The sequence below is a fragment of the Mixophyes fleayi genome, chromosome 1 (genome assembly GCF_038048845.1).
Source record: "Mixophyes fleayi isolate aMixFle1 chromosome 1, aMixFle1.hap1, whole genome shotgun sequence".
Classification (NCBI taxonomy): Eukaryota; Metazoa; Chordata; class Amphibia; order Anura; family Limnodynastidae; genus Mixophyes; species Mixophyes fleayi.
In genome coordinates this window covers 139,830,128-139,974,306 of record NC_134402.1, presented here as the reverse complement: position 1 = coordinate 139,974,306, position 144,179 = coordinate 139,830,128, and the positions used below count along the sequence as shown (strand labels likewise).

General features: G+C 38.7%; 1 protein-coding gene across 2 annotated transcripts; it reads right to left on the bottom strand.

Annotated features, from left to right (window-relative positions):
• Positions 1 to 32,321: 32,321 nt before the first annotated feature.
• CXXC4 (CXXC finger protein 4) lies at positions 32,322 to 115,861 on the bottom strand. Of its 2 annotated transcripts, none has more exons than XM_075200930.1 (3): positions 115,110 to 115,758; positions 111,798 to 112,863; positions 32,322 to 35,816 (listed from the first exon to the last, which is right to left on the bottom strand). In XM_075200930.1, exons 2-3 carry the CDS (start codon positions 112,623 to 112,625, stop codon positions 35,772 to 35,774), a joined length of 873 nt encoding a protein of 290 aa, XP_075057031.1. In that variant the 5' UTR covers positions 112,626 to 112,863; positions 115,110 to 115,758; the 3' UTR covers positions 32,322 to 35,771. The 2 variants fall into 2 exon arrangements, with proteins under 2 accessions (XP_075057031.1, XP_075057026.1); XM_075200925.1 differs by lacking the exon at positions 32,322 to 35,816 and adding an exon at positions 115,774 to 115,861 and having other exon boundaries at positions 111,242 to 112,863; positions 115,110 to 115,243.
• Between the last annotated feature and the right edge of the window lie 28,318 nt (positions 115,862 to 144,179).

The following is a 144,179-nucleotide window of genomic DNA, read 5'->3' as shown; positions in this document are numbered from 1 at the left end:
AATTCAGTCGCAACTAAAACAACAACTTGCTACTAAGTAGATCTACTTATTAAGTGGCCACTCAGAGTATCCCTCTGCATCTTCTAGATGTCAGCAGGCATAAATAGAATTAATGCTATTATTAATATAACCATGTAAAGTTCATTTTTAAAATGGGTCTAAACATGCATCAATTTCAGGTAAATAAAATATAAACAAATAGCTACTACTGTAATGATCACATTTTAATAATTAAAATTCCAACATATTCGGTATATTTTGTGAAAATTACTACAAAAGACAGAGAACAAGAGAAGAAAATATAGTTTAATTTTTATTTTTGACCTTCCAATGACATGCATTTCCTCTCCTTCTCTCGTCTAGTTATGTCTGTCTCATGTAGGTTAATAGGGTCACTATGACTGTAGATGATAAAAGTCTGCACTGACTTCAGAAATCTGTGATTGTAAAGTCCTTCACAACCATTCTGTCTTCAATGTATCCAAATCAAACATTTGTATCAAAGTAAAAGGATGAACATGTACATATCTTATCATTCTTGCAATTAGGATATGCAGATACAGAAAAATGCTTTTATTTCTTGTGCAATAGAAATTCATTATAAAATGTTAGCAGGTCTACTTATCCCTATTGGGCATTTTCCTATGTCTGCATGTCTTATAATAAAGGAAATAGTGACAGAAAATGTATATCTCGCAGGATAATTAAAGGGGATGAAGTATTTAAACAGATCATCTTATAATTGCCTTCCATGACCAATATAGGTGTGTTTTCATAGCCTTGATTGTACCAGAGTAAAAATATGTACATGGCCATACAAGGCAGCTCCTACCAAGAAAACAATCCATATCTGTATTGTTATGATCAGCGTCGGGCACTGGTACACTCGGGGTCATTGCATAGTAATGATGGTTGGCTACTTTCAGTCAGGCATCATCGTTTTTCCAGTTTGCAATGTTGAATGCATTGCTGAAGTGGATGTTTGTGTTCAAACTGCAATTTTTTTTAGCAATTTAAAATCGCCTCAAATCGCGAGACATAACCAGCGATTTTATGTGCAAAATCGCCATAAGTATTAACCTGCAAGTTTGACTTTCCGAAATCCAATCTCTGGCGATTTGTGTCAATTTTAAAACACCTATCATGTTCTAGTCAAACTTGCCGGAGATTAAACACAAACTCGCCTGAGATTGAACAGAAATGAAAGCACGTTGTTTGAGCACTCTAGTCAATATTAATATAACAGGAGGCACAATGGAAGTTTAAATAAAGCATGTTTTCTGTTGTAAAGAGGTAAAAATTATTATGAATTTACTAAAAAGGGACAAAATATTTTATGAATAATTTGGTGGGCCAAATTTAATGAATGATTGATTATATGTAAGGTTTTCTTTTTATTTTATTATATTAGAGTGGGTTAATATTCCATCACCAGTGGGGCAATATTTATATTTTATGTTGTGGCAATACTTAATATTTCCGGATGGGGACACCATTAGAAGTACATATTTGTGGCACTACAAGTGTCAGCATGCACATGAGCACTTTAGGGCTAGATTTACTAAACTGCGGGTTTGAAAAAGTGAAGATGTTGCCTATAGCAACCAATCAGATTCTAGCTGTCATTTTGTAGAATGCACTAAATAAATGACAGCTAGAATCTGATTGGTTGCTATAGGCAACATCTCCACTTTTCCAAACCCGCAGTTTAAAAAATATACCCCTTAGGGTCACAAGTATGTAGTTCCCACCCGGAAATATTAACATCATGAGACCTTGAGAAAGACTTGTTTAGTTGAAACGCGTTGGTGATACACGGACATGGGAGTGTGGACTGCCTGCTATACCTGTTTGGTGAATATACCATCGAGAATCCAACCGTTGAAATCTTTGGTGCACACTAAATTTCTTTAAGTTTGTGACTCATTCACCTTCTGGTACGGGCAATTACATCCCGGTCCTGTGGTTTTAATATGTTTTAATAAATTGTGTATTTTTTGACGTACTACACAGACATGTCTTTTTTTCCATATATGTGACTCATTATCTTGTAGAGACGGGAGAGTTTCCAAATACTATCAGCTGCTGCTTGATTTGGAGACGAGAATCTGCTTGATCTGTGGTGATCGATACTGAATTTCCTGGAAGAAATCACAGTCTATTATCACGTGCAAGTAACCGCTACGTGAACAATATATACGACTTAACTGTAAGTCCATTTTCAATAGATCGTTATTTGGAATCTTTGATTCATTGTTTAAAGAAATACGTTTAAAGTCAGTAACGGTGTGGAATATTCAGTAAAGCATTCATCGTTTTATTGAATCATCACTTCATTGATCATTTAGAACTTTGAGAGTTAATATTACTCCACTAAACTTACGGATTGTCTGTCTATGTAAAATTCTATCATTGGACAAAGACTTTTTCTTTCTTTTATGTCACCGTGATCTTTTAATATTTGGAAACCTGATAGCGCTGCAACAACTTCTTTTTTATACAATTATTATATAATCTACTTGCAGCTAAGGTGCAGCTGTATTAGGAGTTGTTATCTGCTGCAATCAGTATTCCAGCGCTGATTGTGGACCTATATCTGTCTTACAGAAAAAAAATATTGCCCCACTGGTAATTAGATAGTAAGCAAATATAATAAAATAATAATAAAAAAAAATACATTTATTACAGAAATTTGCACTCATCTTGTGTAGGCGTTGAATTTGCTCTTGGTAAGGGACACATTTCAAAGATAAGTGTATCCGATGCCCCTTACTATATTATAATGTATTTGCACCTGAATGCTCTCTTATCTGCCTCTTGAAGTGCAAGAGGCTGCAGGTGTTACATACACACATCTTAAAATAATGGTGCAATTTGGCCATATGGGCAGTGCAACACATTTAAAAAAATGTACAAAATTACACCATTCTAAAACATTTACATCCAACTCCAAAATTAAACAAATGCAAATAGGTAGATGCAAAGAGATGTTGCACAAAAATGCCAGCCACCAATGCCTGTTTTTGTCAGAGGATGATAATACAGTATGGCTAAGAATAGCCAGAAACACTTTACTCACCAGCAGCTACAATAGTTATTATACTATCTTAAGTATCATCATCATCATTTATTTATATAGCGCCAGAAAATTCCGTAGCGTTTTACAATTGGGAACAAACATTAATAAGACAATACTGGGTAATACATACAGACAGAGAGGTAAGAGAACCCTGCTCGCAAGCTTACAATCTATAGGACAATTGGAGTTTGAAACACAAGGGCATGTGCTACATCAAATTGCACAATGGACCAGCTAGAATGCAAATGTAAAAGTATTGAGTGGGCTGTGTGTGTGGCAATGTTGGTCAGAGGGTTGTTGTCTTGCATTAGCTGTGTAGAGGATGGTAATAGGGTAATCTAGGGAAATTAAGATGGTGGTTGAGGAATATCATAACCTTGTCTGAAGAGGTGGGGTTTCAGTGAACGCTTGAAGGTTTGAAGACTAGAGGAAAGTTTTACTGTGCGAGGGAGGGAATTCCACAAAGTGGGTGCAGCCCGGAAAAAATTCTGTAACCGAGAATGGGAGGATGTGATAAGAGTGGAAGAGAGACGCAGATCTTGTGCAGAACAGAGATGTCGAGTTGGGAGATATTTTGAGACAAGTGAGGAAATGGATGTCGGTGCAATTTTGTTGACAGCCTTGTATGTTAGAAGAATTTTATATTGGATTCGTTGAAATACAGGCAGCCAATGTAGAGACTGAGTGGCTCAGCAGAGGAATAACGGTTTGCAAGGAAAATTAATCTAGCCACTGCGTACAAAATAGATTGTAGGGGTTCAAGTCTGACTTTGGGAAGACCAGTAAGGAGGGAATTGCAATAGTCGATGCGGGAGATGATGAGTGCATGAATTAATGTTTTTGCTGTGTCTTGTGTCAGATATGTGCATATTTTGGAAATGTTCTTTAGGTGTATGTAACATGATTTAGATATAGAGTTGATGTGGGGAATAAACGACAGTTGTGAATCAAGGATTACACCTAGGCAACGAGCTTGCGGGGTGGGATTTATGGTCATGTTATCAACAGAAATAGAAATGTCAGACAGGAAGCTTCTGTTTTTGGGTGGGAATATTATTAATTCAGTTTTTGAAAGATTGAGTTTGAGTTGGCGAGAAGACATCCAAGATGAAATGGCAGAAAGACAGTCAGTAACGCGAGACAACACAGATGGTGAAAGATTAGGAGGGGATAGATAGATTTGTGTATCTTCCGCATAGAGATGATACTGAAATCCAAAGGAGCGTATTAGTTTTCCAAGAGAAGTGGTGTAGATAGAGAATAGCAAAGGACCTAGGACTGAGCCTTGTGGAACTCCAACTGATAAAGGAAGCGAAGCAGAGGTGGATCCAGAAAATTTAATACTGAAACAGCGATTAGATAGGTAGGATGAGAACCAGGATAGGACAATGCCTTCAAGACCTAGGGATTGTAGCGTTTGTATGAGGAGAGAGTGGTCAAATGCAGCAGAGAGATCCAGGAGAATTAGAAGAGAGTAATGGTTATTATTTTTTGCTGTGATCAAATCATTGACATCCTTGGCAGCGCAGTCTCTGTGAAGTGTTGAGAGCGAAAGCCTGACTGAAGAGAATCCAATAAGTTGTTTGCTGTAAGAAAGTGTGTGAGGCGTGTGTAGGCAATTCTCTCAAGAAGCTTGGAGGGGTATTGGAGCTGGGGCGGTAATTTACGAGAGAGTTAGGGTCAGAATTCTGTTTTTTTTAAATGGGAGTAACCACTGCATGCGTGAATAGTGATGGAAAAATACCAGTAGAAAGAGATAGATTACAGATTTTAGTTAGAGGGGGAATGAGCACAGGAGACAGGGACATACCAATTTGTGAGGGAGTGGGATCGAGAGTAGAAACTTCCTCTTCATTTGTGGGATCAAATGAAGTGAGAGTGTCAGAGGGTGCTACAAAGGAATTGAGCAGATTGCTTGTCAAGGGAGATTATATCATTTCAAGTCTGATCTTATCAATTTTGTACTTGAAATAGGAAGCAAGATCCTGTGCACTGATGGTAGTTGGAGGATTTGGGACAGGAGCATTCAGAAGAGATTTAAATGTGTTAAAGAGGCGTTTGGGGTTAGTATCCTGAGCATAGATGAGAGATTGGAAGTAGGTTTGTTTAGCAGTGTCCAGAGCATTTCTATAGGAGTGGTAGATATCAGTATATGTGATGAAATCATTAGAGGTGCAAGATTTACGCCAGTGACTTTCTGCTTTACGAGAAGGTTTTTGTAGAGTTCGTGTGACTGTAGTGTGCCACGGTTGGCAACGAATTCTACCCGAAGTATGTAGTGTCGCTGGAGCCACTTGATCCAGGGCAGTTGCTAGGGTTTGATGAAAATGGGGAACTGCCCGATCAGGGGAGGAGAATGTAGAAATTGGGGAGAGAAGTTGTTGAAGAGAATTGAAAAACTGTTGAGAGAGGTAAGTATCAACTGCTTCCCACACCTCTTTTTTATTGCAAAAATTTGACCAGGCCCATCTTTACCTTTTCTTCTATTTCATTGCAATTATTTGTTCTGTGTCATAACCCCTCAATGTACATTAATATGTAAGATGTTGGTGCTTTGTAGCTAAAAGATAATAATTATAATGTAGCATATACTGTAGACTGATTAAAAAATATTACAGAAATTTGCATAACTAATTTATTCATAAAATACTTTGTCCCCCATAAGCTAATTTATAAAAAAAAAAAAATGACCCTCTGAAAAATGAATCATGATTTACTTAAATTCCCATTGTGCCCCCTGTTATACTAACATTGCCCAGTTTGCTAATCTTGCCTATAGAAAGCAGCGTGTTGATTCTGGCAATTTTCAATTCAAACTCGGGCAAGTTTACACAATTGCAGCTTCATACATTTGGCGATTTCTATTACTAGAGTGGCAAAAGTCGGGACTGCGATTTGTAGCAATTTTGAGAATGGTGATTTTGAAAGAAACACTTTTCTAGTGATTTTACATCAAATCGTTGTTTAATAAATACATCAGTGAGTTTAAACTCGCTCGAGAAAATCGCTGGAATTGCTAAATCGCAGCTTGATACATTTATCTTCTGGGGTAAATGTATCATACTCCGGTTTGTACAAGTCGCCGGAAATCGGCGAGTTGACAGCTAAAATTTAAAGCGGCGCTGCCTTGTAAAGGCAAGTTTCCCTTTACAAGGCAGCGCCGCTTTAAATTTTAGCTGTCAACTCGCCGATTTCCGGCGAATTGTACAAACCGGAGTATGATACATTTACCCCCTGGTCTCTTAACAGGCCAGAGTCTATTCTTTGGTGCTGCTAATCTTAGGTTAAGAGGCATATTCCTTAGGTGAAACCTCATTGGCTCTCCAGACTTTATTAGACTCCTTCTCTTCTACACTTGTAATAGTTTGTTCTGAACTAGTGTGCTGAACAGTGAGCTGTGGCTATTGTTTGTCTTACTGTTGTGATCCAAACTGTGAATTGGACTTTGCCTCTCTATTCTGCACCTGACCTTGGATTGTTCACTGGACATGCCTGACTTCTGTATGCTGCTTGCCATTGACTTTGTATAGTTTATTGGACTTTTATTCAGAAAGTACAGAGAACTCACCATTAATAAATATAATCCACTGAACTCATGATAATCCTGAATTGCAGGATTTGAGTTCAGCAATCCCAGTAACTTATGTAGTACAAATTGAATTGTTGAATTATCAATTTATCGATTCATTCAGATTGGGATTTACTTGTATATGTTAACTGTAAATAATATTTTACTTTTCCTTGTTTGCACACAGTGCTTTGTTGATTAGGTCCATAGCTATTAATTTAGATACAATATATTGTGCCACTCACCATGCTGGAGGGAAGGGAGTGCGCATATACTTCTTTTTTTCACACATGGTAGAGTCAGGTTGAGCCTTCCAGCAGTAACCTGTGGACTGATAATTTAATTTTATTTTAGTTAAGCCTACATCAGAAACTGGAGGGAATTTTATATTTTAGCAACAACCACCACTGCAGATTTAAAATCTCATTCATATGGCTCATCAACGCTCAGTACATAGCTGTATTAAACTAAATGCGTCTTATTAGTTGACTACTACAGTTTTGCAAATTACCCCTGCAACTAGAAGTGCTTAGTAGCCAGGTGCAATAGGGGATTTTATCTCTCTGGTAAGAGGAAACCTTAATGTTTCACTAGAAATACTTTCACATTGCTGATGTCTAAACTCTATATTAAAATCTTAAAAGTTAACCTTTCTCTTCTAGTGGCAAAATGCTCTTCAACCTCTGACCCTTAAAGGGTTGAAAGTTTGGCAAGAATGGTAATGATTGTTTCTGCTATTCTTCTTTATTAAACAAAGTGAAGGGAATACAAAACAGAAACAACAGAATAGCGCGTCCCTCATTGTGTAGTGGCAACTGCCTTAACCCTAGGACAGTTGTAAGTATACTAAAGGCACACTCAAAAGTATAGTTTTGGGATTAATAGCAGTATTCGGACTGCTGCACAATATATACCATAAGAGCAGTGGCGGATCCAGGGGGGGGCGATCGCCCCCCCTAGCAGACACTTGCTGCCGACGGCTGCACAGTATGTGCAGGTCCGTCCAGCAGTGACAGGCAGGGACAGTGTTCTGCCCGGCTGCTCCAATCAGAGCAGCCGGGCAGAACACTGTCCCTGCCTGTCACGGCTGGACGGACCTGCACATACTGTGCAGCCGTCGGCAGCCTAAACTGTTAGAAAGGGGCGGGGCCTACATCGCGCCCCCTAAATCGCCCCGGGTACAGTAGTTTTCTAGATCCGCCTCTGCATAAGAGTAATAACCATACCCCTGGCACCACCTTCTACATCCAAATTAATCAATTATATGATATAAGTAATATATGACTGTGATTATTCACAAAAATAAAGTTTGTCCTATTAGATTGTTTTCATAAAAAATAAACATAAATATAAAAACAATGGCATAAATATGTAATTCCTAATCAGTTCTCAGTCCTTTTCGTACATTTGTCAGTGATACAATCAGTGATCCATTGTATAGATTGTGCACATATCATATTAACGTATCTTCAGTTGCGTGAGTACTCACATATAACCTGTTTTGGTAGACTTTCCTCTGTGATATAGAGATGATTCTTTCTGTAGTGCAGTGTTCCTCCCTGCACTAAAAGTCCTAGGCTGGCCGTCTATTTGGTAGCTGGACTCGGGAGACCATTTCCTACACTCATTTCACATCTGCAGGCTTCCTTAGTGATTGGGATTCTGAAGCACTGAGGAAGCCTGCAGATTGCTGCAGAGCCCATGGAGATAGATTGGGATTGCTGCAGAGTCCATTTACCTGTTGAATATAAATTCTATCTGGAAATAAGTGTTGTGTACAGATAAATGGTAAGTGAATTATTTAGCTCCTGGAGCAGAGACTCAGAAAATATCATAGATGTCATAGTCTGCAAAAAAATTCTTTAATGAGGGGCAAGACCCTCATTATCAGGGGGAAGGTTTGCATGAGAGGAATAGCTCTTGTCCACATGGGAACCTAAGACTAAATTAAAGTCTACCATCAATATTAGGCTCCCCATTCTCAAGTTTTTGAACCTCCCACAGGATGGTTATAAGAAATGGGATTTCATCGGAGTAAAGCATAACAAGTGTCACTGTTTTATCTTCCAGCTGACCCGTCAGGATCAGGTATCTCTCTTTTCTATCCTCACATTTATGTTGGAGTTTAAAAGCTGAATAACAAAGAGGATACCGTTTATGTTTAAAAAGGGGAGGAACTTGTGAGGAGAAATGGGTTTCCAAAATCGCCACTTTATTTGCCCTATGTTTAAAAATGAAATAAGATCAAATAGTTTTTATTTGGGGAATTTAAGCACAATTATTCATAGAGAGAAACAACCATAGGAGTAGTGGACACTGAACATGTGGAGTTTGTGCAACTCTAGATAGAAGTGAAACCGGCTGAAGGGGGCGGGGGGAGTGGGGCACCTGGGTTAATTGGGATGGGGGAAAGAAAACAACTCTGAAATAACCCATACACCAGGTTAGATTATTTGCCATGTAGGGGAAAAATCAGCAAAGTGGGTTACATTTTGGGGTGTGCAGCTTATGTATAAAGCAGCAACAACCCATGTTTATAAAAATGCAATCAATTCAACCAATAATTACCCAAATAAACTGTGCACACATAATTATAGCAACACCAGAACATTAACAACATAACTGTCCATCTGAAAGACGGTATTGTTGGAATCAGCCTCATATTTGATGGAGATAGAAAGAGGTAAGTAGAAAGGGGTGGGGGAAGAACTGATCTTCCCCTGCTCTTCTGGGATTGCCTTGTGATATTACCTACTACATATATAACTGTCTGATAAAAGTTAGATGACTGGAACAGTGTAGTTCTACCCTCTGCACTTTGAATGAGCTCATGCTTGATGAGTGGTCATGTGTAAGTACTAATTATTTAAATCCCAGTTAAATACTTATAATTATGGTTCATAAATAGTAAATACTTCCGACATTATGTGTAAGTTGCCTACCTATGTTAAAGTTAATACCCTAAAGCTTTTATCTGGTCATAGAATTATTTAGCGACTTTAGTGCAGAAACCAGAGGGTTGATCCAAGTGTATATGCACTGCGCTAATATACAGAAAAATTGGCACGTTACTCATGAGCATATCTTGCACTAGAATTGTATATTGCACATATCTAAAGCTTACGTCTACTCGCACTTAAAGAGGCCGATCAGAAGCAGTCATATAGAAGTGTAGTACAGATATTGTGTACATATTCAATTTGAGCATATCCCTTTAAGATATTTCTTTTTTTTGTTACACATATATTTGAAACATGTTGCTTACCACGCACCTATAACTGCATACACAAACAGGAAATGTTTATAATCACCCCTACAGTAGTTAAATCCTGCTAAGTAAATTATAGGAAACATTATCTACTATGTATTGAACAATATAGACTAATAAATAATTTGTATGAGTCAGAGGAGAGTTTAAAACTAAAGACTTGTGTAACTATTGTTATTGTTGTTAAATATGAAAATAATCAACTAAAAAAGAAATAAAATATTAAAATCTATTATTAAAAGTGGTACAAGAGCATAGTGTATCTATTGCTTACCCTAATTACCTCCAAAGAGATCGGTGTTAATACCCTGTCCTGAATGTGCCATCATGTTATATGACAATATAATGTAATGCATTTGCAAGTTCAATATCATCATTTGAGCACAAAAACAGGAACAGGTGCAAATTAATTTTCTTTATCCTTGAAAAATATCCAAAATGGTGTTCTAATTTGTTTATCTTGCAGAGTGTTGTTTAAAATCTTATGTTACTCATACTAGATATTACGGAAATATTTCCGTCATTGAATTTGCTGAATATTGCTTACTGTTTGCCTGTTACAGGATGTGAGTTCATTTCAAACTGTACTAATTGGCATCCGGCAAATCTGTTATCCTGATTCATATTTTAGTGGATGGGTGAAGTAATGTGCCCATGTACATATATATATATATATATATATATATATATATATATATACATACATATATATATATATATATATATATATATGTATATATATATATATATATATATATATATATATATATATATATATATATATATATGTACATGGGCACATTACTTCACCCATCCACTAAAATATGAATATGTGTGTGTGTGTGTGTGTGTGTGTGTGTCAGAAAATTCATTGCCAATAATCCAATGCATTGTAATTAATAAAGTGTATATATACGTTTATTGCCAATACGTTTTCTACATTGGTAATATTAGATACAATATAAAAAGATAAAAAAATATTTTTCTTTTCATTTATCCTGGAATTTGTAGAGCAGTGTGTCCAGTAATGTTTGTAGCAAACTGTGTGCGAGACAATGGTACAAAGTGCCTTTACCATTATAACCATCTTTTCTTTTCTTTCTTAAATCCTCCAAGAGTTTAATGGCATAGATTAGAAATGAACTGGTAGACTCATAAGTAATTTGTCTTTTTCAGGTTTTGGACAGGTCAAGAAATAGCAAATTCTCAAGAATCTCTAAAAAAAAGTCCTTCTTAAAGGAGTCAATGGACATGCAAGAAAAACATCACACGGTTCCTAAAGTCCAACTTCACCCAACACTGTTTGCCATTTCAGATGAAGTGCTCATAGTAACTACTGGGCTATTGAGAGACAGTAAACTGTCACTGGAATTTTCAACATGACTACGCTCATTCTGCAAATATACAAGGGAGGGTGGCGGTAGTGAAAGTGTGGTTGGGACAGATTAGAAAGATCCAGCAGGAAACAATTATAGGAATATATTTAATCATGGTCTGCTGTTGTTTTTGTTGCTATTATCATGATCATTATATATATCATTAATAATTGTTTACATGAGTCTCTGAGTACCACTGTGCTCACCTGACAGCACCTTAAAGTGTGGGTACACCCAGCACAAGATGGTCCTGTGAGCCACACTGTGCCATATGAAATGGTCCCATGAACTGAAGAGAAGCTGAAATCTATTCTAGCTCTGTCTTACCCAGCCACCAATAAATTATATTTACAAGAGAACAGGGATGTGAGAGAGAAGCAGAGAGTAGGCAGAATGAAAGAAGACATCTGATGTGGTCCTCAATAAAGGTTAGAGACAATGAAAACAAATGATGTTGTCACCATGCTTTCAGTTTCTTCATTATCGCTTTTATAATTCCTCTGGGCAAAAGCAACAGACTTTTCAAATAAAAAGAAAAACAAAATTGCAGAGGGGTTTGAGTATGGTGTTGATTTTATTTTGTAATATAGTTTTGTTTTCACAAGTTGCACAGTAGAAAACCAGTCATTGTTGTCCAAAACCATCCTTGGTGCAAACTGCAGAATTCATTCAGCTTAAAGCAAAAATAATTGTGGGCCTGATTCATCTTCGAAGACAACGTGAATGCAACTTGCGTTTAAAACAAACACATGCAACTTGTACGCATACAGGCCCGTATTATACAAGCGGATCTCAGGATATGTTTCCATTTGAATCTGTGTACACTCTTGTTATACGTTACTTGTTGCATGTAGACAGAATGAACACAGTGCAGGATACGCACATGCATACATAAGTAACATCAGAACGCATGAAAAAAATATCTCTTAAACCTATAATCATTCATAAAAATATTTTTTGATGCATTTTTTACATGTAATACATAAATGGGTAGCACAATGGTGGCTTAGTGGCTAACACTTCTGCCTCACAGCACTGGGGTCATGACTTAGATTCCCGACCATGGCCTTATCTGTGTGGAGTTTGTATGTTCTCCCCGTGTTTGCGTGGGTTTCCTCTGGGTGCTCAGGTTTCCTCCCACTTTCCAAAAACATACTGGTATGTTAATTAACTACTATTAAATTTACCCTAGTCTCTCTCTGTCTGTCTGTGTGTGTGTTAGGGAATTTAGATTGTAAGCTCCTATGGACTGATGTGAGTGAGTTCTCTGTATAACGATGCAAAATTAGTAGCGCTATATAAATAGCTGATGATGAGGACGATGATAAATCAGAATGCTATAAATGTGCACTGTACATAAAATACATTTTTATAATTAATCTTACTTGAAAACACATATTCTGACACATATACATGTAACATCACTCTCAGTCGGCACTTACACTTGCCGTGTAGATGGTGCAAGTGATACAAATATGAAACACGCACCTACAAAATGCCTTGAATTTGAACCGGGCACATCTGCATACGCACGCCATTACTATATATTTTCCTACGTTATAACACCCCTGAGCCACCCTCTTCAAATCATAGGCAGATGTAAGTGTAATTTCCGTTCAGACAAAAATTCCATGCAATTGCATTCACTGTCATAAGTCCTATTTTGGCGCATGCACAGAGCGTTTTCATACAAGTTACAGCACGCAAATGGACTTGCTCCAAGGTTGAATCAGGCCCTATATGTCTACCTTAGCTCATCTGAAAGCATATTCAATTTGGCAAGCCTCTCTTAGTACCTTTAAACAATATTTTAGGATTTCAAGACCCAATGGGGAAAAAACAAAAATTTGGGCTCATGCATGAAGACATTTGAAAGCCTTCAATTTGTCCATGTGTTTCAAGTGATTTCTTCCTTGTAGCATTCAGTGTGATCAAACATATCCTTCTAAAGTACTATCTTAGTATCTAACAGGTGCTCAATGAGACTTTTCTTAGAACCTCACTATATTTTGAATGCACATTTATTGCTTCTGAATGGTGAAGGCAGCATCAAAATTGAGGCAAAGCAAAGCAACTGCTTTTCAGAAAGTGTGTGTACTTGGCTTACATTTTAAGACTATCATCATAGAACATTTAATAGGCTTTGAGAAGGTGCGTTTGCTTTAAAATAAAGCCTGTACATACAAGGCCTTAGACAGCCATCAATTTATTTATTGGTGTGATAAAACTAACGTCTATAAAGTGTCAGCAAGGAGAAATAGCTTGGCTATTTACAAAGTCTCCTCAGATTCTTTATCTCACCTAAAGCAATATATCTATTCCTCAAAATCAATATCAAACAAGATCAAGCTCCTCAATAGAGCATCCCTTCTCCCAAAACCCTGCCACACTCAGTTAATATTAATACCCATGACAGCAAAGGCCACAGATACCAATTAAACAGTTTCCACATCAATTACCAGAGTTATTAATGCCTCCACCTATTCCACTTGTTTTAGCAAACAAATCATTTTGAACTAAAAGGTTGGATCCCAAGCAGTTAATACCAAAATGTAACAATTAAAAAAAGGACATAATACGAGAATTAGTTTGGAGTGAATTAGTTACCTATCAGGTAAAGAAGTATCAAGAATGTGGAAGAAAGGGATGGGCCTCCTAATTGGAATGCATTGAGATAATATAAGAGAAAAGATTTAAAATAGATTGTTTTTGGAGGGTCAGTGCATAAGCAAGAGGTAGAACTGTATGTAATTTCACTGGCCCCCCTTGTACTCCAAAGCAATGTGTACTATCCACCACCTATTTACTAGACCATTTGTGCAATGGAACCAATAATGGATGCTCTGCCTAGGGTGGTGATATCTGTGAAGGATATGAAGCTGATTAGCTTGCAGAACTATTTTTTTCAAATTAATTTATCACCCTCCACTACATAACTTTTGTGGGTTTAAGGATCAAGAAATTCAATAGCAATAATGTGACAATTGTGAGGATATTGTGTAGATCATAGCAATAACCAAGATGGTAAATATAGTGAGGAGGATGTGATTGTAGAACAGATTGGTGCACCAAGGCCCCAATCATCCTTTATGGTTAGTGATGTTAATGTGGACCAGTCCATTTAAAGTCTGTTGGGCAGCAAGTTTGGGTTCTCATCTTCCTCTTTCTCATGGGTTTTCATTGATTTAAAATAGGACAGAATATTAACTGTTTAAGCCAAAGCTTTTCACCATCCGGTACAATATCGGGCTCTACATGTACTTCAACATTGTGGCAATTTTTATTCTGTTGGCATAAAACTTTTCTTGAACTTGATCTTGATCGTTGTGAGCTGTGATAACAAATATACCAATGTGGGCAAACAATTATTTCAAACACACCTACAAAAACACCACACTGTCCATTTCACCTCCACGCTGCAGTCCCCCCCTTCTGCCATAACTAGAAATGTTAGTGTACAGAGCAAGAACCAAATGTGACGCCTCCAAACCCTCAATTGTAACCATATTAATGTAAAATAGTAATTCCCCTTCATATTTGTGCCCTGGCCAGCTGCCCTCTCATACGACCCTAGTTACACCATTGTTCTTCTGACACCAAACCTAGAAATGTGCAACTTGATCTCTTTAATGGCAAAAATGAGGAAATCACAATATCTTTCTCCTCAGAATCTTTTGCACTCAAAGCCACTGCTTCATATAAGCCTAGACCTTTAGAGTTAGAAGCAAATCCAGCAAAAGGGAGCAAAATTTGCACATGGAGAAATCATGTTGTTGAAAATAATCAAAAGTAAACTCCTAAAAATGTGTATTTTTGCCTGTTTCTCTAATTGAATCTATATAATTCTAAAAAAAGACTATTGTGAAGGGCTGTGCTGAAGTCAGGACTCCAGAGAAAGGCATCAAGCTTTATTAGACCCAAGTGTAGTAGCACAAAACACAGGAACAGGTGAACACGTGAATGAAGGATGGATAGAAAGAACCAGAACTATCCCATCCTTCTGGAAAGGTTAACCTCTTCCTCACACATGACTCTCACCATGCCACATGCCTTCCCTGTTAGAGGGTAATCTCGTACCAGCGGAGGTATAAATGCGACACTCCAGTGCTGCCTGGGACAAAAAAATCTACATTTTGGTGCAGGCATCCAGAGTGATGAATAACCTCAAAAAAGAAGAAGAACTCATATGCCAGGCATCACCTTATCAAGTGAGGATCAGCATTACACATTTGGGGGCATATTCAATTGTGCCGTTTCTGCGGCGCGCTAAAACTACTACCGTTATTACGGTAGTAGTTAGCTGGATTTCAGCTCGCAACTCCCTGAGCCGCGAGCTGAAATCCAGCGAGAAAATTACCATAGTAACGTTTTTTCCGCACACTATTACCATAATAACGGTAATAGGGCGCGGATCGCAGAATTTTCTGAGTTTCCGCCGACAATTGAATACGCCCCTTAGAGTAACTATCCACTTCATAGTGAGTCATACCTGCTCTAAGACTGCCATGCCTTCCACGAATTGAGTTTCTGGCTTAAAAACCTTGATGCTATACTTCTTCAATGTTCATACATAACACAGAAATCTGTTAGAAGGATGAAATGGGGGAAACATGAGATATACCAATTGTGACTAGGGGTCTGATTCATTAAGGATCTTAACTTGAGAAACTTCTTATTTCAGTCTCCTGGACAAAACCATGTTACAATGCAAGGGGTGCAAATTAGCATTCTGTTTTGCACATAAATTAAATACTGACTGTTTTTTCATGTAGCACACAAATACTTGATAGCTTATTTGTACACTGAAATTTAAAGTTGATATTTGTGTGCTACATGAAAAAACAGTCAGTATTTAACTTATGTGCAAAACAGAATGCTAATTTGCACTCCTTGCATTGTAACATGGTTTTGTCCAGGAGACTGAAATAAGAAGTTTCTCAAGTTAAGATCCTTAATGAATCAGGCCCTAGATCACTATTAAATAACTTTTGTAAAAAATGTATTTAAAGCAAATAGCGCAGGGCACTTATTTATGTAATTGCACGTGCACTTATTTTTGATATTGTGTATATTGTGATATAGGAAATCGTTATCTCTGAGACCAGGGTAGAAAAGTTGGTTTTTCTGTTTAACCTTGCTATAGGATATGCCTATTTTTGATGTATATATCTGATACAATGAGCCTGTGTTTACCAAGTCTTTGGTGTATTGTGATGGGGGGAAGTGGCTTGTTTTGGGTTTTTTGTTGTTCTGTGGAAATGTGTATTCGGCGACTGTCTGAAGTATTCATGCCAGTCAGACCTTTTGACTTGCTAGTGAGTCTCCTGACTCTGAAATAAGATCCAGGAAATCACAGCAAGGTTTTTAAGAATTTCATAGCTATTAGTATAAATATTAGTGGCTTTGCAATGCATGTAAATCCATGTTTGTGTAAATAGAGTACATCCTGATTCTAAAAATAGACTATTTCGGAACTGTATAAAAGATGAGCTGTGTGAGCATGTAATGTATCATTCTGATGTTCCATCTGACCTGACCACTGATACCTTAAATCAGTGGAACTGTCCTTGTCAGGACATTTGAGCAATAAACATCACTCTGCTTCAAAGACCTGCTTGACAACATCTTCAATATTGCTGTAATCCTGTGACCTGCCGATTAGACCATAAATCTATTCCGTTGTCCGGCTGTCTGAGGTTTGGACCCAAGCTTTTCCAGTACCACCGCTCTGCCTGCTACCTGCAGCTCTGGTCAGTGTGATAGGCCAGGGAGGATCCATCCACAGCAACCCGGATCCATAGTAAGAGGTCCGCAGTTACCAGCCCAAGTGTACCAGCACAGGAGTACACTAGCAGTGACAGTTACCCAGAAGGAACGTGGTTCTGAGCGCCATAAAGGAGCTCAGTGGTGGCAGCATTATAAGCCCTTCCTACTGCGGCAAGAGGGCGCATTTGGGATAACGAAAGGGAACAGTGGTAAAGTAACCACAGCCGGTTCCCAGCAACAACAGACAGGATGGCATAGGCGGTCCATCCTGTCACACCAATCATATAGCAAAACTGTGTACATGACTTTGTGATAAGCACAATGTACCTATATTATTCACTTGTGTTCTCAATAACTGCCAACCTTAGGATCATCATCATCATTTATTTAAATAGCGACACTAATTACGCAGCAATGTATAGAGAATATTTTCACTCACATCAGCCCCTGCCCCATTGGAGTCAATTTGATAGACCCAATTAACCTATTAGTATGTTTTTGGAGTGTGGGAGGAAACCGGAGCACCCGGAGAAAACCAATGCAAACACGGGGAGAACATACAAACTGCACACAGATAGGGCCATGGTCAGGAATCAAGCTCATGACCCCAGTGCTGAGAGGCAGAAGTGCTGACCACTATGCCACCGTGCTACCCCATAATCTTGAACTTCTTTGTTTCCTACCACCTTTATCTCTTCTGGACGTCTATAGAGTCTTAATTAATAGACATGAGGAGTTTCTCATAGATGAATTTTGGATTCACACATTTTTTCAATTCAACTGCAATATTTGATACAATGGCAGGGTTATGGTCCAGAAGATAATACATGAGGACCAGAAGAAAATGTCCAAACATTTTGAGAAAATCACCATAGAGATATCCTCAGAAACCATACAGAAGATGCATTGAGAAGGGAAATTACTGTTAGGAACATGATCTGACATTTCCACCTACAGCCACTAAAAGCTGACATTTATCCTTGAACTTGTCCTAAACCAAGGCCAGCATTACCAAAGAATACCCCATCTTTGGTTCCTGTTTGCATGAATATTTAGTTTTATTTGCTCCTTAAACTGCTTCTGTTGGTTTCCTATTGTGCATGACCTGGTTTACTCCAGACTATCCATCCACTATTCTTGCTGACAAGAATTATTCCTGATTACCTGCTTTGTGTGCTGACCCAGCTTACACCTGCTACCTGTTTGTGTGCCAACCAATCTTATGCCTGATGACTTGGGGAACCCCACTTGCCAGTATGTTCTGGCACACAGGGCCTGCTGTGATCTGTAGTGCACCAACACAAAATGTATATAAACCACACACCCCAATTTACCAATACATTTATTTTAAAAAAATAGGAACTTCTGTAATACTCACCAACCACCTGTTTTTTTTATCGGTAAAGATTCCAATCTTGTAAGCTTTAAAAATGGTCCTTTGTTGTCCATAAAAATCACCTAATAAAATTAATTCCAGGTTGGCATAAAAAAATAAAAATCTTCTTTTCTTCTTTCTTTTAAACCCAAATAACCCACTGGAACATGCTTAGCAACATAAAAAACCATCGCAAACAACACACACTAGCTCCTGACTGCAGGAACCCCTGTCACAAAATGAAAGAATGACAGCCACTAGGTCTATTTATAATCTGGGGCTTTTAGCTTTGACAGGGTGAGAAAGTCTGCATTGTTTGCTTGTTTAATGTTGGCATTGTGACTATCGACATTACTATCAACAATCACAATGTGTACATTTTAAGTATGTTGACAGATTAAATCTGTCGACATTTTCAATGTCATCATTTTGTTGTCAACAGGAGAAGTGTCGATTTATTCATTGTCGGAAAATTGTAGCCAACCCATCAGAGGAATAGTGTGGGCAAAGGTTAACACCTATTTTCTCAAGGGGATAGGGGTAACCAACTGCTGAAGGACCTCCTCCATTGTTTATGCTTGCCTTTCCTATAAAAAAATAAAATTTTGAAACAGAACAAAATTACATGGACTTTTGTACATCTGGTAATAATTTACCATTAACCACAACCAACTTTTCAAATGCTGTAACCAAATTAGTTTCTTTCAACTAGATCTGAGAGAGGTGTCAGAATACGGTTTAGCACATATTTATTAATGTAAGATAATTACATATTATCATTTTTAGCTTGTGGTTCAACACCCTCTCCTAATAAAGCATCTTGTGAAACTCAGTCCATGTTATCATTCCTACTTTGTTTTAGGTTATCTAAAGTATGGGGGAAACTTCTGGTGCTTTCCCCAGACAGAGGGTAGAAAAGTATAGATAGTTTTGGACTATCAATACATGAACCTGTAAGTATGGGTATACACACAGCCTCAGGGTAGTATTTTTATTCCTGTTTAGTAATGGGAACTTGGGCAGTAGCATAAATTGCGATGTATACCACCAATATAGGAGAAACATTTAGGGGAAATGTTCTTGGAGGGCAACAAACCTTTCTAAACCAGGATATTCACTGCACTATAGTCTATGATCCCTCTGAAAAATATTCCCCTAAATTAGGACCAGTGCTTGAAATAGACATGAAACCCATACAATAGGGGAATAGTTCATATTGTGGTAAGTAGCTTCAGAATATCCCTTACTTTCACAATATAAACAGTTGTGGTTTCCATAACTGAGCTGGATAATGGAAATGTCACTGTAGTGGAGGAGACACCATTGTTTTTGGCTTTTGTAGATATGCCTGGGCCATAATAACAAATGACTGACTGCTCCGTGGCTTATGCAGCTTTCTCTCCTATAGGACCATAACAAGTCCAGCTGGAAAACCTTCAGTAGGAGATGGCGTCCTGGATCATCCTGTCACCTCTTTTGCAGCCAGAGTGTTCCTGAACAAAATCAAAGTAGACATAACTGTTAACGCCTGATATAGGAGGTATTATTGAGTCAGTAGTAAATTGTTTAATCACCATGGCTTCCATTATTTGGCTTGCAATTTGGGCTCCTTACTGTAGACACTTGGTATCATAATTGCACAGGCATTAGTCAAGGGAATAAGGCCTGACAGACATAAAAAAAATTTGCTCTGAAGCATCACCAATACGTTTCTGAGGATAAAGAAACACGTTCAGAAACAGCTGTGTTGACCATTTTATATTCCCCAATATTTTCAACTATTACAGCCGCATAGGTCTCTTGTGCTTCACCCTATTAGCAGGGGTGCCAAATTGATTTCTTAGGAACTTTCTGGCCAAGGTCATCCTCTCAAACGTGGACATGAGGCTCTCAGAGTTTTTATACGCCTTCATTTTAGACATCATCATAATCACTTATGTAAATTTTTCATTTAATTTGAATTAATTTAAGTATACTTGAATGCACAGGTTACTACTAAAACACTAAATGTGACTCACAGCATCACACTATTAAGACACTTTTGGTGATATTTCTGAAAACAGGTGCATATGTAACTGTTATGTCCATAACTATCATTACCAATAAAGGTTGTCCAATGCGATCAATGTGATTCCAACGCACAAAGAGATTTAATAGAAAAATATAACAAAGTATAACCAATATATACGCTGCGCACTGGATCCAGTAACAGCTCATTAATCCTGAAGTCTGTGTGGTGAAATAGACAGGCTGCTATTGTCCAGTGGCTTTTTATCCAGTTTAAGTTGAAAAAAACAGTGATGATGTCCCAATGTACACAAAGATAACTCTAAGATCATTCTTCATTGATTCAGGTTTTGAGTTAGTCCAGTACAATGCAGGTCATAGATCAGTTCAAACAATGCTTCTCCAAAGGTGGGGGCAATTCGCTCCAACAGCTGTGTATGTGTCTTGCCTCAGGGAACCGCCAAATATGTGGTTTAAACAAACCTATTAACAGAGTATTTTGGAGTATTAATCTTATACTAACCATAACTTGTGATCGCGATGATACCGGATTCCTGCTGGTGAAATGTGTATTAATGTAAGACCAAACACAATACATTTCTTATGACCTGAACCATAACTATAAATAATGTAGGTGTACCATTGTGTAGGAAACCTCTAAATTCTTTTATATAAATAATAAAAAATTGTGAATTGGAAATTTTATTAAAAATTAACTATTGACAAATGTGAGTGCGAATGTAAGTGTATTTACTATGTTCTCCTATGTGATTACATATTTAACCTTTGTACGCCGATGCGTACTAATCACAATCCCACAGGAAACTTTAACAACCGATATTTATTAATTTAAAACAACTTATTTAACTTCAACATAACCATGCAAAATTTCCCATATTATGTCAAAAATGTATCCTTTTTAACATTTATTTTACTAGTTCAGACTTAAGGTTAATGATTTAATGCCTCTTTTTTGTGTACAACTAAGAGTCATTTCTAGGGCCAGGCGGTAGCCCCCACCACATCACTGCCTCATTCCCTGTCCTATGACAGAATGATGCAGTTGCATTTTGTTCACTTCCAGAAGCACTATGTAATGACATATCCGCAAAGTGCTCCTGAAAATGGACAGAATGTGAATGGACCATACCTTTATGAAAAGTAGTCTTCTGGCTGCAGAAGTGCACACATATTTGTACAAAAGAGCAGGATAGACATAGCATGGGGCACAGAAATAGATAAGGGTACATGAATTATAAAAAAAACTAACTGAAAAAAGAGAGAGCAGGAAGTCAAAGACTTGGTAAGGGAAATCCACTTCTTGAAAAAACAAGTTTAAAATAAACAGTAAAGAGGCATTGCCATGGTAGAAGGGAGACTAAGGAGGATTCAGAGGGTAAACAAGAAAGGAAAGATTAGTAAGGAGGCTGTGGATTAACAGAAATGTAACTGGTGTCTAGGGATAAAAAGTCAAACAAACCACAATCCCCTTCCCAACACCCCAGGTACTCAGCCGATGCAGAGGGACCACTATGAGATACACCGTGCTCTTCTCAACAGAATTTGGAACCACACCTCGAGTCTGATCGCCCTAGTGTGTCCGCAGTTGATGTAGTCTGGCCCTCGGTTCCTACAGGGGAAGATATCAAAAAGAGAGACCATTTACAAACAAAATAACAAACAGTTCAGTGTGTTATCGGTCATTGTCCACCTCACTAATGTTCACCATGATCCGCCAACATTGAGCTACACCCCAACAACTACCATGGGCCTTCTGCCCAGACTAACTATGGGCCTTGCGCCCAGCTACCTATGGGCCTAATGCCCAATTAAACTCAAGGGCTTAGTGCCCACCTATTAACCTCAATGGCCTAGTGTCCAGCTGCGCCAATGGGCCTAATGCCAAACTAAACTTACCTGCTTCCTAATGTGGCCTTGTGCCCACTACTTGTCAACGAGCCTAATGTCCGACTTGTGCCTTCGGGCCTTGTGTCCAGCCTACAGGACTAATTATACTTACCTGCTCCACGCAGGATACTTAACTTGCCCTGGTGTCTTCGGGTCTTCCAGACCCTCCAGCGGGAGGCGCCTCTTCAGCGCGCTGTTCTCCACTCTCTTCTTGGCAGGAGGCCTCTTAGCCCTTAAAAGCAGGTTAGCAAGGTGATGAAGGAACAGGAGGATAACGCATTATGATGTGGCACAGGTCCTATGAGACGGGGGATTAAGCAGGCTAGGAAAAGTGATTTATGGACAGGCTGTGACCAAATGGGCTTACTTTGCCACCCAGTCTGTTGGGGGAAGAGGTTGAAAGAATGTTCTTCTTACAGTTTATCTGGGTTTTTCTCACCGTCAGTAACCAACTGTTACTGACCACTCCTACTGGTGTTACCTTGCCAACAGCGAATGGCAACTACGCATTAGTTGTATAGTGGTAGGAGAATCTCGCTGTCACCATTAGGCTCCTTCTTGCATCTAGAACCGCTTACTTCTGAGGTAGCTGGTATAGCTGCTACAGCACCTCTTTGCTGTGGGTTGGTTCGCACCTCCTGACCGCTTATTATGGATCAAGGCTGCTGGGTAGCAGGCAGAGCATTGACACAGAGACACTGGGTTCAACACAGGACAAACGGGGAATGGATTAGAATGTAAGCTCTTATCTGTTGGTCACAGGATACCACAGGCATTAGGCATCAGGCAGAATCTTCATGTAGTGATGATTATTGCTCAAGGATCCTGACAAAGACCTTTACACACTAGTTAGAGGTACTAGTGATCTCTAGAAGTTCAGATTTAAATACAAAATACAGCTTTATATACTGTTTCTGACACACAAAGCTGGCACCACAAAGTCTGAGATATTACAGCCAATGTTTTAGCATCAGGATGTAATATAATCTCTAAACTTGGATTTAACATAGTTTAAACTTAACAGACTTCACTACAATGTGTGATTTCCTAAATCACTTGTTGCTGCATTATTCAAGTAGTTCACCTATCTTTTTAACAGGATGGGGTACACAAGATAAAAAAAAGGTAACGACCCACTGCTGTGTATTCAGGCCTAAAAGGTGTGTTGGTCACTCACATGAAAATAATTAGCATGAGATTTCCTTTCTTCCACAAACATGTATGTCTACTGCATCAGAAATCAATATATTTGTAGTACAAAAATCAACACATTTGCAATGATATACATTGGTGCACTGTGCCAATAATTGAAATAAATGTATACAATAAGTTATTTATAAGTGATCCAGCCACACAGGCTGATGCTGTGTGATGGAGCAAAAGATTATCTAATATGCTGGTCATTTGGGAAGGATTCTAATAACATATTGGGCAATTATATGCTGACAATTATTAGGTATATTTCCAAGGTTTAGTGCCACTCTTTGCATATTGTTGATTACAACATGTCTGGCTCCTAACTCTTAAATTTTGACTCATATAACTACATGTTTTTGCATGTCCCTTAACATAAAACAGTAACAGTTGCCAGTAAGATTTCTTGCATGTTGTTGTAATGAAGACTTTGGAGAACTGATAAAACAAAGATAGAAAAACTAATAGCATGTGGTCTTACAAACCTGTACCTTTTTCCATTCCATATTAGTGTAAATAACAAACATACAAACACGCTGGCAACCAAAAAATGCTTTTTACACAGGGCATGGAATTTGCTGCCAAGGGAAGTAATGTTGACAAATTCATTAAAGGAGTCTAATGTGAAATTGAATAATCTCCTTGGGAAAAAGGCATACATGTAATTATAAGATTCTGCAGATTAAGGTTTTCTCATATTCACTTTACCTTCAGATGTGGGTAATGAAAACCCACATAGAAGTCTTACACATTTTTACATGATTGAATGTTTGGCTTTGTAATTAGTAGTTTAGTAGCTTTTATTTTGTGACTTCTTGCAAAACAGATACTGGAGAACTTTATCTTCACATATCTTACATTAAATGTAACTTATTCCAACATGTTGACAAAGAGTAGAACCTTCAGTTTAAAATGATTGATGTGTGTGATTCATATGAACAATTAACAGTATTTAGTTACTGTAGTTTAACATATGCACATGGTGCAGTAACCTGCAGATGGTAGAAAAACTAAAAAGAAAAACCTTGAGTATAGGCGCACTTTGTTATAATACAAAACATAGAAGACAAGCAGCTGTATGGAGAAGGCTGCAAAAACCTCCAAAAGGTAAAAAAAAATGTTTTAAAAAATACATAAAACAATACAGTGCTATTAGAATTATTCTGTGTATAAAATGTGAATATCTCTTACACATCACATCCGGTTTAGTTGCTCTACGGAAAACACTTATACCTGATGGAGAGAAGAGCGCTGGATTAGAGGAGGAGATATACAAACTACATTGCAGCTAACCTCTTCCACACACCGAGATCTACCAGTTGATATTCATCTCAGTCACAGATCTGTATCTCTACACATTGGAAAGAAACTTTTGCCTTGAAAGCCATTGCCGTTTTAACTTTGCTCTGCAAAATCGCTGAATATCGGTGACTTGCAGAATCCACTGCTTGACAATTTACCCTCCGGTCTCTGTTTATTTAGTGTTTAGGTTCAAAAGAAACTGATGATAAAGAAACTGTGTGAAATATTTATATTGTTAAGTACTTTTACCATCCTCACATTAAAACAAAGCAAAAAGGCAAGAAATTGTTTGCGTATGTGTCATCAGAAGGGTGCTCTTGCTACAATACATTAATGCATTTTTTGTAGTTGAATTTTGATGTCACCCTGTTGACTCGTCAATTTGCATATTTCAATACTGTGTTCACTATATTGGGAGAGTTGTTCCTGAGTATTGAACATTAATTTAATAGTTTATTCCTAAAATGTAAGTGTGAATAGTTTGGCCTATTTGAAATCAGCCTCACTATATCTTTGCATTCAGTCTTGGGGGAGACGTAAGCAGGGGGCAGGCGTGTTTTCTGGAATTAGTGTTTTGCTCACAAAGGGAGTCAATTTGCAATTTCCACTAAAATTGTTTGTGTACATTGCTTTCCGTAATTTACACAGTATTTAGAGTGGCACAGATCTAAGGATCCGTGCCACTTAGAATACTGTGCAAATTGCACAAACATGCCTCTTTGTCTGCCTTATGGGCCGGTGTGCAAGTGTATCAAAAAGTAAAAAAAATAAAAAAATTGCACACCTTTTTTTAAAATGTAATTCTTTTTTACATTGTTTTTTTAATACAACAAGGTCTCTTGCACCAGCTGAAAGCACCCGCAAAAGATATGTCTCCTAGAGACCTATTTGGGATTGCTTTCAACTCAAATTAGCATATAAGTGCATGAACACAACCTTATATTGCTAGGCTCGCCAACTACCTGCCCTGTTCCACCTCTATAAACGCAGAAAGGTGCACGGACGGTTGCGCTTGAAATCATTGTTCTTGCTCTGTTAACCATGGGTATCCGCAAGGAAACACGAGCAGCCATCATTGCTTTGCACAAAAAGGGCTTCACAAGTAAGGATATTGCTGCTAGTAAGATTGCACCTAAATCAACCATTTATCGGATCATCAAAAACTTTAGGAGAGGTTCAATAGTTGTGAAGAAGGCTTCAGGGCGCCAAAGAACTTCCAGCAAGCGCCAGAACTGTCTCCTACAGTTGATTCAGCTGCGGGATCGGCGCACCGCAATGCAGAGCTTGTTCAGGAATGGCAGCAAGCAGGTGTGAGAGCATCTGCACGCACAGCGAGTCAAAGACTGGCCTGGTGTTAAGAAGGTCAGCAAAGAAGCCCCTTCTCTCCATGAAAAACTTCAGGGACAGACTGATAATCCGCAAAAGGTACAGGGATTGGACTGCTGAGGACTGGGGTAAAGTAATATTCTCTTATGAATCCCCATTCAGATTGTTTGGGGCATCTGGAAAAAACGCTTGTCCGGGGAAGGAAAGGTGAGCGTTATCAGCAGTCCTGTGTTATGCCAACAGTAAAGCATCCTGAGACCATTTATGTGTGGGGTTGCTTCTCAGCCAAGGGAGTGGGTTCACTCACAATTTTGCCTAAGAACACAGTCATGAATGAAGAATAGTACCAAAACATCCTCCAAGAGCAACTTCCCCCAACTGTCCAAGAACAGTTTAGTGATGAACAATGCCTTTTCAGCATGATGGAGCACCTTGCCATACACCAAAAGTGATAACTAAGTGGCTCGGGGATCAAAACAATGAAATTTTGGGTCCATGGCCAGACCATAATCCCATTGAGAACTTATGTTCAATCCTCAAGCGGAAGGGTGGGCATAAAAATCCACAAATTCTTACAAACTCCAAGCATTGATTATGCAAGAATTAGCGTCAATCAGTCAGTATGTGGCCTAGAAGTTGATTGACAGCATGCCAGGGCGAATTGCAGAGGTCTTCAAAAAGAAGGGTCAACACTGCAAATATTGACTCTTTGCATAAACTTAATGTAATTGTCAATAAAAGCCTTTGACACTTATGAAATGCTTGTAATTTTACTTCAGCATACCATACAAACATCAAACAAACAGGTCTAAAAACACTGAAGCAGCAAACTTTGTGAAAACCAATACTTGTGTCATTCTCAAAACTTTTGGCCATGACTGTATATCATCCTTCACCCTTCCTGCAACACACACAACTGTCCACATTGTCCCTTCATTACTTCACTCACCTCTAGTGAACACTCATGAACTGTTGTCCTATTGAAATTTAATAGTTATAACACCCTGTCACCAGAAACAAAAAGGACACACACCTTACAATCATCTTTCTTCCTCCCTGTTCCTATTAGCTGGTGATATACCACCAAATCCAGTTCCCCCTCACTTCTTCCAAACACATATATCTGAACACTTCCGAAATCCAGCAAACCTCAAAATGCATAACCTGTCTTCCCTCTCTTCCAAAGTCCTTTAAATGTGCCCTTTGGGATGCACGCTCTGTTTGTAACAAACTTACCTCCATACATGACCTCTGCCTCTCAAACAACCTCAACTTTCTGGCAATAACAGAAACATGGATCACCCAATCAGACAATGCCTCACCTGCAGCCCTTTCACATGGTGGCTTCCATTTCACCCACACCCCTAGACCTGGAGGCAGACAAGGAGGTGGGCTTGGACTACTTCTCTCCCCACAGTTCTACCAAATGTCCCATTACTCACGTTCACATCTTTTGAAGTACATACGGATAGGATTTTTAACCTATTCCCTATGTGTGTTACTGTGATCTATCGTCCACACCAACAATTTCTTCAACATATCTCTGCATGACTCCTTCACCTCTTATCTTCTGACATCCCCACCATTATCATGGGTAATTTCAACATAATGCTAATCCACATTCCAATGCTGCTTCAAAAATGTTCTTTCTAACTTCCTCACTTGACCTCTCCCCGTAGATTGAATCGACTACTGATCAGGATGGCCACTGTCTTGATCTTGTTTTCTCTAGACAATGCTCAGTTTCTAATTCCCTTAAGACTCCATTCCCCCCTCTTGGATCATCACCTTATTAGTTACTCACTCAGTCCCAGTTTTTAAACCTCCCATGCTGTCAAATTCTTCCAAGCCTCCTCATACCCGTAGGAATATTAACTCTATTGATTTTCAACAGTTTTACACCTCGCTCCAACACCTTCTCTCCACAATTTCTACATTGTCCTCCCCTGATATGGCTGTTCCTCATTTTTACCATATCCTAGGAACTGCCCTTGATCAAGAGGCTCCAGTCACTCTTCATACTCCACATAGACTTACTTGTCAACCGTGGCACACTAAAGTAACACAAAATCTACAAAAACTTTCTCATAAAGCAGAACAACACTGACGTAAATCTTGTACCTCTAAGGATTTCAGTGCATATACTGCTATCTACCACTCCTATCGAAATACTCTGGACACTACTACACAAACATACTTCCAATCTGTCATCTATGCTCAGGCTTCTAACCCCAAACACATTTTTAACATTCAAATCTCTTCTAAACCCTCCCACCCCAAACCTTCCAACTGGCATCAGTGTCCAGAATCTTTTTTCCTACTTCAAGGACAAGATTGATAAGATCCGACTTGAAATGGTATCATCTCCTTCGATTAGGAATCAGTTTAATTCCTTCCCAGCACCCTCAGACACCCTCTCTTTAATTGATCCCACAAATTAAGAGGAAGTTTCTAACCTCTTCTTATCATAATACTCTACCTCCTGTCCTCTCGATCCTATACCCTCACAAATTGGTAGGTCCATGCCTCTTGCGCTCATTCCACCTGTAGCTAAAATCTGTAATTTCTCTCTCTCTACTGCTATCTTCCATCACTATTCAAGCACACAGTGATTACTCCTATTCTGGAAAAACAAAATTCTGACCCAAGCTCTCTCTCAAATTACCGCCCCATCTCTCAGCTCCCATGCCCCTCAAAACTTCTCGAGAGAATTACCTACACTCACCTCACACGATTCCATTCTGAAAACAACCTATTGGATCCTCTTCAGTCAGGTTTTCGCTCTCAACACTTCACAAAGACTGCACTGAACAAAGTTATCAATGATTTGATCACTGCTAAAACTAAAGGCCATTACTCTCTTCTAATTCTCCTAGATCTCTCTGCTGCATTTGACACTGTTGACCACTCTCTTCTCATAAAACACTCCAATCCCTATGTCTTCAAGACACTGTCCTATCCTGGTTGTCATCCTACCTATCTTCTTGCTGCTTCAGTGTTAGTTTCTCTGGAACAACCTCCACTCTGCTTTGTTTATCATTTGCAGGAGGCTCAGTCCTAGGTCCTCGGCATTTCTCTATCTACACCATTTCTTTTGGAAAACTAATAAGCTCTTTTAGACTTCAGTATCATCTCTAAGCAGATGATACACAAATTTATCTATCCGCTCCTGATCTCTCACCATCTGTGTGGTCTCGCGTTACTGTCTTTATGCAATTTTGTTTTGGATGTCCTCTCGCTAACGCAAACTCAATCTTTCAAAAACAGAATTAATAATATTTCCTTCCTGACATTTCTATTTCTGTTGACAACATGACCATAAATCCCACACCGCAAGCTTGCTGCCTAGGTGAAATCTTATATTATATTACATATTTCCTCTATAGACATTTGTCATCATTGGACATTTTTTGTGGTAGTGCGCACTGTTTATCATCATAATATATATATATATATATATATATATATATATATATATATATATATATATATAGCCTACCAACCATCTACTTAACCACCTCACCTCCTCCACTCAATCTTTCTTCTCTCTCTTTGCCTCTTCTGGCTCCCCTTGTGCCTGTTCTGTCTACCCTCCCTTAGGATGTAAGCTCGCATGAGCAGGGCCATCTTCCCTCCTGTCTCCTCACCTGTTCTTCTACTCCTTGCTTATTGTATTAGCCTGCGTGGAGTTTCTGAAGTAGTTTTTTTTTGTTTGTTCACACCTTCAAAATGCACCAGATCGTAATCTGTGCGTCTCTCAATACCCGATCTCCACGGTATAAAGGAATTTTTGAAATATCAAACACAAAGAGGGTTCCATAGTGTATTATCAGATGTAAGAGATTTATTCATGAAAAGTAAAATCATGCCTGTACCAGAACAACAAGTATTCACAGCATATCAGATTACAATTCAGCTTACTCTTCCTTCTAAAACATCCCGTTCAGAACAGGGCAGCTCTTCCTCTTGTAATCAAGCGTCTACTACCTTGGGGAAGTACGTGCACGATTTTATGTTTTATGAATAAATCTTTTACATCTGATAATACATTATGGAAGCGCCCCCTTTGTGTTTGATAATATATATATTTATATATATATACATATATATATACACACAAGTTAACCCGTGCATGATACTCATGCATTCTAGTCAAATCAAGATACTTAAGGTCTTAAAAAGGTTCTTGTCATGCATTTGGGCCTAGCCCAGGCCTCCTCAGGGGAAGATCGTTACTTCCCGACGCAAGCGCCCTTTTTAATGTGTGTTCATGAGGTAAAATTACCTCACGAAAATGAGTTTGACCCCTCAACTCGTAAATTTAGCCTTTACTACCCCTCCCACGGGGGGAAGGGGGGATGATGGAAGTTAACTGACTTGACTATTCTAATTTTTTTTGTCAAATAATGTCAGTATACCAAATTTCAGGTCAATTGGATGAGCCCTTTCTGAGAAAAGTTTTTTCCACACACACACACACACACACACTAACGCACGCCTCTACACATGTGTGTTCATGAGGTAAAATTACCTCACGAAAATGAGTTTGAGCCCTACCAAATTTCAGCCCTTTTTGAATTTTTTTTCCCACACACACTAAGAATTTAGTAGGTCAGTGTATAACTCTGCCCAGCAGGTGGTGCTGCAACTTGTTTTTTTTTTTCCACACACACACAGACGCCACTAAGCATTTATATATTAGATATATATATATATATATATATATATATATATATATATATATATATATATCTTCGACACTCCTGAACCGTTTGGGATGAAACCAACGAGGGGTGTTCCAGTTGGATCCTGGCCAGGTTTTAGGGTGATTTGGGTCCCTGTCGGACCTCCCGTTGGTGTACGCTGGGCAGAACTTTGACCCGGGGAGCCTGTTCTGAGCTTTCTATTGGATAGATTTGGATGACATCTTATATATTTAATTAATTAATCCGTTTGTTTGTTTGTCTGCCCTGTTATGTATTCAGACACCCCTGCAGCTATTGGGATTAAACCAACATGAGGTGATCGACTTGGCCAGGTTTTAGGGGGCTTAGCATCCCCGTTGGACCTCCCATGGGTGTACGCTAGGCAGAACTTTGACCAAGGGAGCCTGTTCTTAGCCTTCCATTTGATGGATTTTTATGAAAACTTCACAGATTAGTAACATTGGATCCCAGAAGACATACTAAAGGGTTGAGGTCCCAGTCAGACTTCCTGTTGGTGTATGCTGACCAAAACTTTAACCCAGATTTGGATGAATTCTAATATAAAAGCCAGAAACAACACTGGGCAGCCACCATATGGGTGCACTGAAAGAGGTGCTAAGCTGCTAATTATGTTTAAAAAGTTGACAGGTACATGCAACTCATTAATAACGCAATAACTTGAAGATTTAAACCCGGACAATACGGGTACCTCAGCTAATAATAATAATTATATATATATATATATATATATATATATCTACATATATACACATACATATATAAACCAGATGTGATATAGTGAGAGAGACAGCAACATTTTATACCCAGAATAATGCTAATAGCGACGTCCTTTTATTTTTTACCCTCCAGATGGTGAGTGTGACTAAAAGCAAACGGTGAATATGAGGTTCCAATTAACAGTATTCATTGTACTGACAACAAGCAACAGACAAACCCAATAGACATTAACCTGGTGTGTTAAGTCAGGTCATGAGCACAGACAGTGTGTTACTAATAGTGATATCCATGGGTATATTATAATCCAATATATCACACTATGTTACACATGTATTAAAATTAAATTGATATATTTGGGTTGGTAGGTCAACAAATGACTACACAGCTACTTTTCCTTGTCATTTTTTGCTTATGAGAGTTGCCTCTGAAAAGGAAAACTTTGCTTCAAAGTAAATGACATATTTTCTCTTAAAGTGTCTTGATGAAAATAAATACATTGATATATTTAACTCAAAAATAATTTTTAGGGTATTTTCAGACATATGACAGACAACACTGTATATTTGGAGTTATGAATGTATTATTTTGCAAATTTACAGTTCCACATTATATATTAATGTATTATTTAAAGGCATATATACCTGTGTGTATTTTGCAAAATCAAAAATCAAAAGACAGAAATCAGTTTTTTTTAGATAAATGCAGATATTTTGAATACTAAAGTCCTTTATTTAACAACACAGAAATGTCACAAAAACAACTTTACCGGGCAACTTAATGTGTATTTTTTACAGTTTTGTACATGCCCCATAGGTGATATTTTTTTTCTCATAAATACACTGTTTTCCAAAACTGTTTTTTCCATAACTGCACAAGCATACATACACCTTACACATATATCTGTTAGAAAATGTAATAGATAACAGCACAGTTCAGAAATAGGAGAACATTGTGAAGAGAGTACATATCAGTGGGCCATAAATTAAATAAAAAAAAAAAAATTAGTTCCCTTGGTTTTTTTTAATGTAGCGTAGTTACTCAAACATCCAGTAGGAGATGTCTTTTATTCGCTAGGAACATAGTAGGTCTCAGTGTGAGACTGCCAAATTTAATGACAAACAAAATCTGGAACATTTAGTTGCTACATGGAACCAACTGTTTCAAATCACTATGCATCTAGCCATGATCAAAGACCTACTACTGTTTTTTGCTAAAGATATTTGACCCTAAATGGTATGTTCATTTACCATATCTCTTTCCTCATTATTTGATTACAGATGTAACCAATTAAAATATTTTTATTCTTTTGAATTAATTGTAAGAGTTACATGCCAAGATTTTGAAACACAAATAAGCTTCCTTTTCTAATTCATGACGCTAAATGAAGATGTAAACACCAAAGAATATAATGATCATTATCACGTTTTGCTTTCTAGTGCATGTTGAAAATAGCATGTTAGCATGATCTGTTACTTTAGTTTTAATGTACGTTATAATAGAACATTAAATGTTATCAGAGATGAGCAAAGCTGTGGCTGAATATTTGTGCAAATAGAATTCCGCAAGGAAACAGGCTAATTCGCAGATCTGACAATACAAGTTTTGAGCTCTGCTTTTGCTTTGACATTCTGCAAAATGGCCATTTCACTCTGAACTTGTAAATTTCACATTTTGCAGAATTTATAATCTAAATAGCTGGGTTGACAACTAACAATTAATTCTGGTCTGTGGTGTTTTCTGGGCAGAACAAAAATTCCACATAGAGCTTTAAAGGCCATATTCTGCCAGAGAACCGTGCAATATTCTGTGCCCAAAACGAGGCAAACTGTTTTTGATAATTTTGCTCATCTCTAAAGTAACTTTCCATTTAAAAAAATACAACTAAAAAACCTGTTGAAATAAAAACTAAAAAGTAATTTAAAATAATTTTTACTAAGAAACTCTCCAAAACACTCACTGTCTCTTTTAAACAACTGCTAAAACATAGGCTCTAGATTTATAACATTTTAGCGGCTTTGTTTCATTTAAATATAAAAACATGTAAAAGGAATGATCTCCAAAAGGACAAACGTAGTACGAAATAAACCTTCTTTTCTTCATTTTCAGTAATGTTTCTAAAGCTTCAGTTGAATTGGACATGTAAGCAGCACAATTACAATATATAGATCAATCAGTTCTTTTAAACAAAAAAACACACCAAAACATGCAACATTAGGGTATCAGACAGTGAGTACATTGTTAAAAATAACGTTGTAGATATTGTACACCTAATGTAGCTTGAACTGAATCATTTAACATCTCTGAAAGAGCAATTACAATTTTCCAGAAGACAAAGAAAAGTTTCCAACAAAAGTGCAAATAAGGCTTTACTTGTGTTTTATCACTATTAGTGTGTAGATACAGTTAAACAGTATCTTGTATTGGATAAACAGGAAAAAAATCCTATTCCGATTGGCAAAGATAATGTCTAATTGGATGACGTTGCTTAATAGCTATGCAAAATATTTCATATCTACTCATTTAAAACAGTACAAAAACACGGAAATGAAAACAAACAAGACACACTTGTAAGATACATAGATCAGCTAAAACATTATTTAAAAATATCATTTTCTGCAGGGGCTTTTAGATTGGTGCTGTTCAGTAGAATTTTTCAGAAAAAAACCATAAATTGCTACACAGGAATGAAATGTCAGAACTAAACTAAACTTTTTAGGCATTGTCTAAAAATAAAGCAGTATAGGATGAGCAATTCCAGACTTGCAGTGGTAACATTTACAATGCCAGCACTGTCACACCTATGATGGGGGTTTTCAGTAGCAATCAAAATGATTCATAAATGCCTTTTATGGGATCTCAATAGTTTCTTGCAAGAGTTCAGTATTGTGTTAGCAATACCTTAGCTCCATATGGAGTAGACTACAGATTTAACATGTTCGATTATTTAAATGATTTATCATGGTCCTTCTTAGTTATGTATATTACACTGTGAAAGTCTGGAGTTGCCCACCTGCATTGGAGATGACATATACAGAAATATATATGCATGTTTTACTTGTCATTACAGTGAGAATGCATCTATATTTTACAGCGTTTACAGTTACTATAGAAAAAACTTAACCAGAAGGCATGTACTCAGTTACATGGTCACAGGACACTTCTGTTTCCCTGAACAAATAATTCAAAAGACTAGTCCTATCGGACAAACCACAATACCATATTCTGCTTTACACTGGTCTACAATGCAGTGAAAAGTGGGTCATCTGTGGTAAGTGCTTCTGAGGAATATCCCATATATATTAATTATACAAATGCTCACCCACATAAAGGTTAGAATGAATTGTGCCTCGGGTAGATAAAAGGGAGGAGGCCCTCTAAACGGGGGAATAGCGCCAAGACTGGCGGATGACACTCTCCCTTCAGATAGTTCATTTCACAATAGTCGATGGATGAATTATAATGGTTTGACCTTGTGGAATTGCTGATCAAATCACTGGGAATGTGTGCATGACAAAACAAATAAAAAATAAAATTAGAATAGTAAAAAAAAAACAAAAAAAAACAAAACAGTGCTGTTGCTGCTGTGACTAACCAGCTGGCAAAATAATTTTTAAAGCTATAATTTATTGCTCCAGATTTAAGTTGCAGAACCACACTGCTGCTTACAAACTGTTAATCTTCATACAGATGCTCGGACATGATTGTCTCCTTGTGTCTAAATGCACAAAATACAAGCTGCTATCTGTACAGTTTACAGTACTGAAACACATATTTGGAAATTAAGTATAGATATGTTATTTTTTTTTTTTTAAAGATACATCATATTACAGCAGGGGTTTACCCAAATCTTTTCTTTTGCAGTCACTTTAAAGTAGACAACAATTTCACTGTTAATTATAGCTAAAGTACATTAAAGAAAGAACCCGGTGTACTAAACATAAGTAAACCAGCCAGGCTCAAGTGATTTTTTTCTTTGTGTTTTTTTTTTGTTTTTTTTTTAACATTATTCATATTTTTTTTTTCTTTTGAGGAAACCCCTGTACACAAATGAAAATAGTGTCTCAGCATATTCTTCAGTCACAGACTTTGCAGTTCCCAAAACAAGACCAGTACTTGTCAATCACTTCAGAGTGCTTTGAAAATAACATATACATCTGCTTAAAAGAACCATCGGAATGCTTCAGCGCTGGGGACCGGTGTTCTCTGCAAATGAGAAAAAATACATATTACTATGATGTAACTATGACTTTTGCTTCAGTATAACTTTAAGCTTTTTCTATGTGAAATTAGATAACTTTACAGCTATATTAATCTAATATAAAATCATTTTCCCTGAAAATGAGTCTTTAAAATGTGCTTTTCTCTGTGAAAAAAAAAGAATCACGAAGTAAGGGACTCAATGAAGAGACATAGTACAAGACTCACACAACATGTTAGAATAGGATTCAACAAGCAGTTGCCAACATCTGCATAGGAGTTTGAGGGACACTTTCCTGCTGGGTTAGTGTATCTACATATGTCAGACCTGATGCATTCATGTGGGACATAGAACACCGAGAGCCTGATTCATGTTTGGACATACGTCCGTTTACGTAACATATCTTACGTGATTGCACCCTGCACAAGCACAGAAACGGACATTACAACAATGAGCGCAATTACAGGCAATTCATATCCGCAAACAAGTGACACTTACTACTACTACACATATGCAACTTACATAGATTATCTAAAATCATTATATGTATAGTAAAGATTGAAATCCTCTTTATGTCCATAATGTTAAAAAAATATAAAAAAAAGTTTTATTTTAAAAATATTGATTTTAATTATTATAATGTTAACAGTTGTTTTAACTTACGAACAAATAAAAGTTTTATGCATTTTATTGTACTTATACATGTGTGTATACTGCAGTCCCTTATGTGTCTACAAACGGCAACACTGTTTAGACCGAGCGCATTTCCACCCAGATTCAAATCGAAACGTATCTTGAGATATGCTAGCATTTGCGCAAGGACAGAACTATGCTCAAGTTGCAAGTTGTTTTTAACATGGAACTTACGTCTAAGTTGCGTTCGAACATGAACAGGCCCTGAAACTCTGCACATGATTATGTATATTATATATAGTACGGTGCACGGTGGCTTAGTCGTTAGCACTTCTGCCTCACAGCACTGGGGTCATGAGTTCAATTCCCGTCCATGGCCTTATCTGTGTAGAGTTTGTATGCTCTCCCCATGTTTGCGTGGGTTTCCTCCGGGTGCTCTGGTTTCCTCCCACACTTCAAAAACAAACGTGTGGCTGCTATTAAATTGATCTTAGTCTATCTCATGTTTGTATGTTAGGGAATTTAGAATGTAAGCTCCAATGGGGCAGGGACAGATGTGAGTTCTCTGTACAGCGCTGAGGAATTAGTGGTGCTATATAAATAGCTGATGATGATGATATAGTAAAACAGATATTTCCCAGAGTATTCCCACATATAGAAAAAAAAGAAGTAGTGTAGATGAATAATATATAAAAATAGGAACATCAAAAAGCCATGGACACATGTTTATAACCAGGGGTTTTCCCTAAAAATCAGGGATGGTTGACAACTTGGTAAAAACATTTTTACAGAAAAACCTTAACTTTCGTCCCATTTATGCATTTATCTGTAAGATTACTAGCTTGGTAGTGATTCCATTTGGGAACCAGTTCTAGCTTGTACACTCAGTATTACAGTACTCTCCACAGAGAGCACAACAATAGTGTTCTCTTAGGAGCGTCCTGATTCATTAAGGAACGTAAATGCCAATACGTGCCATATTATGCGTTAGATTGCACTGCACATGCCCATAAATGTACTATACACAAGTAAATGAAGGCATATGCAATTCATTTTCGAGTGCAAAGGACATTTCCGACAGCCTATGATTTCATGGGCGGAATAGGGAGGAGAAAAGGAATATGCATGTAGTCAATGTACAGTAATGGCAGTTCCAAGTTCGAGTGCCTGCAGCAGTGCCCTATTCACGCTTTGGGTGTCTCTAAAGTAGGTGATTTTCAGTCGTATCACTTGTACCAGCTACAGGTCTGGTGTAAGTAGCGAGTGATAGTGATGACTATCGCATATGTATGCTAGAACATGTGTCTGAAATCAAGAGCAACTGTAAAAATCATTTTTATGTACAGTAGTCATTAACAACATCCTGATAAATGTATTTCATGGGGGGAAAAAATAAAAATATTTTTATGTTAATAAATGTACCGTAATTTCTTTTTTTATTTTCTGTGCATACTGCTGTAATTTTATATTACACAGATCTATAATACTTATCTAGTAGTGTGTTGTGTCTGTCTTCATAAGGAAAGTGCCGTATATGCAGAGTGCATCTAGACCCATAGTCAACAAGAGACGCTCCTTCAGAAACGCTTGTAGTTGAACCCCGGATGTGCATATGCCCGAATTTTTATTAAACCCCCCAAAAAAACACACAATTGGGCAGATTCAATTCCCACCTGCCGCACACTATAAGCTCACAGCTCTGTGAACCGCAAGCAAAAATCCACATTAAAATTACCGTAGTAATGGTAGAAATGGGCTCCCCAGGGAATTGATTCTGCCCCAAAATGTTTGTTTTGCGTGCCTTAATGATCCAGGCCCATAATGTTCAAAGAGAGGAAGTAAAACCACGCTAACCTTCGTCATCATGTGCAATTCCAAATATCTTGTTTTGAAAAAGTAAGTATACATTGACACGGGTGTAAACAATATGTCACACAATAAATTGGGCTACCATAATATTTAAATAGACAGCCTTGTGACATGAAGTTTGAGCAGCGTGCAAATGTTTTCCCATGCTTCATTTAAAGCAGCGGTTCCCAAAGTGTGTGCTGCGGCTCTAAGGGGTGCCATGGCGCTGTCACAGGGGTGAGAAAAGAAAGAAAAAAAACAAAAAACTTACCAATCTGGCGGCACCTGGGACCCAGCATCCTCCCTCCTCGCTTCTCACTGAATGCCGACGTGACGTCATCACATCCGACATATTCGGTGAGAAGCGGCGGAAGAGAAGAGGATGCTGGGACCCGGGCAATGCCGGATTGGTAAGAAGACAGAAGAGCAGACAAAAGAAATAGAAGAAAGAAGGCCCAGTATGGTAAGTAAAGGGGAGGGGAAATGGTGATAGGAAACAGCAATGGAGGGGCAAAAGAATGAAGGAGGGTGCAGAGTGAGGATGAAGGGGAGCACAGAGTGAGGATGAAGGGGAGCACAGAGTGAGGATGAAGGGGGACACAGAGTGTGTGGCTGAATGATGGCACAAAGTGTGTTGATGAAGGAGGTCACAGAGTGTGTGGATGAAGGGGGCACAGAGTGTGTGGATGAAGGGGGCACAGAGTGTGTGGATGAAGGGGACACAGAGTGTGTGGATGAAGGGGGCACAGAGTGTGTGGATGAAGGGGCACAGAGTGTGTGGATGAAGGGGGCACAGAGTGTGTGGATGAAGGGGACACAGAGTGTGTGGATGAAGGGGGCACAGAGTGTGTGGAGGAAGGAGGGCACAGAGTGTGTGGATGAAGGGGGCACAGAGTGTGTGGAGGAAGGAGGGCACAGAGTGTGTGGATGAAGGAGGGCACAGAGTGTGTGGCTGAAGGAGGGCACAGAGTGTGTGGCTGAAGGAGGGCACAGAGTGTGTGGAGGAAGGAGGGCACAGAGTGTGTGGCTGAAGGAGGGCACAGAGTGTGTGTTGAAGGAGGGCACAGAGTGTGTGTTGAAGGAGGGCACAGAGTATGTGTTGAAGGAGGGCACAGAGTGATCATGAAGGGACACAGTGTGATGATTTTTGTACATGTAGTTGTTTTATTTTGTTTGCTCTTTCCTCTTAGTATTAGCTGTAAATTATTCTTGGACAGAAATATAATTGAAAATAATATATAAAAATATTATTTTCCCTTGGATTTATGTGTGTTATTTTTGCAAACAACTTACTAAGTATTTCTGTCCTGACCTACTTATTACGTTATTTTGACCCTACTACTTATAAAAAGGGACTGCTCGGTAATTATTTTGGAGGGGTGCCATGAAAAAATTATGGAGACTCTAAGGGTGCCGCAAACTGAAAAAGTTTGGGAATCACTGTTTAAAGATCTGAATGCAGTAAAACAGATTAACTATCTTTGCTAGTGTTAATTCAAGTATGCCATGAGTCTAAATTCTTGCAAAGTAAACATTCTGGATCAAGGATTTCCAGTAGTAAAAAAATACAGATTTCCAAGATACAGTTCTTGGAAAACATGGGAGCTCTAAAACTGTATGAAGCAGATGGATTTTTTAAGTGCCCAAAAAAAATTTGAAACCATTGAGACCCATATAAATCTCCTAAACAATGTGTGCTACTGGAATTTATCTAGCTATGATTGAATAGTTTAAAAGTCAGAAATATAAGTAGACACACATCCTCTAGCCACAACACAAATTAATTAAGTACAATCAACTGGAGAGGGCAATCCTCAATCAGCAAACCAGAAGCCAGCAAATGACAAGTGTCTAACTAATGAAATGATCATCATCAGTCCATATTCTGCACCAACTCTCCAGCAGCTGCAAGTGATAGGTCTCCTGACAGGCGTATATGTGTCTGTGTCCAAGTCCTTTACAAGAACACTCCCTTACTGTACTGGGCCTATGCTTCCACGCACCTTCCCTTCCCCGCAGGGGGGTACGGGGGGTACTATTGTACCGGGCCCGGGCTCACCAGGGGGCCCGGTGCAACAGCTCAGCAAAGACTTACCTGGGGCCCGCCGCTGGTCTCCGCTATTCTGTCTTCAGCCTGGCTGTCACCGTGACAGCCAGGCACCAGGATCCGATCGCAGGGGTGGAGGAATCATTCCCCCTGCGATCATGTGATCTGTCACAGGCGACAGCCAGGCTGAAGACAGAATAGCGGAGACCAGCGGCGGGCCCCAGGTAAGTATGTGTTGCTCATGGGAGGGGGCGCTCATGGGGGGGGGGGGCGGGTGGCACGGGGCCCGTACTCGGCCCGATTTTTTCTGAAGGCGGCCCTGCTTCCCCGATCCGATTGTCTAAACGCAAGAAATCGTAAAAGTAAGATGCGACTGATTCTACATCTGGTGTAGGTATTTTTTGTGTGCATGAGTGGTAGGGAAATGCATATTGTGTGCAAGATAAAGATGCATACATTCAACTCTACATAAGACTCTTGGTGAGAATATGTCTTACTAATTATCACAAACCAGAATTTGTCCCCCAAGTACAATAAATTCCTCTTCCCACTACAATAGCTCTCTGTGACCTCATGCACCGCTGCAATAATAATATCATCCTATTTAAGGCTATTTTAATGTTTAGATATGTAATGTCACTTACTATTAATATGTATTTAATCAATGATCTTATGGATACTTTCAAGATAAGCTATAGACTGTTGCTACATAATTTCAATAGTCTGGACCCTGAAGTACCCAGGACAATAGACATATGGGTATATTTACTAAACTGCGGGTTTGATGAACTGGAGATGTTGCCTATAGCAACCAATCAGAGTCCAGCTGTCATTTTGTAGAATGAACTAAATAAATGACAGCTAGCGTCTGTTTTTTTGCTATTGGCAACAACTCCACTTTTTCAAACCCGCACTTTAGTAAATTAACCCCATAGTGTTAATTTCTGGAACTACTTTCTCTTATGTTCATGACTACATTTTAGTTGCCTGAATACACAGTAGATCACAAATGAACCAAAGACAAACAACTTATGGGCTGTTGATTCAATAAGAGTTGCCTATGCGGCAGGACCTCAATTACAAGCACAGCATGGCCAGGAAATATCAGCAGAAGGTAAAAGAAAGACAGATGGGTCCAATATTATACCACTGTATGTTCCATTGTAACTTTGTTTGCACATTTGAAAGTTCCAGTTGGATTAATATTTAATGTATTCAATATCAGCAGTTACATTGTAAGGCTGTGTACCGATAGCATTGTTCTCTGACTGTGGTATGCTAACTATGCTCTGCTCACAGAACAATACAAGAAAATACAGAAAAGTGACGTCACATGTTATAGTATTTCATTAGTATGCATCCATAACAAACTATTAGTCCTATTCTACATTCATTATGAGCTTCAATTACTAAAATGCTGAACATAACTCATGAGTACCACAGACTGAAAGCAATGCCATCTATGCAGCCCTATGGTTCCAATGGGCAGAACTGTCAATCAGATGTCAATCGAGGCTGGCAAAAAAAAATGTGGTTAGGCAATAACTATGATGTGACCACTTGTGTCATCATCTGACTTCTAATGGTGTCCAATGCCTTTTTGGTGCTCGGGTAGAGTGGCCAAATCTGCTCATGTAAGAGCATTTTAACAATACAGCTAATGAAAATTAAAGCTAAAGATAATTATCTATGGCATCATAGTGGATAAGGATATACTTGTCCAGATTTCTTAATATTGTTAGCTCTAATTACGAATGATTGTAGATCATCAGCATTTCACTAACCATTAGTTAAAAATAAAAATTTTGTTCCTAGAAAATGGTCATTAACAGTAGCCCTATTAAACTCAAACTCTTCAAAATGGGTATAAGAATACACCACTTAGGTTCTGTATATAAGTACAGGTCTATTCCTGTGTTATGTGCCATGAACGCAGATGTGCAACCAAAAGTTTTCTTCTAAAGAGGTGTTATCCAATTTTAATAAGCTGATCCTAGTTTTATTAAACTGTGAGGCATCTTACCACGCGTTGTTTTTAGGTAACATTTGTAAAATGTCAGGAATTAATTTTTTCAAACACGTTGGAATTTAAAGCATCTGTTCAAAGAAGTCACCAACACTTTCCCTGATATCAGCACATGGAGGGAAGCTTAGAACAGAAAAGCATCTGCAAGTTATTAAACAAGAGTATGCAGCTATGTATTGCCTGGCAGGTATAAGGAGCATTAGTAGAAGTAAATATTTCATTTGAGAGCCATCTAGCCTTTTCTTATCAGTAGTTTAATAAATGTCACTGGATATGGAAGTAGTTCTAGACTATCATATTTGTGTATTACATTTGTAAGTTAACAATTGTATTATACTAAATTTTTTATTCTGTGTTTTGGTCAGATCTTATGACTATTGTTGACAATCAATTTTTAATCTACCTGTTCACGGTTTTAACACTACTAGAGTGTTAGATACAAAATACAAGATCAAACTTAGTTAAAATATGTTTTTTTACCACAAAAGTTGCAGGCTTTTGTTGATCTCAACTTGCCTTTAATGACTAGAGAAAACACATTACTCTAAGATCAGCTTTAGAGTCTTCCAGAAGCAAAAGAGAATATTAATATTTAACCGTCAAAAGCACTGACTTTTGTGTGTTTGTGTATATTTGCTATGTCTTCTTTCGGTTTTTGCATTATTGAAAAAAATGACAAAAAAAAACCCCCTGAAAAACCTTTCAGCTCTGCACTACTGGACAGTTCCACGTCACACAGCTTAGAGACATGGAAATAAAACTCACTTGACCATCTGCCTTACAACTACCAAAACATGTTATGAATTTCATATGTTGGTTATACCTATCTGCTATAAAGTGCAGGTTATAGTGAAATAGTTTTTCCATATCTATAATAATGAATAAATCTAAATACTGATGGTCTCATGTAGAGTTGGACATATTTGCATTCAAAATGTACACATAAAATATATGATGGCACATTCACATGGTTATGTTAAGTTGCACATATCTTAAGAGTTATATATTATGGATTTTCTATCCTTTGAAATTACCTGGAACAGAAGAGGGTCCCTTTATAATTAGTAGATGAACGAGGGATTGGGGAGTATTTAACTTAGATCTATTTTTTTGTACAATATTTTACTTTGTGGCATTAGATGTTCCGGTGGGTCCTGGGTGCCAGTATGTTCTGGCAGCTATGGGTGTGTAGAACTACAAGTGCCAACATACCCAATCAGTTTATGGCAGCCATAGCATTTTGGGATTAGTAGTGATACATTTAAATATGCTATTTTTCCACTTTTATATTTAACATATTACCCCAACACCCACTAGCCAGGGAGCATTGCTATCGGCATGGGGCAGGTTTTGGGGAAGATTCCAAAAGCAAATTAAGCCCCTGCTGAACAGGAGAAACCCATGCTGTGGGAATCCCTGTTATAGTGTGACCTAAGCCTAGTGCCGGATGGTTTTGCAGGAGAATCCTACACTGTTCACCCAGGAGTAGTGGTAACCAGCACAATCTATGAGCGTTGGTGCATTGTTGGCTTTTAGGGGAGAGAATGAATGCTTTTTTAAAATGTATTTTTTAAACTGCAGAGGACCCTGCTGATGATTATTCTCAGCACTGATCTTTGCACCAGGGCTCGAGAAGCCGCTAGAGATACACCTGCTGAAAGGTGCACCTGTGGATACTCTTAACCGCCCATTCCATACCCCGTTCCTCCTCTCTAATCACACAGAGTCATATTTGTAAGACGCAACCAAATCTGCATACAGACATATGTGCACATCTAGAGTAGTATGGAGCTACTGATCATCTCTATTCAACGAAGGTGGGATTTCAAAAAGCACTGTGGCTGTATGGGGATGTAGTTTAGGGAGATAATGTATAGAAACATAAAAAGACATAACCCTATAAGTTTTTAATCTTCTGCAATTATATATTTTAACTCTTTAGTTACTTATTGTGTCATTAAAACCATTCAGTCCCAAATCCATTTGATATCAGCAGTCATTTTAGTCACAAATGTCCGGCTAATTGTCCCTAAAAGCACAGACCATTCCTAGCAGTGCTCACTGAGAATGTTCTACATTCGTGCCAGCCTGTCAGCTGCTCGCTTACCTTAATGAACATTTAATTGCAGACAAGGGGAGCACTTTTTATGTTCCTGTCATCAACACGCATCACTCAAGATTAGAATGCTATTCATCTAGTGCTACACTGTGCCAATGTGTAGAATGACATGGACACCTAATAATAAATTTTTTATTTTATCAAAGGTACATATCAACCATCACTCTTGGTCAATTATCATTTTTACTTCAAGAAAGGACTAAAAATAGACATGGTGCATGGCAGGAAAGAAGTCTTTAGATGCATATGTTTAGTCAATAGGCAAATATTTAATAATACAGTTATCAGATTTTATCCCAGTAGTCACCGCTAGTGCTTTACACTAGGTCACATCCTGGATATAAAAACAAAACCAATCACAGTAGTCTGCCCAGGAGACAAATACCACAATGCATGACTAAATGTAAGTCAGTGAATGTGTCACTGACCTGCTTACATCTAATCACATGATGCCCGTGTTAGCCTAAAGCCCTTCTGCTTTAGTCTGAGGTGTCTACCCGCCAAATTTCTGTAAACTACAGTAATCAATTGTTTCCTCCAGCAGGTGGACTAATCCCTTGACTGTCCAGTCTTACTTTCATAATTTCAAGATGCATCAGGTACAACAGAAATAACTATATATCTTGGGCTACAGCAAGTTTAATTTTGTCCTATATTGTTAGAATACTGGCATAAGTGTAGTCATAAGTGCAGTGCTACTTCCCCAGATTATAGAGAGAAAATTCGGGGTACTCAAGATGGGGTTTATTTATAGGCTCCAGAACAAAGGTACACATATCATGTTAACGCCTTTTAAATTGTTTTAAATTTACAGATTTATATTATTTAACCACAGGGGAGAAGAAGGCAGTATATTTCAGTCAATAATAGATTCAGTTCACACTGGTCACATCATTTGAATTCTCTTTACCAATGAGGCATCCACTTTGACTCACTACGATATTCAGTTTCAATGATGTGTGCAGATATAAACAAACTGCTTGATTCCCCATAGAAATGTCCCAAAAGTCCAACTCAGAACAGCCAAATTTTTATAATCAGTGTATTAGTAGGTAGATCACTGTCCATGCAATATAGAGACTACAAAAGCAAGAGGAGCACTAAAGTATTGTGCAAATGGGTTAGCATATTTATAATAGGGCAACCAGCTCTATGGCTGGTGAAAAAGATTGTTTTCACGGACAATAGGGCTTGAAGGTGAGGTTCATCCTCCTAAGGCACCCACTCTGCTCTTCTTAGTCTGAGCGGGGGCGAGTGTGCGCATGTGCCATCTTCAGCGCAAGCATGCGGGAAACTGGCATATGCTCATAAGAAGGTGGAAGGGCATTTTTTGTTATATGGCTTTTCAATCTAGTGTCCGCCCTTGGTTACATTCAAATTGTTAAAGTTATCATCATCATCTATTTATATAGCGCCACTAATTCCACAGCGCTGTACAGAGAATTCACTCACATCAGTCACTGCCCCCATTGGAGCTTACAGTCTAAATTCCCTAACATACATACACACACACACAGACAGACAGAGAGAGACTAGAGTAAATTTTTGATAGCAGCCAATTAACCTACTAGTATGTTTTTGGAGTGTGGGAGGAAACCGGAGCACCCGGAGAAAACCCAGGGAGAACATACAAACTCCACACAGATAAGGCCATGGTCGGGGATCGTACTCATGACCCCAGTGCTGTGAGGCAGAAGTGCTAAACACTAAGCCACCGTGCTGCCCCAATGCATATCCAAAAACTAGTAATTTTTCCTTGTGAATAAACGACAGTCACACAGGCTTCTTAATGCATATTGAACAGAGAAAATATGACTTGCTCAGCTACATAGTTCCAGGCCATGTTATTACATACTTACCAACTTTAGAAAGTTGGTTTCCGGGAACCTGCCGGGGTAGGTGGGCGAGATGGGGTGCGGGGCTCCAAAATGCACGTCATTTTGGACCCGCCCCCGTGACGTAATGACGCAAACGCGTCATTTGACAGGGGGGGCGGGGCCAAACACCGCGATTCACCGGGAATCGAGGCGTTTGGGACCTAATTCTGCCCACTTCACTAGGAAGTGGGCACTTCCTAGTAAAGTGGGCAGATCCGGGAGATTGCCACACTCTCCCGGGAGTCTGAGAGACTCTCGCAAAATGCGGGAGTCTTCCAGACATTCCGGGAGAGTTGTCAAGTATGTGTTATAATAAGAAGCCTGTGTGCTCATACTCTTATAATTGTGTCAACTATGTGTGAAAGTATGGCCAGTGCATATGCTTATTTCACAAATCCTCTGTTCAATATGCTTATATGGATATTTACCAACTGTTCCTGATTTCCAGTGAAAGTCATTATTTTTTTGTTTTATTTTGTTTTTACATATGTCAGTACTACAGGCCAGTTGCAGAGTACATCCCTTCTGTTTGTCTGCATCTGTTTTTAATCCTGTATGTGTTCTATGTCAAAATTTAATGCATAAGGATCATGAAGTGAAAGTAATATTGTTTATCCAGTCATTGGTAGTAATAATTGTAATTTTGCACAAATAATGGAGGTCATTTCAGTTCAAAAACAGCTGTTGACCAACCGTGTGCCTAGATTTACGCTGAGGAGCATGGATTTGCTGGGGAACAGAAATGTGTCAAGGAGACAATTAAAGGCATACCTACCAAATTACAGAGCAGGTGCACTGGTGTGTGTCAGTATGAGGAGCAGTACAGAAACGAGATTTCGTTTGGCAGAAAAATTATTGAAATGAGATAGAGTCCATATTTTAGGGGACATTAGCTGCTGTGTGGAGGGATGTAGACACCTTTCTACTCTGAAAAAGGACTTGACTTTGTTATGACGTTTACACCTTTACATAGAACACCTCTGGAGGTTTTTCACCTTTCAATGCGCTCTAATAGTTTGCAGAGGCATTTCCCAAGTTTGAAAAGTAGGAGCAGACTTTGAAATGCGCTAGGTGGATGTTCCAGGTGTACTGGTGCAAAAGCAAGTTGTGGTTTTGAATCTGTGTAGAGTTTGTATGTCCTCCCTATGTTTGCACTGGTGGCTGTACAAAATTGATCTGCATGTGAGGTACAGAATTTTGACTGCAGGCTCCACTGGGACAGGGACAATGATTAAAAATTCTCTGTACAGTGCTGCATAATATGTTGGAGCTACATAAAGATTAGTAAAAAATTATAATACTAAATATACTTATAATAATAAAAAATACTCATTTTATGCAAATTCATCACAAGCAAATAAGGAGATACCCAATGGTAGGTAGCTCATGTGCTATAATATAGTTTTGTCAGAAAAGTTGTATTCTCCGCATCCCCCCATTTCTCCGAATAGTCAGGGACTCTCACTTTTTACTGTCACTTTACTGCGAGAGACCTGTTTTTTTTATTTTTTAATTGTCTAGACAAAGAACTTTATCCTTTTCAACTTCGCACCATTATCATTAGGTGCCCCTTAGCTGAGGTATGCCATCAACCTTTGGGGGAAAGAATTTTAATGAGACAGATATTACTCAATACAAAAGTTTCCAGATGTCTGTATTTACTAATCAGGATGCTTTACTTTGAAAGGATCAAGGTTGCAAGAGTGTGAGCTTCTCTGTCCTCCTACATGGGGAGTGTGAGCAATAAGACATTTTAGTGATAGCTCCTTTTAAATAAATCAAAACATTAAGCTATATTTCGACTTGTGGTAGGCAGAGTATTTAACCCTTTATTTGTCAGAAATTTACAGTAATGACATTTTGTACACCAAATACAAAACACAGCTTACAAAAAAACAAAAAAAACAACAAAGTACGATTAGAAAGCAACTGTTCCACATTTCCTAAAATTACTGCAAAGGTCTTTGTCTCTCAGGGGTAAAGCCTGGACTAATATGACATTATTTCTCTTCTTCCTTAATGAGATAAAACAGATAGCTGAAAATTGCATTTTATTGATTTTGCCTCTATTCAATAAAATAAGAACCTTTGAATGAGGAACGTGGAGGGTGAGGATAGAATGTGCTGACCAATATTTCTTGTGTTTCCTCGCCAAAGTGGAAGAGGTTATCCGTATAAGAAATCTCGCTGCCAGACTGAGCTCTAGCATATTAGCTGCTACGTGTTGGCCATCTCCTTTCAAGCGGTATAAATTCAAGAGACCCAGCTGGGGAATCAAGCTATTGATGAGATTACGGTGAATTTCTGGATCTCGGTTATGCTTGCAGGGAATCATTATCCTGAGTGACAGGGAAGACAGATTCCCTGGGAAATGAATGCGGGGGAGGGGGTGTTAGGGGATCCAGGCAGATCAGCATTGTCTGAGGCTGCCTCCGCTGCTCACGCAGGTGCAAACACAGGCTACAGCAGCTCTGCTCCCCTGAGAGATAACACATGAAACCTGCAGCCATGACTCCCACTAAGAGGCAATGCTGTGAAGCAGGGTCAATGAATATATTAAGCTCGAAAAACCTGAGCGGAATTGACCTTCACAGATTTGACAGACATAACCAGCTTTTCTCCAAAATTAAAAAACCTTGCAGAGTACCAACTGATTACATATCACTTCAATGATATTAATCATGAACATGCGGAGAGGTTATTAAAGGTGAAATGCTTTTAAAACATACATTTTAAATGGTGTTTGTGTGAATACTGGCCCATCTTCCCGTATTTTCTTGTCTAATTTCTATCATTACATTTTGTTTCGTTTTCCTTTGTAGATCTCTAAATATTATTTCTTTAAAGTAATATAGTCAGCCAAACACTAAATGCATTTAAAGGCTGAATACACTTTTTTTTTAATAAGGTGTTTATTTTTACTCTTTAAGTATTTTCTATATATACACTCTATAGTGAGTAAGCTACTCTCTTAAAAATGACGTGACAGAAGCAGTGTATAGCCAGAGGACTCGCTAGAAAACGGCTCCCCAAAGATGGCAGGGGCTTCAGTGCAGATAATTTCCAGACACAGTCTGCTAAAGAGTGTATATGGGAAAATCTTATAAATGGAATAGGGTGTTATATATTGCAAAATAGACCCTTCCACTAAAGTATAATTATCCTTTAATGCTAGTAATAAATAACAAAAAGTACATAAGCTGAAAAGACATAAGAGTATTTCCAGTACACCTCAATAAACTCATCAGCTTCATGCACACATGCAGTTATTTATTGTTTACTCACAGGCTCTACAGTTAGAAACTAGGGGGTATTTACAATTCAGCTACTGGCGCTAAAAGGGTCAAAGGTAACTATTGTACTGCCAGAATTTGATTTAAGTAGCTGCAAACTAAGCATAAGTCAAAGAGTATGGGATGTGCTGTTATGTCAGGTTTCTGGCTGGATGTCTGGTCACAGATGGATTTACCAGAGAGCAGAACACTGCACCCCTGCAGACAGCTAGGGCTTCACTATACCACCTCAAATGCTGTTCAGTTATATTTATGTGACATGCTCTGCTCCCATCAGCAATATTTATGTCACAAGCTCTCTTGTCTCTCCGGAGACTGCACTTGATTGTATTCATGCAACCTGCTCTAGTCTACAAGACCAGATATAAGACAATGCATTACTAGGTAATACTTATGTGCCATGCCCTGAAGTCACTATGACTTCAGTCACTATGCCACGTGCTTATATTAACTCAGCATATTCCCCCACATACTTGATATTCTCGAGTCAGGCTGGCTATAGGACCATTTCACACTTCCTGGCTACATTAAATTGTAGTTGCTATGCAGCTTTGCAAAATGTAACATTTACGGTACACTCTGAGTACAAGTCAAATTGCAATGTACAAATATTAATACATACCTGCCAAAAGTCACGTTTTTTAAATGACACAAATAGGCGTGGTCTACCAGAAAATGGGCTTCTTTGGGGGCATGGATTGGAGAATAAAGGCTTATTTTCTCACAAATTTCCAATCAGGAATGTTGGCTGGTATGCTACCAAACAAATAATTGTTAAGAAAATCCAGCTATGACATAGCGCCCCATCTTTGTCTCATAGATGGCTTAGACATTATTCAGATGAGCTGTTGGTGTGACACTTAACTCATATGATCAGTCAAAGTCAATGTACTGAAAGCTGGTAGCTTGATGAAGTCACAGAAATGTTCGTAAAAGAGAAGTGACAATACTCATGAGTATTTGCAGCCATCCAGAATATTGCTAACTTCATCCGTATAAGTAAAAAAGGTGAATACCGGTGAGCTGTAACACACAGTATTACCTGATTGCTATACAATGCAAATAGCAAAACACGCACTAACTTCATATTTCTTTGCAAAAGTCTCTCAGAGCTGTTTTACTACAAGGACAAGAAAGAAGGTATACACCCATTCTTCCTGTTTTTTTGGGGGGTGTCTAAAATGGTTTATGAATTGACCTCCAGTACAGTGCTCTAAGGGGCATATTCAATTGACGTCGGGATCCCCGAAAATCCCGCGCTCCAAAAATATTACCGTTAATACGGTCTGCGAGCTGAAATCCAGCGAGTAAATTACCGTATTAACGGTTTTTACGCGCAGGATTACCGTATTAACGGTAATATTTTTCGAGCGTGGGATTTTCGGCGATCCCGCCGTCAATTGAATACCCCCCTAAGTGTGCCGGTAAACAGCGGTATGCCACACCGCCAGCTCTCCCCCCTTCTGTGACTGACTCCATGAAAGCTCTCCTATGTCATCATAGCTTACACTTCTGAGTAAAATGGTGTCAAAGAGAGGGCCAACAGGACAATTGTTGAGAGAGCACGAACAATGCTCCATTACACAGCTTTAGATAAAAGATTTTGGGCAGTGACAGTAAAATGTTTATCTAAACAATCGCACACCAACTGTGGCAGTGCATGGGAAAATGCCAGAAGAGGCCTGGGGCTAGATTTACTAAACTGCGGGTTTGAAAAAGCGGAGATGTTGCCTATAGCAGCCAATCAGATTCTAGCTATCATTTATTTAGTACATTCTGCAAAACGACAGCTAGAATCTGATTGGTTGCTACAGGCAACATCTCCACTTTTTCAAACCCACAGTTTAGTAAATCTAGCCCCTGGTCTAAGGTAAAACCAAATGTCACACACTTAAAAGTGCTCGTATGTAAAGCTTTTTTTTGCGCATTTGCCGGAAGAAAAGAAATGAAAACTTGACGTAAAGTCTCTTTCATGTGTCATGTTGGGTTATTGCAATAACAGCAAGGGCTATCGACTGTGGGACATTGAGGGTACTAAAAATATCAAAGCTTGAGACATAGTTTTTCACAGAGTCTAAAGTCCAAACATTAAAAGTCACCCAACACTATATCATCAACAAAAATTCACACACTGGATATACAAATAAACAAAAATGTGGATATGTGTGAAACTGCTACTGAGAAAAGGGATCACACAGATGATACACAAACACAAAAAAGTTTGAGGGTAAATAAAGAAAAACTACCGTACAGGTACTATGAGGAATTTGCCAACCTTGTTTACTGCAAACCTCAAAACTTGCAGGAAACAAAAGACAATCGTGATTGGAGTGAGTGGAAATCTGCAATTGATAAAGATCTGATGGCTTTATAGGTCAACAACACATGGATTATTGTGGGCAAACCAGTCAATATACCTGAAGACATGAGTAAGCAAATCTGTAAAGCTATGTGTCCAACTACTGAAGCAGAGATAGAGGAAATGAAAAGAATTCCATATCAAAGTGCTGTTGGGACATAATGTATGCTGCTATCAGCACATACCTGGATATTATGCATGCTGTAAGCCGTGACAGCCAGTTTGCAACAAATCCAGGGAAGCTACATTGGATTGCTGTCAAATGCATACTGAGATACCTGAAAGGGACTGCAACATTAAAACATTGTTTCTCTAGGAAGGGAAACTCAGAGCTTAAGGCATTCTGTGATGCTGACTGGAGATCTGATGAGGACAACAGGCGGCCCTATACAGGCTATATCTTTATGCAAAAGAGGCCATATGAATCCAAAAGATTTTGCGTGAGTTGGGTTTAGTCAACAATAATTATGACGATTTAACCCAAAAGTACCAAGCACCATGGATGGTCCAAACACATAGTGATCTAACACCATTTTATCAGGAACTTAGTTGACAACAACCTGATTAATGCAAAGTACATTGCAAGTGGAGAAAATATTGCACACTTGCTAAGGGACTTGCATCACCTATTCTAAAAGTTTTCTTGCAGAAATGTGGAATATGTTTAAAGTGTCGTTGCATGGGATATTGTGTATTTTACTGTAAAACAAAAGATAAGAAGTCAATACATATACATATGTCTAAAATTGTAGGTATAGTTAAAACTTTAAGTGTGAATTAGTAAAGTTTGTTATAGCTAAAGACAGTTTCAAACAAGGGTGAATGTTAGGAATCGTCTGCTGTGTGTGTGTGGTTTGGTTCCCATGACGGTTATTAGTGTCTATCTACTGATATCTTCTGATCATGTGTGAATTTCCCTTCTTGCTCTGTGCAATAAATCAACCAAATGGTTAAGCCAGATATATGCTGAACTCCTGTAATTCACTCTCCACTACAGGTCACAGTGTTATCATCAACATCCCTGCCATAAATCCTCTGCTATATGAAATAACAATACGGTTAGCTCCAGAATTATTGGCACCACTCAATAAGCAATCATATAAAATAAACAATGCATATAATGATTGAAATGTTCCTCAAAAGTTTTAGGAGAGATTGCTTACCATTTATATAATAGACACCATTCCTACAAAAGTGATGGTTTTGTTGCTAGAATAGTGTATTCTTTCAAAACCATATAGGGCAAAATTATTGGCACCCCTAAATAATATTTTAAATAAAACCAAAGTAATTTGCATCCGTGCAAAAAGCTCTGTCTTTAATTGATCCTATCCTCCAGAAACTCCATTGTTGGCTATGACTACTTCCTGTTTCCCTGGGTTAAAAATATGAGGTTACAAACAAGTTTAGTCCCTTTGTCATCCATTAACATGGCTAAAACCGAACAGCTGGCAACTCAAATGAGACAGAAGTTTGTGAACCTGTACAAATTAGCAAATAGTTATAAAAATAAGGATGATAAATAAAAGTAAAGCTGGGTACACACTACAGAAATTTTGACCAACTTTTTATGCCGAGCAATTTTACATGCGATCGATGGTCCGATTGCTCGGTCCATGGACTGCATACACACTAGCCTTGTTTAGGACGATAAATGGAAGAGCGGACGTCCCTTTAGCGACTTTTTACAGCCATGTTGTCGTGAGCAATGACTGTAATTTAATATTCACTGTTGTGGATCTGTCGGAAGTTTATACACACTACACAGCGGAAACGAGATTGGAACCAAAATATTAAACGGTACGACCAACCAAATGAGGCGATAATCGTCCATTTGGGCAGACTTTCGACCATTGTGTAACTGTACACACTGACCCGTCTTTTGAACGAGCGGTTGTATGTCGGCAGTTTGAGCCGATTATTGGACGAAAACAGTGTAGTGTGTACCCAGCTTAAGAAAAGCATAAAACAGTTGAAAATTTGACAAGCATTCTGCCCTCACGTACGGAAGATGGTAAGAAAGGCAAAGATGTACCCAAAGATCACAGTTTCAGAACTGCACAGTTTAGTTGAATCTTGGGGTTTTCAAATGTCAAAAACCACCTTCAGACACCACCTCCACGACCAGAAGTCTTTTGGAAGAGTTCCACAAAATAAGCCTTTGCTAACAGCAAGACACTAAATTCAGCGGCTGAACTTTGCAAAATGTCATTGGAACTACAAATGAAATTGTATGATGTGGTCAGATGAAAAAAAATATAGAACTTTTTGGCCATGCACACCATCGTCATATTTGGAGAAAAAAGGAACTGCAAACAAAGAAAAGCACTTGATGCCCACTATCAAATATCACCCCAAACACACAAACATCAAAATCCACACAGAAATGGCCCTATTAGTCCCCAGATTTGAACCTAATTGAAAACTTGTGGTGTGTATTGAAGAGAATATCAAAGACCTGAAAATGTTCTGCATGGAGAAGTGGTTCAGGATCCTTCAACAAGTATTCTCCAACCTTGTTAAGCATTACAGAAAGTGCTGTTATTCATGCCAGGAGAGGCTTCACAAATATTAATAATGGGGGTGCCAATACCTATGTTTTTTAGTAAATAAACATCACAAATTTGTAAAATAGCATTCATGTTACAAATTAGGAGTGACAGTTCTTTAAAATGATTTGTTTGCATAATTTGTTGTTTTTATGGTCACTTTTAAAAAAAAAAATTCCCTTGTGTAAACTCTATTGAATACTATTGAGAAAAATGAAATCCAGTAAATAAAAGTTGAAACAAAATTATTAATATTTATTAATTTTTTACTATAAGGCAATAGGTAGCAAACAAACCCACAATGGATATAGTACAATGAAGGGTCCATTTTACTAAGCTGCAATGAGCCAAAAATCTGGAGAAAAAAACGTTTTTCTCCACATAATGGCCATTGCAGTTGTGCTTTTAATTTATCAAACGGTTAAAGGGAAATCAGATAATTCTCCTGCCTTAACCTGTTCAATGCTCATCATTGCAGTCTCCATAGACGTCTATGGGCACAGTGATGTGACAAAAAACACTAGCCTCAAAAAAATAATGCCATCTTGGGATAGTGTTAGCTTACTGCTGGAGAAGTCTATTCGTCCAGCGCTGTGTCCCATGGCAATGCACATGCTAAACCATAGCTGCTCATGCTCAGTAGGCACTGGGCGCAGATCCTCCATTTGCTGACAGTTAGGCTGCCGGTGAAGGAGCTTTTAGCTACTTTAGATTGAAGGGGGAGTTTGCCAGGGATCACCAATGAGCCCTGGCATGGAAATTTCAATCGGCAAGACATTTTATATGGCTGTGGTATGCACTGTCCACTAATGATAAATGGGACCCTTAGTGTCAAAAAAGGATCGAAAAAGACTAAAAAGGGGATTATGAACATGAACTGAAGTGGAACATACTGCTCAGTAGCATTTATGTATTTGTTACTGAATCTTACAGTTTATAACACTTTGGGGTCTATTTATCAAACTTGAAACCATGCAGAAACCCTACAACAGAATACCTCAGTCCTCATTATTGTCACTGGGGACTGCGTTCTAGACTGATTTACCAAGCTCCGAAAAGCTTCACTTTTTTTTAGAGCTTGTCCCTGAGTGCTAAAGCCATTTGAAGATGTTGTCAGCTGTTCTAACCTTGGTGAATCGTGATTGCAATCACTTTACTATAAACCATCTGTCTGGACTGGCTCCCAGTGCAACCTCTGTCCCCTTTTTATGAAACATATACTAAGTTGGTACTGTAATACTTTATTAATGTCAATAGTGACTGATTGCACCTGTAAGATTGTGATGGTAAAAAAAAAACCCCCAAAAAAAACCCAAAAACCACTAGTAAAGCAATGATATTACCATCTATAGAAGGAGGACATAGCCTCCCTTTCTTGTCCCTGCAATATAACAGCTCTAAGAGGCATTTGCAAAGAAATCTGAAGTGAATACAATTTTGCCTTCTGCATATTTGCTGTGCCTCAAAAGATGAAACAGGAGATCACAAAGAATACCTTGTAAACGTACCAGGTAGCATTGTGATTCAAGTAGCAACAAACACAGAAAGCAGAACAAAATAATTTGAAGAGCAGAAGACAGAGCACCGTTGCACCTGATGGTGATCATACCATGTAGAGTCCCATCATTAGACAACCAGCAGTTATTCTTTCTTGAGCTTCAACTGCTGCCTACATAGCAATCAATGACATTCATTATATGGGGTTCTATTTTTATTAATGAACTCTAGCATCCATATGGAATTAACTGGCTGTATGAGCGGTTGGCTCCTGGAGTTCATTGAGAGAAAGCAATCAGTGCAGCAAATTACAGTGCTGGCTGATTCGCTTCTCCTGGTCCTTTCACCCTCTCTTTCTTCTATGAATACCAGGGCTGTGTGACACTGCAAAGGAGAGTCACAGAAATTGTGACTGCTTATTGGTTTTCCAGCTCTAGATACCACTTTGCAACCATTTGAAAAAAGTAGGCAATGGATGTACCTATATTGTACCCTCTTGGCTCAATAAAAGGGATCCAATAAAAAAAGGGGATCACTGTTTCTATATTTTTAAAGAAACGAAGCAGCCCCTGGGGTAGGAAAAAAGCAGGTGACTCAAATTTAGTGAATAGGTGGTAGTGCAGATTTAATTTTAGTCAAAAAGTATAACAAAACAAAAAGTATAACCTAATGCTACCTAACTGCTCACCTCACCATTATACTTGTTACTGAGCACAAAAAGGAAATGAGTCATGGCATTCATAGGACTTATAATTTTAATGTTGCATAAGGTATCACAGGAACTTTTTATATATATTTATAGAAACCTAGTGGCCAAGAAATAGGTTGAGTAAAGTTTTTTACAAAAAAAAAACCCTTCAGTTAAAATACTGTATTATACAACACTAAAGTTATGTGGTCTTATTTATAAAAGGCAAGGACTAAATTATTCTTTATATTTTTGTGAGGAAAACGGTTCACAATGTCAGCTACAAACACCTTCTCACATTTCCTGTAATCAACACTCTGCTAAGAACAGCAGTCTAGCTAGTCACCTCACCTGGACCACTACACAGCTTCTTTGCTCAGCAATCAACCCTTCAGTGAAAAGGTCAAGTCAATCAGAACAATTTATCCAACATGTTTTTAGCCTTTATAGGGGGGTATTCAATTGTTGCTTTTAACTCGCTAAAACAAAAAAAAAACCGAGCACTCGAAAAATATTACAGTTTATACGGTAATATGCACGTAAATACCGTTAATACGGTAGTTTACTCGCTGAATTTCATCCCGCAGCTCTGAGCTGCGAGATGAAATTTAGCGAGTAATTACCGTATTAACGCTAATATTTTTAGAGCGCTCATTTGAGAGCGTTAACGGCAACAATTGAATACCCCCCATAAAGTCCCTCAGTTCTGCCAATCCTTTGCAGGAGCAAAGCTTTGTCTTCAATATTTTTGCTTTGAGGAAGACTTGCTTGTTTGACTGTATATCCCAATTCTATCTACTCCAATCCTCAGCTTCGCCCCCACTATTCTACCTTCACTAATCCCTTGACTTTGGCCTTTCCCAACACTATTCTACCTTTGACGTCAGTGTGTACTTCACAACCTCTCAGGATTAAGCAGCTTGGCTGGAAGTGGTGTGTCTCTGATCTAGCCCGGCCAAGTGGTCCTTTCCTTGGAGCTGTCAGCACAGTGTGAATTTTCAATACCATTGTATATCTGCTTTCAAGAGTTCCCTATTTGCCCTCTATACTCCTGACACATCCAGAACAGTATTATGAAACAATGACCCACACTTGGAAATCACTGTCATAGAATATAATCCCTGCCATGCTAAAATGTGTCCCTCTTTATCAGGTGAGGGCTGGCAATTAGTCAGCCTTTGGGGGTAAACACAAGAAAGTGGTCCAGATTCTTCTACCGGTGCACCACAATGGAAAATGGGCATAAGGAAAGACGTGATTTGTTTAAAAGCGTAGTTTTATATGCCCAAATAAATACTGTATATGAAAAATTGTTATATGAAAGAGCTATAGTCAACAACAACACATCTTCATCTAACTTGTATTTGTACGCAGGGACTATTCTAGTAGCTTTTATACAATATAGAGAGCATTCTTGTGGCCTTTATACAATGCAGAGAGCATCCTTGTGGCCTCTGTACAATACAGACAGCATTCTTGTGGCATTTCACAATACACACTGCATACTATTAACTAGTACTATTCAATGCCAAACCTGTTCTGGAGGCTACAATATACAATGCAGACCCCCCAAATGTGGTTATGTTACAATGCACACACTAAAATCTCTGGTGGCTTTATTATACAGATCCCAAACCTATAGTAGCTTTAATGTACATATTGCAGACTTATGGTGGCTTTACTATACACACCGCAGACTTATGGTGGTTTTATAAAGAAGACCCCCAACTATCACTTTAAATGACAAATTCGGTACACAGAACCTTTGTAGTAACCCTAATGAACTACCTACCACTCCTGCAGTCCCACACTGTCAACCAGCACTCTGGACAAAGTGATATTTTTCTGTTCTGGGATGCCATCAGAATGAGAAGACAGATCCCTGCACTATGATTGGTGGCAAGTTCCAGCCATCAATCAAACTGTGTGTAAAGACCTTCCAACACTGACTGTTGGATGGCCAATGTAATCTACAGTACACTAGGAGCTGTCTACCAGAGGTTACTCCCCTTCCGATTATATTTATAATAAAACATTGGAATTTTGAATGCTTAGGAATATCATCTGCCTACCACATGGCTGCAAGCCATGGCCATTAACTGTGTGCCGGCATGTAGGCCCGGCCCACACACGTTCTTTATATAGTACTGTAACGGATAACAATATAAATTCTTATCAAACAAAATAGCTTTAATGAATAGTAGCAGTAGAACAATACATATGAAATTCTGTGTCACAAAAAGTGCCAGCACACAGTTTTGCAAAAGGACAAAGCAACAATATTAAGCTACAAAAAAAAGTGTAATCCATTAATGAATCATGGCCTTGGCAATCACTTATGAATGTGATCATTTTCATTGATCTGGCATCGGTGCTGGCAATTTAGTAGTATGCATCTTATTTGCAGTATTTTATGGGTGCTACAGAGTCCCATGGTCAAATGCGGATTGTTCAATAAGGAACGTAAATGGCGATATGTGTCCTATTTTCCAGTAAATTGCACGGCGCATGCCAAAAAATGGACTATACACCAGTGATCGCAGGGATATCCAATTCATCTTCGAACGCAAAGGACACTTACTACCGCCTACTATTTCATGGGCAGAACGGGGAGGGGGAAGTGGCATATGCAGAGTCAACATACAGTAAGTTTGTGCCAAGCTAGAGCGCACGCAACAACGTCCATTCAAGCATTGGGCATCTCTCAGGTTCGTATCACTTGTACCAGCTACAAAAAAGGTGTAAGTGCCGAGTGATAGTGATGACATTCACATATGCATGCTACAATATGTGTTTGCAATCAAGGGCAACGGTAAAACTGCATTTTATTTACAGCAGGCATTAATAACATCCTCAAAAATGTATTTCATGGAGAAAAAAAAAGAAAATACTTAATTATTTTTTTTTATTAATTACAATATTATTAACAGATAACAATAGTTAAATAATTTTTTTCTGTGCATACTGCTGGGACTTTATATTCCACATATGTATTGTACTTATCCAGCAGTTTGTTGTGTCTGTCGGCAAGTGCCGCATAGACAGAGCGCACCTACACCTGTATTTAATGAGACATTTGAGATCTGCTTTTAGCCAAATAGACATCTATATGCCCGAAACATGAGCAGTACGTTCATTTTGCGTTCCTTAATGAATCAGGCCCTTAATGTTCTATACTAATAAAGACATTACATGTCTGCAGTTTAGGATAGAGTGTTTGTTGTCCTGCCTTCAAACCTTAATGTAACTTGATTATATTAAGTTTAATACATATTATTATATTAAGCTTTATACATGCCCACAAAAAAAAATGCAAGTACCTATGACGAGTTGACTGCATCCACACCTGAAGAGGCATGAGAAACGAAAGTGGCATTATAACATAGGCGGAGAACAGTAAAGGCATATTTGTGTAATTGAGAGCTGATGCAGACCTGAATGCAGGACATTACGGTATTCGATGATCCTGTGCATTATTACAATGGAACTATACCTTCCCAAGAATAATAAAGGCTTTCCGAAGATACTGTACGACAGAAGCATACACCAATCAGTCACAACATTAAAACCACTGACAAATGACGTGACAAACATTGATTATCTCGTTACAATGGCACCTGTCAAGGGGTGGGATATATTAGGCAGCAAGTTAACAGTCAGCTCTTGAAGATGATGTGTTGGAAGCAGGAATAATGGACAAATGTAAGGGCCAAATTGTGATGGTTAGATGATTGGCATTTTCAAAAAGGCAGGTCTTTTGGGGTGTTCCCAGTATGCAGTGGTTAGTACCTACCAAAAGTAGTCCAAGGAAGGACAACGGGTGATCCATCAACAGGGTCATGGACACCCAAGGCTCATTGATTCGCGTGAGGAGCAAAGGCTAGCCTGTCTAATACAATCCCACAGAAGAGCTTTAGCACAAATTGCTGAAAAAGTTAATGCTCGCTATGATAGAAAGGTGTCAGAACAAACAGTCCATTGTAGCAATGGAAAATGGTGGCCTGGTCTGATGAATCACATTTTCTTTTAGGTCATGTGGACGGCCAGGTGTATATGTGTCGTTTACCTGGGAAAGAGATGGAACCAAGATGCACTATGGGAAGAAGGAAAGCAGTGTGATGCTCTGGGCTCTGGCATTCATGTGGATGTTACTTTGACATGTATCACCTTCCTAAACATTGTATTCCCTGATAGCAATGGCCTCTTTCAGCAGGATAATGCACCCTTCCACACTGTAAACAATGTTCATGAATGGTTTGAAGAACATGACAAAGATTTCAAGGTGTTGACTTGGCCTCCAAATTCCACAGTTCTCAATCTGATCGAGCATCTGTGGGATGTGCTGGAAAAACAAGTCAGAGCCATGGAGGCCCCACCTCACAACTTACAGGACTTAAAACATCTGCTGCTAACGTCTTGGTTCCAGATACCTCAGGACGCCTTGGAGTCCATGCCTTGACGGGTCAGAGCTGTTTTGGCAGCACGAGGGGAACCTACACAATATTAGGCAGGTGGTTTTAATGTTGTGGCTGTGTATGTCAAGTTGTTTATGTAACAATTTACGTAACTATAACCTATAAACCTTTCCTATGCTTTCAACCTGCTTAGTTTACGACGTGGTGAACAGAATGCTAACTGAACAGAGCATAGGGTTTATTGATCATGACCATAAAGCATTACAACCATCAGCATAACATGATCACTACATGTACTTATAATACATTTCTAAAATAATTTACCTAATCACCAAGAGTATATTTTAATTTATACAGTATAAAGGATAAAAAATACCTACTACAAAATCTATGCAGCATGTGTATATGAAGTACTGAGTGGTTGTCCATATACAGATACTGAGAATTATACTGAGCAAACAGGCCAAGAGAAGTGGTACTGCACAGTCATCCAAGTTACGAAAAATACTTATATTAGAATTACAGCTGGTACAGGATAAGAGAAGAGGAACTGTAAAATTGTCAATAGAAATAATAGCATATAGTTATAACTGGTACATATTCCCACGTTATAACAAGTGCGCATCTGTCAATACATAGCAATAAAGGAAAGACATTTTTCAACACATTCTTGTAAAAGCAGAATATCGGCACAAGCTGATCTAGAATAAACTATCATGCATATCTCTTTAAATGTGTGCATTATTCTGTTTACACAAACTGCATGGATACTTGCCTACTTCTTTTAACTCATGACATCTATGGTGGAGGGCATGTCATTTGGCCCCACCCCCTGAGACGCAAAGCCATGATTGCGCGGCGGAAGGCAGAGCCAAAAAGGTGCAATTCTCCTGTGAATCGCATCACTGAGGTTCTTGATCCACCCACTTGGAAGTGTGCTGGAGGGGGGCCTCCTCTCCCAGGAGTTTGGAAGAACTTCCTAAAATTCAGGAGTCTCCCGGACATTTCAGGAGAGTAGTCAAGTATGACTGCACTCATAATTATAAACTCATAATTCAGGCTAAAATACTATGTTTGTTGCATATGTTAGACAGCTCTCAATTTTGAATTAAGTGTAGAGTGCTACAATCTTTGTAAAATCAGGGCAGTATCTGGACATCAGGGACAGATAACGTTGCAAGTTTCTTTGTATATTGTAAAATTAAAAGGTCATTGTTGGTTGTATTAAATTAATTTGTCTAACAATTGTGTGGCTTTTCACAATCAGTTATCCAACACTAAATCAACCGGTTTAATATTAATTACATTGCATCTTGATGTCAGCACAAACATGATGGGTCTAAATCATTGAAAAGCCAGATGATGAGTGAAGAGGGCACTAAAAGCGCCATATCCCCCCATCATGGCACCTAGGACTGCCCAGATCGCTCCCAATACTGGCTTCAAAGTACACTGATTTCATGTGGTAGGTTGTCTATTTGTCAAAATGGTATGTCTACCTATATTGTTCCTACACATGTTATGTGTTTTATTTAAAACCGTGCAAAATAGTAGAATCCTGATTTTTGCTGTTTTGGAAAGTTGGATTGAGAGCAAGAACCACAAAGTATTTCTTGGTGGTGTTTAGAAAAAAGATACACACATTTGCTTTTAGTTCATTTCAATTAAAAAACTACTGCCTGTAAAGTACTAAAATAGGCTCAGTACAGGTGTGAGAAAAGCCTCAGCAATAAAAGGGTTACACAACCACTTTGTTGTCTAAATAAGAGTCTAAAGTACTGTAAGTGTAAGATTCATGGACTACATATTTGTTCTATTAACACATCTGCAAGCTACTTGCAATACTTATGGCAAGGTAAAGAAAACAAAAAAGATCTGATTAGTTCCTACAACTTGCAGCACCAGTTTTCGTAAATGTACTCTAAAAGTCTCCTAATTTGCTCCATTAATTCCCCTGAGAGATTATGAGGTATCAATCTGCACACCCATCATACAAGTTTGTTTTATGTCAGTCATAGAAAATATAGCAACACTTAATTAGCTCCCTGAATTGTATAAACTATTTCTGTGCAAACTCACATGTGTAAGTCTCTTCATTTGCCAAGACTTCATCTTGTTTGCACCTAAAATGCTATTGTAAGTTCAGCTTTGTCAGTCTATTTTAGCTTTCATACTCACTGCATCCTGTATCCTACTGAATACTATCTAATGTTAATTATTGTCTAAATGCACTATGGAGTTTAAATTTAGAAAACATATTTTTGTTATAATACTTTCATTATAGGGGATACTTTTATGCTGCCAGTGATGAGATGTCTGTTAAATGCAGAAAAGATCCTTACAAAGTCGCCAATTAGATGCTATTACTTGTCAAAACAATGCAAAAACCTATATGTCTGATGTCAGTGTAGATCATTCCTTCTATGTAATTACAATCAACTTGTGAAAGTAAAGCTGATGAAAACTTATGTTGGCATAAACCTATGGCAAAGAATACAAGAATATCACATCATGTTGAGCAAAGATGTAACTATTTTTGTGTAACAATTCCAGTATCAATGTTACTACTGTCAGAATGCATATCTCCTGACAGTTTTATACTATAATAATGTCTACTTATTACAGGGGGAATAGCCCTATATCTGGCAAAAACTGGTGTTTTTGCTGGAGACAGGGCTTTGCTCAATACAGCAAGGAGTCACCGCCAGGGATTGTAGTGCTTGGCCCCTGGAAGCCCCTGCTAACAAAAACATTCACCAGGTCTCACTGGCAAAAGTTTTCCATGCCAATCATGAGGTAGCCCAATAAACAAGCATCACACCAGTCTCAGGATGGTGATAGCAGAAGAAAATCATTGAAAATGCTTTATTCTCAGAAAAAAACATTTTTCCATTGGTTAATATGTACATAATATATATATTTTGCTTTTTTCATCTATTTTTTTTTACAACTGGCTAATATTTTTTCTTAAAAGCCAAGGAAAGGCTTTCGTACCCCATGTGCAAAAAAAAGGTGCACAAAGGTGTAGGCAAATTTCAAGCTCTCCTCAAAAGTGGAAAGGTCCCTCTATCCTCAACCCCCTAGAACCATAAGGCATCACAGGCCCCCTTTGGTGTAAGGCTAGGGGGGTCCCTTTGCCCTGGTATCCACTGAGGCTTCACCCACAGCTCAAACGTTCCCATGACCCGGAAGAGAAGACGGCGGTAGATACTTTTATTTGGGGGGGGGTGGGGCATCAGGGAGAGTTTTTTCTACCACACCCCTAGATCCCGTGAAAAAAAAAAATCATAAAAGTGAAAACAAGACATGAAATAAAAAGTGCTGTGTGGTTATGTCCCCAGTCTAATTGCCGGGCAAATATATAAATACTGCTGCCATGCCAGAAGGCCAGGTCAAAATGTGCAAAAGTGCCTTAAAAACAAATGCCAGGTGCAGCAGCTGTGATTTATAGCACCCCCGAGTCGCCACTCCAGAGGCACATTTAGTCCCGGGCTTTCAGCGCCGCCTCCCAATCCTCCGGCCAGATAAACAATTGCAGCATGTCCTTACAATAACATATAATCTTACGTCTGATCTTAGCTAAAAGGCGAAGCAGCGAGTGAACTGTCTAATTCATAACCCTTGAGACTGGCCTGGCAACATGAGAAGTTAAGGCTCTGGGCCAGTATCGCCAGGCAGCTGAGTATCTCGCTGCTGCCTCTCTGAGAGTTTAATAATAATTCATTACAACAAGTAATTTTCTGACTCCACAATTTGCGCCAATTGAAAACCAATCTTAATCGACAGATCTTAATAAATAGACCCTTAACTCTCAATAAATAAATCTCTAAAACTGCATTATCTGGTAAGTATATTTCCTGCAACAAATGTAAATGAAGAAAATGAAGTGTAATCAAATTTAGTTTTACACTTCAAAAAAAAAAAAAAAATCTTATTTTTGCACTTCTCTGCAAAACCAGGCACCCAACTCCTCCCATTGGAAGGTACAAACTTACGCTCCTCAGCAAATGCCACCATATTACAAGGCAAACCCATGTGTTTTCATGAGAAAGTAGGCAAACCTGCGCAAATAAAGTTAGACAGCACCGCCAAGAGAAATCTGCACTGTACCTTGGCCATTTTACAATAAATAATGCTCTTAAAGTCTTATTTTTTTTATAACTCGTACTTATAAAAAAATATTCCAGAAGCAGCAGAGCAATACTTAGTTCTCCCGTGGATACTGGCTCATATCAGTAATAGTTGACTTACTGCTTCATTGGGATGTCTTTGCAAATGTGCACATGCATTTGGGCTTTCAGTTCCACGGATGTTAAAAAATAAATGAATTAAAGACAGTTTAAAAATAGATGCGATTTACTTTAAAAATGTAAAACAATTAAAACATTAATGGATTTAAAAAAAAAATATTTATTCTGATAATAAAGCATTACTAAATGCTTTTGTTTCGTTATTGTCATCCTGAGATAACAGAACAGATGTTGAATGCTTGGGCTTCCCCATGTAAAAGTAAACTTACTGACAGCAAATCTTACTGAAAGTAGCGTTATCGTCTTGTATTGGATTTAGCGAAAACGAGCTCTATGGCACTCTGCACCTTTTGATAAATCTGGCCTATACCTCGGTATGTTCCGCATTGAGTAGTTAACAAAGCAACATAAACTGAAGGTTTACAGTACATTTTCTCAACTGATGGTAAGAATTCATATAACTATTTAATACAAATGCAGTGAGTACAGGTCAGGGAAAGTAATGGAAGTATCTAAAGAAATGAGGACGACTGATTGTCTGCAACTTGCACACAAATGTAATTTCCACAAACTGTTTAAAGAACTTGTGCTCATTGTTGAAACTTCTGTAAGCACTGTAATGTAGCTCAGTATTTTAACAGAACAAATTTACATTTATGAAGAACTATTGCCCTTTGCTGATAATGTCTGTCTTTCTAATGTCTATACTGACATCACCTTAGACACTGTTGCTAGTAGCAACAAAACAGCTAAATAATAAGCCTTTTTGCCATCGAGCAAAAAAATAATGACAGGTAAATTAGCATTTAATACATGATCCTGAACATGCCGAGATGTGACAACTTACACCTGTGTGGAGTCCTTTGTTTTTATCATGAAGCTGTGTCCACATGGACTTTTTTTCTGACGTTCAGGAAGCAAATAGTACAGGTACAAGCATGAAAAATTATGTTTGCAGAATTCTTTTTACCCCTACATGATCCAGCACTATTTGCACAGCTCCTAAAAGATGATCCTTCTATTACAGCAATATTTAGAGTCTTTCCCACCACATTTGTTCAGAAGGCAAAAGGATGAAACTTCAAAGCAACAGACTTTATAGAGAGTAAAGGCCTAATTTGTTCATCCATATGTACAGGGAAGAGATGCACATGGTGGTCACTCAACAGAACCAAATTCTGTATATTTTCATATTCCATTATCTACTTTCTCGGAATGTCTGGGTGACTCACAAATTTCGGATTCCCAGGAAAGCAGGGCACACTCCACCTATTAAAGACTAGGCGGGGCTTAATGACGCAATTGGCAGCAAATCGTGTCATCATGGCCCCGAGGGCCATAACGAGGCAAATTGTGTCACCATAGCTCCCCCATCTGCCACTTGGATCTCCTCTAGAGGATGTCCTGGAGGGGAGATCAACATAGTAGGCCTTTATGATCAAACTGATGTTTAGAACATAAACAACTATATACATTTTACTTGTATCATATGCATTTATTACATAAAGATCACTTTCGTAATGCAGAATTAGGGGACCACAATGCATTCTTTATGTATAAATACGTGTATTTACCCTCTGCATGCAGACACTTATGGGAATTGTTTCATTTTAATCATTCTGAGCCTACTTTTGCAGGATTATAGGCCTAGCTGGATATGCAAGTGGAAACTGTAAAACCATCACTTCAAAGTTAAGCCTATCATGTCTTTCCAACCACTCCCTTCCTTGGTCTCAACATTTTGATTGTTCACCAAAAATATTGCTCATCCTAGCTTCATTTATGACTTATAACAATCATACATGTAAGATAACATGCATATTAAATTTTACTTAATTTGTTTTGTGTTTCAATGTTTTTTTACATGATTTGCGAGCATATAAATGCACCTAGATGGTAAAAAGTTGTATAATTCAAAATATAGGATGATTCATGTGGCATTTCCAGAGCACCTTTAGAAAAAAATTAAAAATAACAACAATGAAAACAGTCTTTTTATGGACAGAAATACGCTCTGTGGCCACCTGTTAACCAGGCAACACCTCCAAAATTTGTCTCCATCTCTTGACTCGCCTCCAAAATTAAATCTCATTTTGTGTTCTCGGTCAGAGTTATTCTCTGCTTTGTTATAAATAAGACTGAACTGGAGCAGCAGTATTTCATGTTACATGACATCCTTTGCACAACACAGAGAGGGCACTCAGCACAACCAATCAGAGGAGGTGAGCGTGTAGTGCATTTTGCACCAAGTTCTGTCCCTCCTCCCTCTGCGGTATCAGACTATGTAGGTAACTATTTTTAGAAATGTGGCGAGTTGAGACTGGCATGTGGGGGAGGTATGAGAGGCATGTAGGGAGGTCAAATGGCATGTGGTGTGGTCTGAATGGCATGTGAGGAGCATGTGTGGAGGAATGAGTGGCATGTGGGGAGGTCTAAGTGACATATGGTGGGGAGCATATGGGGAGATTTGAGTGGCATGTTGGGATGTCTGTGTGACTCGTGCAGGACAAGTAGGGACATCTGACTGGCATGTGTGGGGAGGTCTGAGTGGCATGTAGAAGAGTTTCTGAGTACATGTGGAACTTGAGGGCATTTTATGGCAAAATGGGGGTGCAGGAGGTGCATTTATAATAAGTGGGGTATGAGGGGCTATTTAGAAGCATATAGAAGGTCTGAGTGGCATGTGGTGGAATTTAGGAGCATATAAGGGGCATTTTGGGATGAGTGCAGTGGGGTTGACAAGGTAGTTTTGGAAAAGGTTTCATCATTCTTGAAATGAAGGGTAATGTGCAGCCCTTGTAACATATTGAGATGCCCATCACTGGTCTGGCTCGTTACCTCAAACTATGCAACATTTTGCACCACCCACAGATGCTGCAATCTTAATGTGTAGAAATATGTGTTTCCTGTATCAAAGGAAGCATTTGTATATTAATTAAAACAGAATGCCACAAAGAGGCAAATGAGAGGCAGGGGCATTTTTGCTTATTTGGAAATATTTCTTAGTTAATTACATTTAAAAGCAGCTCTATTTTGCAGTTGTGGACAGTTAAAGGCTCACTAGCAGGGACAGGCCGGGCTAAGGGGGACATCTGCCCCCGGGGCCGGTCCCATAGTAGGCTACCTTGGGCTGGGTCACTGGGCGATCTGCATTTTTTTTCTTTAAAATGTTCCTAATAGGCTGCAGAGTCTCTCCCCCCGGGCTAAAATTTGCCAGCCCTCCCCTGCTCACTAGACACTGGGTGCCCATGCTGAGTTGAACACAAACTGCATTTTGCTGTACAATAATACATTTTTTAATTTCTGCACAAACGCACAAAGCTCTATTTCTGAAACTACATGTTCAGATGTAAAAAAGTGTATCATAAGCTAAAAACACATTTGTGTTCAACTCAACATCAGCTCCTACGTTGGTAATCATTTATCTAGTGTAACACGTATATATTATTTATTTAATGTATTTAATTAAGTCATAAAAATCACACAGAAATCCCTTATTATAGCTACACCTCAATGCTTTACCTTCAGCATTTTCCCACAACATATAGATCCTTAGCAAATGTTTGTCTGTTTATAATAGTTATTCCCCCAGAGGAGTTCCCAGCTAATTAGTTACCTAAACCGGCAACTGAAAGTGGCACCCTTCTCATCCCGTACACAAACTACCATAAACATTTGTCTTGTATGCACTTTAATAAACATTGTACATTTTAGGCATTATTATATCTACCAATAAGGTACATATTATACATTTATAATTTTTCTTCAAGAAAATCGGCTTTTTTTAAAACTACATTAATTTTGTTGCCACTCAGCACTTGCAATATGAGACAGCAGCCTCAGATTGCTTCAATACAGACACAACTTTCATAGCTCCAAATAGGAACTGTAAACATTATTGGGGCTCTGGTGATGAAATTATGAAATGTACTTGGGAAATTGCAAATATGCTTAGTAACAAATGCATTAAAATTATATTCAGCTGTAGCAAAAAAATAAATTTCATTATTCTAAATAAAAATGGCACAATGGCAATATAAAAGATTGTGGGGTCTATTTATCATTGGTAGATAGTGGGTAGTATCCTAAGACTAACATTACTGGCAAATAACTGACCCTTGTGTGGCTATTGCGCATACACGGCTAAGGTCACTCATGTGCATAGCAATAGGACAACATGGCTACAGAACACTTGAATAGCACGGACTAAGCATATTTTACCATCTGGTCGGTGGTGATGGCAAGCCACTAAGCTCAAGGTGTAATTTTTATGCTAAGGTGAACTTCATTTAATGAAAGTTCTTAGCAAATGAAATTGACTTAAAAGAATGGATAATGTTTTGTACTTCAAAGCACAGAAGACCACACTAGACCACGCTGTAGTGGGATCTTCAGTTCAGTAAATCCAGCTCACAAACTGTACTACTGAGCGATACTTAAATAACAAAATTATCAAACCTATAAGAGTATGTACAGTTGTATGCAGATGTTTGGGTACCACTGGTCAATTTGCATGTCTCACTGTATCGCTAAGGGAAGAGAGGTTAGCCCAACCTCTGCAGAGTACAAACATAAAAAAAGACATTTCTACACATTCTAATGCACTAACAATATTTGCTAACAGGTTGAAAATATTATTATATGCAATATGCTTTTTTTTTCTCTTTTTTCTAAGGCCTCAAATCTAAATTTTGGAACTACTATGGACCTACTCTCAACAACTAGAGATTCTCAGGCTCGGTTCCAAGAGAACCGAACATACAGGAACTTAGCAGATCCGAGTACCAGGCCAAAACCGGTCCGATACGCAAAGCAAGACTGCAAGAGTCCAGCAGAAGGGATTGGCTGATCATTGCTTTAACAAAAATATCTGCTTTCAGAAAGACCTGATCACAAAAGTCTTTATCTGAATAGTTATATAAGCCAAAAATATTATGGAACTGGAAGTGCAGTAGATTAAGTAAGCAAAAAATTAACGGCTTGACCACAGTATTTGGCATATTTGGAAAATTGAAGGGAAAAATATATCTTTTGTTAATTTCAGCACAAACAATTTAGCACATCCTGCCTTCAAATATTTTATGTTTTCAGCCACAGCACAATGCTCGCCATTAAAAACAAAACAAATGCATATAATTGCTTGAAAAAATTATTGAAATTTGGGGAACCCACATTATCTATGATTACTTTATAGATCTTGCGATGAGGGTAGGGGAGTGGCTGCTAAGCACAGTTCGCAATGTATATTAGCGCTCTGGAACATAACTATGCACATAAAACCTATTAGCAGATACCAGTTCTCTGGGTGGATTGCAGAAATATAACTGTAGAAATCCTACTGCTTACATGTGTCAGTGGGAGATGGAATCAACCAGAAGGATTTGCACTTTGGTTTCTAAAGCAAGGCCTGTGGCTATGCAGAGACTAGACCTCCTACCTAGCTAGAACTGTAAAGGGCTGAAGGGCTGCGTGTGGTCTACACAGAATTGCAAACAGTGTATGTGTAATTGTTTTATATATATATATATATATATATATATATATATATATATATATATATATATATACATATACATATATATATATATATATACATATATACACATATATATGCACTTATATACATATATATATATATATATATATATATACACACACACACACACACACACACACATTTAGTCAATTCAAAGTCCACATAAAGTTAGCACACTCATATCCCTAAATATGCATTAACAAAAAAACGTATTCCATAGTGACAGTATGGAAAATGTAGGTGAATCGAATAGGTTTACAATCAAAGCAGTAGGAGAAATGACGTACAACTGTATACCAGCCCACTTCATTGAGATACATATCTATGTCTATATCTGGATAGAAGTAAAGAGAAAGAGAGAAAGATTCAGCCTGCAATTACTTGTCTATCTTGTTTCCTGTTTAGAACGTAACCCCAGCAGAACAGAATAAATGCATGATAAATGCTGCATAATAAATGATTTATGCTCTATCATATGCTGCAAAATGATGGACTGACAATATTTGTAGAGTACAATTAATAATAATTATTAATATTATACATATTCTGGTCTTTGCCTGGTGCATATCTCAGTATGATTTTACAAGTGGAACTTCAAATAGTGTGTGTGTGATAGGTAAAACAAACAAATAAAATTTGAGAAAGAAAGTTGCCTGAGCCACAGTATTTACAATACATATCCACCACTTTCTGTTGGACAATTAAGCCCACTTTCTGTAATACATTGGGGGACGTGAATCATTTTTTAAAAAAATAATTATAGAAAATATTATATTTAAGTATGCACATGTAACTATACATGAAAAAGAAGTACTACTGTAAACCATTGCTACCAGAAATGTGTTTTTTTGCCCTAACTGCATTAGCAAAATGATAGTATCTGCTTGGTTACTATGAGTTACAGACCTTTTCTGAATTCCAGTTTTCAGAAATACCCTCCATATTTTGGATCAGCCACTACCAATACTAAAGGCCTGGAGCAAAAATCACTAACATTTGCTCTTTCAGGCAACCTGCAAGAAATCCTCTACCATCCACATTTCTGTCATAAGTAATTTAATGGTTGCCGATAAAAAAAAATAATAATAATAAAAAAAAAAAAAAAAAAAAAATTGGACCGTGGAAGTGATTCACCAAAACGGGGGCAATTTTTAAATGTGTTTTAGCAGATTTTAGGCATGGTGTCTCAAATTACGCAAAAAAAAAAAACCCTATTGAAAAACAACTTTCTTTTCAGAAACTAAACCACGCTACAAAAATATTTGCTATATATGCAAGTGGTATGTATATATAATTTATTTAGACCTAGCTTAGCAGAGTATGGTTCAAAGTTAACAGCTTTGATTATATTCCAAATGGCACCTTGTGTGTCGTTCACTCGAGAAATACAGTATTGAACAAATTGCAAAAATGCAAAACACTGAAACCATAGAGGAGCTTTTTATAGCTATGAAATAAATTAAGTAGAAGTCTAGAAAGAGGGAAAAAAAGTATTCCCATAATATTCGAGAGTAGAAGTTAACAAGCCTGCTGGGATCTTTTTAGCCCCTGCAGAGCAGAGACTTCAACATTATTAAATGTCTGTCGCATCTGAAGTATGGTGCAACATAACTCAATAAACAACGGAAAGCATATGATGCTGGTGGAGGGGAGGCTTTAGATTACCCTGCAGAATAATTCAGTTTCAGGACAGGTGTTTGCCTGTGACAGAACAAGATATGACTGGCAAGGAGATAGCAGTGTGAGCTCCTTCTAATAAAGTGTTAAATTGAAACACATCAACTCTGTCATAGATGTTGACATCCTAGCATTGTTCTAAACCCTTTCAGTCCCAGAGATTACTACAACATAGTACAATTATAATTTCCTTTCACTGTTTCAAGCTCTGGAAACACATATTTCATAGAACATAGCAAAATCATGGTACTATAAACATTAAATAAAACTGTTAAGAAAGATTAGCAGAGCTCTGATTTGGAATTCTTAACAATATAGCAGATCACACCGCTGCTCAAAACACTCACATTTGGCGATATAATGTATAATTGGGTTTTAAAAATAATGAAAAAAGAAAAATATAAATAATAAAATAAAATATAAAACATGATTAAAATAACAATGATAAACAACAACAAACATATTGGAAAACACTTGTCATGTATTATGAAGAAAGTAGCACAAGTAAGCTGCAAGTAAAAATACCAATGTGCCATGTTTGCTGGCCATATGAAAAACATGGAATAGAGATGAACGTGAAAAAGTGATGCAGATGTTATATCCTCATATTAATTTCTGTGCTGCTTGTTTCAGTTATTATTATGTGTTTATTAATAAAATACCAACATAGTCCACAGTATTGTTCAAAATCTCTATGTGTTTTGCCTTCATTGGACAGTTAAAAATGAGTTACTGCTCTTCAGAAAATCCAGACAAGATTACTCCTCATATACACATAATGCATAATGCAGCTCCCAACTGTGAAATATAAAGAGATTACAAGTCACCCAGGACATCCAAACTCATTTACTTTACTCAAATACTTATTTTAAAGTATGAGATTTGTAATTCTTTATAATACATGAGTAATTATTTGTTTTACAATGAAACAAAACATGTTACTATTGTATTGCTGTCATAATTTTCAACTATTTCTAACAATTACAGTGGCACAACTCATTGAGAGAGAAGAAACTGCTCACCTAACCTCTCCACCCCAACCTGCACGGTTATCAATTAAAAGAATGTTCAGGACTTTTTCTCAAGCAGGCATATAGCAAGAGGAAGCGGGAGAGATCTGGTTATATTTATGTTTATATTTGTTCCAAAAAATATGTTTTTTTTTGTTTTTCTTTTAAAGAGGAGAGGCGCTCTATGTGCATGTGGTGCTGCTAGGGTGGGGCCTAGTACAATGGTGGTAAGATCAACTCTGAAATCTATTATCTTTGTCCCTCTCTTGCGTGGATGAAATATCTCCTAAAAGGGATACTATAATGTTATCTTTTTCACTCTGACATGCATAGTCACTAAACATAATGGGCCTGATTCATGCGTGCCGTATCTTGCGTGAGATGGCTCTGCGCACGCTCAAAAATGGGCCATACGCCAATTAATGCAACTGCACGCAATACATGTCTGAACGCAAATGACACTTACGACTTCCTATGAGTCGGAATGGGGGAAGGGAAGAGGCGGATGAAAGTAGGCCATGTACAGTACAAGCGTGCTGACGCAGATGCGGACGATTCAAGTCAGCACGGTGGCTTAGTGGTTAGCACTTCTGCCTTACAGCACTGGGGTCATGAGTTCAATTCCCGACCATGGCCTTATCTGTGTGGAGTTTGTATGTTCTCCCCGTGTTTGCGTGGGTTTCCTCCGGGTGCTCCGGTTTCCTCCCACACTCCAAAAACATACTAGTAAGTTAATTGGTTGCTATCAAAATTTTACCTTAGTCTATCTGTGTGTGTGTGTGTGTGTGTGTTAGGGAATTTAGACTGTAAGCTCCAATGGGGCAGGGACTGATGTGAGCGAGTTCTCTGTACAGCGCTGCGGAATTAGTGGCGCTATATAAATAAATGGTGATGATGATGATGGGTTTTCAAGTTTCTCATAAGTATGTCTGGTTTCAGTCGGACTTGCACCAGCTACAGGTCAGGTGTGAGTGCTGACTGATAGTGATGGCTGACATGGAAACTACACGTATGCCACTAGCGAACACAGAATATGTATATACAAGGAAGATTGACTATATAAACTCATTGTATGTACAGTATGCTTTAAAATCATCTTTATGTATTTAATGCAAAATAAATATATGTATTATTTTAAATTCATCCTTTTATTAATGGATATACGATTAAACATTGTTCATTTATTTTATAACTCAAAAAATGTTTTTTGTGTTCTGACCTTTTATGTAATATTTCTTTATTAGGTTTTGTCAAACGCAAAACAAACAGCAACAAAATATACAGCAACAAATGTAAAATAAAGGCAGCAGAGAAACAAAGAACAGTGAATGTCCGGGAAGAATGAGGTATATGGTCAACAACACAGTAATTAGGCGGACTTCACAGTGGTGATAGAACATACTACAACACTGGAGATTAAACTGTTAGTCATGTACCACGCATAAAGAAATAACTGGCAGGAAAACACTCTAAATGGGCATCACGAAATCCAAGACAGAAAAAAATACCTCCATACATATAAACTGTACAATAAAAAAAGAGAACAAGCAGGGATGAAGGGGAAAAGAAGAAGAGAGGAGTAGTGCGGTAGGGAAGTGGGCAGAAGAGACATAAGTGGATAACCAAGGGGAATATTGTGGTGGTTCTTAAAGGTTTTGGAATGCAAGTCTTTAGCAGGGGCGGGAAGTAATCAATAATGTATATTTCTCAGAGTCCAGAAATTCCAGGCAACCACCCCAGATAGTGTGAGGATCCTCAAATTTGTCTGAGGAGGATACAGTTCGTCCTTGCTTCCATAAAATTTGAACCTCGCAAACTATTCTTTTAATGTAGGAGTGGAGGGAGATCTCTAATAGACCGGAATCACAGCTGTAGCCACAGAGTTCAGATAGTTTAAAAGGGATTTTTTTTTACAATGTGCTAATGGAACATTTGTCATGTTAAGGCGCCAGAAACACGGGCAATCTGGGATCTAATCTCCTAGAATGTTGATAGATGTGAAAATGACCTTATCCCAGAAGGCACGGATACGGAGACAGTCACACCAGATATGGAGGGGTGTCCCCAAAGCAGGAGTTAGGGACTCCCTGGTAAATTCTGCCAGATGTTCAGGCGATACCATCTGGAAAGAATTATATATCGGGTCTCTATTACCACTGCGCTAACTGAACAGGCTTGTGTCGTCCAGAAGTGTTCTGACCTTTTCGTGAACAGAGGCTTGAGTGTATTCTGCAGTCTGTTGTGTGTATCTACATACATCAAGTACTGTTCAAGCAGAGTGTACTTACACCCAGATTCAAATGGAAACATACCTGGAGATACAGTTGGATTTTGAAACAGTCAGAAATGCATAAGTTCCGTGGTCTTTTTTAAAACACAAGTTGCATGCAAGTTGTGTCAGAACATGAATCAGGCCCAATATATGCAATATAATAGACAAATATTCACACTATTCATGTATTATAAGGATTCATTTTGCAGGAGTTTCTACATATATCCATGTCACTTCCAGTATCTACTACATAGAGGATAAGAGACAATAAGAAAAGGTAACAAAGGATTTCCACAAAGCTGCAGGTCTATTGTCTTTATGCAGATCATGAAACACAATCTATGCAGTATACATTATCACTTATAATACTAATGTGTAATAAAATAATTATAAATTGAAAGTTTTACAAAATAACTTGAATGTAAGAAGTATGTATGCTCTGAAGACAAAAGTCACCAATGGAGGATTTCATCTGCACAAACATTTATTGGTATAACCAGTGGTCGAAGTGGGAATTTATAAAAGTGGTGTTATGGAAAATGTTATTGAATGGAATTTGAAAATTTGACAATTAAAGCAGTAGGAGAAGTGCCAGTATAGGATACCACCGTACACCAACCCACTTCGACCACTGGGCACAACAATCTCTAATATGTATTATAGTCTTAGAAACAGTGACAAATGTAAACATTTAAAGACTACTCAATGATTAGAGTTTTTAAAAAATGAGTAGGGACAGTCACTTCTGAGAATACCATTTACATTGTAGCCACTAGGAATTTTGAGTATGGCATGGGCAAGTGTTAATTAAAAATGAGATACTATTCAATGTGTAGCCATTTGTACCTTTCAAAAACAGGGATACACCGTTGACAACATATTAAGATAATTTCCAGTGATACTTTCATGCTGGATTGGTGTATCTAAATGGTTAATATTGAAAATTAGGGATTTTTCTAGGAACAGTAATTTCAAATCTTTAAACTTGTTCGAAAATTAGGGACTGTTGGCAACTATGGAGATAGCTATCCATGGGCTTTATTCCATCATACATTATTTTAATAAAATTTTGCAAGTTTGGAATCTAAGAACTATCCTACAAATGGCACTCAACTCATGGATGTGAAATTACATTGATTATAATTGTGTTTTAAATAGCTTTGGAAACATGCCCATATTTTTAAGCTAAAAGTGTATTCCTTGAAGATGCAAGTAAGGATAAACATAAGCTTCTCCGTATGGGAGCCAGATCTGCACCCTTGGACATGTCAAACACATTTTAATTTCTAAAAATATTACAAAGCATAATATGCACTAGAAAATAGTCATACAATAATTTTAATAATCTGGGTACATACAGATTTGTGTCAATTCCCAAATACTCTATTAATAATAATAATGTGAGGTCTTAAACACTTGGCATCTTGCAGCAGAAAAGTAGCCAGAATATCTTATAAAAATGTCAACAGCCTTTTAATTTGGACTTCACATTGAATTAGAACCTTTGGCTGGTTTTAAACACGTATGGCTTGGACTTCAGGGATCTATGAATTTAGTGAATAATTTATATCATGGTTATTGAGCAGCTGCACATAAAAGCTCAGAAATTAATATTTCACATGCCAAGCTTAAAGTAACTTTGTGAAATTCAAAATAATTTAGTTGTGTAAAAACATTTAGCAGAGTCCAGTCTTGGATATAAAAACAAATAAAAAAAAAAAAGCAAAAACTTTAAATAATTATAGCCTACAATTCCTAATTGTGTATATACTGTATATTGCAGCCTACGTGAATTGCATTGATGGTAAAATAATTATTGTAAAAATTCACATTTAACTACACATTGTTCCACTTGATTCTAAAATAGGCACAATAATTATTTTGTCTCTAAACAAGTTATACTGAATATAAGAGTGCAGTGAACCAGTATGCTTTTATCCTTCATCAGCATAACTAAACACCCGTCTAGTGAAATATAAAATATATAGAACTAAACCAGACATTACAGACTTACAGAACATAACAGGTTAAGTTAAAATATCAATGTATTGAAGGGTGAGATCAAGTTTAATATTTTGGGGTGGATGGGTCATGTCCAGGTCACAATTTTTTTCTCACAAAAAACTTAATTGCAACATTGAAAATCATGTTTTGTTTATTAAATAATAAGTTGTGTATTGACCAATAACTTTTCTGTTGAAAATTCATCCTGCGTAGAATGCAACTTGAAGTAAGTCATGGATCAATTCTGTGTTAACATATTGAGTTAACTTGTCTCTAAAGATGCATTGCAGACAATCCACAATTGCCACTACGTTCAAGAAAATATAAAGTCTGTCACAGCCTCAAGAACAGTCTCCATACTCAAAAATAACACTCATCTCAAACAACAGATATGCAAAGATTTAGGTGGGTATGTTTCACAAAAATAGCTAAATGGGATGTCTACTTTGGACAATCTCTACTTAATCAAACATGGCGCCCTCCCCCACATATAGCAGATCCCCCACCCTGTTATATGAAGTCAAGAGTCGGCTCTTGCTACGGCTCTTGCTATTGAAGGGCTAAGGACTATATCACTTCAGTACAGCTTAATGGAAGAGCTTCCATAGCTCTGGACAACTTGCTGTGCGCTCGATTTTCCTGCAGTGAAAATGAGGATAATTTAGAGCAAGTGGCTCTTGGATCCAGGGATCTGAGTTTACTTGGAAGTGGGGACCCCCTATTAACTTTATATGCATGCAGGAGTGCAGAAAGGACTTTGGTGACCCAACAACAAAAATTTTAAGTGGATCCCAAGGTATCTATCATCATCATCACCATTTATTTATATAGCGCCACTGATTCCGCAGCGCTCTACAGAGAACTCATTCACATCAGTCCCTGCCCCACTGCAGCTTACAGTCTATATTGCCTAACATACAGAGAGAGAGAGAGACTAGGGTCAATTTTTGAAAGTAGCCAATTAACCTACTAGTATGTTTTTGGAGTGTGGGAGGAAACCGGAGTACCCGGAGGAAAGTGAAACCCACGCAAACACAGGGAGAACATACAAACTCCACACAGATAAGGCCATGGTCGGGAATTGAACTCATGACCCCAGCGCTGTGAGGCAGAAGTGCTAACCACTTCACCACCGTGCTGCCCATAAAAAATCTATGGTCCCTTCCCTCACTACCTTAACAAACCATTTGGCTGGCCACATCCTGTTGATCCGCCGCTAAACCCACTTTGCATTTCCTGCTCAGAAAAAAGGGGAACACTATAATATCCTTCACTTCTGAGCAGAATTAAAAAAGTATCATTAAGATGCCAGTTTAACGCAGACACTGCAGAGGGGAGCAGGGCCTTGAGTAGCACGGGTGACAGTAACAAGCTAAGGACCCATTAGCGGCTGCTATGCATAATAGTTATATCGCCGCATGCATGGTGTTTTTGATTAAGGAAAAAAATTTCTAATTCAAATGAGCTTCTCTACTGGCCTTATCTATATGTCAATAATTAGAAAAAACATGTTCCATTTATTTATCTATCAGCAAACTCTCATTACTTCACTCTAACTTCAAAGTCACTATTTATGTCTCTGTTAGAGTCCAAAAGGAAGCATATGATCATGAATTGTTACAGAATTGTGCCACACTGACTTCTGTTTCCATCAGACACAATGTCACTGTGTGTGTGGATCTGACAATGAATGAATCACATTTAAATTGACTGATTTTAGGTTTTAAATAGATTATGAGTTTAGCAAATTCTAAAAGACACATTCATATTCTTCACATATTTATAGTAACTGTAAACATTTGTCTGCTTATCTGGCTTGCTATACATTAGATTAAACTCAGGAGGGCTTGATTCATTCAGGTGTTGACACTGTTGCTGCAGACCATCTTTTCTAGAAGGCAATTTTAATTATGCCAACGAATGTGGCCTTGACTAACTGTTTCAACAAAATAGCAAACAGGGCCAAATGCTAGGATTTAGCAATTTTGTAACATAAAACATATTTAGGGGTGAAGCTACACATATTAACACTATCAGAATATAGAACTAACAGGCACGATGTTCTATAACACTGTGCTATTACTATTACCCATACTTCTACATAGAAAACAGTAATGCGATCACTCTGTTTCCAGTGAAAGTAGAAGTGCGCCTCTGCCCACTGTTATAGATCGCTTTGCCTCGAAGCTCTACACAAAGGTGACCTGCAAAAATACTACACAGACCAGTTGGAGCATATACAGTGTACATCGACTAGGCACATTTTTAGTCGCCATGGTGACCTGGATTTGTGCAGCCTGTGTGAGAATAGACGTACATACAAACATAAAGACATATACATTTATATTTTTTACATTTTAAAACCTCTGCATGTTTAATTGCACTATATATGCTGAGAATTTCCACTTCATACCAATTAAAGTCATAATCAAGCTTTATTACTCTCCAGCTCTAGACAGAAAAATCATAAAAGTACCTCCGCTAATTGTGCCACTGGCAAAACACGCAAATCAAGTTAAGACATTCCAGTGGTTTAAGGGGGAAGTCAAGTTTTAAAAATATATGCATTCATTCAAACATTATAGCTAAATGTATGGCTAGATGTAATGATCCATATGTTTATTTTTATGATATGTTTAAACAAAAAACATATAAATAAACATATGGCAAAAATGCATTAATGTTAGAAATTATATTTTCATTTCTTCAAGGAAACAATGTTCGAGGATAAGTAGATTACCGAACCATCTCTCAACTCCCATGCTTCTTGAGAAGCTTGCCTACACATCCTTTTATCACATAAGCTATAGGACCCTGTTCAGCCAGGCTTTAATGCCCAATACTCCACAGAGACTACACTAAGGTGGTATATTATTTCACTAAATCTGGACAAGACCATTTTCTCCTGGAGCTCTCTGCTGCATTTGGCACTGTTGACCAATCACTTCTGATACAAATGCTGCATTCCCTAGATCTTTAGGGCACTGTCCTATTCTGGTTCTGGTCCAACTTATAAAACCTCTGTTTCCTCTATCAGTTAAAGTACAACAATGCTTTTTCCTAGCCAACCTGTAGCTCTCCAGGTGTTGCGGAACTACAAGGCCAAACATGCTGTGACTTGTAGTTTCACAACACCTGGAAGCCAACCTGTGGCCAGGCCTGTCCTAGATTTTCTGCTTTCCAGGTTCTTTCACCATCTTTGTTGGCCCTCATTACTGAATTTCTCTCTGCCATTTCATCTTGGATGTCCTCTCATCACCTCAAACTCAGTCTTTCAAAACCTGAATTAATAATCTTCCCACCAATCAATAGAAACTATTTACCTGACTTCACAACAAAATAAATGACCCATCCAGCTCACTGCCTAGGTGTTACCATTGATTCAGAACTATCATTTTATTCCCCACATCCAAACTTTATCCAAAAACTGATCCTCTTACATATACCTAATGAAAAAAATCTACAGAATTTGCACGTGAAAAGACTGCAAAACTTCCATTGCTTTATATTTGTTATTTATGCACTCACAATCATCTGTATGACTACTGCAATCCTGTTCTTACTGTTCTTTGCCTAACCAACTATCACACTTATTTTGAATGCAATGGCTAGACAAATTTTTCATGTAAAAAGTTCTTCTAATGTTTCTCTGCTCTGTCAGTCCTTACATTGGTTGCCTGTACTATTACTCCAGCTAACATAGAAAGAAATTAAATGCGCACAAACATACATCACTTTCTTTGTTTCAAAATATCTTCCAAATTGACCTCTCCATTCTGGCCAAGATCTCACCCACAATCATTACTTGCTCCCAATTCAAGGTACAGAACTTTTGGGGCTGCGCTCACTTTGTGGATTTCCTTCTTTCATACTACAAGCCTCCAAACCTTTAAGCACTCCCTGAAAACTCACCTCTTTAGACAAATTTATGACCCACTTTCTTAAGCTCCCTGGGCCATGATTACCAGTTCACTCAATACTTACATGTATTTCCTTTCTATGCTTAAACAAACTTCTGACCCAGAGGCGGAACTAATGAGCTTTTGGCCCTGGTGCATGGAGGCGGGTATCAGGGCACCCATCCCTATGCATCTGCCTTGCAGCGGGCCCCCATTATCTCCATGGGCCCTGATGCACTGCACCGGCTGCACCAATGGTAGTCCCACCAAACCAACATTGTTGTGAGATTGGATCCTAAGCCTTTTTTCCAAATGCAATATTAGCCTCATGTATCCAACTTCTATTTTACTATTTCTTGTAAGCTTGCAAGTACTTGTTTCAATACTATATCGTTCCCAATAGTAAAGCATTATAGGTATATACACTGTTTTACAATTGTATATATGTATGCCATATGAATAATAATAATAATAATCTGTTAGAATCAAAATACATAAACATTTGTGAAAGGTTCAATCATACATTGAAAGTTCTTATGTTAATTAAATTGCTATTATCAGTTTTAGATACGAATATCATCAAAGTCTTGCTAAATTTAATTTCCATTCCTCAATTTTACAAAGTGAGAAAACTAACAAGCAGGTATTTTAGGCAGTGAGCTAATAATGCAAAGCTATATTCTTTATAATGCCGAATGCAGATATAAAGCGCTATGTAATTTGCTGGCGCAATATAACTAAATGTTGATGATGATGATATATATAAAATATACTTGCACTATTCAGGATGAAGGATACAGGATCAGTAACTTCTAAAGAGAAAACAGTTCCTTACTTTTGTAACGTGCTTAACAATGTATAGAGAACAGATGTAATGTGAATGAAAAGGAAACTTTGGGAAGGATAAATGTAATTTAACATAAAGGGAGATATTGACATAAAACTACACTGATATTTATTTCATAAAAATGTCCTGGGAAAAGCATTTTATGCTGTCACAGTTGGTACTTACGTTGCAAATAATGCACAATGGTCCAGCAGATAAGCCTCAACATGTTTGTCTCACCAATGCAAAAACTCATTTTGTAATGTAAACAATGCCCTGGATAGAACTTTTAATCTCAGATGTATCAAAATAGTATGTAATGACCTACAAAATCCAGACCAAAACAATCAAATATAAAATATACTTTTCCATAATTTTTCTCAGGGTTACCTTTACATATTAGAGCATTCCCATAGAATGTATTAATCTGGTTCTCCAAAGCACAGGGATACCAATTTTTTGCAGTTTTTAGGTTTCAGCTACGTGATTCATTTGCTTTTTTTCCTTTCTTCTATTTTATATTTTTTTACAATTATTTTGTCAAGCAGAAGAGATTTTTCTACTATTTAATCTATATCTAGTAGTAATGGACTTGCACTAAACAGCTAATTCAGCTATCCCTTCTAAGGGCCTATGTCTACTGACCTGGAGGAAATCCCTAGTGGGTAACATTACTCGTATTTCCTTTTACAGCGTGGAAGCACTCCATTGCTATCACACTGTACAAAAGCGCTCAGTTTCCAGCAATGTTTGTAAAGATTGTGCGGCCAGCAGGGCCGGTTCTGAGATCTTTGGTGCTCCCCTGCCCAGAGTTGGCGTCTGCATTGTGAAACCCCTTGGCACTCAACAGCGAATGCCTGGAAATGGCTTCTCCGTGCATGGTCCTATCCCCCATACCCCCACATTTGCTCCAATATATTATCCACTATGTGAGGTCTCGAAGTTAGGGTAACATGTCGTCTGCGCCCAAAAATAAATAAATTCCGGCACAAGTAGGCTGATGGGGCACCAGTTTCAAGCACGCCATCCTACTGTCCTGATAGCCAGAAACCTTACAACACCTTTCCTGGAGCAGACGTGCAACATCATGTCCCCTTGTCTCCATTTTGACAGTCAACTTAATAAAAAGTGTTTATTTATGTAGATGCAAATTTTCTACATATGTGGTGTCAACTTAGAACTCAGTGGAAGCAGATGCCAAGAAACGTAAATTGCAGATTAACAAGTCGGTGGCATCCTAAATCCTGATGTGCGGATGTGTAACATCCTAGGGCCTGACTCATCGAGGCACATATCTGCCGATATTGAGCGTATGGTCCACAAAATCACTCTGAGCATGCCCAGAAGCAGGAGATATGTCCAGGAACGCAGCCCTGTCATCTACATGTTCGCACGCCAAGGACACTTACTTGAGCATACAATTTTGGTGAGTGAACTGGACAGGGAAGGGGCTTTTTGCCGTAGTCATTGTATATTAGAGGCCTGCCAAACTCAAGCACACGCAGCCACATCTGAATCAGGCTCAGAGCGTCTCAAAGCTACATGTTTTTCTGCTGTATCTCTTGCTCCAGCTAAGGGGCTAGTCCTGATCAGTAGTGTTAACAGTCTCGTGTGCATGCTATAACATGTGTTTGCAATCACAAGCAACTGTAAAAATGTAGTTTATGTTCAGTAGACATTAACAACATTCTAAAAAATGTATTTCAAGGGAAATAATTGTAAAAAAAAAAGAATTGTTTTATCATTAATGCCTTTATTACTAGCAGGTGCTATTAATTCAAACATTTTTTTATTGTCCTGTGCCTTCTTTTGCAAATTTAAAATCCACAAAGGTATTGGACGTATTGAAGCATCTTGTGCCCCAGATTTCAAAAGCACACGTGTCTAGAGGGTCCGTGCCTTGATCAATTGGGGAGTACGCAAAGAATTATATGCATGTAATAACGTGCATATAATACTGAATGGGTGTAGCAATCAGAATACGTACCTTGATGAATCAGGTCATTAATATTTACATTAATGGCAGAGAAAGGGTTACAAAAGAATTGCAACCAACTTAAAATGTCATCGGTAAACTCTGCAACTAGCAAATGAGTCAGATGTTGAGGATTTTTAATATTTAGGGCAGGGGTGGGCAAACCAGTCCTCAAGGGCCAACAACAGTTCATGTTTTTAGGATTTCTGTCTGTAGAAACAGCTGGGATAATTACTGACCCAGCCAAATAGATTAACTCAGCTGTGCATGATTAAAGAAATCCTAAAAACATGAACTGTTGATGGCCCTTGAGGACTGGTTTGCCCACCCCTGATTTAGGGGATACTCTGGCCCAATCCCACATTGTCCTTCCAGTACATCAGCAACACACCATTCTAATACAGTAGCAGGCAGGAGAATTTTGAATTATAAGACTGCTGACACCCAAGTGTTTACTGCAGCTAAATAGACGGCTGAGGCAGCTAATTCCCCAAAAAGCTGCAAACTCTGTATCAGTGAGCTAAATAATATACATAATAATATATACCTGGGTGTGCAAGTATCACAACTTCAGTATATGTATATACTCCCAATATTCAAGTGCCACTGTACACAGTGTAACTTGATGACAGCATAAGTGATGGTTAAGACAACCTCATATTGGCGAAGATGAATTTTGCTAAGCATTAAAATGGTTGTGTCTGCTACAACATTACTGAAGAGTATAAGGCTGTGATGGGGCATGAGGCTCTCTGCGGCCCCCAGCTCCATCCTTGCTTTATTGTCAGATTTGTTTATTATAGCTTGTAAGAGTTGTTTTAAATACCTGTTGACATGTTATTACATATATGTGTCTCTTTCTTTGATTAAATGTATTGTTTTAATTTATTACTGAGATTAATGGTAATGTGCAGCCCTTTTCAAGTTTAGAGTGTGCACAATGCGGCTCCCAAAGCGTGTTAGGTTGCCCATCACTGGTATAAGGCTATTAGAAGTCACAGAGGAGGTCTTTGACCCCCATGAAAGCACACAGCCACAGGCCTAGTGACTTTATACAGGTCATGGAACTTATTTTTGAGTTCCAATATCCTCTTTAGCTTACACTAGAGGCACATTATTCCTAATAATACACAAAATAAGTTGCTTTGTATGATGCTCATATCCAGGCATACTTGTCTTTTATTTCTGGAAATCTGGAGGGGAGGTCTAAGGGACATGTGCAGGGGGTGTGATGATGGGTGCAATTTGCATCATCATGGTCCTACCCCTTGCTGTATAGCAATGTGATTTGCATCATCATGTAGCAGGGGTCCTCTCCAGACTAAAGTGAAGTGAGACCTGGGAGGGCAGCCTAACCTGCTCACGAGTCTGGAAGGATTCCATGAAATTCAGGGGTCACGCAGACATTCCGGGAGAAGAGGGATTGTATAACTACGTATCCAGGAGACTGCATCTTAACTGAGTGTTAACGCAGAATTACCACTAAAACATTTAGTTTGCTCGAGTGTCTGTCTTTAATGGAATATGAAAGTGGTATCCAGACAGTTTTTCCAAGGCTCTTCCGTTTCATGTACTACAGCACCTGCACATATTTTTTTGTTTACCACTGTAAAATGAACGAGGAGGAGCATGAGAGTGGGGTACCAAAAAGAAGCTGCAGTCTCTGCGATTGCTGCTTCTGATTAGCTGTGCGGTCACTCCCCCCTTCCCCTCACAACTGCACATATCCCTGTGCAGAAGCCGGGGGCTACCAGGAAAACAATGGAGCTCCTGGAAAAATGGCTGCATAAAGCTGCCCCCTGGGCAGCCCAGCTAGTGGTGAACTTTAAGCTTTTCATCACTGAACACCTTAAACATCAGTCAAATGACACACAGTGACATAACTGGTCTATATATTTTACAGATGTTACTTCCACAAAGCACTCCAAATTATATATATATATATATATATATATATATATATATATATATATATATATATACACACAAGTTAACCGTGCATGATACTCATGCTTTCTAGTCAAATCAAACTCCTTAAGGTGTTAAAAAGGTTCTTGTCATGCATTTGGGGCTAGGCCAGGCCTAATCAGGGGAAGAACGTTACTTCCCGACGTAAGCGCCCTTTTTTAATGTGGTTTTGTCCACATGTCACCACCTCATCATTCTTCTCCATCACCTCATCCTTCATCTTCATCGCCACATCCTTAATCTCCATCATCTTACTGTTCTAAAACCTCTCGATACACAACGTTTCTGCTAAACACCTTATCGCTGTGCTCAATCAGTCTTCCTTGAAGGGCAGTATTCATAACCTGCACTTTCACATCACTGCTTCTCCGTACTCGTGAAAATGCGACATACAATTGTCCATGACCAAACACAGGCTCTGGTAAATAAATACCCACACGGTCAAGAGTTTGAGCCCTCAACTCGTAAATTTAGCCTTTACTACCCCTCCCATGGGGGGAAGGGGGGATGATGGAAGTTAACTGACTTCACTATTATAATTTTTTTGTCAAATAATGTCAGTATACCAAATTTCAGGTCAATTGGATGAGCCCTTGCTGAGAAAAGTTTTTTGCACACACACACACACACACACTAACACACGCCGCTAGGCTTATATATATTATATATATATATATATATATATATATATATATATATATGTAGAGAGAGAGAGAGAGAGAGACACAGAGAGAGAGAAAGAGAGAGAGAAAGAGAAGGAGAGAGGGAGAGAGAGAGAGAGAGATAGCATCACCTTACTATATATAAGTAGATATTTGACATATATTCATGTCCCTTGTCTTAACATTTCTCTCATTTTAATTCTACTCTAGACAAGTGCAGGGGGATAGTAAGTATTTTGAATTTCCCTTTTGGACCAAAAATACTAAATGCACTATAAACATTTTGTTCATATACATTATACAAGCTAATTCTATTTAAAAGGGAAAGCCTCATTTGCTATTAATAATACATTTATTTGTGCCTGATATGTTGTAGTAAAAAACAAGATAAGCATATGTATGTATACTCATGTGCTGCAGCTAACATAGATCAGTTCAAAAATCTGTAAACGAGGCAAAACAATTAACAGTAAGTTCAAATGTTATATTTCAACCTTAAAAGTAGTTTGTAAAGGAAACAACTAATAAACAGTATTAATAGACTACTGGGGGTTAATGCTCTAGGTTGTGCTTTAGGTGGAGAATAGAAGTGCCAGCTAAATGTGTATTTGTGGAGTCTAAATCCCCCTCCCTCCTTGCTATCACTCACTGATTCTTTCCTGTCATTCCTGCCTTAAGCAATAATATTCAGTCAGTCAGCAAGTGGCGGATGGGGGTTTATTAGAGAAGGCATTTTGAAGAGAATGGCAGAACAATGAGTGATAGAGGGAGCTCGGCCAATAGCATGTCAAGGGTGAGCGAACCCTATCTGCAAGTCCTGTCTCATAATTTAGCCGTGTGTAAAAATGCCCCCTAATCACTCAGCTATACTGACAGGTGTCCATCAATATCTATATAAAAATGTATATTTTTGATGTAGCAACCCCTTTAAGACAGCAGAGAAAAAAATAACATCAATCTTAAGATTTGCAAATCAATTTATCACTTGGGGATATAAATTTACATCTAATTTAAAATGTTAAAAATATTGTTTTTCATAAACCATAAATTAAATTTGAGTACTTGTTAATTATAGGGGCAGCAACACTATTACATCACCAGCAACTCCGCGCAAACTGTAGTTTCAAATCTCCTGCTGACTGGCGAATAAATTATCACATCAGCCAGGTAGGGAGAGATGTGAGAACAGCATTGCACATCACTTTACAGCGCCCTTGACATTCTGGTATGTATCGCATTAGCAAAAAAGCTGTGATTTGATTGAAACAGGCGAGTCCGTAAAAGCCATAGAAAGCATGTAGTAAAAACAAAAACAAAAACAAATGTAATATGATGCACTGTAATGCAATCAAGAAATCAGAAAGCCAGGGAGCGCTGGTGGGTTATAGTGGTGGCGTCCATACAATAAGCACTGTAATTTGTATCTGTATTTAAGCCCTCCAGTGCTAAGAACAAGTGGGACACAAAAGTGCTAAGGACAAATCCCACTCGTCCTTAGAACTGCAGAAGTTCAAATGGGAAAAACTAGTCCCCCACAGCAAAGTGGGAGTCGGGGAAGTGCTTGCTGATGTCATTGCACCGGACGCGATATTGTTATCAAGGCTCGACCCCTACCAGCCACTACACAAAATTGTAAAAAGCCAGGGCGAGGGCACTAAAACTACCCTATCTCCCCAATCATAGCACCAACAGACTCAAGGGTGCTGTTGATTGAAAAAATCATTAAATAGTCCATGTGAGGGGGATGATCTCCACCATTCTGAGTTCAATAAAATTAGTGGTACCCTCAGTTGGAAGAGGGGTGTACTCTCATTCAAATGACGTGGCACCTTAGTAGTCATTGTTTGGTGATCACATGTGATAACCAGAAAATAATTCCCTACACTGCAGGAAAAATTAGGGAGCCCAGGATGTGATGTGGGAGAGGTTTTGTAACACCAACCTGGCTCCAAGAAAAGAGGGGAACTCCTCATTTGAAAAAGCATATTCCTTTTTTCAAATCATGTTCTTAACAACACCTTACACTACAGAAAGTGTTAAGAAGTCCAAAGATGAAGTGGTTCTAATGCCCAGATCTCCCCTATATATCTTTCATAAAAACAGTATTCTCATTTGATGCGGTAGTTTTCAAAATGGTAAGCCTTGTCAGTCTACACTGTTATTCCTACACATTCTATGCATTCATTAAAGACAGCGTGAACTAGCAAAAAACTGCATTATTGAAAGGTGGATTTCTGTCAAAGCCAGGTAGTTAGAAAAAGAAATATGCACATTTATTTTATTTCACTTTCTTGCAATTTCAATAAAATGTTTGCCCTTTTTAAAGTAGATTGTCTTTGCTGTGTTAGGTATATAACCAAATTCAAACTCTTCTGATAAAAATAAGGTATAATTTGTGTGGGTACTACATAAAGAAATTACTGATACGGATGTTGGAAAGTGACCAGCCCAAAAAGTGCAGAAATATGCTCAGTACAAGGATGAGGTAAACCTCAGTGGCGAAAGGATTAAAAAAAAAAAAACAAAATAACAAACCATTACCATGAACAATCTAGAAAGCCAATCTATATATGACATGAAGAGAAGCGACCCTGTAAAAAGGGTTTCAGTAAACTGTATATTAAGCAGTTCCATTTTGCCCATGATAAAATATGCTGATTGTTCTTGTGTTTTTAGTATGTGCAATTTCATGTTAAATTAAACACAAACATAAGTTACCATGATCCACTGAAATCTGATGCATTTGCAGGTCCTCTACCTGTGTAAGGGGAAATTAAGACATGGTTTACACCTGCTCTGTCAATGTGCAATAGTTAATCTATTAGTTAACATTCAATCATAACACACTGTTGTGTTTCTGCCACCATCAACAATATTTAGAGGATGCACTTAACAAGCAAAACAGGACAGATGATGTATGTTCACATATTAGTTCTTAAGCAAACCGGTAGGCTTATGGAGCAAAATAATTATGCATAATTTGAACATGAGGTTTCTTGCAGACAGGGTTTAAACAGCAAACCAATAAAAACTTTAGGACATCATTAAAATATACTCAGAAATAAGTCATAGGTGAACTTTTTCCACAACAAATTGTATTTCTCTACTTAAATGGGCATGATATCCTCACATAAGACCACATTTATATCTTAATTTATCAAGGGATGACAGTCCACAAAACTAAGTATATTATTATTATTATTATTATCTTTTACTTATACATTACATATACAGAAAGCAGAACCAAGACACAGCATGATACAAAAATATATACAAACACAGGAGACAGGGTAAAGCAAATCAGATTATTTCTGGGACAGATAGTGGAAGGGATGGTAGAAATCAGCGAGAAGAAGGCCGAAGCTTAAGAAAACAGGGCTAGCGAAGCAGGCCAAGAGGTACAGAGGGTGATGGAATAGTAGAAGGAGCACACAAGGAAAGAGGGCCCTGCTCCTGAGAGCTTACATCCTATAGGGAAGAGGGAGACACAAATAGGGTGGTACTAACTGGGGGAAAGAGCCAGGACAAGGAAGTTAGGAGGAGGACTGATAGACTTAAATAAAGAAATGAGTCTTAAGGGCACGCTTGAAGCCTTTGAGAGTAGATGCTAACCTGATGGAACATGGAAGATCATTCCATAGCAGGGGAGCAGCCCGGTCAAAGTCCTGAAGACGGGATTGAGAAGAGGTGATCAGTGAAGTAGTGAGGCGGCGGTCACAGGCAGAGCGGAGGGGGTGGGTAGGAGTGTAGGTAGAGATGAGATTGGAGATGTAAGGAGGGGAAGATTGACTAAGAGCTTTAAAGGTGAGGGTGAGGAGTTTAAATTTAATTCTGTAGGGTATGGGGAGCCAATGTATATTGCAGATATTGTATACATCAACAATTTTTACGTGCTAAAATGACATTGGTCATTTTTCTCCCATATTTCGCTCCAGCCAAGGACCAGATAAGCACCAGGTATAGTATGTATGTACAGGTATTGGACAAAATGGAAACACCATGATAAATGTGGGACACCAAGTATGTTGAAAGCTTCTGCACCAATGTGGCTCAGTCGCTGAATTAAGCAAACATCATTCCAGCATGGTCAGTGTAATGAACAAAAATGCCTGACAGCCCTGGTTGCCAATGGTTATGGCTAGCATGGCAGCAGAGAAAACTGAAAGCAATTTGAATGTTGGGGTGTGTTTGGGAGACACTTCACTAACCAAAACAGTTCAACTTGCTAATGTTTCACAAGCAAGAATGTCTAAAGTTTCGTCAGCATGTAACTCCGATGGGAAAACATCAGCAAAGACAAAAAGTGGGTGGCCAAGCTTACTTCAGAACCTGTGATATCTGTCCATTAATTAATAGTGCAAGGCAAAGCAGGTAAGCAATTGCAGATAAACTGACTACAAATTTCAACCTTTGGTGCGAGCAGTCAATTTACCTAAAAAATTTTTTATTAAAAAACAGTCCACACAGTAGGATATCATTGTCAAATTGAATTGCATAAACCACTCACTTGTCACACCTGGCAATGCAAGTTTTGTAAAGAGCACATGCGATGGACTCTTGAGCAGTGGAGGAAGGTGCTATGGCCAGATGAATCATCTTTTACCATGATGGAGGTGTTTCCAGGATGACAGTGCCCTCATCCACAGAGCATGTGGCAACCAATGACTTGATGAGCATGATACACTGTTATCCATACATCATGGCATTCTACACCTTGTCGCAACCAATTAGATCATTTATGGCATAATCAGGAACAACTCCTGAGACACTGTTTTCCACCATCATCAACCCGATGTTGGTTGAATGACTCTCTTGTGGAAGAATGGAGCTGCATTCTCACAATTTCAGACATTGGTAGGCACAATGCCACAGCACATACATACCATAGTGACCACACATGATGACCCAATGCTCTATTAAGTGACTTTATATTGGTGCTCCCATTTTTTTTGTCCACTGTCTTTATGTATGTATATGTGTACAAATAAATGTGTGTAAGAATTTCTATGGATGTATGTGTAAATGTATGCGTATATCATCTGTGATTTCAAAGATCCTTCACAGGTATTTCACAGTGGGGGGGTGCTTTTTTACATACACACATAAAGTTATCTTTGCCCCCACCCCACTACATACCCTTTTACAGATGACTGTTGAGCTAGCAGCTAGCAGCTGTTTATTCTTCTATTTCACAGAGGTTTGGGCTCCATTTTTCTGGGGTTGTCTTGATATCCATGACCTATGATATTATTCTACACTGTGATAGCATAATGTACTACAGCGTACTATAAAGGAAGGTAGAAGACGGACATTTTATAATGTTTAGATTTTACATGCACCATTTTGACAACATAATCGCTGTAGTGTATTTGATTTCATGATGTACAAACAGAGGGTATAATTGCTTGAGAATGCTGTGGTTTCCTGGTCAGAAAATCGCAATGTTCTAAAACTCCAGTCTGATAGTGCCCTAATAATGTTATCACAGTATAACATATTCTGTTATAAGTCAGTAAAGCAGAAGACAGCCCAGGGAAGGAGGACCATGTGTTCATTGGAGATCAAAGGAGAACAGCTGATCTCTGTCTGTGTGTGCGTTAGGGAATTTAGACTGTAAGCTCCAATGGGGCAGGGATTGATGTGAATGAGTTCTCTGTACAGCGCTGCGGAATCAGTGGCGCTATATAAATAAATGGTAATGATGATGATGATCATCATCACCGGGCAGCCTTGTGATCTTCAGTATATACCTGCCTTAATTATTCTTGGCAAAGCAGACCATGTTATCTGAGTGAATATTGAACAATTAAGATTAAGTGGCCCAAAAAGGATCACGATGTGCAATAATAATGTAAATGAAATAGATCAAATACCTGGCATGTTAGTAAATAAGGTCAAAAGATCACCACAAATAATAGATATCGGGTTTGTGTCTGTGGATACTGCAAGACGCACTAACAGGTCCCATTTAAAAGATCTGCCCACTTTTCAAATTGGATACCAAGGATCTGTATTTGTGTGTTTAAGGCCGTTAAAATAAATACTTTTATTACTTTCTGTATCTCTAAATGGGGAGGGGACCAAATCTAAAAGTTTAACATGAGTTATTTAATGATGAACAGGTTGAAGTAATTGGAAAATAGGTAAAATGGGAGTGAGCTATGTGGCACCAGATAACATGGGTTTAGTTTAAAATTGTAGTATCAGCAGAGACAGTCAAAAAAGATAAATTATTAAAATAAAATGTAAACAAAAATGTCAGCAAGAATAAGTGGTTTACCTTATATATAGGTTGATGTACTGCTGAATCAGAAAACACTGATTTGCAGTGACAGATGAACACATTAAAAATTCTTGTAAGAGGCATTTTTCCTGACTTTGAACATAACAAAACTGACATTAGTTAGTTATACAACCTCAGCCTTTACTAACCTGGAAACTACCATGATAATCTCTCTTAAGGTGAGCCCTAATGTCACCCATATGCTGAATGAAGTGAGAACATAAAAATAAAAAACATTCTGTTGTGTTTAAAAAAAAAATTGTTAATAAGTGTCAATAATTTTGTCACCGTGTCAAATTTGATATTTGTGCCAATTTGATTTCTATGATAATCTGTAAAACGCGTGAAAAAGTTTGTTAACCTGTTTGCAACCATGTCAGGTTTTTTGTTTGTTTGCTTTTTTATGTACACATAATGCACTTTTGAGAATATCCTTAATTTTCATGGATTTTAAATTGTCTGTTTACAGTACTTGGCTAGCTAGAATGTAAAAGGACAACTAAACCCAAACATTTTTTTTCAAATTTAAAGCATTGGACAGAAAGCCATTATCTGTCTTAAAATTGATTTTCACTGCAACAAGAAAAGTACAAAGCACAACACAACATAACCTGTACTGTAAGATAATGACTATATTTTAAAGATATAGCGCAAACCAAACAAATAGAAATAGCTAAGCATACTATGCTTTAATACTAAACATTGATAGTTACTACTGTCAACCTTTTGCACTGTCCAAGAGTTATGTATGGTATGTTACATATGGATGCAATTATGTAGTAGACCAACTATGCCCTCCTATCCAGCTTTTTAAGGGTGATGTCTGGTGGGCAATTTAAATGCTAGCGATTTTTCATCCGAAATATAAATGAATGGGGGTTGCCCCTCCCCTGGTGCACATATGCAATTACTCTCACAAATTGCTGCAAGCAGCTTCTTTGTAGCTTAACTGCTCCTATGTGACAAAGCATTGGGTGAAAACAATTCAGTTTAGCTATTACTTTACACACTAAGGCAAAGGGAATTTTCTCTGGTCAGGCCATTTTTTAAGCCTGTCTTCGTGCTCAGGAAATAGCTTTTCACTGTTTTATGATTGGCCTGTGAAGCCTACTGGTGAAAAAATATAAAATTTAATATCGATTATATCAGAGCTTTATAAGTATATCCCTTACTCTCGCTTTACCACACACATCTTTTAGGGTTTTTTTTCCATTGATGCTCAAATAAAATACTAGTCTAAAATGGTAGTTTTTGTTTTTTTAACAATGCTCAAACAAAATTATAAAGGAACCTAAAAACTGTTAACTATAACAGAGTTATGTAAAATTTAGCCTGACATATTGCAAAAAATGTTGTTTCCAATGGTATTATTAAGCAATTTTACACAATATGGGCTCTGTTGCAGGGACAGATGTTTTAGTCTGTATTTCTGTGAGACTGCGAAGCTGTAGATTCTAACAATGAGCTGTTGCGTTAAAAATGACCTCGAAAACAAACCAAATTCAGTATCATCCATTCTTACTACTGTAGTCCACTTGTGACGAAAATGCCCTGCACATACCACAGAATACAAGATGGTGCTAGAACGTTCTATTATGTCATAACTCAGCCTTCTGAAATAACCTATAATATCAGAGCAATTAATTAATGAAATATTTTATCTTTACATTAGTAAAATATGAGTTTCAACTCAACTTGAACAATATTTAATGAAAATAGCAATATTGGGACAATAATTGGAAGTTATTTCATCTCTATATAATTTTTAAGTGACAAAAGTTTTAGAACTCAGAGATGAGTAGTTTTAGTGCATTTTAGCTTTCTGGACTACTACTGTCAGGATTACTACTTGCACAATCAGTTCTGGTGGCTGAACAACAAAAGTATTGCGAGAAGTTGGATATCCCATGGGAACATCACCATAGTATGTGTGCAGATCAAAGCTATTATAGAGGACGGAAGAGGGATTGGAGCAGGCTAGTGCTTTGGAAGCACGAAGTACATCCCCTGGGGGACATGTCAAACCCCAACTTAGTGTAACTATGCCCTCAACGTGATATGGTCACACCCCATTTTCTATGCACACTCATTTTGTCCTGATACTTCTGGGACCATGTTGGCAGGTGCAATTAATACATCACTACACAGGTGAACCATAAGCGGCTAGAATTGCTGCCTCACAGTGTTAGGGTCTGGGTTCATTTCCAACCAGAATCTTATATATGTCAGGAATTTGTATGTTTTCCATGTGTTTACATGGGTTCTCTCAGGGTGCTCCGGTCTCCTCCCGCACTCCAAAGACATACTAGTAGGTTAATTAGCTTATGATATAATTAACCCTATCGTGTCGTACTGGTACAAGGACTGATATAAATAAGTAAATCTTCTCTGTAAAGTGGGCAGCACGGTGGCTTAGTGATTAGCATTTCTGCCTCTCAGCACTGGGGTCATGAATTCGATTCCCGAGTTTGTATGTTCTCCCCGTGTTTGCATGGGTTTCCTCCGGGTGCTCCGGTTTCCTTCCACACTCCAAAAACATACTAGTAGGTTAATTGGCTGTTATCAAATTGACCCTAGTCTGTCTGTCTGTGTGTTTATGTATGTTAGGGAATTTAGACTGTAAGTTCAATTGGGGCAGGGACCGATGTGAATGAGTTCTCTGTACAGCACTGCGGAATTAGTGGCGCTATATAAATAAATGATGATGATGATGAAAGTGCTGTTTAATGTGTAGGTGCTATATAAATAACTATTAATAATAATAAAAGTTCTGTTTCTACATAAAACATTCAGTTACCGCAGTAACCTACTATGGTGAGATGGAGTTTAACAAGACATATTTTAATAGGTTTCACTTGATTTGATAAATAATAGCCATCATGTAAATGTGCCTATATGAAACGGAAGAAATGCCAGACTACGTACAGGAAAAAATTGCAGCGTGCCATGAAGTCATCACATTCATTAGTGTAACAACTGTGGCTTATAGGAGATCTGAAACAACTAAGGTTCACCGGCACTCTTTTTGTGGGTTACATAAATAGCACAACATTTAAACCCTGTGAAATGATGGCTTGTTTACTAATTATGTCATTAACCTATTTAAAAATAAATAAATAAAATCAACTGTATCTATTCGGTCCAATTCCCAAGCAACCAGCTATACAGCAACACTAGGAACCCATAAGTAATTGTCCCTAAATGTATTCAGGTACAGACTATCTGCAGACTCCTACACATAACATGCTTGCTCATGAACTCCAGATGAGGAAGTAGACTGATTAAAAAATGTGTAGGCAGTATCGTAAGCCCAGCAGTTACACTGGGAATGCTGGCAATATGCCACTCGTTTCCCAGACTGCATGAGAATAATAGCCTGTGATGTAATATAATGAGTGCAAACTAATGATCTTGATGCAGTAACAATTCATGCCACAGGTTTGCTTCTGTTAGTTATATAGTTTTACAAATAGTAAATGCACTGCAATGAGATTCATTCTAGTTGAATACAAGAGAAAAGGGTTGTACGTTTGTGTTCTGAAAAATCTTAAAAACATACTGTTGATAAATACAAAGTAAATGCCTTAACATCTGTCATATCTTAAGTGTAGGCTCCCTTCTTCCCGATATCATGTTGACATTGTTGAAAATCAGCAGTATAGCCATCTGTTCTCAACTGTACATTTTCACTGCTTGACCCCACGTTTCAGTGACAACACAAATGACATCAGCATTTCTCTGACAGACAGCCAGGACACTAGCACACAGAGAAGACCACAATCATGTTTACGCGGTTGTATTCAATGACATGTCAAATGTAGAGTGAACTCAGAGAACATGACCAAGGCACTCCCAGACAGAATACCAGGAAAAAAATGTACAGATAAAATGGCTCATTTACTAACAAAGCATTTTGGTGCAACATTTACACTAAACCACAGCAAGCACACGTTTATATTAATTTGCATTCAACAGATGAAAGATAATTGATGATTAGTAGATGTGATTCAGTGCAAATTATACACCCCAATCTTATGTTTATAAATGAGCCTTACTGTCTGTGGGCCTTATGATGCGTTGGAAGCAAAAAAAAAAAAAAAAAAAAAGAAGCAAAAAAAAAAAAAAAGAAGCAAATTTGCACCTTGGCAAAACCATGTTGCATTGAAGGGGGAGGTAAATTTATAATGTGGGGACAGATTTCTAGTTGGGAGAGGACATGTCCTAGACCTACATAAATTTCAGTGTAAAAATAAAGCCATCAGGTATCTATGTGCTACATGAAAAAGCAGCCAGTATTTTCCTTGCATTCAAAACGTAAATTAATTTGCGCCCGTTGCAATACAACATGGTTTGTTCAGGAGTAAATTTACTCCTTTGCTCCTAACTCAGCGTCAGGCCCTGCTTCCCAATAATGTAGGCTTAAATGTTGTTACCACAGGAGAACATAAGTGTAAGCAATTTAAATAAACAATTACAAACACAGAAAGAATGAAAGAAATAGCCAACTTAAAATGTTATATGGGTGTGCACTGATAGAAATAGAAATGTAGAAATAAGGCAATTATAAACTATTCATTTAACTTAAAATAGTAAACATTAAAACAATAAAATATTAAATAGAATATTTAGACGTAGATTTATATTTTAAGGAAACACTTATACATTGTTCAATTTATGACTGTTTTGTTTATATTACTATATTCATAAAAAGCAATTTTTTTTAAATCATATAACTTTAGGGGGGGAATTCAATTCCCTCCACTAAGTGTATTACCATTAATACGGTAATTTTAACACAGATTTCTGCTAGAAAAACGTCAGCGTTGAAATTACCGTATTAACAGTAATATCGATAATAGTGCGAAGCCGCGTTACTTTTACAGTAACGCAGCCAATTGAATTCCCCCCTAAATGTGTAACGTTTGCACAAATATGTAAAGGCATAAATTTAGCTATAGGGTAGTGTTTCCTTTCTTTTTTGTACAATGAATATGACAAATGCTTCCATACTATATTCATGAACATTGATGTCCTCTATATGTATTGTATCTAAACACAAGACAAACATCACACACCTATAAATATTTTAGTTATATAAGCATTTCTCTGCAAAAAATATTGAAAAAAAATTGGTCATGTTCCACTGTCTGAATGGATGGAATGTCAATGTTATAAACTGAGACTAATAAAAAGTGTTGATTGGAAGAATGACTTTTTACTTCCTAAAATGAGACCAGGATTAAAATATGCTGTGCAAGTTTCTAGAGCCTAAAAGAAAAAAATAAATAATTTGTAAAAATATTAGTCTTTTAAGTGCCATATTTATAACAGCACAGTATGGAACTTTATGATTCAAATTAGCTTCAATGTGTGCTATAAGATTTTTAATTATTTGTTATATTGTGAACAAAATTCTTCACCTCTGCAGAAAACATGTGCAGCTGTAAACATGTGTATCTCTTACACAGAAACAAAACTCTCCTGTATCTCCTTTCTAACAAGCTAGGTAACGTCACTTGACCGGAAGGATGCCGTGGCTCAGGCATTAGAGGAGCTAACAATGAGATCATTTTTCCTGTCATCTAACTGGGTCGCTTTCACTTAATGCATCATGAGAGAGTTCAGAAAACTGGGTGCTGCATTGTGGGTACTAGTTGGTTGGGGTGGGAAGCAAATCAGTATTAGGTCACTTTAATGATGTGCAAATGATTAGGAGTGAAAATTTGGGGGAAGGGGATGGAAAAAAAATCTGCTATATTTTACTCCCATATTGCATTTTCTTGCCAAAGAGTTAATCTACCAATAGTAGCAAATAATAAGGAAATACAAGCACTATTTAAATAATGTAAAGATGTAGTAATTAACACAAATGCTCCAAGAAGAATACTAAGTAAATTGTCATAAAAATGTTTAGGGTTACACACATTAGAGAGGACACTAGAATTACATTTCCTATCAACTATACAACTAATTAATAATAGAATAAGCAGAAATGAATATTAAAGGGCTATAATATAAAAGAAATATTATAAATATTATCAAGAGTTGCCGAGTTTTACATGATTGTATTTCCGTTTGTATTAGTATGGAAGTATTACACAAAGATTTTATATAAAAGCCCAAAGTATAGATAACATTTGTTTTATTCACAAAGTCAAACCAATTCTCTTTCATAGAGTGCTTCTCATTTTATGACACTCTCTGGTATCACTATGTAAACTGAGTTTTAATATAGTATGTAATGCCCTGCGATTACAGTTCTGATGATGACCTGCTCTGGATTCCTGTGATATACAGATTTCTCTTTCTTTAGTCCAAATTTGGAAAGACTGTTTTAAAACTGCTTGTTCAAGACTGCAGATCATTACATATAGCAATTAACAGTTCTCTACAAACTACAGGAGGAAGGAAAAGGCTTACATCCTGAGAAAGATTTCAAGTATTCGGCTAGAACAGTCTTGGCTAACCTGTGACACTCCAGGTGTTGTGAAACTACAAGTCCCAGCATGCTTTGCCAATATATAGCAGCTTATTGCTGGAAGAGTATGCTGGGACTTGTAGTTTCACAACACCTGGAGTGTCACAGGTTAGCTATCACTGGGCTAGAAAGTGCAAAACAGCAGTAAAATCCCCAGACAATCTGGAAAACTTCATGCAATCTACACGTATTATATCACCTATAAACAGAGAATTCTGGTATTTGTATTAAAACCTATAATAACACTGGCTGTTAATTGTAGTCTTTATATAAAAATCTGCCACTTCTACATCTCATACAGACTATTGTACAACAAGTAGTTCAGCCTATAGAGACATTTTCTTTCTGTCACTACTCCATATGAATTTTGGCACTATAAATTACAGTATGTGCTATTAAATAAAACCTGTAGAATGTGCACTAAAACATGCTCCCTATATACTCCATATGCATACTTCTATACTTAACATTGTTGAATGTTACTATTTTTCCAACAACTGCACACCACAATAAACGCATGCACTTGCACTGAGCAATGGACAGCTAACCGTGGCTATAATATAACTCACAATGAAGGATGTCCTATCACATGCTCCGGCATATGTTTAGGCTGAAAAAAATGGTATCACTCCAGTAGAACAGCTAACACCACCCCACAGTGTCCAATTAGAATGACCTATATAAGCAGTATAGCAACATCCAAATAAAGCATTGCACAATCAAGAAACAATATCATATCATGCTATTTAAAGTAATATGAAGTTGAAGTGGTACTGAATTCAAAAATACATTGTTTATCATTTGTTATGGTAGGTGAATTGTAAAATCTTGGCTTTCCCTGAATGTCATAACAGCTCTGTTTATTAAGAAAATCATTAGGAAGTTACTAATTATACATTGCCATATTCTTTTGAAGGCCAATGTCACATGCCAAATCCATGAATTAGATGGAAAAACTACTTGTTACAAGCCATGTGTTCTACAACAGACTTTGTTTACAAAATGTACTGGTTTGTATCTCACTAAATATATATGTATTGAAAATTAGAGCAAATAGTTGCATTATCATGGAATTGTATATTCTAATCTTGCATATGGGATAAAGTCATTAAGCTTCAAGGTGACATATAGGACCTCATTTAGAGTTGGACGGAAAGTCTGTTTTAGGCACATCCAACAAAAAAACACTATCATGCATGTGCAGAAAGCACCAAATCCGCCTGCATTTTGGACACTTGCGCTTAAAACAGACTTTGCGTCCGACTCTAAATGAGATCCATAATATCCACGCCAACTTACTGTAGTGGTATGTTAGCTCTAATAACACAAAACTTAATTAAAATAAATAAAAAACAGAATTAGTCAAATTTCACACAGACACAAAACATACAGTATATAGAAAAATAAAATGACAGAAACACACACACTTATACATACACCTTTTATAATAATTATAATTTGTATTTGTTTTACCTTAATATCTTTGTCTTTTTTTTTTACTGTACCCCAAACACCCCAATTTATCAATCTAATCTTAATTTACATAGAAAACTCCCAGCTGCAGTTGCCATAGAACGGTAGCAAACACTACAGACCTTGCAACTCCCACTATCAACTGACGTGCCAGGGGTTTACCATTTGCTGAGCAGCGTGCGAGTGGCTCTCGCTCTCAGATGTGGCACAGCCCCCAGTTCTATGAAGCGTGCAGAGGAAAAGGAAGCAAAGGGTCATTATCATCAGCTACTATTTTACGGTAAGAGCAATAGCTCCGCAGGTCAGTGACGTGTAATTGCATGGTCTGATACCAGAACATGCCAATCACACAAATATTATGTACAGAAACATCAATGAACAATGCCCATTCATGTGTGTTAAATAACATATTGCAACCCAAGCGAACACAAAAGCTTGCAAACAAGCACAAAGGTAGATGCGGTGGATTCCAAGGAAAAGAAGGGAGGGGGAATAATGGACGAAAGCTAAAGAAAAATGTGAGGTCTAATAAGGGTTTTTACTTGCTCTACTTACTTCCTTGCTAACAATATGTTTAAATGAGGATTAAAATGAGCTAGTGGAAAGAGAGAAGGTGAAGATGGATTTTAGGCTCTAGATAAATGAAAATGATGAATGAGATGGTAAGGAATAGCATTGAGAGGACAGGTAGTAAGGTAGTATTAGTCTCTATCTATATGGTTTTATTAGTCTGATAAAATAGTGGTACAGATCACATGTATAAATGTATCATACAATCAGAGGTCTGGCTTCTGCAATTCAAGCAATAACTTGAAAGATTTATCAGATAGTAATTTCATTATCAACCTAGCAGTAAACTTAGAATGTCTAATGCAAGTCTGTAAATCCTACAGTCACTGCATGTATGCACCTAATCTCTAATATGGCAACCTGCTGCAGGGGAATGAAAGAGAGGATGGAGGATAAATGTATTTCAGTTTAAACCCTTCATCTATTTCACATATATTTTTCAGCTCAGTAAAACACATTCTTTGATATATATCAATTTCAAATAGTGTGTTGCCTTTCTGTTTAACTTATTTTGTTAAACGTTGGGAGATATCTGCGGGACCTTTTCAACAGTTTTGAAATTATTATATACTTTCACTAAATTGCCTTACTTATGGCACCTATTAGGAAAATAGAAAAGAAATTAATATTTTTAAAAATATTAATTAAGTTAAGAGATAGGTAACTTGGTACTAATAGAAAACTAATACTAAACCTAAACGAGTGTGGATACCTATTTCTGGGCCCCAACCCTCATATTAAGTATCTTTCTTTTCCTTTTAAATTAAATTTTATTTGAACTTTTCAGTCAAACTGTCTTGTGATACTAATCACCACCACTTCTCTGATCTCCAGTTTTCACTAGCTACTTGTTGCAATAAAAAATAATACAAAACTCTTTGAGATCACTTCAAGTACTTTGCCATTGCAGCAGGGTAAACATCAGGTATGACCTGACTTTTGAAACTTGATACAAGAGAACCCCTCAGTGACTGTCTACACTACCAAAACTCATGCCAAAATGGTCTTTAGGCTTTATCAATTCTGTAGACTCTACAGAATTGATAAAGCCCAAAGACCATTTTGGCATGAGTTTTGATTCACCACTGTATCTGTCATGTATCTCAGATAAATTAGAATATCCTGTAGCACAAGATGTTTGGAATCTTCATACTGGGCCTCAAAGAGAGTATGGACAGTTTTAGTTTTACACTGTGAGTTGAGCTAGGACGTGCCCTCTTGCAACTAAAAATATGTACACACATTTTAAATTTGTCCTTGATGCACAACAACATGGTTTTGTCAAGTTGCAAAATTGCACATTCTAGCTGTATTTTCCCCTAACTTTAAATCAGGCCAACAGTGACATATGTGTTGGTTTACAACCATATTTATGTATTTGGCCAATGGATGGGACAAACTCTTAGGAATATTTGGTAACCACTAGTGATTCTGGTTACAGAATCTTCATGCTGTCAATTGCTGAATCTAAAAAATAAATAATTTAACAAAAGTTAGCTAAAAAAGATGTTTATTTATATGCTGTCTATTAAATTACACAATTATGCAATTTTCTACATTAAATTATCCCCGTGCAGTGCAACATGGTTTTGCCAAGTGTTTAAGCTGGATAAAATCCAGTTGTTTGGCATCTCATGATGGATCACTTGGCATTTCCGGGTCTGAAAATTACCGCACATACAGCTCGATAGCAGTGATCTGCAGTAATCCTGCGACCACATTTATCAACATGCCCAAGACTAGAAATCAGATTATAATCAGGCTTTAAGGCTGTTTTTTGGGCCACAGAAGCTGAGAAATCTGGCCAACTGCCCGATATCGGCTACAATATAAAGCTGGACACAAAGATTTTTATTTGATCTGCCAATTTGTATATTCTTACCAAATTGGCAGACCATTGCATCATGTGTAGTCCCGCAAATGATTGTTCTGAATAATTTAAATCCAATCCAAAGTGTTAGAGGAAATGTGAAGAACCATACCTATGTTATCATACCCTCCGCATGTAAGGACACCATTGATGATATATGCGGTCATCTGGATGTCTGTCCGAATTGCATGTTCCCAACGTGTAAGGACAGCAAAGCGGTCATGTTAAGCGATATTATTAACAGTATGTAATTGAAGAACACACTAATTCCACAGAAGTTATAGATAGTTATAGAAATCTGCTATCACATCCACAAGATTTACTCTTTGATCTCATGTCTAAAGGCTGGCCTGTAGTTCTTGTAAGCAAACTTTAAGCACTCATTCAGATAAGCATATTGAAATGTTGTGCTCAGTGCTCTAAAAACACTGCAGGCATCAGGGTCATACATCCCAGTGACTGCAAGGCATCTGCTGTTTACCTGGGTCATGCTGTAATCCACGAATCCCAATATTCTGGTATTTTGAGTCACGAATTACTGCATCATTTAACAGAGCAGAGGATTCGTGCAGTCACTGGGATCCATGATGATGATGTCTGCAGCAGTTTCAGAGCAGTTGCACACATACTATTACATAAAATTACTACTTATGATCATCTCAAATTGAATGATTCCTGGAAAACCAGCCCTAGCTGGGAGGAGACTGAGAGGTTAGGAGTTAATAACATACCTTAGCTATGTGACCCATGATTAATTATTTCAATTATAATCAACTTACTTTACTTTAATGTTGTATACAAAGTCTGTATATTTAACAAGTTGTAAATAAAAATGTGTGGACCTCAACAAAATAAATTTTATGTTAACTGTATTAATTAATGTACCAGTATTACAGAATAGGTATGCAAATAGAAGACCTTGGGGTCTCTAAATTGCATGGAGACTTGTAGGTTATGAAACTCTGCTATAGGCCACCTATGAAAGTATACTGTAACTTCCAAAGATGGAAGCAGGAAGTAACATTCACAGTATATAAATATATACATACATAAGAGAATGCTACATTTGTAAATGGTAATAGTCTACTTACATCTTCAGTCACTGTACTTATCAAATGAAAAGGAATAACTTAACAAGCTGGATAGTGCCTGGGGAGAAGGTCAACAATAGTTCTGTAATGGTTAAATTTATCTTTCATAACCTTGCTGAGGAAGCTGTTGATGAACATATAGACATACTGCACATGCACATAGTTTATGATATCATCACTGGTACAAGTGCACAATTTCAATAGATCTAGATTCAATAGATCTAGAGAAGAGGAAGTGTTTTGACAATCTGCAAACACACTGAACAGCCACATTAGGTGTGACTGCATCTCTTTAAGGATGGCAATTGCACCAAACAGTTTCCTTCAATTGTTATATGTCTGAAAATCTACTATAGGAGAACTCTTTTAAAATAAAACTATATGCAAAACAAGGGATTGCTGTTAAACTGTCACATGGCATAGAGTAGTTCCCCACTACATACGCCTATATCTATGTACTTACATAAAAATGTACATATCCACAAATGAGTTCTCTGTACAGTGCTGCGGAATTATGATGATGATGATGATGATGATGATGATGAAAGAGCTGAGTTTTCACGCAAATGTTTATATGCAATGAATTTTCTTGGCTATGGAGTTGATTACCGTTACTGAGTAAAACACTAAGGGCTAGATTTACTAAGCTGCGGGTTTGAAAAAGTGGGGATGTTGCCTATAGCAACCAATCAGATTCTAGCTTTCATTTATTTATTACCTTCTACAAAATGATAGCTAGAATCTGTTTGGTTGCTATAGGCAACATCCCCACTTTTTCAAACCCGCAGCTTAGTAAATCTAGCCCCAAGGGCCTGATTTATCAAGGCACGTATCTGCCGACTTTAAGTGTATTGTACGCAAAATCAATCTGCACATGCCCAGAACCGGGACATATGCCAGTAAATGCAGCCCTGTCCGCTCCGTCTTCGAACGCAAAGGACACTTACTACAGCCTATGATTTCGGGGGAATGAACGGGCGGGAAAGGTGTGTTTGGCCAAAGTCAATGTACAGCAAGAGCGTGCCAAACTCAACCGCATGCAGCCACGTCCGAATCAAGCTCTGGGCATCTCAAAGTTATTTGTTTTTCTATCGTATTTCTTTCCGCAGCAACACGGCTAGTCTAAGTCCTGATCAGTAGTGATGACAGTCTCGTATGCATGCTATAACATGTGTTTGCTAATCAGCAGCAACTTTAAAAATGTATTTTATATTCAGAAGACACTAACAACATCATAATAAATATATTTCATGCGAAAAAAAATACATTTACTTTTTTACTGTTTTATTATTAATGCCTTTATTATTAACTGGTGGCATTAATTGTATAATTTTTTTCTGTGCATTCTTTTGCAAAGTTATAATCCACATAAGCTTTAGACATATCGTGCAGTGTCTTGTGTAGTAGAGCACAGCAGACCTACACCCGAATTCAACAACACACATATCTTGAGATCCCTGCCTTGATGAATTTCGGGACTGCGCAGAGCCGATTTACGTGCGTTTAAAAACAAAAGCAGGTTGCTCTCTGTATGTGTGCCTTGATGAATTAGGCCCTAAATCTCCACAGTATCAAAAGCTGAATAAAAAACGATTCTATATCTTGCTTTATTACATTTTTTTAAGGGGATGACCAACAAACTGCAGATTTCTAAGGCTACATTGTGCCTTGCCAATCATCTGAGCAGTGCAGCTGTCTGTTCGACCTACTTCCTTTCTGTATTGCAACTGGCTGTCAAAGGTGACACAAAGCAGCATGGGTGAGGGTCTGGCTGACAAAAAATTGTCAGGGGAATGCTTAGCCAGATAAATCTGCAGTAGGGTGGGTATTTCCTCTAATGCATTGGTGAAAGGTTTAATATTAAATTACACTCCTAAATCTTTAAAAGGAACATGGTGCAATGTCTCAGTTTTGTTGCCTAGGGTCATATTTATCAAAGGGCGAAAACGGGTGTTTTCACCAACAACAGACATATGCATCAAGGAGTCAGTTGGGCACCCGTTGCTGATAAGATTTGCCAGGTTTTGGGAAGCCTATTTAACAAACAATGCTTGCTCTGTTATCGCCATCTCAGAATATGAATGACACTTGTTTTCTGTGAATAAAGCATTTTTTTTCAATAATTAATATTTTAATAATATATATTTTTCTTAAATATTTTGTTCTATTTTAAAAAAAATAGTTTGGGCTTTCAGTTTCACTATGTATGCTTAACTGGTTAGCAAAGCCATGCATGCGCATGTTCCATCAGAATGGCCTGACAAAGTGCCAAGTTAATACTTTCTGCCGAAGCAGCTAAGCAAGCTTTTAATGATAAATTGCAACAAAAACAGTTTTCTTATCGCTGTGATAAAATTAAAGGCGATATAAAATCCCCTATATATTGGACAAATCTAGAAATTTAGTGAGGACAAACCATGCGGAGTCAGCTGTCGGCTTAGAACCAAGCTTACTGTGGCATGAGGAATGTGTTGGCTTTTTAAAGCTTTTATATGCATTCTTTGTAATCACAGTAGAACTGGAGGCTTACACCGAGCTCCATACGAATGCTCAGTAGAGCAGAATAAGGACCTCTAGAGCGATAAGTAACCATATAGCAATGCTCAGCTGACATGGAAATAAAATATTCTAAAATCATGGCCAAAAGTATGTTTTTTAACACCACACTAAGGGCCTCATTTAGAGTCAGACGCAAAGTCCATTTCAGGCTCATCGTGCACATTTCCACTGACGCGTATTCGCAGTAAGCATCAGTTCCGTCTGCTCCTTAGACACAGTGTACACTTGTGACAGCTTGCGTCTCAGTACGAGGGAAAGGGTGGAGCACGGAGTTATGTAGGCGTGACCGCAAATAATTTAGATACTATGGGCGTCTATACGCAAAAACAACCCTAGACAGATCAAGACGCAGACGTCAAAAAAGACTGAAAAAGTGCGGCAGGTGGCGCAAGTAGTTAGCTAGCTGCGGGAACTGGTCGTAGCTCAGTAGGGTATTACGAGTGGGACGCAACTGGGGTTGCATGCCACTCGTAATACCCTACCAAGCTGCGGCACACTCCCACTCCTGCTTTCATGTACGTCTTAGAAGCACATTGCGTCCGACTCTAAATGAGGCCTTAAGTGTTCATATAAAATTACACTTATAGCTGTGGTGAGAGTAGTTTTAATAAATAGTCTGTATCAGACACATTCAAGTTAGATTAATGCATAAAGGACACGTGCTAAGCCACATTATTTCCAGCACGATACAATCAGAACTGTAAACATCTGTAAAAATATAAAATATGCTTCCTAAACATACCGTAATAAAAAAGTGAGGTATTTTTATATACAATGCAGGGTTGGAAAAAAACACAGAAGACACATAATCATATAATCTAAAGATATTACTGCTGAATACAGTTTCAGAGTAATTTCTATAGATGCCAATGGATGCACCTCTTACCAGCCTGCTTGAAAGGTCAAGTTGGCTTCTATCTTCTTTCTCTGACTCTTTACTTAAATTGTTACAATTTTGTTTATGCAATGCATAGGAAAATATGCACTGTACACTTCTGTGAACTAATATTTCATCCTCTAGATGCTTTACAGAAAGAATTATGTATTCAACTGTTAGGTGAGTATTACTGCAATCTTGCAAAGCCGTGCAGCCTCAATGATTTAATGTTTATTGTAAATTCAAGGGTGAGTAGACCACTGTTACAGGGTGATCTCCAGCACTTATGTTTCATGCTGCTAGAGCATCAGTAGCGACTCTTTATTGCACCCCAAACACTGATACATTACAATAACTGTTTAGCAACTCAAAGTATTATGCATACTGCAAAAACTATACAACTATAAAACGCCGTACTACAGATTTCTCACTCTGTTGTCTGTGAATCTGACATCTTGCTGTGAACTTCAATATTAATGTCATTTGTTCTAGGCAAGTTCAAAATGTTCTTATTTCAACGTTAAAGATATTTTACATTTTGGGAATAATGACTGATTTAGTTTATCTTGTCTGTAATTAAAGCAATTTATTTCTACATCCTGTCTCAATAAAGAATAAGATTTCAGACTAAGGGGCATATTCAATTGTCCGGATTCCCCGCCGCGTTAAACCTACTACCGTTATTACGGTAATAGTTAGCTGGATTTCAGCTCGCGGCTCAGGGAGCTGCGAGCTGAAATCCAGCGAGAAAACTACCGTAATAACGGTTATAGTGCACGGAGCGCGAGATTTTCTGCGTTTCCGCCGACAATTGAATATGCCCCTATGAGTGTAATAGCAGATACTTAAAGGTCTAAATTAAAAAAATTTAGGTCAGTGTAACAACAAATTAATATTTTCTTTAAAAAGCTGTAATGCATTATTAAAGTTGCATTTTGGTCCTTTTTCACAAGGAACTTTAGCTTTATTACAACAACAAAGCATCTATTGGCAAAGACCACCATGCAGGCATCAGTAACATCTGGATGAGGAATTACAGGGGTACATTCTGGGAGGTAGAACATGCAAGGGCTAAAGCACACAGTCCGATTCATTATTTTACTACAGTGGCTAAGCTGAATGCCCTAAATTTACTGAATGGTTAATGGGCCATCAGCTTCTCTGAGGTATGTCATGTTTAAGTAAATCTGGCCTATGGGATTTGCCTTTATTTACAAAGTGCCAACATATTCCACATTGGTGCTCTTAGAAGACAGAAGCAAAGGAAACCTGCAGAGAAGGAACAATAACAGTTTAATCCTCTCTGACATACTTTCTGCAACACCTGCATGACACAACACTCTTCCAATGCTAAACGTATAAGCATATGCTAGCAGGTTAAATAGTATGATAATGAAATGTGACAACTCACAAGTGCTTTAAGTACCAAAAAGGCACACGTGAACTATCTGTCTGTTTATTAAAGCATTCCTGGTACATTTTATTAAATAGCATAGAATCCCACTATTCATAAACTAACTTCAACGATGATCTATCCACAAAAAAGCATGCAAGCAAAAGAGAAGTGATCATTCCGGACACATTTTGCTAAGGTACATGTTATTTCCCATTCCATAACAATGTATTGCTCACATTTGCACTGGTATATAAGAACACCTATTAGTTACAAATAAAAAAAAAATTGAATTCAGAACCTCCTAAACATCAGGAAAAATTGTGTCATTACCAAATAATCTCATTTAAAAAGTGTTTGTATCGCTGCCATTTCTGCATAATCATTGACACCAACCCTGCTACCAGCTTGCAACAAACTCTTCAGTAGAGGCCGAAACAAAATACATGGTCTAGCAATAGATTTTCAAAAGGAGTATGTCATTATAAATAATAATAAACAACAAATATGTACATTTACTGCACATAGTTAAATACAGAGCTGAACACTAGCATTATTCTTGCCCTGCAACATTTCTGAAGAGGAGACAAAGCAGAACCTATAATAAAAACCTTCATAAACTAAGGACCACATACAATAAATCATTCTGTCAACTGGATATTGATTATATGGGGTGGGGAAAAGATGAAACATCCAGCAGGTCAATGGCTTTATTAATATCAATAAAACAATTACCACTTTGCTTAGTACAAAACATTAAGCGCAAACAGTTTTATAAAAAAAAATCTTTTGGTATTCTACTCTTCAGAAAGGTGATATATAATAATAGATGGAGATCCCTATGGCCTGGAGCTGATCACACTTGGACAATTCTCCGAATCCCTTGACTCACAGCTGCAACATGCTAATTGAAGGAAGTGTGTCATACCAGACATATAACAATGTTCCAAAAACATGCTCATTACCGAGGCATTTATGAATGAATGAAGAAACCTTCCGTGTCTCAGTTATAACAGAAACAGCACAATATTTCTAGCAGGTAAAAGTTAAAAATCAATCAAACCAATTACGGCATAACCAAAATATCACTGACAAGGTTTTATGGCCTGCGTTACATGGGTCAAAAAAATCACATCAGTCCATGTACCCTTTCCACAACCAAAAAAAGAAATGCATCATATGTTTTAGACAGACATTAACACTACAATTAAGCAAAGCTTTACTTCGTGTTAGCGGCCAAAAAAGTGAGAATTGAGGTCGAATATAAGCTTCTGACTATGCAAAAAGAATAGAATACATGTTTTTTTTTTACATTAATCTACTTCAGTGTGCGGAAATAGAACAAACATTAATAAATAATGCAAATGCATTTAGTGTACAAAATCAGTTTTTTCCCCCCACACACATGCACGCACACACACACGCGAGTAAATGTTTTAAATATATGGCATAAAGTTTATTGCAGGAATTTTCTCATTGGTTCAGTGGTTAGGACTTTACAGGACATACTAATGCTTCATTTCAGACAAGAAATAACATTTTACAAACATTTGTATGTATAATTTAATAGGATGGGGTACGAATACAGCAGCTCTTAAAAACAGAATCTCAAAACACTAAAAATAAAACAACATTTCCAGTTGGTTCAATCCAGATGAAATCACACACATAAACATCATATACCTCCCCAGATGCTCTAAACTGGCAGTGCAGGGTTAATACTTTGATATGTGTGAAGAAAAGTTGTAAAAGTGTCAGTTGCATGAGCGCACACACACATTCACACCAATAATCTCTCTGTGCACATAGAGTTGTGCATTCAGGACAATCTCACAACCTGAAGGAGGCATCAGAAAAGGGGTAGTGCGTCTTGAAGCCAGACAAGAAGCACTGAAGGGGTGGAGGGACAGGGGGGAGCAGGGAGCTGGGAAGGCAGGGAAAGAAAGAATCATCTCCTCTGACCTCTAGTGAATTGCCAGGTTTTTTCTTAAGCTCTTCACATTTCCTAAATTTGCAGATCTGGTGTCCTGTTTTCCGGTTCCTGCAACTGCTGCAGACTCCACAGTTGATGAGCCTCTTGCAGGGCACACAGACCCCACACCTTTTCCTCTTCTTCTTGGCAGGGTTCCCGCCTGCTCCCGTAGAATTATTCTGCGGGCAGTCTGCCAGATTGGCAATTTGAAACGCACTGTCTGTGACGGCTGCCGAGGCTGCTGCGGGGGAGTGAAGGGCTGTCATGACGATGACCCCTGGAGGTAATGAGATGCCCCCTAGAGCCGGAATAGCGGAAAAAGTTCCAACGCGTTCAGGGAGATTCATTATCTCTGCTTCAGCGGCGCCGCATTTGAGCTTGTTCATGCATTCCCCTGCCAAAGGTCTGCAGTGTTCAGGGGATAAGGTGGAAAGGAAATTATTATTTGCCATTTGCAACGACTCTGGCGCTCCGCCAGGCTTCCCCAGCCTTTGGGAGTCGTTTCTGTGCATGCTGGTCCTATTAGGGTTGATAGCGGCTGATTTCCTTCCCCAAAGCATTGCATTATCACAGTTCCATGGAGACATACCGATCCGGGCACTGGGGAAAATAGGAGTTGTGATCCTGGCAATCTTAGCAGCCTGGGGGAATCCACCATTGGTTTTGTAAAAGGTTGCAAAGGACCTATACCTCTCCATTTCCGAATTGTAATCCATGAGGCTGTTTAGAGCCCCCTCGACCAGGTTATCCTTCTGGAGCACAGAAGCCTCAGGGTTCTGTCCATTCTCCACACAGACATTAGTGTTCATATTGGACATCTCTGAGGAGGGTAGGTGGAAGGGGGTAGGAGGGGAGAGAGGGGGGAAACCACCGAAACTGCTTAATTCAGTCACCTTTATTTTTGGATGAGACCCTCTATAAGCAACTGGTTTTATTTATATTGTTTGTTTGTTTTGTGGTATTGGGAGAAGTTGCCTTTTATTTCTTTTTAGGTGATTTTTCAGCAGACAGCAGTTTGTCACGGAGCATCTTCTTGTGCATTATCACAAACGCCAACTGTTCCAAGTAAAACAAAGAGAATCGTTCCAAAAAGGTGCACGGGAGAGAAAGAAAGAAATATACTGTCAAGATCATTTCCATCACATTAATAAATACGATTCCCCCAACCCCCTCCTACCCCTGAACATAATTGAATTGCATAATAGCATTAATAGCTGGATGGAATACCTGAGAGTGGTGAGGGGGGAGAGAGAGGGGAGGAGGAGAGTGAAATTGGGGGTGTTGACAAATGCCAAGGGAGAGAGAAAGTAGAGATCAAAAGACATGTAAATCAGAGATGGAAAGGGTTATAGTACCTCTAACCAGAGGGCATTTAACGTGATGAAATGCATGAACAAAGTCTTGTCAAGGCACGGAAATGCTGGAAGGCTGCAAGCAAAATGGTCTTGAACAGAAAAATGAACAGGAAATTAGCAAATTAAGTGCTGAGAAAGTCGACAATGCATCAGAGTATAAACTGAAGGCAAGCACAATGCAACTGAGAGCTCGTCTGTATACAATCTCAACTAAAAAGGCAGGGAAAAATAGGAACTACCAGCTGCCACAGTGTCCTTCTGTGTCTGACGGTCATTAGTTTGAATCCCAGCACAGCTGGCTCTGCTAGGGTCTTAATTCAATGTACCAAGGACAGGTCTCAATTGGAGCAGCCATTTAAATGGTGGGGAGTGGGGAGGTGGGCCCCTGCAATGTGAGGGAGGGAGAGCGGATGGAAGGAAAGAAGAGGAAGAGATGAGAAAGGGGCCAGATAAAAATAAGTCAGGCAATTTCATATTCTTCTGGTGTTATCTAAGAGCCAGCAGCTGTACTGAGGCTGAGCTTTTTACAATCACAGAATGAGAAGCCCTCTGCGTCCCTAAGCCCTGGTGGCAGCACATAGTGAGAATAAAAGGTACCTGCACAAGCAGGACGTGGTTAAAGAAAAAGATGCTTCATTGTCTAGGAACATAGCTGCCCACTATATATTTAAATATAGTTAATCACAGATGCTGCCTATGTCACTTTAGTTAGCCTGTTTGATTTTCATAAGCTCAAACTTTTCTTGCCTAGGACAGTCATCTGCATAGCAAACTGAGTAAAAGACAATATTACATCCCATTTAGTATGTCCAGATTTGTCTTTTACTGGAACAAGTCGCCTGTATCCTCTAAAATAAATATGACTATATATTCTTTGAGCCAGGGCCACTAAATAAGGCCAAGAAGAATTTCAGAGTTAAATATTGAAAGTTTAAAATGGCTATCAATTAAACTAATTAAACACATCATTAGATTAATGAAGCATTTAAAGTCTGACTTAGCAGCACATGACATTATCTTCCGCAGATGCGACATTAGGAAAATGCTGTTCTGTGAACAAATCTTAAATCTAAATAAGCAGGAAATAAAGATGAGCCACAAATATTGTTCTTTTTAAGAAGCATCCACTGGGGGATATTGATAGTCATCTGAAATCCCAGAAAGACCTTGCTCTTACTGCCAAGAGGAAGCACCACTGTCTCTGCCCTCTATCAAGGAAAGAGGAGACTCTAACACTCAGAGGTTTGATAGCAGTACAAAGGCTGCCCCAAAAGGCTCCAGGCTAAATGCAACCAAGAGAGAAGCTGAAGGGAATATGCATGGATGGGACAATCTACAGCTCCCTATAATGTAACCGTAAATCACATGTGAAAACTTGCATACTCAAAACTAGTTATGCCAAATCATGTGTGAAAGATGAAAACAACTACACATTTCTGTTCCTGCCAGCAAGCAGAACACATCACATCATTCCCTGTGCAATCATTTACCACACAAACACCACATTTATGTTTTAGTTTGTGAAGTGAAGAAAAGTAGGCGATACTGTACAAAAATGAAGAGGTGTTTGAGTAGAGGTTGGGATGTACCAGGTAAGGTGGAAAAAGAAAATCAAGTAGAGGAAGACAAAAATGCAGCATTAAATAGTTGATTCATAATATCTTTAATTATTTGGTGTATAGTTATTACACTACTAACCCACAGTGCCAAGGGATGGTTCAATATGGCATGTCTGCTCTGGCTACTGGAGATCAAAGGTCATATTTAACATCCAGGGGGAGGGGCAGACGCAGATTAATTAATAAATGAATCCAGCAGCACTTACCATTAGTCACAGTACAGCAAATCATCCCCACGCTACTAAAGGGCAAAGGCACATAAACATTCAAAGGGGAGGGTAAAGGGTGAGAAGGTGCAAGACAGGAACAACAAAATCTCTGTACTTACCACTGTATGGAGAATATGTCAGGGATCCTGCACGCTGGTGTCTGCATTTAATTACCCACACATATCACCTTGCACAGGAAGAATAGAGCACCAACTCCAGGTGCACTGACAGCTCCAGGATATCCACTTTAATACTTGAAAAAAATAATTGAAAATTAAAAATCTACAAAAAAAAACAAAAAACAGAAACAAAAAAAAAAAAACAACCAAATGAAATATAAGGACGAGCAACCAATATTTGTATTTGGGGACAGACAGGTATGTTTATATGTTGGCTGAACAGGAGGTAGAAGGAGAATAAGAACTGGGGGGGAGGAGGAGGGAGAGGGAGTGTATTGTGCTGCTGGTCTCTCGGTGGTCCCTGTTCTCCCCTATGTGTGTGTGTGTGTCTATAGCTGGCTCTCCCTGTGCGCTGCTCTCCAGTCAGTTTCCAGTCGATGTGTGTGTGAGGGAGGGAGGGAGGCAGCCTGGGAGTCAGTCAGTCTCTCTCTCTTTCTCTGCGTGTGGCTGAGAGGCATGGGGGGGCTGTGAGAGGAGGGGGGGGGGGAGGAAGCAAGAGGGGGATGGGGAAGTGCGAGAGAAAAGGGAAGGAGGAGGGAGGCAGGAGAGAGGTGGAGAGTTATTGGCGCCGAGGTGAGGAGGATGCAGGGATGTGGACACCTACTGATGATTGGCTGCAAATTACACCGGGAATCAGAGGCACACACGCGGGCACTGCTCTCTGTGTAGTCCCCTCTCCCTCCTCCTCCTTCCATCACACCCCCTCCCTCCACCCAGCTCTGCTTTCCTTTCCCAGAGCAAATCCTCTGCTCAGCTTCAGAGCAGCAGCAGCAGCCACGTCTCCTGCTCCCCCCTGCAGCCCTCCGCAGGGACACGGCTGGCATTATTATTATTGTCTCGGGGTCGTTATTAGGGCACACACACGGGCGTGTGATGCTGTCTGCTCAGTTACAAGGGGGAGAAATAAACTTCACGCTCTTTTTTTTTAACATCATCCTTATTAGTCTTTCGGTGACGTCAAATTTAATTCGACTTCTTTTTTTTTTTTTTTATATATATATATCCGAGGTGCGAAGACGTTGTATTTCCTTGAGAGAATTGAATATCTATTTATGTTGCGACCGAGGTGCGAAAGGCTAAACGTATTAAGTGTAACATGAAATGTATACATGCATGAATGAACGATTGAACCCTCTAATGAGTCAGTAAGTCACTGGGGAATGGTGTCATTATTTTTAGGAACAAAACATTAGATTCTTATAAGGTTATAATTATTAAAGAGATACATTTCTATTATATATATATATATATATATATATATATATATATATATATATATATATATCATACATACATACATACATACATACAGGTATATTGCACTAACCACGCTACAATAATTATAATCTTGGACAGATGCATTATATGCACACCGTGTAATTGTCAATATGCTTCATTTATTGCCACTGTTTTTGGTAGACCATGATTTTTAAACACTCTTATGATTGTAAATGTTTACCAATCACCCCCTAAAGTCTTATTTGTTTGTACTACATGTCACCCCCCCCCCCCCAAATGTGTGTGAAGTTATTCAAGTACTCCTGATCTGAGTACATTTATTTCAAGCATTATTTATTATCTTATTAGTTTTATTATTAATTCACTAATGAATGTTATTTTGAGTTCTATTTAACAGACTAAATATTTTTGAGGTACTCCTTGGGGTACATGTACCACAGGTTGAGAATCTAGGCTTTATACAGGATTGGATCAGTTTATCCAGAGACAGACATACACTCAGTGCTTTGACCTGGAGCTGAAAATTAGTCACCCAGGAAACATAATCGCAATAATATGACCGTGGCGAGGATGGGTCAGCTAATGCACATTCCAATTTGAGGACACATGGCAGATTTTCTCTCTAAAACATCTCCCCTTTTCCCTTAACAATGAATGCCCAGTTTTTTGCTGGCAGCTATTAGTATGGTTATTCTGCTAAGTTTCATTAGACATTAATTGCGCAACAAAATGCTTATAAAAATAAAAGTCATGCTATTTTTAATAGTTTTATTAGCCTTATCACATATATTGTTCCAATTAAGCAGCTACCAAAGATATCCTCTAGTTAAGAAAAGGTTAAAATAAATTGAGGTGACTTCTAAAAATAAACCGAAAAGTCTATTTTATTTAATGAGGATGAAAACACAGGTGACAGGGCATGCTGGCTGCGCAGCCTCTGCACTGTATAGCCATGGTGTATGGATTTTGACAAGGTATAAAACCTGCCACAAGCAGCACCTGCTGTGAATGAAGCCAGCATAACCAAACAAAGGGCTATTCCATGATGTTCAGCTGAAATTTACAACTGTTCCGGAATTCCTAAATGCTATGTCCTAGAATAATAATGAACTCTTGAGACTTGGTCTGGAAGTGATTAGGAAGGAAGTTACATAACGCCTGCAATACAAATTTAACCCATGACATTAATTTGTATAATTCTAGAGGGAAAAAATGTTTTACTGTTTTTTTTGTTATGACTTTACTAATTATAGACCAGAGTATGGTAATGTTTGTAAACAACACTGAACTTTATATATTTTAAATGATTTGAATTAGATTTTGCTGAGTAAATCATAAATATATATAGTTAAACATGTGAGTGTATAACTATTGCCATAAAATAAATGGCATACTAGAAGTTAAGCACTCATTGACTTAGGTATTATTCTAAGAGTAAATAAATTAAAATAGATTAATAAATATGATGAAACTCCTGTACCTTATGGTTTGTATTGGGCTGTGAGCTCTTGGATCTGTCTAATTAATAAATTAACATCTATTACTAGTTAAAACATGTTCAATTTATACTGATAAAATTCATACATACATAACATACATTGATATATAAATATTTAAAAATTTATATTTAAACACAATATTGTAAACAATGATTCCCATACACAAAAATGTGATTCGGTACTAACTTGAGAATCAGCACAATCTTGATTATATACACCTTTTTGGGTCTCACTATTGATAGGCAAATGGTAAGTAAACAGTCACATATGTCTCATTGAATGATGTTCATAGAGTGCAGATAGATGTACATCAATGGTATGAGTGCTGTTAGGATCCAAAAGTACCAAAATCAATGACACTCGATATATACGTATCAAGGCATACAGGTCCCATAGATGGAGCCAATAAGATAGTTCTTGGGGTCTTCGCTATAGTGGTATAGGTATTCAGATCAATGTATGCATATAACACATTAAGAATAATGCATTGCTGGCAGATTTCTTTGTTTACTTGCGGTTTGATGTATAAGGAAAAGGTGGCCGGTTACCCAGCATGATGATAACAAGGTAATCCTCGTGGTACGAGCTTGTATCAGGAAGGCGTCTGCGTTCCAGTATGGAACGCACCCGACACTTCCGGTTGTCATGATTGTCCAATAGGTGAATTGTCGGTGTGAACCAACGCGTTTCGGCCGAGGACTTTCTCAAGGTATTTTCCCTTGAAAGAAAAAATAAAATTGATCCTAGTGTGTGTGTGTGTTAGGGAATTTAGTCTGTAAGCCCCAATGGGGCAGGGACTGATGTGAGTGAGTTCTCTGTACAGCGCTGCGGAATTAGTGGCGCTATATAAATGATGAATTGGTGGAATTCAATTGACCGCATTGCTCGTGGCAGCTTGCGCACTATTACCGTTACTATGGTAATAGTGCGCATTATTACCGTTAGTGCTGTAATTTCAATGCTGATTTTTGCTTGTAGATCTGATAGCCGTGTGCAGAAATCTGTGTTAAAATTTCCGTAATAACGGTAATTGTCCGCGGACGGTTTTACGCTCACGAGTAACACGGTCAAATTTCATTTTTTTTTAGATAAATAGTGTGACCACCTAAGATCCTTACATTTCACAGTAGAGGGTTCCTTATCCCATACATAATGCACAAGTGGCATAAATATAAATATATCATATTTGGTGTGCAGTGATGCACTCATTTATATTGTAGAATAGTGATGTCGCTGTTTTGAAATGTAACTTATATTTGGAGAATAGTGATTTCACTTGTATCACATGACCCATTATGTAAGGTTTATGTAATAGGATGTGTAACTCAGTGAATTTAAAACACATCTTTTATTGCTCATATGAATATCGCCTCATACAATGCAATTTCTTAGTTTCTAATTTAAATTTGTTTATAATAAGGGATAATGACCACCCCCTTACAATAAAATAAAAATTTATGCTAGAACTTAGAACAAGGCCTAACACAAAGCAAAATAAAAAAAAAAGGCACAGTAATGTCACAGTTATGCAATCTCAGTTGTTCACCGTCATCTAGAGCACATGGAAAGACATACATGAGGGAAACAATTCTACATAATTTGAAATTGAATTTGTTCAAGTTTAAATTTGTTAGCGGTTTTGATTCAATTTGAGAAATACATTTAGAAAGTAATCTCATTGAGGATTATTCAATAATTGCTATAAGCATTCAAAATGGTGTTTTTTCACCACTGCCTACGCTGTAATGGTTCCTAAACTTGCATTGGTAGCTGGGAGCAGTTAAAATGCTAATAGCATTGAATTTGTTTCTGATTTACGGAGCTGAGGCTTAGGTGTAATAAACTGACACAGCGTTGTCTGAACCACCAGTTTTCTTGGTTGTCGACGTCTCAACAAGAACACCTGCAGTGCTGGCCGGGATGATTATGACTGAACTTGGAGGGTTACTGGCATAATCTCCACAAGCTAGTTTGATTTGATGACAGTAGAAAGTAAAAATCACAAACTGATTTGATGAAAGTAGAACTGTCCTAATATAGATACTGTGAAATAAACCACTGGAGACTTGATCATTTAAAGAAAGGATAAGTCAACTGGACCTCGCCATCCCTGCGCAGGGCACTGGAAAATATCGCACTTTTTTGTCAAAATTATGTGTGTGTTAAAAAAATTCGGCTGGGTACACACTACAAGTTTTTCACCCGATTATTGTGCCAATCACACAATAAGCGACCATTGGGTCTGATATAGCATTAGTGTACATTCCAACGATCATGTTTTATCGTTGCAAAGCACATTGTATCGTTTGATTTTATAAACGGATTAAAGACCTCTAAAAGTGATGGAATATTCTTAGGCAAATTCTGAAGTGTGTATGCACTCACAACCAGTAATGTAGGCAGATCTCCAAAGAGTTTACAGAGTCACAATATTTTCAGCCAATGGTTACGCAGGATGAAGAGCACAGATCTAGGTAAAACGTGTATAGTGTACACATAAATTGGCATGCTAGTTGTGACTTTTCATTTGTTGGTAAAATTGTTAATGATATCACATCTGGAGAACTTTTCTGTTGTGTGTACCCAACCATACTCTTGGATTTTCTTTATCCTATAAAGTACATATGTGTAGAAACATGGCAATACCAGCACCCCAAATTATTTGAAAAGTGATAGCTAATCAGAGGTGCTTTCTGTAGAGTGGCTGCACTTTATCATAACCTGTCTGCACCCATTCTCACCAATGGCTTTACCTCAACCCCTTTCCAGATTAGAAATGGCCTAGACAGAACTGCCCCCTGTCTTACTTAATATTTGCACTAGTTATAGTGCTTCATAAGGTAGTTTTATATGCTGATGATGTCCTCCTGACTATAACCAAACCTCAAACTACTCTTTCCAACACATTTAAAGAAATACATACATACAGTGTCCTTACTAATTAAAATTAATGTAGACAAATCTCTGAGATCTTGGATTTGAATATGGCCCCAGATACATTACACTCATTAAAACTTAATTGCAACTTTCGATGTCAAAGTGAAAAAATTAAATATCTAGGAGTATACCTAGCAAAATCTCGCAGTCATCTGTATGCTGCCAATTTCTCTAGACTAATTGATTCCATAATGGCTGATTTAGCAAAATGTTATCTCCTGGTTCATGACACATTGCTGCCATCAATATAAATGCTCTCCCCAGAATTTTATAATTATAGTTGACGCTTCCAATACATATCCCAGTCAGTATCCTTAAAAACCTTTAACACTCTCTTTCAACATTTATCTGGACAGGCAGAAAACCCAGAGTGAGAATGTACAGTTTGTTCAAAAACCAGGCTCTGGGACCACTATACAGTCTACTTGACCACAGACTTCAGGATTGAATGACTGTATGCTGTATCGGCTGTGCTTATTATATTGAATTGTTATTTGTTGCATCTTGCTATTAAATCTCTTTGTACATTGGAAGCACACAAATCGCAGCGAACAATTTTCATTGATAGCGACTAGACGAACATAACAATTTGGGGGCTCAAAGCGGTGAGATCACCCTACCGGAAGATTTGCAAAGCCTACGGATTTCGGTTCCTCAACAAAGGGTGGAAAAAGCGTCATAATCAGGTAAGAACACAATGTGTTCGAGGCCTGATTATTATTTTAGAATAATAAGATAATAATAATAATAATGGTTCGAATATAGGGACAAGAAAGAAAATAACTTTCTTTTTATTATCATTGTGCGATTTAATGTGATTTATTTTGCGTAGCGTATGCATAAATGTCCCTGTATTGTTGCCACGTGTTTAATCAGTTGTTTTGATAGATAGTCCTGTTGTATTTTATAATGTAATCAGTTATTAAAACCTCTGATAACTTATTACAAACATTTGAGAAAGTATTTTTCTGCGCAGAAGATAAAGGTGTATGTGAATTGTGCGATTGTAAAGTTGAGGCCCCAGGTTACTGTTGAAATAGACAGGATATAAAGATAACCTGAAGGAATGTCGATTGCTGTTTGACGGAACAGGATATAAAGACAACCAAGGAAAGTATACGCGTTATATAGTGTGACAAAAACAAGGGGTTTTCATGGCAATCACAATAGTAATTGTAAAGTTTTGTCACGGGCACTAGGAGTCTTTACCCAGGGATCACCAGGTGATAGGCTTACCAGAGCAGTATAGATGGTAATATGGTACTCTGGTAGCAGGGTGATCACGGAACAGGAAATAGCAGATGATGGAGATGCTCAGGAAAGTCTATGACTAGCAGCACTGGTAATATGGATGTAGAAATACACGAGGAACTGTATGGACAAAGGACACGTGAAGGTAGTCAGTGGTCTGCGGTAGCAAGTTGTACCACTGCTATAGTGAGGAGGAATGTCCAACAGAAACGAGGAGGTGATGAGAGTCAGCGGTCTGCGGATAGCAAGTTGTACCACTGTCTGAGTGAAGGAATGGAATCCACGTGGAGGTATCCGGGGAGTCAGTGGTCTGCGTTAGCAAGTTGTACCACTGCTATGTGAGAGGATACTGGAACAGGTGACACAGGAAACAGGGATCAGTGGTCTGCCACTAGCAAGTTGTACCACTGAATATATATGTAAAGGAGGAGCACGGGGAGAGACTGCAATACAGGGGATACACGGGCACGTTAAACTTGATCCACAATAACATGCACAATATATTAATGACTGAACAGCACTGCAATAATAGAAAGTCACTTGAGGTAATCCGGCACAAGATAACACAGTCAATGATGGCAATAGTCTCAGCGGATAGTAAACTCCAGAGGAGAACAAACTCAGTCCAGCAAGATATGCAATACACCAGCACAGTCAATGAGAAGTATGCATACCGTGGTTCAGAAGCAGGCTGTCAGACAGGAGTGCAGAGATACCTGAACGGCTGGAGGCCGGCAGGATGCGAAGTCCCTGGAGGGGCGAAGCGGTAATCAAGTAGGTGCAGTGCACAGGTAGGTAGACCAGCAGGGGAACAAATACTCAGGAAGCAGTAGTATGTAGAACTGGACTCCTGGAGGACCCTGAAGAGTAGCGATGATCTAGATGAGATGAAAACAGTGAGGCGCAGATCCGATGCAGACTGGCGAGTAGAGACCAGCGGGAACACGGAGAAGCACGGAGAGCGGGTCAGCTGTTATAGGACGAGTAGAACTGAGAAGTAGCAGCAGCAGGACTCTGCAGATACACGGAGGTAGCGGATGGCAACCAGCAGGTGCAGCAACGATGAAACACGGGAGAGCAGAGCTGAGCTGGAACTGTTGAGCACGGAGAGTAGCGGATAGGAATCAGTTGTAGCAGTCTCGAGGAAACACGGGAGAGATGAGATGAGCTGAAGACTGAAGCGCACGGAGGCAGCGGATAGGAATCAGCCAAACAGTCACGATGAAACACAGGCGAGTTGAAGTAGATTGAAGACTGTAGTGCACGGAGGCAGCGGATAGGAATCAGCTAACAGTCATGATGGCACACAGGTGAGTTGAAGTAGATTGAAGACTGTAGTGCACGGAGGCAGCGGATAGGAATCAGCTAACAGTCACGAGGATACATAGCAAAGTTGAAGTGGCTTGAAGACTGTAGTGCACGGAGGCAGCGGATAGGAATCAGCTAACAGTCACGATGATACACAGGAGGGTTGAAGTGGTTAGGAAACCACAGGAGTAGAAGTGGTCTGGAAACCACAGGGGTAGAAGTGGTTTGGAAACCACAGGAATCAGCAGCGCTGAATACACGAGGAAACACCTTCAGAGGCTCATGGGAATGAGACTCCAAGATCAGGCAACGTGGTATTGACCACAGGTGCTTAATATAGGGAGTGTTGCCTGATCTGCCAATTAAGTTAAAGGAACAGGTACTGAAGGGTTTGAAAGGGCTGCGCATGCGCAGACCCTCAGGATGGAGAACGGCCACGGTTCCTAAATATATGGGAAGAAGCACTCACAGTCCGGTGAGTGACAAGTTTATTGATAGCTAGTATCTGTAAGCGGTGCGATTGGACCGCACGTGTTGTAGATGCAACTGTGATTGTGACTTAGGAGTTGTCAGAGGAGATACACTGGCAAGGCTGGTATTAGTAAATATTTAGTGCTACCAGTGGTATAGTACTCAACAGGAACCTCTCTGAAAAGGCGGGATATTGTTTTATGCTGTAAAGTGTTAATATTTCCGTCTGTTCAGTAGGAAGGGACTGTGTTAAGGACCGTGCTGGGTACGCTGACAATGGCGTATATTGTTGAATGGTGAATGAAGTGGTGAATGGTGAATGTTGAAGAAGTGAGTTGACGCAGCTTGTGTAATTCGTCAACGGAGAATAAAAAGCTTTATCGGGAGGTCTGTGCTGCGAAGCGTTGGAAAAGTCTGTTTCCACATGGGTGCTAAGCAAACGCTAGAGATGATCGATGAGATACTGGTTAAGGAAGGTTCGATAGATTTGGCAAGGTACGTTACTCATGTGAAATATGGTGCGTACGGAACAGCGTACTTTGATAGGTGGGTTAAGATGACCAATGAGTGTGTGAAACCCTTTCCCAAGGTTGGTAGTTTTGATACAAAGGTATTAAATACTGTTAGAGATAAAATATGTTTGATTAAATCATTAAAAAAGATAATTAAAATCAATGACTGTTTAAAACTGTGGCAACAGGAAGGGAACACGTGGCAGGGTAGTGCGTGCATACCGGAAGGAAGCGTTGTGAAGTGAGGAGAAGGGAGTGCAAGCGCGCCCCCGCCACCATATGCGGATGGAGGGGAAAGTACAACTGATTCTAAAAATGCTAAAAATGGAACAAGTAATTTATATCCTGTATTAAGTAATTTTAAAGGTAATGTTTCTGAAGAAGATGTTGAACCCACTGTTATTTCAGCCAAGCCCACGCTATTAACGTGCAAGAAGTTCCATGCAGACAAGCAAAGGGAGCGTTCCCACCAGCAGGGGCAGCGGCTGAAATTGGTGAGAGTAGTGGAGAAATCAATAGGCGGGGGAACATTCATTGTACTGAGATAGTGATTCCAGCAATTAATCCTGAAGGTAGCGATTTGGTAGGTTTACATCCTATCTGCACAATAGCAGTTCCCAATGGGAAAGTGGACAAAGATGGGATAGTTCCCATAAAACATGTAGCAATGCATTGTTCATGGACTAGATCTGAACTACATTCAATTATGTCTGATTTCCCTGATTCTAGGAAAGATTTGGCCAAGTGTCAGAAATTTGTTAAAGATTTAGGTAATGCACATGAGCCAACTAATAAAGATTGACGAGTGGTGTTGAGGGCCTGTCTTCCTTCCAATATTGATATACAAAAGTTTATTAAGGATTGTATATTGGGGGATGATAAGTCCATAGCAGATGATGATAATCACTAAAATATTAACTGTATAATCTCACAGTTGGCCATATACTTTCCATTCGTAGTGAATCTGAGCAAAATTTTTACTATCAAATAGAAGGATAGTGAAAATGCGTCAGATTATTTTGCCAGAGCTCTGTCAGCAATGACCCATTACACAGGGATATCAGACATAAAGGATGATATGCATTGCAGGGAAGTTACTGTTACAGTACTAATAGATGGTCTCAAGGAAAATCTGAAGACCAGGGTACAAACCTCTTTACCTAACTGGAGGGGAATCACGGTAGATGCACTTAGAGAATCTACTGTGGAGCATGACAAAAACATAGGTAGGAGAAAAGAGGCGCAAAGTGATAGACTAATGATGGTAATAATCCAGGGATTAGAAGGACCACAACCACAAACTCAACGAACGAAAATGACATACGTCAGTGAAGTGCTTTAACTGCCATAAAGAGGGAAACAAAATGAAGTACTGTAGAGAGAGAAGATCGGGGTCACCTAGGGGGGAATCACATGGATACCCACAAAGAAGGCACACACAAGTTTCAGAAAATTCCCAACAGTTGCCCGCACACATCATAGCAGCAAATGCTTTTGCGGGAGAATGTCAGCCAACACTAGAGGTCAAGTCATACCTGTATTCTACAACCAGTTAGGTTAACTGAGAATCGTAGGGAAGAACCTACAGTGACAGTTGATGTATCTGGTGTAGCACAAACTTTTCTTGTAGATACAGGGGCGGCCAGGTCAGTGATAACTTCTTTAAGTTTACAGGTTACCAACAAAACTTCCAGCTATGGGAGTAACGGGGAGAGTGCTACATTACCCTTTGACTAAACCTGCAGAGGTTACTATCGGGCCCTTGCATACCAAACATTCCTTTCTCTTGGCTGCAGCGGCTCCTACTAACCTACTGGGCAGGGATTTACTGTGTAAAATGGGATGTGTCATTTATTGTACCCCTGATGGTGTATTTCTAGACATACCAAGGAAGGTTGCACAAGAGGTACAGGACATATTAAACACCCCACAAAGGTTAATGCTGCACTCTGCCATTCTAGAAAAAAAAGTCCATCTCAGGTAGAGGAAATGTTACCACAAATACCGGGTACCCTATGGACCAAAGATGGACGGGACACTGGATTGATGGTAAATGTAGCTCCTGTAATGGTTAATCTGAAAAGTGGAAGGCGAGCTTCAAAAATCCCACAGTACCCATTAAAACCAGAGGTGGAATTAGGGGTGTATCCTGTAATTGAAAGGCTGCTGCAACAAGGGATCCTGATTCGTACATTCAGCACAGGCAATAGTCCAATTTTCCCAGTGAAGAAGAATGCGTGGAGGGGCTACAGATTAGTCCAAGACCTAAGGGGAGTTAGCAAAGTAGTTGAGAGCCAATTCCCCGTAGTGCCCAATCCAGCTGTCCATCCTTATGCAGATTCCACCATCTGTTAGTCATTTCACTGTATTGATCTTTGTTCGGCCTTCTCTGTCCCTATTCATCCTGACTGTCAATATCTTTTTGCATTCTCCTACAGGGGGTGCAATATACATGGACAAGGTTTCCCCAGGGGTTCATTGACAGTCCTAGTATTTTCGCCGAGGCCTTACATGACTGTTTGCAATCCTTCCAATCAAGCAATGGGTCTGTTCTTATTCAATATGTAGACGATTTATTGCTGTGTTCTGATTCGTTTATGTCATCTGTGCATGATACTAAACTGTTGTTGCTCCATCTCTCTCAAACAGGACACAAGGTTGCAAAGGATAAATTACAGCCATGTCAAACCAAGGTTAAATACTTGGGACACTGTCTCACCCAGGGGCTAAGACATTTGACAAAGGACAGAATACAAGCAATACAAAACATGACCCTGTCGCAGAATCAACAGCAGATCTGTACCTTCTTGGGGATGTGTGGATATTGGATTCATGAATCCAGGATATTGTATTCTGGCATGGCCATTACAGGAATTAGTCTCATCCTCAAAGCCTGAGCGTGTTACACACACAGAGGAGACAGATCAGACATTCTTTAACCTTAAAGAGAGTCTGAACTAAGGCACCGGCACAAAGTGGGAACTAGCTCTGAAGGCACCTGCAAACATCACCATCAAACGGTGCAATACTTTAAATCCAGCTACATACCTACCATATGTGCCTCGAGATGCACAAAGGGTGGAAGGAGAATAGACTCTGGCTGAAAGTGAATTTTGCAGGTATAATGACACACATGATTGTATGGAATATCTGAACCAGACTTTTACTGCGAGACCTGACATATGTGACACACCCTTAGAAAATTTAGATTTTACACGGATGGGAGTTGTCATAGACAGAAAGACACAGGAGAACTTTGTACCAGTTACGCTGTTGTAGATGATGATGATGTTATAGAAGCTGAACCCCTTGGCCCACCTTACTCAGCCCAAGTGGCCAAACTTGTGGCAATAAGGAGAGCGTGGGAGTTGGCAGAGGGTAAATAAGCTAATATATACACTGACTCTAGGTATGCTTTTGGGTTAGTGCATGATTTCGGGGCCCTATGGCGTCTTAGAAACTTTATGACAGCGGCAGGCACACCAGTAGCACATTCACATCACATAAAAGGACTCTTGACATCGATACAGTTGCCTAAGGCAGTAGCTGTCATCAAATGCAAAGCCCACACATACGAAGAAGACCCAGTATCGGTGGGCAATAGCATGGCAGATGAAGCTGCCAAGTGGGCAGCAGGGTTATCTGTAAATTTATCAACTGACAAAATGATGGGTTTCCAGACAACAAACACACAGAAATTAATTGAAATGTAAGATTTGTGTTTCCTACAGGAAAATGCGGTATGAAAGGCGAAGGGACGTGGTCAAGAGTCCTCTCTGGACTCTGGAGACATGGACAAGGTAGGCCCGTGGCTCCTAGAGCATATTACCCAGGCCTGGCTGAGGCAGCACATGGTCTGACTCATCTGGCTTAAGAAGGTATGTGTATCTTTAAGAACATGTAAACTTATGGGAATTGAATGCAGACTTCATACTCCTTACTGACCACAAGCCAGTGGTAAGGTGGAAAGGGTAAACGGTACCATTAAGAACAAACTGAGTACGATAATGGCTAAAAATGGATTGGCATGGCCAGAAGCTTTGCCACTAGTCCTCTATAGCATCAGAACCACTCCCAGACCTTCTCTTAATCTGTCCCCCTTTGAGATATTTTATGGATCTAAAGTGCAATAATGAAGTGACTGTGCAATATCTCATAAAAATGAGCAAACAGCTAAAACAACAGCAACAGAAATTCAAAATGCTGTCACCTGGTATGCCAGAAACAAACTATCATGATGTTGAACCTGGGGAATATGTTATGATCCGCAATTTGTTACGCTCAGGTTGTTTAACAAACCATTGGGAAGGCCCGTACCAAGTGTTGATGACCAGTACCACATCTCTAAAGGTAGCAGAAAGAGACACTTGAGTCCATTCTACTCACTGCAGGAAAGTCAACAACTCAGAGAAGGTACAAGACAAAGCCGAGACTGGCAAGACAGAACCCACTTGGCTAAATTGGTTGGCAAAGTACTCTGGAGAGTCTTGAAACTGTTTCATGGAAATTTGAAGTACTGAAATAAACTGTTTGATGTCTCCGTCAAAGACTGGAGAAGGATCTGATGACTTGGAAGAGGCATCTGGGCATTCTGGCTCACTAGCAATCTCTGGGGAGTCCTCAACTTGGGCAGTAGTTTCTGGAGAGTCCCCGACTGGGACGCCAGATCAGGAGTCCCCGACTGGAACAGGAAGCTGGGCACACATGACGGATAGCCCAGACTGAGCACACCACTCAGACTTGATAGCACTATGAGAAGCCTCAGAGCAGACAGTGCTGTGAGAAGCCTCAGAGCAGACAGCGCTGTGAGAAGCCTCAGAGTAGATAGCGCTGTGAGAAGCCTCAGAGCAGACAGTGCTGTGAGAAGCCTCAGAGCAGACAGCGCTGTAAAAAGCCTCAGAGCAGACAGCACTGTGAGAAGTCTCAGAGCAGACAGCACTGTGAGAAGCCTCAGAGCAGACAGCACGAAGTGGTAACTTGGGCTGAACCGCATAGAGTGGCAACTCGGGCTGAACCGCATAGAGTGGCAACTCGGGCTGAACCGCATAGAGTGGCAACTCGGGCTGAACCGCATAGAGTGGCAACTCAGGCTGAACCGCATGGACTGGCAACTCGGGCTGAACCGCAAGGACTAGAAATGTCTCTGGAGCGGACTGTAAGGGCAGAGCCCCCTCTAGAGCAGGCTCTAAAGGCAGTGCCCCTCTGGAGCAGACTATAAGGGCAACGACCCCTCTGAAGCAGGCTGTAGGGGCAGCACCCCCTCTGGAGCGGCCTTTAGGGGCAGGCACCACAAGACAGACGGCAACCAGAGCTGGCACCACAGGACAGGCGGCAACCGGAGCTGGCACCACAGGACAGGCGGCAACTGGAGCTGGCACCACAGGACAGGTGGCAACTGGAACTTGCAGATTAGGCCCCATCCCAGGGAGCAGAACAGGTGAAGTATAAACAAATCCGGAATGCGGAGAGGAAACAACAGAAGATGGTTTAGTAGGCTGTCTTTGTCTGCGGAGAGGACAGACTTGTAAGAAGTGTACATAACTGGCACAGTAGAGACACAATTTGTTGGTTATTCTGTGCTGCTGCTCCACTTCGGTCAGATGGGGGCGTGGGCCACCTGTGAACTGGGAGTTTGTTACACCATAGTTCTTAGTAAACTGCCAGTTTGTAGAAGCACAGTTAAGAGGTGCTGTTTGCACAGATTCCGCAGCAGACAGAGTTGGTTGAAGCAAATCAACGGTATTGGATTTCAGAGAAACAGATTCTGATAGTCTCCAGAGTGGGTCCAAATGTATAGCAGAAAATTGAGCCAGCTGAGAGCATAACAGAATTATGTCTGTTTGTAGACACTGTAGCTTAGACTGTTCAGTCATTTGTAGAGCAGACATGTTTGCAGGAAAAAAACAAGATCAATTGCAATGAGAGTTCCAGGAGAAATCTGAAGCAGGGTTTTTTTTGTTTTGTTTTTCACATGACACCAAGGCTTTCTTTTAGGCTGGTCATTCTGTTATGGTTCAGTTCAAAACTAATTCCTTAATTACAGCCATGGAGCCAGACACGTGATATAAACGTTTAAACTGTTTATTGGAGAAAAAGCATAGCCCAGGGAAAGCAAATAAACAGAAACCAGTTCAGGCTGATGAAACGATGGACTTCCAGATATTGCCAAACAACAGGTAAACAATAATGAAACACAGGAAATAACTTAACTGAAGCCAGTTCGCAGTAATAGTCAGAAACATGCAGGTAATCCAGGAACAAAGAAAAATAAGCAGGCATACGAACTTCAATGACCAGCAAAGGATTCTGGAAAAGGCAGGCATATATAGGACACAGTCAGGTGTGGCTGATTAGCTAGCTGTGCTAGTTAACCCCTGATAGTGGGAAAGGCAAACAGCAGCACCTCTGGAGGATCACAGGTACTGCAGGGTAATATACACTCAGAGATACAAGGCAGATCCTAACACACACGTGAACAGACTTTCTCTATTACATGGCACATTGAAAACAACAAACACAGCTGGTTGATGGATGAAAATCTCTCAGAACTGGATTGTGCTACCCTTTCACCTAACTCTCAAAAGCTGGTGGAATCACATTGAATTGTCAGATTTGTTTGGTATAGCTTAAAACACTTTTATTTAAATGCCTGCTGATATGTTATTACATAAATGTGTCTCTTTGTTTGTTTCTTTATTTGATTGTATTCTTTAAATATGTGGCATCTACTGTATACTACTGGAATGTATATGTTTATTACATATTCTTCACAAGATCTGTCTTCTGGCCTCAGTTTGTAACAATGTTTGGGCTATAGCTATTAAATAAGCCTTTAGAACCGGGCTAATAGAGGTCTTCGGAATCTGGAATACTGGAGGCAGGTACAGGGGACAGGCCAGCGGTCGTGGGTCAGTAATGAGCAGGATAACCAGGAAACAGGCCAGAGGTCAGGGCAGGTAGCAAACTGGGGTAATCCAGAAAACAGGCAGATGTCAGGGGCAATCAGCGTTCAACCAGGGTCAAAGCCAAAGGTCACAACAGGAATCAGATGAAATGCAGAGTATCCACAGGATAGAACAGGACAGAGCTGGTCATCAATTGCGCAGCACACAGATCCTATAAATGGCAGGGAAGCTAAGCCCTCCATGCCTTAAATACATGAAGTTGCCAAATGGTACCAATTGCCCCTCCAGAATATGCTTAATTAATTATACTGGTTAACGCACGCACCCAGCCACTGATTGCAAAGACATCTCAGCAATTGCCTTGGTGACGGCTGGAACAGTAATACCGGAAGTGATGTCTTGGCTGTTGTCTTGAGAGCCGGGACGCAGGTGAGAGCGGGCACGCGCAAGCCACCGCTCGCAGCAAACAATAAGAGTGTCCACTCTGAAATGCTTAATAAATCAGCATATAACAAACTGGGACTATAACGAGCCAAATTTGTAACTGAATTTTGCTGGAACATCATTATTCTCTATTAAGATACAATACAATTAACACATGGGTTAGAACGCAAGATGGTGATGATTACAAGGGGAGCAAATTTTCACTTCTCATACCAGTTTGCATGAATGGGTGGATCAGAGCATTTCATGGAGAATGTGGCCTAACAGCATTAATGTTTTAGATGTTGGCCAAAAATGCAAAAAAATTTTATTTTAAAAAACCTTTGTGCTTATTTTAATAAATGTGTGCATATTTGATGAATCATTTACATTTTAGGAGGTTTCCATAGAGCTCTTTTTTTCTTGGCAGATTTTTACACTTTGGAGGTGAAAGTAATCTGGCCGCAGCCAGTATTTCAATGGAACATATTCTGCACTAACACAGCTGAAGTCTACTAATAAGTCATAACACCTGTAAAGTTGTGACACTTAAGGTAAATAACCCAGTGCCTCTTCATTGTTATTAGTTTTTACAGCATTTAGGGGGGAAGTGTCTCTAGAACGTTCGTGAGACACTTTGCGGTGGAGATTTCATAGAAATCTCTGCTCAGTTTTCCTTGCAGCTCTATGAGGTGAAAGATGAGCTGAGATTTAATTGCTGGCAATGTGCGTGGCGCGATATCTGCGCCACATCACCCCCAATTGAATTCCATAAATAAGACTTAAAAGAGCAGTATTGCAGTATGGTATGGTAAAGTATGTATGGTAAAAAAAAGTTATAATTAAATAAGGGAGTGGTCCAAATGTGATAGTACTTTTTATTTTTGTTTGCATGATTCAAAACAAGGGGCTAGATTTACTAACAGGCGTGTTTGTAAACCCGCTGACTTTCGGCGGGTTTGGCGGCGGTTTAGCCATCGCCGGATTTACTAAGGCTAAACCCGCCGTCCAAACGGCCAGAAATGATGTTTTCAAACCCGCCTCTGTATAAAGCGCCATGACGGTTTCAACAATGTTCAACATACAAACAGCCGGATTTACTATTAGGGGGTTTATAAAGCCGCCGGAAAACCGCCATTCAATAGACCAAAATGAAAGCGCTGCTTGCGAGCAGCGAGATTGTTCAAACAGTGTGCTGTTTCAGGTATTTGGTCAATCAGTGTCACGGGCACTAGGAGTCTTTACCCAGGGATCACCAGGTGATAAGCTTACCAGAGCAGTATAGGTGGTAATATGGTACTCTAGTAGCGGGGTGATCACGGAACAGGAGACAGCAGATGATAGAGATGCTCGGGAAAGTCTATGACTAGCAGCACTGGTAATATATATATAGAAATACACGAGGAACTGAATGGACAAAGGACACGTGAGGGTAGTCAGTGGTCTGCGGTAGCAAGTTGTACCACTGCTATAGTGAGGAGGAATGTCCAACAGAAACGAGAAGATGATGAGAGTCAGCGGTCTGCGTTTAGCAAGTTGTACCACTGTCTGGGTGAAGGAATAGAATCCAGGTGAAGGTATCCGGGGAGTCAGTGGTCTGCGTTAGCAAGTTGTACCACTGCTATGTGAGAGGACACTGGCACAGGTGACACAGGAAACAGGAATCAGTGGTCTGCCTCTAGCAAGTTGTACCACTGAATATATGAGTGAGGAGGAGCACGGGGAAAGACTGCAATACAGAGGATACACGGGCACCTTGAACTTGATCCACAATGACATGCACAATATAGTAATGACTGAACAGCACTGCAATAATACAAAATCATAGAAACTATCCGGGCAAAAGATAACACAGTCAATGATGGCAAAAGTCTCAGCGGATAGTAAGCTCCAGAGGAGAACAACTCAGTCCAGCAAGATATGCAATACACCAGCACAGTCAATGAGAAGTATGCATACCGTGGTTCAGGAGCAGGCTGTCAGACAGGAGTGCAGAGATACCTGAAAGGCTGGAGGCCGGCAGGATGCGAAGTCCCTGGAGGGTGAAGCGGTAATCAAGTTGGTGCAGCGCACAGGTAGGTAGACCAGCAGGGGAACAAATACTCAGGAAGCAGTAGTATGTAGAACTGGACTCCTGGAGGACCCTGAAGAGTAGCGAAGGTCTAGACGAGATGAAAGCAGTGAGGCGCAGATCCGATGCAGACTGGCGAGTAGACACCAGCAGGAACCCTGGGAAGCACGGAGAGCGGATCAGCTGCTGCAGACACGAGTAGAATTGAGGAGTAGCAGCCAGCAGGACTCTGCAGGTACACGGAGGTAGCGGATAGCAACCAGCAGGTGCAGCCACGATGAAACACGGGAGAGTAGAGCTGAGCTGGAACTGTTGAGCACGGAGAGCAGCGGATAGGAATCAGTTGTAGCAGTCTCGAGGAAACACAGGAGAGTTGAGATGAGCTGAAGACTGTAGCGCACGGAGGCAGCGGATAGGAATCAGCCAAACAGTCACGATGAAACACAGGTGAGTTGAAGTGGTCTGAGGACTGTAGTGCACGGAGGCAGCGGATAGGAATCAGCTAACAGTCACGATGAAACACAGGAGAGTTGAAGTGGTCTGAGGACTGTAGTGCATGGAGGCAGCGGATAGGAATCAGCTAACAGTCACGATGAAACACAGGAGAGTTGAAGTGGTCTGAAGACTGTAGTGCACGGAGGCAGCGGATAGGAATCAGCTAACAGTCACGATGAAACACAGGAGAGTTGAAGTGGTCTGAGGACTGTAGTGCACGGAGGCAGCGGATAGGAATCAGCTAACAGTCACGATGAAACACAGGAGAGTTGGAGTGGTCTGGAAACCACAGGAGTAGAAGTGGTCTGGAAACCACAGGAATCAGCAGCGCTGAATACACGAGGAAACACAGGAACACCTTCAGAGGCTCATGGGGAATGAGACTCCAAGATCAGGCAACGAGGTATGGACAGCAGGTGCTTTAAATAGGGAGTGTTGCCTGATCAGCCAATTAAGTAAAGGGACAGGTACTGAAGGTTTTGAAAGGGCTGCGCATGCGCAGACCCTCAGGATGGTGGACGGCCACGGTTCCTAAACACACGGGAAGAAGCACTCACAGTCTGGTGAGTGACAATCAGAACATAAGAGAAAGCACCTTTGATATTTTAATCATTTGGAAAATCATTATTTATTGCTAAAGGGACAAAATAAATGTAATAATAATTTATGAAAGAATTTTTTTTTATATTTTTTTTTTTAAAGGGACACTGTTATAGCATTATATTTTGTAGAAAATGTGAATATATAATATTATTAACTGATTGTTAATGGTGGATATGATTATTTATGTTGCACAATTTGTCATGACATATTGTCCAAATAATGTAATAATTAAATCATTTTATCCCCTTTATATAATGAAAATTTTTTATTCCCTCATAAGATAATATTTTATTAATTTTGCCCCTTAATCAATAAATAATGATTGCCAACATAATTTAAATGTCAATGGTACTTTCTCTAATGTTCTGAATGGCAAAATAGTTCAAACAGCATATTTAAGCTATCAAGCCATTCTGAAGCAGGTATTAAAACTGTCCTGTCCTGTCTTTTGGCTGGCGGTTTTGTGGCGGCTTCATCCAAACCGCCGGCGGTTTAGCTTTTTCAATCCGCCACACATCGCCAGTCATTTTAAATTGAAGCCTCAAGTCGCCCTATAGTAAATGCGGCGGTTTGAACCACTAAACCGCCGGTGATGAGTGGCGGTTTCAAACCGCCACCAAACACGATTCTTAGTAAATCTAGCCCAAGGAGTGAGGGCAAGATCCAATGTGTGCATATGACACAAAATTAAATGTATTTGTGCAGAAAAATTACAATTTTTTTCCATTTCATTATTGACTCTTAATGGTCCCTAGTCATGAAGAGAAATGTAGCTGATTTTATTAATCAAATTTCAATAGCGTCCTCTAGCAAAGATGTGGGTTTGACTGAATATCACATTGCTCTGTTCATCACTGGCCTTCCCCTAATCTCAGGTGTAGTTTACTAAACAAGTGAATTCCCTGTGATATGCAACAGAGCGGTGGCAGTGATATCTGCGATGAGCACCTTTCCGACATCAGGAACTGCGACTAAACGATGCCGATTGGTGTAATTTAGACAAGTAATAAAGAGCGACTTACATAAACAGTGACATAGGGCGATTGTGGCAATCATGCTATCAAACCCAACTGTAGAAGATTCCGGCATTCAGAGTGACTTCACTTAAAATAGCGAGAGTTACATTGCTAGTTTTAAGGGGGCAATGCGGGGACCCAGCGGCTGTATAATGTTTTTTTACAAAGGGTTTAACATATTGCTGCTGGGTCCCCCCTTAAAACTAGCAATGTAACTTTTGCTATTTTAACTGACGTCACTCTGAGTGCTGGCATTTTCTTCAGTTGCGATTAATAGCAGGCTTGCTGGAATAGCTCTATGTTGCTTTGTTTGTAAGTCTCTCTTTACTAATTGTCTAAATTGCATCAATCGGCATTGTTTAGTGGCAGTTCCTGATGTCGGAAAGGTGGTCATCGCTATCGCGTACCCCCCCCCCATGATAGAGTAGCAAGTTCAGTGATAAGTACTAGGAAAGAAACTTTGGTTGCTATGGAAACCATAGCACATACCAACCTGCAACGTTACACTGTCCAGCTGCCGAAGCTAAACAGATATTTTGAGAGGTAAAAAACAATCCCTATGATAGAGGGCACTAGTCAGCCCCACCTGGATCAGTGTGGACTAGAGTAATACACAAATACCCCCTTTCCTTGTGAAGATTTCCTGTCCAAGTATGGAATGGTGTGGAGACAGGGAATTCATATCCACAGAAATAAACTCCAGTTAAAATTATGCATTTAAAGCTAGAAAAAAAACGCCATACTGGCCTCTTAGATCCAGGTGGGTGGTGGGGAAAACCAAACTGACTCCAATCTAGTGCAGGGGGGTGGAGGGTGAAAGTACCTGATTCAGGCCTGTGAGAGCAGTCATATTATTACACATCAAATTATAGGATGAGGCGCAAATGGAATGGGTAGATAAAAGGGAAATTTCAACATCAAACAATGCCTAAATTAAAAAAGTGACATATGTTGATGCCTCATGTATAAAAATACAAGATAAAATCAAATAATCATAGTCACGATATCATAGTAATGAGTCCTAATGTCCAATTCTTGACATCATCTCAAAGTGGTTCGTAACGCCCATCAGGAGTGTCTTCAATAACAATCAAATCTTCCCCCGGGTAGTTCATATATACGGGAGATAAGAAGACAAATACCGAATCTCCAATGGTGTAGTTATCCAAAACAACGTTTAATAAAACACAGAATAAAATGCACTTACATTTTGCAAGTGAAAAAGGTTCACATAAAGGTATCTTTGAACACGCTGTTGTAAACTTCCACAGCTCCGTCTCGCAGTCAGCTTCCAACTGACTTCCGGATTGTGTTGTCACAGTAACCAGACTCGAGCTCCCATTGGACCTCTACGCGTTTCGTCACTATGACTTCGTCAGGGGTGATCCAATGGGGGCCGAGCCCCAATATATAAAGAGTCTCGAGTGGAATTGATTAACACATGAATTCCCGTTACTTAGTTCTTGTCCTTATACAAACACTGTTCTTTTCAAAGAGTAGATATGCAAGTTTCTTTAATTGAATGAATGATATTATTCTTGAGCCGGAATATATACAAAAATATGAAAGTATAACTGCTGCTAGTGGTGTGCAAACGGCAGATGGTAGGCTAATCTGCACTTCCAAAGCAGTAATAAAGTATTGCAGCAGAGATAATATGCACAATGTTTTAGTGGCTACTAGTGAGAAGTGAGTACTAAAATCAATCCATGATCTTATAGAGTTAAAATGTCCCAATTGGCTGTCCACTTGTCTCAACTTACGTTCACTGACATGTATATTTTTGCTGTCACATTACTTTTCCGTGAGCAAATGTGGTGCCCCAAAATCTGAGTACCCTGGGGTGTATCTATATGTTTTTAATTTGTTAATTTAATTTGTTAATTGTTAAAAGTGTTTATAAAGATTTAAAAAAATAAATAAAAAATATTTTCTTTAGGAAGAAGTGACAGTTGGGAGTGGTTGGTGGTTGCCGGGAGTAACAGGAAGGAGGAGTGTGTGGCATAGCAACAAGTCCACTAACTTTGGTAATAACTGTGAACTCCCAGAAGGCAGTGGGAAGAGGAAAGTTCTAGACTTCTGAGGGAGAGAGATCCCTGTGTCTGCATAGACTGAGAGAGAAAAATAGGGACAGAATGAAAATCAGACAAAGTGATATATAAGCAGATTAAAAGTGAAGAAAGTGTAAGAAGAGAAGAAGTGAGCCAAAGAGAGGTGTGAGTAAAAAGGAAAGTACTGAAAACAAATAAGCAGTATAGAGATCTGTGACATCACACTAAACAGACTGAGCTATGTACTGAGAACAGTGTGAGAGGAGAGAAAATAGAGAGGTCGGTGAATACACACAAAAGAGACTGAGCTATGTACTGAGGACAGTGTGAGAGGAGAGAAAGTAGAGAGATCTGTGAGTACACACAACAGAGACTGAGCTATGTACTGAGGACAGTGTGAGAGGAGAGAGAATAGAGAGATCTGTGAGTACACACAACAGAGACTGAGCTATGTACTGAGGACAGTGTGAGAGGAGAGAAAGAAGAGAGATCTATGAATACACACAACAGAGACTGTGCCTATGTACTGAGGACAGTGTGAGAGGAGAGAAAGTAGAGAGATCTGTGAATACACACAACAGAGACTGAGCTATGTACTGAGGACAGTGTGAGAGGAGAGAAAATAGAGAGGTCTGTGAATACACACAAAAGAGACTGTGCAATACAAAAGATCATCAGCTTATTTGGCGTGAAAAAGTAATTTATGGGCCCCAACCACGTGCACCACTTCTGCTAAATTCCTGTGCACAGTTCAGCACAGGACTGAGTGTAAAATATGGTAACGTTACCAGGGATAATATTGGTGCACCAAATGTTTTAGTTGAATATTAATGTTAAGTGATTTACCTGAAAATGTATTTATTATTATATGTTAAATGCTATTGTACTCTATGTTGATCAAATGAATATTTTGTCATTACCATTGAGTTGAAGGGGTCAGTGGCGCAGTGGCTAAAAATTGACCAAAATTATCTTTACCGCGTTATTAAAAAACCCGAGTTATTTGACCAATCCTTGTCCCTCTCATTGAAGTATTTATCTCCTGACCTCCGGATGTCCAAATAAAAAAGAACCTGAATCGTGTCTGGAGGACAAGGTAAGGGAAGGGAATCCCATCAGTACTCGGCCACCACATAAACGTTTCAGGATAAAGTAGATGTCTATAACAGTGTGTAAAGTGTAAAGCTGCTGCAAAGATGACTACTCTGTAATGACAAAATAAATGGTGGTTATATTATGTATTAAGAGTCTATGAACCAGTGAAATAAAGGTGTCATATGATCATATAAAGGAAATGAGTTCAAAGTCAGAGTTTAACCCTTGTGGGGTTAAAGTACCCAAATTAAATATCCACTTGGTTTCTTCCTGATTGAGCAGTCTGTTCAAATCTCCACCTCTCCAATGCTTCTGAACTAGTTTGATCCCTATAAACTTCAAACCTCATCAGGATCCATCAGGTTTGAAGTTTATAGGGATCAAACTAGTTCAGAAGCATTGGAGAGGTGGAGATTTGAACAAACTGCTCAATCAGGAAGAAACCAAGTGGATATTTAATTTGGGTACTTTAACCCCACAAGGGTTAAACTCTGACTTTGAACTCATTTCCTTTATATGATCATATGACACCTTTATTTCACTGGTTCATAGACATTTAATACATAATATAACCACCATTTATTTCGTCATTACAGAGTAGTCATCTTTGCAGCAGCTTTACACTTTACACACTGTTATAGACGTCTACTTTATCCTGAAACGTTTGCTCACAGAGCAGTAATGTGACAGCAAAAATATACATGTCAGCGAACGTAAGTTGAGACAAGTGGACAGCCAATTGGGACATTTTAACTCTATAAGATCATGGATTGATTTTAGTACTCACTTCTCACTAGTAGCCACTAAAACATTGTGCATATTATCTCTGCTGCAATACTTTATTACTGCTTTGGAAGTGCAGATTAGCCTACCATCTGCCGTTTGCACACCACTAGCAGCAGTTATACTTTCATATTCTTGTATATATTCCGGCTCAAGAATGATATCATTCATTCAATTAAAGAAACTTGCATATCTACTCTTTGAAAAGAACAGTGTTTGTATAAGGACAAGAACTAAGTAACGGGAATTCATGTGTTAATCAATTCCACTCGAGACTCTTTATATATTGGGGCTCAGCCCCCATTGGATCACCCCTGACGAAGTCATAGTGACGAAACGCATAGGGGTCCAATGGGAGCTCGAGTCTGGTTACTGTGACAACACAATCCGGAAGTCAGTTGGAAGCTGACTGCGAGACGGAGCTGTGGAAGTTTACAACAGCGTGTTCAAAGATACCTTTATGTGAACCTTTTTCACTTGCAAAATGTAAGTGCATTTTATTCTGTGTTTTAATAAACGTTGTTTTGGATAACTACACCATTGGAGATTCGGTATTTGTCTTCTTATCTCCCGTATATATGAACTACCCGGGGGAAGATTTGATTGTTATTGAAGACACTCCTGATGGGCGTTACGAACCACTTTGAGATGATGTCAAGTTTTGGACATTAGGACTCATTACTATGATATCGTGACAATGATTATTTGATTTTATCTTGTATTTTTATGCATGAGGCATCAACATATGTCACTTTTTTAATTTAGGCATTGTTTGATGTTGAAATCTCCCTTTTTTCTACCCGTCCCATTTGCGCCTCATCCCATATTTTGTTTTGCATTGTTGTTCTTTGGGGGAATCTAGTAGGTATCTCCCAGGGTATTGAGGCTGCATTCCCCACCCCTTCCCCGAACCTTAAGGAGCGCAGGAGGAACCATATATTTTTCTATATTATTACACATGACTTGACACATTTTCAATACTGCTCTTACTCTCCCCACTCAGAGCTCAACTTACTGTGGCAGATTTTCTGTGGCTTTAATTCCAAAAACTGACAGTAGTTATCTGTACTGAGCATAGGGTGAATTGGCTGCAGACAGAGCCAGATTTAGACCTCATGGGGCCCTAGGCAAGATACTGGTTTGGGCCCCCTCCCTGAAAAAATCCATAGCACTATAGTTTTTTAGCATAACATATACCCCTATTCAGGGGCTGGCTGGCAGACTTTAGCCCAGGGGGACAAGCACATAGCACTGGCCCATAAGTAGCGGACCATTTTTAAAGGGGGGTCTCACCGCAGGCCCTGGGAGGGCCCTCTGGGGACCGCTGGGCCCTAGGCAATTGCCTAGGTAGCCTAGTGGTAAATCCGTCCCTGGCTGCAGAGGTTTGTGGGTTCTGAAATGCTTTGCGGCACACAGAATTATTGTTAAAGGGGGAAGATTGGTCACGCACAGCTTTTGTATACTTCTAATTTACTATAACACTCTGCCCCCTACAGGAAGGAAGAATTGTGTTCTGGTACAGGCAGCACTGACTTCACTTTGCATGAGAAAAACTCAAGTGCAGAAAATACCCTCAACAAATCAAGGGGTAATTTTAAGATTGATAGCTCTGCAGCTATTACTACATTCACAATTTAATAGTTATTCAGTTGTCAAATCATAAAAGCAAAACAAGCCCAAAAAAATAACTGAAGACTTTTTGTTAGACGACACAACCTCCCTTAACATTATTACTTTATAACTATTCACTGTAACTGTTTAACCATAATCCATTTATTTGTCCATAATTATGTAATGCTAATTTTCAGTGACCCTTTCCTCGAGATGCCCTGTCCATGGTTTTTCACCTTATTCCTCTTTACAGTAATTATGACCCTTTCCTGGTTAGATTAAATTATGTGATATTCCCAGAAATTTTTTTTTTGATGGCAGTCATGTCATACAAAAACATTACACAAAGAGCTTGAGCATTTCTTAAATACAATGTTTAGAAAAACCTGGTGTGCTATGTAAAGTTATACTTCATTTTAAATTCAATTAAAATTAAGTCTCAGCCCTTCACTAGTGCATTCCTCGTTATCAGAAAACGATAGAAAGTTGTAGGGCACAATAACTGTTTTTTGTTTAAAGAATAAAAAATACATTTTCTTCTTTTAGCGTTAGGCAGTCATTGCTATCTTCACACAGCATACTTCCTCTGGATGTAGGAGGAGGAGCTTAGCAGTCTGTCACCATAAATGTGCACCTAGTCCTGCTTTCGTGTATTGAGGAGCGTCCTGATAAATGGAAGACAGAGATACAAATAGAAACTGGAAAAAAGTTTTATTCAATTTTCTTCATAGAAATGTTTTGTCAATGTGGAGTTAGGGCCACAAATGACACCTGTGCTCCTCTACTTTATGTGTATGACATTTTTAGTTCAAATATACAAAAAAAAAATCAAAATATGAAATGATTCAGTAAAGTTCATTAATTTTGAGACAGCAAAAATGTTTGGAATAAAAACATTTTTAAAACAAAATAGTTTTTTTAAAAATGTTTTTTTTAAAAAAAAAAAACCACAAAAACAAATTCTATACAAAAAGCAAGGCATAACATTAAATATAACTATGCTATGAAAAATGTAAGATTTTTTTTTAAACATAGTTTTATTTTAAATAGTAATAAAATATTTGGAATTTACTTAAATAAAGTAGAACTTTGAGACCAATATAGAGAATCTTTTACAGAATTCACAAATTTTTAATTGCAAGCTCTGTGGGTAAGGTTGTCTATATCCAAGAGCCAGGATTTGAGCAAACCTGGACCAGAAGTACCCATATGTTACCCACATCTTTTTGTTATTATTTTGTTACTCAGTCATGAGGAGGAAGCTCTCTAGATCCTCCAAGTGAGTATTTGTTTTAAAAAGTATATACAAACATGGATCACATTTAATTTAGTAAAATTGCACCTATTGTTCCATCTTGCACCTAAGGGGCATGCACACTTTACAATTTGGTATGTGCCTCAATATAAATGCTGTGCGTTATCATTTTTAAGGGGTCCTTTCTAATTTAAATTTAGGGCTACACCCTTTATTTCAACTTTCATATATTTATAGTCTACAATACTGTCCATCCGACCTTCATTTATATCTTAAATAAGTCATGAGAGTGAGTGGGCATTGATACTGTCCTTATGTTATATGTCATATTTCTACTTGTCAATACCTTGGATTCTGTTCACCTGTAAATGCGCTTTTCACATCAAAAAAGCTGTCCATGAAAAGTTAGGTCAGTGTCAAATATAACCTTCAACACATACACACTCTTCACCCTTTGAAGCTTATTTAAGTATCTCATCCCACATTATAAAATCTTGTTTTTAATAGTGGGTGCATGATTTGGCTTAGCCCACTTTCAGCATGCCATCCCCAATCTGCCCAGATTTACCTTGATCCTTTTACACTTCATATATTAATGGCTGCATTTCTGTAAATTTAAATGGATGTTGTCACAAAACTGCACTGTTCTACAGACCTGCATTTTTGCTTTTTCATAAGTAACCATTACAGTCTATAGTCTAGGTACCATTTTTTTATGTTGCAATGTGTATATGCCTTTGTCATTTTTGGCTTCAACAAACAGACAGCCACTATGGGTTTTAGTTATGGCATTAAACCATAAGTTACTATTTTGGCATCAGTGTTTTTTTAGGTAGGAATAGAGAAAAAAAAACTTACAAACTACGTTACCTATAATATTCTGTTCTTTTCTGGCCATTGAAAGTAATTTTAATCATAACACTGCTGGCTTTGTCTAAGACACAGAGAATTAATCAAGCATCAATGTCTAAGTTTGTAGTCAGTGTCACTGGAGCATACCTGCCAACATTCCTGATTGGAAAGTTGATCACCTTTTCAGATATATTCAACAGAGTGAAGAACCCCCTGAATCTATATGAAGTACCCTTTGAGGTACATGTGCTACAGGTTGCGAAGCAAAGTCCTAGAACCTTATTCACTGCACACATTTATTTTGGTTCATGTTTACGGTTTGCGGCTTTGTTTATAATACTATATCCTCTTTTACATGATGTGAATATGTTTGTGATTTACATGATAATAATAATTTGCAATATAGTAGCTTGTCAATTCTTTTGCTCCAAATGCCTAATGTTAGTTCAAGTTCCCAAAAACATGAAGTGAAAACTCAGGACACACTAGTGAACTGCTGATGTCTCTTAGAAATGGAATAATGAAAAAATAAGTATTGTGAGTTAAAACGCACACAGAAAAGTGGGCATACTCATATGCACCCAAGCAAATTTGTGTGATTCTGCCACTAATGCTAGTTTGCATATATATATA

What these genes read in the sequence shown, in the direction of transcription:
- CXXC4 (XM_075200925.1), bottom strand. Translation starts at nt 112,625, where the DNA reads ATGTCCAATATGAACACTAATGTCTGTGTGGAGAATGGACAGAACCCT.